Source organism: Larus michahellis, chromosome 2, assembly GCF_964199755.1.
Source record: "Larus michahellis chromosome 2, bLarMic1.1, whole genome shotgun sequence".
In the NCBI taxonomy this organism is placed as follows: Eukaryota; Metazoa; Chordata; class Aves; order Charadriiformes; family Laridae; genus Larus; species Larus michahellis.
This window is the reverse complement of record NC_133897.1, coordinates 110,043,625-110,187,803: the sequence shown is the minus strand read 5'-3', so window position 1 is coordinate 110,187,803 and position 144,179 is coordinate 110,043,625. Positions and strand designations below refer to the sequence as shown.

Below are 144,179 nucleotides of genomic sequence, written 5' to 3'. Positions count from 1 at the left end.
CATTATTAAAATGGAAATAATTTGGAGCACGGGCATGACTTCAGCACAGGGCATACACTGAACTGTTACTAAGATTACAGATACCAGCAGAGTCTTTAGATCTGTTTGGTAAGAGTGAAGCTTTTCCTTTGTACACGTAATGTTCTGCCATGTATTTACACAATAAAAGGAGATGAATCACTGCATTATTAAAACATCTTACTCATACGTTAACAATTCAGAAGCATCTGTTTACAGATCCTCATTTAGTAAATACTATGCACTCTTTGGTTACTTGTGGAGATATAGCACAAGTGAAATGGCACCACTGGTGTTCCCATATTTTACTGACTTGCATAAAAGGATATCATTTGTTGCTGCATAACACTGAAATTATTCTAATGAAACCCCAAGTAAATATGTTCCTTTCTGAGTTTCTTTAACATTATAGTTACTTTATACTTCATGCAAATAAGGTTAATGAGGTTCAGTTTAAGATGTTTAGTAAGATGTTTAGTAACATCTTTTTCTAATTTCAAAAGTAATTGCCATCAACTGCTTAGTATAAACTGGTCATTTGGTGTATATTTGATGAAAGCAAAATGTCTATGCTAATGAATATACAGGTGGTATTTTTCATTTGTATTCAGTTAGAGGAGGTACCTGAAATGTTTAATGTTTATTTGTATTGAACAAAAATAATAGCTGGAGATTAAATTAGCCACAGGAAAGGACTTTTATAAAAATAATCCCACAAATTGCACCACACACCTCCTGGCTAATCTTACTTGCTTTTGGTTCACTGCTGTTGGTCAAGTTAAACGCCACTGTTTTGTCATGGAACATTCTTAGTGGAAAGCCAGAGAATGAGTCTAATGTTTGAATTTTTTATTCAACACAAGTGGTACAAGGATTAATCATAGAATCATAGAATGGTTAGATTTGGAAGGGACTTTAAAGATCATCTAGTTCCAAACTCCCTGCCACGGGCAGGGTCACCTCCCACTAGACCAGGTTGCTCAAAGCCCCATCCAATCTGGTCTTGAACACTTCCAGGGATGGGGCATCCACAACTTCTCTGGGAAACCTGTTCCAGGGCCCCACCAACCTCAGAGTAAAGAATTTCTTCCTAATATCTAATCTAAATCTCCTCTCTTTCAGTTTAAAACCATTACCCTTTGTTCTATCACTACGCTCCCTCATAAAGAGTCCCTCCCGAGCTTTCCTGTAGGCCCACTATAGGCATTGGAAGTCTTCTATAAGGTCTCCCCAGAGGGTTCTCCTCTCCAGGCTGAACAACCCCAACTCTCTCAGCCTGTCTTCATAGGGGAGGTGCTCCAGCCCTCTCATCATCTTCATGGCCCTCCTCTGAACCCACTCCAACAGGTCCATGTCCTTCTTGTGCTGAGGACGCCAAAGATGGACTCAGTACTCCATCTATATGTTCAGAGAAAAACTAAAAGTGTGCTGTAAGTAGTGTAACCTGCACACAGAAAACCTGAATGGTTTTGTGGCAGGTAAAGATTCGCAATTAGAATGTGATTCAAGCTCTGTTAGTTTAAAGACTTTTGGACCTAACTATACTGCTTTTTTCTCCAAAGGGAGCTCTTAAATTCTTAACTTCTTTTCAACAGTGGAGACAAGCTTTGATCTTCTATTGAAAATTCTGTAGAATTACATGGACAATATTTTCTGCTAAAGATCTGAAAAGCTCAAGAAGTGCCATAGAAAGGATGTAATTTTTCAGTACATTTTTATCATAATTGTCTACCACATTTTTTCCCTCTTTATTAACTTTTCCTAGGCTTTTATAATGGAGGATAAAGTCCTTTCCCTCATGTGATTCTCTTAAGGAAAAAAAATCCCCAAATATAATTTAAATAATATATAACAATAGTAATAATATTGCTTTTATTGCTCTTCTGGGATGCTCCAAATGCTTCTCATCCCGTCAAATGAAGATCTAAACTTCCTCTATTTCTTTAGTAGAAATCTGTAACTAAATATGTATAAGGGAATATCTTAATACCCTATACTATTATAAATCTAGAATGATACTTGCCTTTCCACAGTTCTATTAATTACTAGTATTACATTTGGAATTATAAGACAAAAACACTTAAATGCATATAAATTAACTTGAGGGGTTAATATTGTTCATGGGTGAAGTCCTCAGGTTTATAAGTGCAAAAGAGAAAATTATTTTAGAAGGATTATGAAGATTAAGTCTTCGATAAAAAAAAAAAATTACAAAAATCACTTTGAAAGCATAAAATGTGATCTTCACTTGGAAATCTTAATTCCTTGGACATTTCACTGGTTTTCCACATTTGAAAAATACCTCTGTAATATCTTCAAAATTCGTGTTCCATTCCTAAACTCATTGCTGAATTTCCATCCTGGTGATATTCGTACTAACATCAGTCTTTTGAGTCACTCAAGAAAGCCTTTGCCTGTTCACAGTTGTCTTCACTAGACTCTACCAGCAGCATAAAGAAGCATGTGCCTTTGTGTGTCCTGAATGATGGAATGAACTTACTTCACAAACAAAAGAAAGGTGTATCACAAATGGATAAAATACCCTGGATTAGAAAGGTCAGTGATCTCCTGTGAATTCCTAATACCTAAAACCTGTTTGCTATCCATTTTCTCGTAACACGTATAGTATAAACACAGTCTTGAAAGAGTAAATCAAACTACCTGTGTCCAAGGAGTGTAGAGGAGGACAGGTTCAGCTGGTTTTGTAATTTTTTTTCAGTTAGATCCTTTTGAGCAGTGACTATTAAGGTTTTCTCTTTGTAAGATATGTCTTTAAGTAAGTAAATGGCTAAGTTAAACAAGTGTTGAGGACTCAGACTTTTCTCAGGTGTCCTCTCAGAGTGATCCTAAGCAGTATTTCCCTTTGCAAACTGAAAGAAAATCCTGAGGGGAAAAAATATCTATAATAATTTCATAATCAGATAGTATGCAAAACAACATAAGCAAGAAAAAAAGATTAAGCCTCTCTTGGAATTCCGTTTATTTTGCAAACCCTGCTGAGTTTCATGCTGGGTAGAAAGAGATGGGTAAAATAACCTAAAAGAGTCAGATGACACAATGTGGCTTAGTATTTAATGAAGATAAAAATAAAACAAATAAATATGAAAATAAAATTGGAAGATCAGTTTTCTGTGAGCAATAAATTGCAATGGTTTTCTGAAGTAGAGACTCAGAACAGAAAGAATAATAAATAACAATAGCATCTAGATTAATAAAAACAGTGATAAGCCGAGATGATTATAGTATTTTGAAATTGGTTTCCGGCACTTTCTTCCCTTTATATGTTAGAATAAGAACCTATAATTTTTTGCCAATAGAGTAGAAAACAACAATTTTCAGGCATTTGACACTAGACTGCTTGATAAAAAGAACAAAACCATTCTAAATGAGGATGAGAAGTTACATGGCTGCATTTTATCATTTTGGGGTCATTCAGTGAACATACGTATGTACCATATATAGTTGGGTGAAAAAAAACTCCTATGCAGACAGAGAATACAGTTAACGTCTTCTTGTTATTACTGCTATTATTATTGTCCAAAGGAACTGACAAAAAGGTAGTAAATTATACAAAATGCTTTGAATAAATCTGCTGAATGTTGACTTATGCTGGATCTTTTTTTTTAATACTAGGCAATCAGATATTCCAGATACCAATGGACCTTGTTAATGAGCATCTTTCTTCTGATCTTTGTGGTAATCAGGGGCTATGGCCCTCACTTCATGAAAACTGCGAGCTTGTAATTAAATTTGTTAAAGTGGAAACTCATGGTGAAATTAAGTAAATGAATGTGAGTTCTATTAAATCATAAAAGACTGCTGAACCTCTTGTGCTAGGCTTTATCTGCACTGCCAACTATGACTGTTTTGAAGTTACCAAATCTGACTTCAACAACATCATGACTCCATATCAGCTGAGGGGATAAGTACGTATCATTCCTACATCTCTTCGCTGTTAAGTCCATTCCCACACAAATAAAACATAGTTTGGACAAGTTGTGATGATCTATCAGCTTTCTGATGAGTAAATGAAGAATTTTGGCTTTCTTGAGGTATGTGCAAGGTATAGTTACAGCTGTAGAAATTCAAACAGGCGAATCACATGGAAAGAACAATCTGCCTGATCTTTCTGGGAGTAATGAACTGTTGCAAACATAATTTAATTTGAACTCGTTTGTTTCCTGTCTGGTGTTTCAGAAAGACACTAATGTGGACAATAATTCATCTTGTAGTTTTTTTATTACCCCTCTTCAGGTTGCTTTGCTCTGTGCTTTGTTACCCTACGATTATTACATATTGGCTACCTTAATCACATAGGTTAGAATTAATCTTCCTTAAATTTAGTTGCCCCAGCTTTTATTGTGATGAAGACCATAGTGAGTTGCTGAGTTGAATAAATACATTACTCTGTATTTGCATCATTCAGGATGAAAGAGACTTCTATAAAAAACTTCGAAGTTAGACCAGTTGAAGGCATAGGGTACTTTAAAAGAAATCAAACAAAATGCTAAGTTTAGAGTTTTTCCAGTGTTTGAAGTGTGAAATTTGATAAAAACAAACAGTTTATTTGCTCAATTGACATACTTTTTATGAACACCTAATGATCCTGACAAATTCACAGAGTGTTTGGTGAGAGGGACAGACTGCTGAGGTGACTCCTACGTTTCACACATAGGGTCCCAGGGTCTCAGATGTCTGCAGGATAGTGCAGAGGGTTCTTAAACACCTTGTACCATAGGAGAAAGACACCTGCAGCTACTGTATAAAAAGTCACTTTATAAGTTTAGAGAAAGTCTGGTTAACTTGTAAATTTTCATAGGGCGTACCCTTTACTTCATCCAGCCTTGGGGATATCACATATGACAGAGTTTCCTTTTGTCAGAGCTATGACGCTCTGGGGTATTTCCCAGGTGCTAGGGTGCAGAAAAATCCCTACATTTTTATGCAGTAATGAAAGGAGTGTCATATGAAGTGGTAGGCATATTCGTAGACTGATTTTTTTTCAGGTTCACCTGGAGAGCCAATAACTTCAAATTAGCAAACATTGTCTAAAATTTTTAGATGACAATGTCTTCTAGTTACTTCTAGGTATTGCTTCAGGACATGTGAATGGAATGGAAGATGTATCCAAGAGCCTTTGATTAGTCAAAAAATTACATGTTACTATCTTGAATTTTCGCTATCACAATGTAGATTTTAATGAAGGCGTGCAATGCACCTAAGAGGTTACTTTACAAACATCAGTATAGCATAAAAATGCAAGAACTTCAGCAAAAGCACTTTAAATAATTTTTCAGAGGTCATCTAACAAACCAGAAAGATCCAGAACCAAGAATCAAATCTGCTTACAAACCTGTGTTTCCTTCTCTAGGGGAAGGATTTTCTTCTGATGTCCTTCCCTAGGAAAGTAATATACTCCTCATTAATTTTAAATAAAAGATAAAAGATCTATGTCCCTTCACACTGTGGTACAAAAGAAAACATTAATAAAATACAATCTAGAAAGTGAACATAACATTGGAAATAATGCTTCAGCCACAGGGCCTTTCTTGAGCTGTAGCAAAATATTGAACAACATTAGATTCGTGTTCCTCCTAATCTTTTAATTTCCTTTTATATTTTTCCTGGACTTTTTTAAATTCCAAATTCGAAGGGGATGGGGACTTGGTCTCTTGAGTCCATCAAAGAGTTACAATTCCTTTAATAATACTATGCCTCTAGCCTTCTACTCAAAAACAGTTTTAGTTTACATTTAAGTGTTCCTACCAATAAATCGCATACATCTGATTTTCTCAGTTTTTATTTATTCACCTCCTAAAAAAAGAGCATAAGCATATGCTGAACTTTGAAATAACTTCAGTGTTTGTTTGCTTGTTTGGTTGTCTTTTTGCTTGCTTTTGTTTCCAGTGAAACTGATACAAAGGTGCTGTGTTGGAATACCGTCGTAGATGAACTGCTACAATCAACACAAGATTGCAGCTTCTATTAAAAAAATGTTAAAATTTAGTTGGTTTAGGCCTAACTCTATTTGGAAAAAAAAGTCAATGAAAATTAAAACAATGGAAAACCAGAAGAGATTGAATAACTAACCTATTCAGCTGTATTTACTTCCCCTATGGTGTTTTTCTTCTATAGATTTTTGAAATATTCCCATACGGATCAATATTTTGTTTCTGAAGGCCAAATCTCTGTTACCTGCAAGACTGTGTTTGAGGCCGAATTTACATTTACCCACAATGGCTGGACAGAAATAAGGCTTAAGAGGCAAATTTAGGGAAAACTTCCAGGCACAGTGTACAGAACACAGAATGATATTTTCATATAAAACCAAACACAACTTATTTTTCAGCCTGGCTAAATGAGTCATACCTCATTACCATTGTTCAGTCATTATGCACCCATTATGTCTTGTAACCTATGTTACATGGCCAGCTTCAGGCAGGAGGATCCTGTGAAATTCCAGTGTTTATGCCTCAAGACACTATAGATCATACATATGTGCAAGATATTACAGGTTATGTTTACAGGCAGCTACAGGCAGCTTGATGCAGACACACAAATTGCAAGTCCCAGTGCAAGTTTTGTCCTCACTTCTTCTCTAACTCTACTCAGGCTTGGAACCTACGTGCTAAAAGGCCTAGTTCCCAAATCTTATATAATTTTTGGAGACATGTGAACAGGATTTTTGTCTTAACTAACAACTGATGACAAATCACCTTTTTCCCTAAAATCTGTGTAGACAAGGTTTGATGCTTTGCCATTTTTTTATGACTTGAAGACTCTAAACAGCACAGCATTTTTATCACAACATAAAGAATGACAAGGCGGCAAAGTAGCATCTCTACAAAGAGATGGAGTCTCTAAAATATCAAACAAAATCATGGGAGTGTTGATGCGTGATCTGATTCACAGATTAGCCTCTATCAAAGAGGCTAGATCATTTTGCCTGGCTCAAACTTTTTTTTTTCCTTGGAGACTGGAAATTGGACTAAGAAAAAAATAGGTATTAATTGTACACCATTTATTTCTCTATTGGGTTGAAAGCCTAAGTTCTCATGTCTACTAGTCATGCTGAAGGTAAAATTTTCCAAAGATTTTTTGCAAACACGGCTCATTTTCATAGAGAAATATGCACATGCTCCTCTTGGTCTCTAACAGTGCACTACTATATAAAAAAGCCAGGAAGCAAGCCCGTACTGTGAAATCATTAGCTCTCTCCTTGCCCCTGTTTTGCACCATTTCAGTTGTCCTCAAAGTAAAATCTAGGCCTGAATCAAAGGACAAGACCACTCCTAGCAGGAAATTTCACACAAAAGATTCAAAAGATATATCCAACATTTTGTCTCCTTGTTTCCCTGAAGGCCTTGTGTGTACATAGTCGATGTTTTTGGTCTTTTTTAATGCTGTTCACATATGAAGTCATTAAAATAGACACTGTCGTTTGGATCACACTTTCTTTACTAGTAAGTGCATCAGGAACTCAGCCATGACTGGCCTTCTAGGTGCTACAATAATAATGAATTTAAAAGTATGTTTATAAAATGGAAATTTATGTCTGCAAATGTATCACACAAAAGCTGCTGCTGCCGAGAACACAATTGCACATGAATTGAGAGCAGAATGTTGTAAGTAATGCCAAATGCAGATTTAAACCCACAGCTCTGCAAATGCAACATATCCTTTTTTCTTGAAAATAAAAAAGTTACTATGTGATCAAGTTTAATATAATGGTGCCCATTGATTGAGTCTGGAAATAAGAAGGTAAACAGGTTTTTTTTTCTTCTTTTTAATGACAAATATCAGATCATCAGAATAAACACAATTTTAATAATAATAGAGAATAGAAAGGTAGAAATAGACTACCTGGGACAGGCATATAAAAAAAAAGAGAAGCTGCTTAAGCTGTGAATTATGGTAATATTTCTCATTCTATCATCTAGTCTTGCAAATAATATGTTTGAGGTAAATATGAACAACCAGAGAATCACAACATGAGGACTGAAAAAAAAGCGAAGTTGGAAATCGGGTTAGGGCAGCTAAAGCCCAGACAGAATTAAATCTCACCAGGGACATCAAGGGCAACAAAAAAAGCTTCTGTAGGTATGTCAGTGACAAAAGGAAGACTAGGGAAGACGTGGGCCCTGTCTGGAAGGAAACAGGAGACCTGGACACCTGGGTTATGGAAAAGGCTGAGATACTCAATGACTTTTTTGCCTCAGTCTTCACCAGCAAGTGCTCTAGCCACACCACCGAAGTTGCAGAGGCAAAGGCAGGGACTGAGAGAATGAAGAACCGCCCATTGTAGGAGAAGACCAGGTTTGAGACCATCAAAGGAACATAAAGGTGCACAAGCCCATGGGACCTGATGAGATACATACACAGGTCCTGAGGGAACAGAATGATGAAGTTGCCAAGCCACTTTCCATCATATTTGAGCAGTTGTTGCAGTCTGGTGGAGTTACCTCTGACTGGAAAAGGGTAAACATAAACCCCCATTATTAAAAAGGGGAAAAAGGAAGACTCGAGGAACTACAGACTGGTCAGTATCACTTCTGTGCTCAGCAAGATCATGGAGTGGATCCTCCTGGAAGTTATGCTAAGGCACAAAGAAAATAAGGAGGTGATGTGTGACAGCCAACAGGCTTCATTAAGTGCAAATCATGCCTGACAAATTTACTGGCCTTCTACGATGGTGTTACAGCATTGGTGGATAAGGGAAGAGTGACTGGGATCATCTACCTGGACTTACCCAAGGCATTTGATACTGTCCCGCAAACAATATCCTTGTCTCTAAATTGGAGAGACATACATTTGACAGGTGGACCATTTGGTGGATAAGGAACGGGCTGAATGGCCGTGCTCAAAGAGTTGTGATCAACGGCTTGATGTCCGAGTACTAATCAGTGTTCAAGTGGAAGTCCTCAGGGGTTGGTACTGGGACTGGTGATGTTTAGCATCTTTGTCAGTGACGTGGACAGTGGGATTGAGTGCACCCTCAGCAGGTTTGCTGACAACACCAAGCTGTGTGGTGCGGTTGACACGCTGGAGGGAAGGGATGCCGTCCAGAGGGACCTTGACAGGCTTGAGAGGTGGCCCTGTGCAAACCTTATGCAGTTCAACCAGGCCAAGTGCAAGGTCCTGCACATGGGTAAGGGGAATCCCAAGCACAAATACAGGTTGAGAGGAGAGTGGTTTGAGAGCAGCCCTGGAGAGAAGAACTTGAGAGTGTTCATGAATGAGAAGCTCAACATGAGCCGTCAATGTAAGCTCACAGCCCAGAAGACCAACCACATCCTGGGCTGCATCAAAACAAGCATGGCCAGCAAGTCAAGGGTGGTGATTCTGCCCCTCTACTCTGCTCTCATGAGACCTCACCTGGAATACTGAGTCCAGCTCTGAGGACCTCCACATAAGAAGGACACGGATCTGTTGGAACAAATCCAGAGGAGGGCCACAAAGATGATCAGAGGGCTGGAGCACCTCTGCTATGAGGACAGGCTGAGGGAGTGGGGGTTGTTCAGCCTGGAGAAGAGAAGGCTGCAGGGAGACCTTATAGCAGACTTCCAGTGCCTATAGTGGGCCTACAGGAAACCTGGGGAGGGACTCTTTATGAAGGAGCGTAGTGATAGGAAGAAATTCTTTACTGTGAGGTTGGTGAGACCCTGGAACAGGTTTCCCAGAGAAGTTGTGAATGCCCCATTCCTGAAAGTGTTCAAGGCCAGGCTGGATGGGGTTTTGAGCAACCTGGTCTAGTGGGAGGTGTCCCTGCCCATGGCAGGGGGTTTGTAACCAGATGATCTTTAAGATTCTTTCCAAATCTAACCATTCTATGATTCTATGAAGGAAGAAAATGTTCTTTCAATTACACTGTATTATAAAAACACGGCAAGTTGTGGAGTCCCCTTTTCTGAAGACTTTCAAGACCTGCCTGGATGCAGTCCTGAGTAATGTGCTCTAGGCAATCCTGCTTTAGCAGGGGAGTTGTACTAGATGATCTCTAGAAGTCCCTTCCAACTCTGAAAATTCCATGATTCTGTGAAAGAGCTAAATATGCTACTGAAAATGTACTAATGAGAGAAAACAAGTAGGCTTTTCACATTTTCTATAATTAGTTCTTGTATAGCTATAGTGATGGTATAGAGAGCAAATTTTGGGTGACAGAGCATCTGTTGATATTAGAAGCCATTTCAGACATTCATAAAGATCTGAGTGATAAGAACACTAAACACTGACAACAAAGTTGGCATTGTTGAGTTCCACATTTATCTGTGATTTCTGTATTAGATTTCATCAGTCTCCCAGTCAGATTTTTTTTTTATTGTTTTTGCCCCCTCTAACCACCAGATACATATATGCCACCAGGCATATGAAATTCAAGCTGTGTATTTTCTAACTTTTAAAAAAATTCCAAAGACCATGCAGTAAACACATAGCTGACAGTTTTGCCAACTATTATTCAAGCAGAATACAACCGTTTTTAATAGCTATGTTACTTTTTAGGTTGATGCATTAAAAAAAGCCTTTTTTGATGTAGAAAATAATGTATATACCTAAAAACTGCTTAAACTGACAAAAAATGGAGGGAAGGAGAGGAAATAATACAACAGTTTATTCCTCAAATAGTTATATTATTAGCATTACATGGTAATTTTAGAGGTGCCAATGAAGATATCTTTAGAGCAATAGCTACTACTGTTTACAAGTGTCAGATGTTATTTATTGAAAGCCAGGAGAGAAAAAAAAAAACACAAAAAACCACCCACAACCCACCCACGCCTCTAAAAAAACCTTTTTTTGCACTCATTATTTGTGATGGTGGATAGGCGAAAAAAGAAGCGCTCCAAAATAGATAATGTTAATAGAAGCCAGTATTTGATATGAAAAGTGAACACTGACAAGCCTTCCATCAAGTTAATTATAAATTGTAAATAAATTACTGGAAATTGCCCAGCTTCTCTCTATATTAGTGATGTCACTACTTGGTTCTCATGTTTAGAATTTGGTGCTAATGATTTATTGCCAACATGAATTTGGAAGCTAGTCTATGAAATCAATGCCTTTATAAATGACTTGAAAAGCATTTCAATGAATGCCAAGTTTTCTTGCCAATTATTTTCTTTCTTTGAAATCCCAGATAATTTTACAGAATTCTGTTTAAGCTTGGAATATGACACTTCTACAATCTAGCACCTACAGAAAAGTCTATTCTAAATGTACAAAATCTTTTGTATTATGCACTATTTTAAGATATTCTTGGATCAAATTAATTGTTGTAAGACTGGTAAAGCTGTTCCACTTGCCTAGATGTGACAGAAAAAAAGAAAAAAAAAAGGATTTTACAGAATACTTTAAATTCAAAAACTAATTAAAAGTAAACTTATTCTCTTCCATGTGAAGCAGTTCAATATTATTTAGCCTGTTTTACAGAGAGGAAAATCAATCAAGACACTCTCAAAGTCACTAATACTCCGCTAGTGGTTTGAAAGTTGACTTGCATGAGATGTTATTGTGACACTGTCATTTAAATACAGTAGAACATAGAGCATAAATAAAAAGTAAAAACCTGGAACAACTAATCCTGTAACTCATTTCCAGGCACATGAAACCAAGAAGGTGATGGGGAGTAATCAGCAAGGATTCACAAAGCGGAAGTCAGGCTTGACCAACCTGCAAGCCTTCTACAAAGAAATGACTGGCTGGGTAGATGAGGAGAGAGCAGTGGATATTGCATACCTTGTCTTCAGGAAGACTTTTGACTCTGTCTCCTGTAAGATCCTCATAGAGAATCTGATGAAGTATGGCTGGATGAGCAGACAGTGACATGGACTGAAAACTGGCTGAGCATCTGAGCCCAGAGTGTGGTGATCAGTGGCACAAAGTCTAGTTGGAGGCCAGTAACTAGTGGTGTATCCCAGGGGCCAATACTGGGTCCAGTCCTCTTCAACATCTTCGTTCATAATCCTTATGATGGGGCAGAGTTTACCCTCAGCAAGTTTGTGTCTGATACAAAGCTGGGAGGAGTGGCTGATATGGTAAAGGGTTGTGCTGCCATCCAGAGGGCCCTCAACATTCTGGAGAAAAGAGCTGACAGGAATCTCATGGAGTTCAACACAGGGAAGTACAAAGTTCTGCACCTGAGCAGGAGCAACCTCCCCAGTACATGCTGGGGAGTGGTGCTGGCAGCACCAGTATATTCTGAAGGTCGACCAGCTGGAATGCAACTTTGCAGAAAAGAACCTGGGGCTTCTGGTGGTCACCCAGTTGAAGATGAGGCAGCAATGTGCCCTGGTGGCAAAAAAAGCCTGGGCTGCGTTAGGCGAAGTACTGCCAGCAGGTGAAGGGAGGTGATTCTTCTCCTCTGCACAGCACCGGTGAGGCCACACCTGCTGTGCTGTGTGCAGTTCTGTTCTCCCCAGTACAAAAGAGACACGGACATACTGGAAAGAGTCCAACATAGCGATGCAAAGACGATGAAGGGACTAGGGCATTTCTTCTATTCTTCTATGAGGAAAGGCTGAGAGAGCTGTGACTAGTTAGTCTTGAAAAGAGAAGGCTCAGAGCGAGGATCTCTACCAATGTGTACAAATACCAAAGGGAGGGTGTAGAGAAGGCAGAGCCAGGCCTTTTTCAGGTGCCCAGTGACAGGACTAGAAGCAATGAGCACATGTGGAAACACAGGAGGTTCCCTTTGAACATCAGGAAACACTTTTTTTCCAGTGAGGTGACTGAACACTGGCACATATTGCCCAGAGAAATTGTGGAAATATTTAAAAGCCATCTGGACATGATCGTGGGCAACCAGCTCCAGTTGTCTCTGCTTGAGCAGGGAGATTGGACCAGATAACCTCCAGAGGTCCCTTCTGACTGTGACCATTCTGTAATTCTGTGACTATTTGACAATCAATTTCAAATGTCTGTTTTGTGAAACAGAATGAGAGTGTTTTCAGCATTTCATGCAGATCTTTAAAGATGGCTTGTGGAGAGCTGGGGGGGGAGGGGGAACCTAGAAGCTTTATCTCCTACCAACACTAGATAAGGCCGTGCAGGTCAATGGCTAAATAATAGGAATCTCATAAGGAATGCTATACATAGTAATAATTCTTCTGAAAAGAATTCATTCAAAGAAATAGTAGAAAAGTAAAAAATTCGAAGTGAAATGTAAAAACAAATGTTGCAAAATCTCAAAGTCAGAGAAACTATTACTGAACTGAAAAAAAAGTTTCAGAGGGAAAAGAATAAAGTATAAATATATGTTAGGACTTAACATGTAACCAGAAAAAAAATATGTTTTTTTCTTTTAAACTAGTATTTTCCTAGAGGATTTTTTAAATTCTAGTGATCTTTTTCCTGTTTTTATTATCAAAACGTTTTAATAAACCCAATGGAAACACAAAAAAATATTCAGTTGTGTAGTTTAAAATTTTGAAATATTTGAGCTTTCAATCATTTGTCCTTAAAAAAAACTTTTATTTTTAAAATCTAAGTATTTAATCTATTTTTAAAAAGAAAATGAAAATACTACTTTGACAGCTGCTTCCTATGGATGGATGTTAATACATAACAGAAAAAAAAGTATTAGCATCTTTTAAAAGCAGTATTGATTGAAATGATAAAACAGCAATCAAGGAGGGAGTTAATATTGAAGCCAACACTTGAAAGCTTAGAATGAGTGGAAGAGAAACACATCAAAACAGCCATTAACATAGGCTAAGACTCTTCTCTGGGCTCATGCTGTAATCCCATCATACCTGACAGACTCAAATGAATGTCATGTCATTGTCCCAAATTTTGATTAGGAAGACATATATAATTTTATACATATATATATATATATATATGGAGCTTATATAATAGGTGTAAAACATCTCACCCCAGAAACCTCTACTAAGAATGACATGAATATAAAGAAGAGTCTTTTCAATGAAACTAAATGAGCGAGTGCCATCAGATGTGATAGCTGGTGATAAAAATCCTGTCACATACTGAACGACCAGAATTTGTCATTCCTACTTGGTGCCAACTATCTGCCCTGGGATATCAGCCAAGCAACCTGATGGACTCAATGGACCCTTCATGTACAATTTTGCAAAACAGGTTAAGGGGAAAAGATGCCAAAACATGGGAGCCTCTATCAGAAATGTCTTTGTGGTATTTTGGAATATTTGGGATTTTTTTTTTATTCCCCTTACACAGAGAGTACAGGCAAAGCTTATCATGCTTTAGGGCAGTTCAGTCTGGAACAATGTTCTTTCTGGCTATCAATTTTAACTTTTCAAGAACTAGGTTTGAGGTTTTTTTAGATCAATCATCAGTACTAACTTACTGTCAGCCAGGAAAACCACCATGTAGGCAGTGAGATTTATTCAGAAAACCATATAGTCTTCAGACAGACTGAAGTCACTAGGCTAAATAATGTCTGATTTTGCTCTCTAGCCTTTCTTAGTAGGCAAAACACTGTATGCAAAAAGAACAAATCTCACCCTTTGTATTTGAGAAATGGTCCAAGTTCCTGCAGTGCTAGAAAACACAAGAAGGTTTTTCATATAGAACACATATGTAGAAACTTATCCCCGCCATGCAGAGTGGGTTTTGCCTCCCTTACCCTCCCCACAAACAAGTATCCCTAATTTATGAAGTCGATCACTTTGTAGGATGCGTCTGGTAACAAGTTGCTGCTGTGTGCCCCCTAGTGCTGTAGGAACGAGCATCTGTGCTCCCTACGGACGGCAAGGCGTTCTGTGTAAGCTCTGACCTCATTACCAACAAGGAGGATGAGATGGGTTCTTCTTGCCACTCCACAGCTCTGCCTCCTTTAAAAGGAAGCTGATTATTTCATTTACAGTTCCCTTTCTCTGTCCTCTGGCTCTCCTGCAGAAAGCACGGCAGCCCCTGAAGAGCAGAACACCCACTGTGGTGGGGAAACAAAGAAAGCTCAGTCTATAACCCCTTTTATTCTTTCCTCTTTATTTATTTATTTATTTATTTATATTATAAAAGTCCATCCTTTATTCTTTTTCTTAGAGATCTTTTTAAGTAATGCTCTCAAATGTTTGATTTCTCAATTTGTGCAGTATTTCAAAGCTCTTCATTTATAGCAATAACATTTCTCCATTGGCTGTAATCACTTATTCTTCATTCTTTTTATTTATAACAATAATAATGACAAAAGAAAACAAGCATCTGCTAGACTGCAGTAAATTATTTGGCTTTCCATGCCCTGTGCAGAGTAAAAATAGCTGAAGTTTATTTCATAAAGTGAATGTTTTCAGGCTATAGCCTGCCCGACATGAGTACTGCTCAAAGGCAGAATTTAACCTTTGTTCTTTCATGACTGGTTTGAAGTGCTCAACTACTCTCCCATAATTTTCAGCAATTTCCGGCCCTGAGTTTCTATAAGACTTATATGACCAATTAATTAGAAAACAGAGCACCACTTGAAGAAACAAGTGATTTATAATGGAAGGTCCACTTCTGCAATTTGCAGTGTTATTGGATGCTGTTAGAATAGTTAACTCACAAAATACTAATGCCTGTTACCCTGAGAAGCTGCTCTTTTGAATTTGACCTCTAATAGTACAATAATCCTGACAGAATAAGTCAAGGTTAGGCTACTATTAGAGTACCTCTCTGCAGAGAGGTGCAGGCAGGCAGATGTAAATATGTCAAGGCAGCCACAGGTAAGCCAGTTATGATTCTGGCACTACATACTGAAGGTGGGTGCAGTCCAAGCTATCATACTTTCTTCCTAATAAGGGTTTATTTCTGTGCTTAAATAGTAATATGGTTTCTATATCTACAGCTGGCTGGTATCTGAACGGGTCAAGGGACAGTATGAATATTCACACGATACTCTGCACCTATCTGTTTATTCGTACATACATACACATGAACAAGGGTGACAGGTGTGGAACATCTCTTGTGCAGACTCCTACCTGTACCACATTTCTGTTGCCACCTTCCTAGTAGTGTCTCCTACAGCAGAGCATACTACATGACTCTTTATGCTGCATTGTGAATCACTTTGCACAGCATTGTTGGTGAACTCATCATAGAATCATAGAATGTGTTGGGTTGTAAGGGACCTTTAAAGGTCATCTAGTCCAACCCCCCTGCAGTAAGCAGGGACATCTTCAACTAGATCATCAAGCCTTTCCGGTCCCTTACACAGAAGCCCTTATTGTCTATGTATGAGTAAAGTAAATAATTTTCAGTTGTTGAAGGGTGTGGATCAATATCCAGACTAACAATTTGTTTTTATAGTTAGATTTACTATGACTATATTTTTAGTAATTGGAGGTAAAGACCAGCTCATGAGACAAATAGATGTTGCACTTACCATGGGGTAGATGGGGAAAAAAAAGAGGATGCGAGTTTGAATAGCCTATAATCAAACTGAATTGATGGGCATTTCTGAGACAAAATAACACAGTTATGTGGAACAACCTTGGATTATATAGGCCTTAAGAGCTTTACAATGGACCAATACCTGTTTCAAGAAGAGTATCACTGTAAAGTATCAAATACTTTAGCCTATCACATACATAATAATAATAAAATTCAAAAATAAAATCACGATCTCATAACCAGAGAGCAGCCATGTTTCACAGACTCAGTGTCCCAGGCTGCTGTTGTATGATGGTTGGTCAGCTTGGGATTCAGAAGTCAACCCTTAGAACGGTATAGGTGGACATTTTCTGAGCATGATTGTTATTATTTCTCTAATTTCCTGAAGTCAAGAACAGGCTTTAAGCCAACCATTTTGCAAAACTGTGACAAGACTTTCAGTAACTTTTAAGTCCTTGTTATTTACCATTTTTCTCCTCTTCTCCCCCAGATGAATCCATATAGGTAAGCCACAAACAAGCCTGATTTGTTTAACAGTGTGTGCTGCATTAGCAGTTACATGGGATTCAACAGAAAAATCACTTGGAAAGAAAAATAACTGAAATATTAAAGTTTGAAAGCCTTGTGTGAGTCTATTTTGAAATGAATCCTTTAAGAAAGAATAAGAATTATTTGCAGAATTGGTTTATGAGAAGCTGTAGAAAAAGAAGAGGATGTGAAATAAAGACATTTCATATGAGAATAGTGTATTTCTAACCAAAGTGCTCAACTGATAACTGACATAAACTTATTAAAACCTAGAATTAAAAATCCCATCCTGCTGCCACTGAAAAGTTAATCACAGCATGAAGCTAATCCTGGATATCAGGATTTTCCCACCAATAAGCTCCGTGGTATATAAAGTAGACCCTACAGTAGCACATTTATGCTTTACATGCTAAGGCTTGAACCCATATGAAGCATCTTAAGTTAAAAAAAAAAAGAAAAAAGGAAAAAGAAAGAAAGAAAATGAAAAAGAACCACAAAAATCAGCATTTAAGTTAATATAGGAGCATGAAAGGATGTATATAATCATCTACTTAGTGGAAGCTGCTTGTGCAGTAATTCTTAGTAAGCACTGGCTCTTCAGGTTTCTTGTAAAGCAATAAAAATTCACTACTTAAATAGATGAAAAACTGTTTTCTGCAATCAGCAGAAAAATAAATACATAAATAAATAAATAAATAAATAAAGCCAGCAGTCCTAGCTATAGTTCATTAGGATTGTTTCAGCAACTTTGCAAAATAAGCCCAGTTAATGAGAGCTTTCAACACTGCAAATAGCATATTGTAACAATGAAAACATATTGGTGCAATGCTTCAAAACCCAAGAGCTTAGTCCTATCGCTTTACTCTGATGTTTTGCAATAAGGTGCAGAAACCTAATAAACAACTGATGAGGTTCTTGATAAAGTTTTTAGGCTAGTCCAGTAATGCAGAATAACACTAGTATTAAAGTGTTGGGCAAACATTTTCAGAATTGTTTCAATAGTATAACAGCCTATAAAACTGCTCAATGTTAAAGCAAAGGACATTGTCTACCTAGACTTTCGAAAAGCATTTGACACTGTCCCCCCATAGAATTCTCATGGAAAAACTGGCGGCTCATGGCCTGGATGAGCATACGATCTGCTGGATCAAGCACTGGCTGGATGGGCGGTCCCAAACAGTGGTGGTCAATGGAGTTAAATCCAGCTGGTGACCGGTCACAAGCGGTGTCCCTCAGGGCTCGGTGTTGGGACCATTTCTGTTCAACATCTTTATTGATGACCTTGATAAGGACATAGAGTGTATCATCAGCAAGTTTACAGAGTACATGAAGCTAAGCGGGAGTGTTGATCTACGTGAGGATGGGGAGGCTCTACAGAGAGATTTGGATAGATTGGACCAATGGGCCAATGCTAACGGTATGAGCTTCAACAAGGCCAAGTGCCAGGTCCTGCACTTGGGCCACAACAACCCCATGCATCGCTACAGGCTTGGGGAAGTGTGGCTGGAGAGCTGCCTGGCAGAAAAGGACCTGGGCATTCTGATTGACAAGTGGCTGACCATGAGCCAGCAGTGTGCCCAGGTGGCCAAGAGGACCAATGGCATCCTGGCTTGTATTAGAAATAGTGTGACCAGCAGAAGGAGGGAGGTGATTGTCCTCCTGTACTCAGCACTGGTGAGGCCACACCTTGAGTATTGTGTCCAGTTCTGGGCACCTCAATATGAGAGAGATATCGAGGTGCTGGAGCGAGTGCAGGGAGGGCAACGAAGCTGGTGAAGGGCCTGGAGAATAAATCTTATGAGGAGCGATTGGAGGAGCTGGAACTGTTTAGTTTGAGGAAGAGGAGGCTGAGGGGAGACCTCATCGCTCTCTACAACTACTTGAAAGGACACTATAGAGAGGTTGGTGCTGGTCTCTTCTCACAGGTAATTAGTGATAGAACAAGAAGGAATGGGTTCAAGCTGCAACAGGGTAGGTTTAGGCTGGACATTAGGAAAAAATTCTTCACAGAAAGAGTGGTTAGACACTGGAATAGGCTGCCCAGGGAGGTGGTGGAGTCACCATCCCTGGATGTGTTTAAGACTCGTTTAGATGTGGTGTTAAGGGATATGGTGTAAGGGAGAACTTTGTAGAGTGGAGAAGATGGTTGGACTCGATGATCCCAAGGGTCTTTTCCAACCTAAATGATTCTATGATTCTATGATTATAGAATCATAGAATCACAGAATCGTAGAATCACAGAATGTGTTGTGTTGGAAGGGACCTTTAAAGGTCATCTAGTCCAACCCCCCTGCAGTAAGCAGGGACATCTTCAACTAGACCAGGTTGCTCAGAGCCTCATCAAGTCTGGCCTTGAATGTCTCCAGGGATGGGGCCTCCACCACTTCTCTGGGCAACCTGTTCCAGTGTTTCACCACCCTCATTGTAAAGAACTTCTTCCTAATGTCTAATCTAAACCTACCCTGCTCTAGTTTAAAACCATTGCCCCTCGTCCTATCGCTACATGCCCTTGCAAACAGCCCCTCCCCGGCTTTCTTGTAGGCCCCCTTCAGGTACTGGAAGGCCGCTATAAGGTCTCCCTGGAGCCTCCTCTTCTCCAGGCTGAACAACCCCAACTCTCTCAGCCTGTCTTCATAGCAGAGGTGCTCCAGCCCTTTGATCATCTTCATGGCCCTCCTCTGGACCCACTCCAACAGGTCCATGTCTTTCTTGTGCTGAGGGCTCCAGAGCTGGACACAGCACTCCAGGCAGGGTCTCATGAGAGCGGAGTAGAGGGGGAGAATCACCTCTGTGTATCTCCTGGCCACGGTTCTTTTGGTGCAGCCCAGGATGCAATTGGCCTTCTGGGCTGCAAGCACACATTGTTGGCTCATGTCCAGCTTTTCATCCACGAGTAACCCCAAGTCCTTTTCCGCAGGACTACTCTCTATTGTGTCATCCCCCAGCCTGTAGTGATAACGAGGATGGTCCCGACCCAAGCGTAGGACTTTGCACTTGGCCTTGTTGAACTTCATAAAGTTTGCTTGGGCCTACTTCTCTAGCTTTTCCGGGTCCCTCTGGATGACATCCCATCCCTCTGGCACATCGACCACACCACTCAGTGTCATTGGCAAACTTGCTGAGGGTGCACTTGATCCCACTGTATAAATCATTGATGAAGATGTTGAACAGCACCGGTCCCAGTATGGATCCCTGAGGGACACCACTTATCACCCTTCTCCATCTGGACATCGAGCCATTGACCACCCTCTGGATGCGACCATCCAGCCAGTTCCTTATACACCGAACAGTCCACCCATCAAATCCGTGTCTCTCCAACTTGGAAGGATGTTATGGGGGACCGTGTCAAAGGCCTTGCAGAAGTCCAGGTAGATGATATCCATAGCTCTCCCCTTGTCCACTGATGCAGTCACTGTGCAGTCACTCCACAAAGAATATAGTCCTAATAAGCCCATGTGCTTCTATAGACACTCTGAATTTCCAGCAGTGCAACTGTTTAGTGATTTTTTCACCACCCATTAGTCTAAGCAAACCTGCATGAAACATTACCACCAGAAAATAGCTCCATACTTTAAAAATAATCACCATAAATATCCCCACAATGACATTATTTTAAGGACTTTTTTAATATGGTTTCTCACTGTATAGATGATTGATTGCTCCAAGCTGAGAATCCTGTCGCAGGAAAAAGAAAAATACCTTCTAAGAAAATCAGTAGGCACTTTTTTATTTTCTACTTGTTTTGCGTAGTATAGGGTTAAGTATGCACTGGGGCTTCAGCATATCAGTTTCAGGTGGTAGGGATTTAGAACATGTGTTGTAGATTGGATAATTAGCTTTTTTTATGAGGAAGCATGCACAATGAAAAAAAAAAAAGGCATCTGAGACCATAAGAAGAAGTTTTTGAAAGCTATAATGTCAGCTTGAGTTGGATCGTTGCCTGGAATGTACTCTAAGATTAACTTAAAACCTGAAGTGTATATAACATTGAAGAAAACAGTTGTTCTATCAGAAAATGATGTTTTCCTATATTTACACTTTGCTTTACACTACACTACACGTTGCCACATATGTACTTTTGAAAGCTCAGAGGATGGATCAGAGGTATAGTGTTTCTTTAAAACAATCACAGAGAAGAGAAATTTGATGTTTGTATCTCAGATTTGTCTCTAAAGCTTACCTTTCAATTGCTTTTCAAGTTCAGTAAAAGATCTTTATGTTTGTTTCTTTGTTTTTACTTTTTGTTATAAAAGATGACTTGTGACTTAATTTCTAATTTTGATTTTGAGTTGCATGACTTTTGTTTTCTTTCTTGTCCTCCCACGTTCTTCTCTAAGGTACAGGCTGTAGGGTTTCCCTTCAGCAGCTACTATGAGAGATGGTAGTAAGGAGGTAGGAATACAAAAAGTCCTCCAGTTATGCCGGGATTCAATCTCACTTTTTTTAGGGTATGCCAACTGAAAAATGGCAGGGAATATTAAATTCCCAGGAAGTCAGGCAATTCTCATATGTTTTATTGCTTGTAACTGTGATCAAACAAAGAAATAAGCAAGATTTTTTTGGTTTAGGGTGATGTTATTTATCTAAGAAAACAGAGTTTGTATGCTTTCTCTACATACATATGCATATTACACTGTCGTCAAAAAGTTGTTTGCACCTCTTAAATCATCAAAAAAACAAACAGAAAGCCTATACTTTGAGCTCATCTGTGTACTAACAGCTTTCTAGATAAGCAGATGGTTATGCCACTTATTGTGTACCTTTCCTTTCTCCCAGATAGAATAATTCTGAATGTAACTATTAAATTTGGCTAAAATTATCCCTAAATTTAAATTGGCTAACAAGTTGCTTTCCCTTTTGAGTTAGCTAAGCAAAAGAGATGACATTCAGTATCATATTAATATGTAAAACTCCATGCTCAAACAGCTGATACATCTTCTAGTTTACTAGTGGTATTTGGACACCTCTTGTTTTGGTTGTTGGAGGTGTTTTTCAGTTGAATCTTAACAAATTCATTCTATCATTCATACAAATAAGTGACCCTTGTCAGAGCAGGACGCCTATGAAGTCATAGAGTGATGTTTCCCTACCATTTCAGTGTATTGCTGCCTGTGCCTCTAGCTTCATCAGGTACCTTTTAAGGGCATCCCTACCCTTCAGTATATTGAGTGTTCCTCCTAGTTTGGTGTTGTCCATGAACTTGCTGAAGGTGCACTCCTTACCATTGCCCTGGGAATTGCTGAAGATGATAAGCAGTATTAAGCACGGTAATAACCCCTAAGGAACACCACTAGACTGGGCACTGGTGAAGTGTAGGCTACAAGCCATTGAGCCCAGTGGCCTAGACAGTTTCTCACTCATATTGTAGTCCACCCATCCAACCATATTGACCTTTTTTTACTTTAGTTCGAGTTCTTCCTAGCAGGCCTGTGGGATTAGTCCTGTAAGCAGCCCACCCGCTTCGTACATCAAACAGCTCTCACCTGTCATTCCAGAAACTCATGGATTGCTTGCACACTACTGTGTTGTTCTCCAAGCAGATGTTGGGGTTGTTGAGGTCTGATATGACAACCAATGGGACTTCTGTCTTCTTTTTTTCTTTCTGTGCAAATTGGCATGAAGATTTGATTATCTTTTCCTTAAACAATTCCTGTAGGCAACGAATATCTGTTCTTAAACATTTTTAAGCTGTCAGACTTCCACTGTCAAATTATTTAATATAAAAATAGCAATAATAATAAAAACCAGCAGGAATATGAGATCAGATCATCTGTATGTAACCATCCTGGTTATATCTACCTTAGAAACATCTTTGTTATTACCAACTCCCCAGTAAGGGTTACAAAATGCTTCTCAGCACACTATGTAGCTTAAGAGCTCCAGTAAAATATCTATAACATGCCACACTAAGAGAACAGGATGATGGAAAGCATCTCTGATGTCCCAAGTGCCATATATCTAACTACCTTTTCTGGCAGATATGCTCTTCATTCTTTTGCATATTTGTAACGATTTGCTGTCAGTAAAGTGTTTTAGACTAATATAAGCAGTCTCTCTGTATGTATGTTTTATTATTCTGTGCACTATAGTTAAATCTTACTGTTCCTTGGACCCTGTGTCATAAGGCTGATATAGACCCATACACAAAAAAAAAAAAATTTTGAATAAATTTGAGAGCATTCAAATTACCGTTGTAAAATGTGTCAACATTTTTTATAAACATTAATCCACTCTATTTTTCTGTATAAAATATAGGTTTAGCAATTTTCTGGTAGAGAAATCTTACAGACTTTACTAATAGCTACTGATTTTTTTCATATAACTCCTATTCTATTTGTTCGTATTCTGGATGAAGGATAAAATGTATTCTTTGCCAGAATGTAAAATCACATAATCTCCTTCAACTTTTACTCCTCAGAGAGCATATATTAGATCTGACTTTGAAGCGTAAAATGCACACTGTCTTTTCAAAAATGTTTTACTCTCATCTGACAGGGTTACTCCGAACAGTTAAGAATGAGCGTTAAAACAACCACATTTCCAATGCAAATTTTGAAAGCAAAGCTACGAGTGTAATGACAGTATCTGTGATAAAATGCAGTAGGAAAATTATGTGAATTAAAGACTAAGATTATCCTCAGTGGCAAGCAGAACTGCTTCTCAGTGTTATGATAATAAAACCCCTACATTGTGATATACAAAATTATATACCCTTTTCCAGTCACAACAATGGGTGTGAAGCTGCAATGTGTTATCAAGTGATTTTGTTCTTTTGTTTTTTAACTTCAAACATCTGAATGTTAAGCATTTATTAATATATGCATAGTCTTCATTTCCTTAGCTTTTAAGTAATAAAACCAATAACACAACACTCTGAATCCCTATGAGCAAGGACTGAAATGGGAAGCCAATCTTTTGTCAGGTACTTCACCAGTTCTTGACCTGTCTCATTATCATGTTACAGAAAAAGAAATATACAGGAACATCTCTTCAAAGCATTTATACAGAAAAGCAGTGTGTATTATCGTACTTCCTTTGACCAGTCAATAAGTCTTTCTTATATTCTCTCAGGGAGGTCATGAATAGCTGAATATGTATTTACCATCTGGTACCATACTTGCACTCTTCACTTCAGGCAATAGCATAGCTAATTCTAGCTACTAACAAATTTTAAAAGATAAAGGTAATGGAGGATTCTCTTGGGAAAATCATTCCACAGTTTAATAGATACCAGCATCAGGAACTCTGACTTATAACTTATTCTTTATTAATTTCATACTATTAATTATTGTGATACCTCTTATGTGTTTAATTTTGGCTTCCTCAGAATGTTTACTTCCTTCAAATAAGCAGACACTGCTACAAAATCTTTTTGAAGACATTTTTCAGCTAAACTAAATACAGTATAACAAAAGAAGTGTGAAGTGACTAGGTCAGTTCAGTGATTCTTTTCTCACATGTGGAAATAAATTGACAGGTTTGATTTAGATTGAATACCAGGAATCTAATAAGATGTGTCCCAGTAACAGTTGGGAATTACTTCTTACTTCAGAGCAAAACACTCCCTTTCTCTGCTGTGCAAACACAGTTTTATGCCTTTTCAGATAAAAATCATTTAAGACCCATTGTAGACCATTATTCTCTTTAATATAGAAGTTACTGACAATGGCATACATTGGTTACAAAAATTACGTGACGGTGGTGTGCACTGGTTAAAAAAAAAAAATATTTATTTTTAAAGTTCCTTACAGTGAAAAGAGGAAATTATAAGTGCAAATATGGTCTAGTGTTCAAGGCTGTTTCCCCACATAAATGTACAAAATCTCTGGATCGAGAAAGGATCAGACGTTGTTATCTTTTTTGTACTAAATACAACCTGAAAGCATGAGGAATTCTATTAATGCCACTGGGACCATCTGTGGAATAAGTATTTGTTTAGGGTATAACCCGAATTAATCTATAGACCTAATCCTAAAAATATACTCTTCACCACCTCCAACAACCAGTGCATGTACAGTTGTTCTCTCTTTCTCTATTACTCTCCATGGAGCAAATTAGTAATATGTACAATGTTATCTCAAATAAAAGTTATTTTGTCACATCTGTTGGAGAACCATTGAACACAAATGTTAGAGTCATTAATACAATGTTTTTTACTGGTGTATCTTTTTAAAGCTGTTTTGTAGCTGCTCATTCATACTTGTGTCTTAGCACAAGACTGGAGAGAAACAGTTTTTCCTTATGAAGCAGCCGCTGCTTCATCTGCACCTGGTCAGATGAACTCCCGCCCCTGGTATTTTTCCAGCTATGAATATTATGAATAACATTTCTGCCCTTACCGGACCTCACATTGGAAATCTCTCCTGATTTTCAGACTCCTCCACGTGTTTTATTTTTAACTGACAGGAATTTAAACTCTGCATTGGCACCTTTCCGCTAAGCCTACATACCTTGATTTTCTTCAGTGAACAACAATTGTAGCAAACATTGCAGAGCTTGTATGTTACATGCTTTTTTGTTTGTTTGTTGGGGGTTTATATGTTTGTTTTCTTCCTTGCATAAGCTTTGCCTGGCTCTCTATACTGCAGTTGCACTTACCCAAAATCTTATTTAAAAAAAAAAAAAAAAAAAGGAGGGGTGTGGGGGAGAAGAAACATGTTGCATAATTTTCTTTATCTTGATGACAGCTTTCAGCCGTGGAATTGCATCAGTCGATAACATGATGTAATTTCTGTAAAACAAGTACCTGACGGAAAAGAGGTGAATTAAAAGCAGGCAGGTAGCTTTTTCCAGATAGACCATTTTGAACATATTTGATGACCCTCAGATCCAAAATTGCTGCCAGGCAATGGTATAAGTAAGAGTGAAGAAATATTCTGAGACAGCTTTATATTCATTATGGAATGTTTGGAAAAAATAGGGTGGGGAATTAATTTTGAAGTCTGGCTTGAGTCTCGCAGAGTAGTTCAGGATCATTGTCAGAAGTGGATTAACATTAAAGCATTTTATTATCTTATTATCTAATGTTATTCATAAAGTTTTATAACCATCAACTTAGCATTTTAAAGATTTTTAATATCGATATAATAAAACTGACTACTGCAGATAATTTTATATTTCATAATAAAAAAATAAATCTGTACTGTTAAATCAGTCATCCTTTGAACTCTCAATAAAAGGAAAATTGCCTGTATTTAGATAGCATTTTGTTCTAAGTACAGTAATATATAATGTTGCCAATTGCAGTATTTATGTTGAATATTGATTCTAACTTGAACTGATTTCCTTTTTTCTATCTTATTTGCTAAAATAGGTATTCATTTATACATTTTCCAATAGCTCCATTAAAAACTAAAATGGGAGCAAATACTTGCTGATGTTCTAATAGGTCTTTGTTTTTACGCTGGTAGGAAAAGACATTTGTTTTAGTTTTATCATTCTAAGAACAATAAATAGATGATTCTGTGAGCACTTCTGACAACTATATTAGAATATCTAGGGTCTGTTTTTTCACACAAGTATATTTATATAAGGAAGCATTACACAAATATGCTTGTTTAACTTTGGTTAATGAATATATTCAACTGCAACAGCAAAAATCTGTCTTAACTTTGGAAACAGTTTAAAGCTTATGGATGACAGAATATGTACAATATCCTTTTATGGCTTCTACTCCTCCTTTTGTACTTGTAGGACCCAGGTGTTCATTATCCAGAAGGGGGCCTAGAGACCAAAAGCAGCAGTTTGCATTTGGGTACCTAAATAGCCACGAGATTTTCGAACAGGAGTCTCTATCCCCTCACCTCATGACACGCCTGGTGTGATTTTTCAAAAGACCTCTATATCCAAGACTTTCCAGACAAAAAGTCTCAGGCTTATATTTTTTGTGCATAAATGTGGGATGATCTCCTTTCTCAAAATCCACAGCTGTTTTTGGTTGCTGAGATTTAGGAAAACAAAACAACAAACCAAAGAGTAACTAATCCCCCGCACTTCTATGTGAAGCGTACATGCCTGCAAGCTGTTTAAAGTGAGGTCCCCAGTCTGTAAGGTACTCATAACTCTGATCCGCGTCTGACATGTTTGAACCTAAGGAGCTGAGGGATCCTGCCAAAGAGCCAGTCCCCTCAAACGCATAGGTCTGAAGTGAATCATATGGAGGAACAGTAGGATCTGTATTTGCTTCTTCAAGCTTTTCTGAAATGAATTGCCTGAAGATTGCACTGTCAGGGCCAACCTGCAGAGACTGTCTGTAGAGGCTGTGGATTTCTGTGGTGACCTTCTTTCGAGGTTTGTGCGTTCTCATGACAGTGCGGGTCCTCAGTGCTGAAATATCAAAGGCTTCTGTGTCTTCCTCACCCCCTCCTTCATCGTCATACCTGACAATGTTCTCTCTGAATTCTTCCATTTTCTCTGAAAAGAGAGACTTCTTCCTCTGCTGCCTTATTGCTACAATTGCCAAAAAGAACACTGACACACAAAAAAACAACAACAACAAAAAAAATCATCCAAGGGAAAATATAAACAGAATCAGAGACTTTGAATGTCTTTGGAAAGACTTGAAAAATGGTAACATTTCTTAATATCAATGCTATTGCAAAGTGAAGCTATCTTAACATATTTATAGAGCTGTAATTTTTATGGATTTTATGGTTTTGAGATGAGCATAGTAAGTGGTGGGAAAATGGCTACAATGGGGCTTATAAAATAGGTGAATGAAATGGAGCGGTTCTTTTGGTAGATGGGAGTTTGAAAATGACAGAAAGACAGGTTATGCTTTTTGAACTTGCCTTGATTTATCACATAATATATCAATTTCACATTCAGAATTTGAATTCTTAATCTCTCACGCTCTCTCAAATCAAAGCCCCAGGAAGATCAAATGAAAAATGAAGCAATGAGCAAGATATCTTCCTCAGTTGGTTGAATCATTCAGTTCCACAGTCTATGCAGTGTGTGGTTCAGTTATTTCTGTTATGTTGGTTTGGAAATTTTAAAATTATCACTAAATTTTATGTCATGTTGTAGCAGTACTTACTACCAAGGCCTATGAATCAGAGCAGCTTGTTTCTCTCATATATGAGAGATTTTTTAAATTTTATTTTAAAGCATTATTTCTTAATGCTACTTCATTTCATTTTTAGCTGAATGATCCCTTTGAAATAGTCTATTACTTTCACAGATATTAATGATTTCGGTTTTTAATGAAATCTTACTGCCGTTCTATTTAATAAATAAGTAGTTTGTGGTCTGTAATTTTTTACTCAGGACATAACATGATGCAACTACCAACAATGGCAGGATTTTACTTCACTTAGGGATATGAGGGACTTGAAGTAGTTCTTTATTTCTACATAGTTACCGTATACTGTTTCATTTGATTGGGAGATACAGACACCAAACTTGAAAGCATTGGAAACAAGAATTTCTACAATGTTATTATAGGTTTACAGAACACAGATGGTTTCAACTCTCCAAAACCTTTGCATGGTGAACTCTTCTAATGGCACAAAACTTCAGATTTCAGATAAGTGGCAAACCTATTATGTATAGAAACTTTTGTTATTTCACTTTGAATAATAACAAAAATACATTTGAAGATTTAATGGATTTAAAATATATGTGTCTGTAAACAGTGTGGTAGATGACTTTCTTTTTCTTTCTGATTAATATATTTATCTATATCCCTGCTTTGACTTTTGTGCTGTGGATAGGCCCAGTAGACACCAAGGGTTTATTCTGTCTGGAGAGAGGACCTTGATGAATAATTCCACTGACAGCCTGGGTAACACAGTTATATAGTTTGCCTGATCCTCAGTCCCTTAAGTGCATAACACAAAGTGATCAGATTCAAATATCCTGCAACAATCAAAGAAAAATTGAAATGCATGCTGGCCTTCCTATAAGCTCACATTGGCTGCCAGTTCTAAGGCTGCTTTCCAGTGCCACTGCTGAAGATTGCCTGGGACAAGGAAAGTTCAGATTTAAATAAAGTGACTCTGGGAGTGCAGGCAAGTCTAGAAACCACAAATCCAATCGTGTGTTCCTGTTTTCTCTGTTGGAAAGCAGGAGATGGAAGTAGGGGAACTAGTGCATCCCTGGACTTCGTTATGGAGTCAAGAAATGGCTAGTGTCTGACCAAGGGTACTCCCATCTAGACATAACAATTGTGACATTTCCTTCCTTTGTTTTCTTCGTTGCCCTGTCTAGTCAATGTATTCACATGGATAAATAAAAACACATGTGTTTTTTTGTAGACTATTCTGTTTCTGCTGATTTCTTCATGTCACCTAATTTTAAGAGCCCAAAACCACAAGAAGATGCAGACTCATAATTAACAGGAATGCAAGCTGCTTCTGGACAACTCATTTAACTGTGGGACTAAATTACAGGGTTCTGTTTGAGGAGAAATTTCAATGAGTTCTCACCAAGAGATTCAGTCAGGAGGTCAAAGGTACAACACGAAATAATTAGAGACAGTTTCTATTCTTTATGCTAAGGAAAATAAGCCATAACCTTGTGGACAGAATGCAGAATATGGGTGATTTTTAACTTGTTAAACTTCTTTTTTCACTCGTGTAAAGTCAAAATAATTCCATTAGTTTTATTGGACTTGTATTTCTTGTCTTCTGTTGCTACTATGGCAGATCAAAATAGAGCATCAGAATAGAGCTGCAAGCTTTCATTTTCAAGCCTCAGCTTTCTTGTAGTTAATGATGATATGCTTAGTGTTGTATGCTGTTATTTATAAATGGATAGAGGTCATATTGTATAATGAGGGTAGAAAAAAGAATGTTCTTTACCTAGTTATCATTCATATGGGAAAAAAGTTTCCTTAAAATTTTGTATTTCTTTCAGTGATATAGAAGTTTAACAATATTGCTATTTTATTTGCTCTCATTAACAAATACATTGAGAGAATAATTTCCAGTGAACGTTTTTGTTTCTTAAGGCAATGTAATTTCTGATATTATTACTTCTTTCTTTCTGGACATTATATTTGTGTAGCTAGATATTATGCTGTGGTTTTCTTCTTTTGGTTCTGATTGATTATATTTTTCCTTTTTTTTATGGTACGTTTGCACAATTTATAATGATGATTTGATATTACACTGCTGAGTGAAATCCTGATTCTGTCTTCATTTTCGAGTTGTTTGTTAGTAGTTTTATTAGTGGAAAAATAGTTTTACTAACATAATCCATCAGTTGTTTTGTAGTATTTTTAGATATGAGGTTTTATGAAACTGCTATATATACTGCTATATGGCATAACATGGATATGCCATGTTATTACATGGGCAACAGGGATTTGGAAGTCTTCCCCTATTACTTTGTTGTCATCAGCTTGAATTTGGTCTTGAGGCCCATGACCACCATCAGTGACCAAGTTCTAGGGTCAATCATTTTGCCTGGAAAAGAAACCTACGCAGCTCTATCACTTCTCTCTGTTTCCTGGCCTCAGAAGCTGTCATACCTTAACCTCACTGACTCAGACAGGTACAGACTTTCAGGATGGATATTTAGTCTTTGGGGAATGATTAGTGTGGTGTGCCTGCTGTTATAACGTGCCAGTGTCATCAAATCACTCATCGAACACTGCAGGAATATCCTTTTGCTGAAAAAAAAGGAAGGGCACTTTAGCAGTGATAGCTGCATGCTTCAGCAGGGGAAGAAGTTCTTTCCCTGAGTGCTGTCACTCCAATATATCTTGGAGCAGCCATAGCCCCATGCAGTGCAGGAACAGCCAGCCTTGGGTGGTTGGTCTGGTTTTGAGTGCCATGCATGACCCTTTGCAGAGCTACAAGCACAACTCCTGTGCATTTAAAACAATCTCAAACCCACTTTTCACATCCACAAGCTCCCGAATGTAATGGAGGGTAATTTGGTGTCCTGTGAGAGGAAAAAAGGAGATGCCCAACATTTGGAGAAAAGGCTGTCTGCAGTTGCAATCTTGTTTTTTGACAAAGAAAGATCCTGTTTGTTTGGAGTTGCTTTCTGAGAGTATTGAATTCTCTTTTTCTTTTATTGCTTTGTATTGATCTTAGCTCTACATCTGTCATAACTAAGTCAGATTAAGTGGGGTACTACTCCTTCTAATATATACTAGACAGTTTCCTTGTGTAATGCTGTCTTCAGCTTTACCTGGGCTCAATTCAGACTTTGGACCAATACAGACAAATAGGACCATGGCTCAACTACAGCAAACTTTTAGGACATTGTGTTAGAATTCAAATTTTACTGAAAACTAGGGGGAAGGAATTATAGCGAAGAAAACAGAAAAGAAATGAAACCTTTGCCTTATTGCATTTTTTCTTGCTAGCACAGGACTTCCAAGCTTCCAGTCAAAGGAACATCTTTGTCACTTAATCAAGATTACTGTAAAAGGAAACAAAGTAATTAATCTTGCTTATACTTACCTAGGAGTATTAGTATGCAAGCCAAAACAGCAACTAAAGCTTCTGTGCTGAGACCCATGGCATACATGAAAGCTCCGTATCGACAGTAGAAGGTGTTAACTTCGGTGTCACAGTTGCAGACAGTGATAGTGAGAGTATTTGTACTCGTCAGCGGTGGGTTTCCATTATCCAGAATTAAGATTGGCAAGTAAAAATAAAACTGGTCTTGCCTCCTGAAGCCACTTTTTGCTGTGAAAATTCCGGCTGTGTTATCTAGAAGATAAATTTTTATGCATGATAAGCATTTATCACTTTTTAACAACAATAATACAATTCCAGTGGCATCTGACCTATTTAAAAACAATGGTACTATGCAAAGCTACATATTAAGAAAGTTAAAAGGTAAAAGTAGGCACTGATGTGTGCTGGGGTTTTTGTGCCATTCGTGAAAAATTGCATTTTTTTTGACATATGTGTTCCAGGGGCAATAATAAAATTTGTCCTAGGAGCACTGTTTTTTAATGTTCAGAGATAAAAAAAAAAAAAATTCCACCATGTTCAGTACCTGACACCTGCTCAGACTAATTAATTGGTTCTTAAGATGGTTCCATATAACCAGCTGCTACCAATCCACCAGTCCACAGATGAAATATAGACAGTTTACCAATCAAAAGGCTTCAAAAGTGTGTCTGGCAGCACACAGAGAAAGCAGGTGGCACGGGAAAGAAGAGAAAGCAAGAAAAAACTCCAATAAAATAGTCTTTTATTTCTTTCCCTGACTCAAAAACTAGAGCTAGTTGAATTTCTACTATCTAAATTAAAAAAAAGTTGCTAGAGGCTCTCACCTTGCTTTGTATTTAACTATTAGTGTTTAGAAATCAGTTCTGTGCAAAACACAGTAAGCAGCTTAAGTTCAGCTCCTGCTGCATATCAGCTAATTCAAATCTGAAACTTAGCATGTTGCAAAACAAATTATCCCTGTCTAAACCTGTGTATAAAGGAAAAGATGAAAAATCTATAAATATTTACATGTCAGAATTTTTTATCATGGCAGGGTGAATTACTGCATGTGTACATACATGTATGTAGGATAAAAAAGTATTTCTAATCTTACCTGTATAATGGACCTACCCAAACAGTCTGCTGAAGTTAACGCCCTCACATTTAAGTTCTTTTAGGTTTCTGTCATAGTGCAGAAAGCAACTCCGGAGAGAGTTACAACTCCAGATATAAAATGTTCCAGATATGTAGAGTCACTTTTGCCTTTGCCTGGGACTATACCAATTCACACAGCCATTCCTATGAAAGGCGGCAGAAAAGGAGGGACTGAGGGCAGATTTTACAATATATTAGAAGACTGTTCTTTTTCCCATCTATAGCCACCAAGAGGAAATGAGTGTATTGCTTTGGGTGTGGCTCTGCTAGGGCTTTGTGCAGAATGAGCAAAGGTGGGAATTGTGTACAGCTTGTACATAATTTGACTTTACTGTAACAACTTACCTCTTCCTGGCACTGAGTGAGCGGATAATGAGGTTGGGAATTGAAATACATATTAATACATTGACTTTGGAGATATTGAGAGAAGTAGTTTGCCGTTGAACATAGTCTGAACTTCCAAAAATTTATTTCCATTGATTCATTCATCTAGCCAGAACATTCAAATAATAAGCAAATTCAATAAGAATAATGTGTACTTTTAGCTGAGTATGAAGAAACACTTCTCTGTAGTCTCAGCAGACTGACTCTAAGTGGCCATCTTCCCTAAGTTGCATCAGATGTTGCACTTATGTTTTCACCGCAGACTGATTTTGCTTGATCTCTATATCACTCTTTTAATGAAAGTCTCAATCATTATTAGTTCTGAATAACATTAAAATACATATAGAAGACATTCGTATGATGCCATCCGTGATCAGCATATGCAGTTTAAAATGTATCAGGAAATAAGATTATATTCCTATTTATATATGTTTATAATTGTGGTCTTGCTGAAGTGATAAAGTAACAGACATATTAACAGCAATCTTCTCTTTCTGGTGATCTTGTTTCTTAGACAAGTAGATAATTTTAACAAGAAAGTTGGTATTTCCCACTATATCCTACATTAAGAAAATAAACATTAAGGAATACCAGTGCATTTTTATCCCAGCATTTTCTTTTTCCTTGAAATAGAACTGCTTTTTATGTTTATGTTGAAAAAGGAAAATAAACTGTTTGGTATTACTGAATTGTTGTTTTGAAATGTACCTCATGAAATGTTCATATCTTATAATGACAATTTCTATTTAAGTGTAAATTTTTATAAAATTAGTGATGTGAAGATCACAAGAAGCATGCGCCTTTCATTACAATGGTCTTAAAGAGCTACATAGATGACACTACCTTGATTATCTTTGACAGTAAAATGTGAGTTGTTTGTGGCCTCCTGAGCCAATGAGAAGTAAAAATGGTGACCTTCTGCTGAGTCATCTTGATCCACTGCACTGATGCTTTGAATTAGCTGAAAACACAGGTAAACAGAATTGTTTTTAGAATAAAATTATTTACTTGTTCTTTAAAACAATAAAAGGACACATCAGGTATGTTAAACTGTTGATGCTAGAGATGGGTTCTGTGAATAGATATTGAGTGCATTTTGTGCAGTCACAAATATACACCTTCTATACCCAAACAGGCTTATTGAGACTCATATTCTGCAAATACTCTGCTTTGATTTTTCATCTGTTTGAGAGAGGCAAGCATTAAAACCTTGAGAAAAAGTAAAAGATTTTCTGCATCAAAAGACCAGGGGTAAGTGAAGTTTCCATAAATGAAAAAAGTAATCATATATATAGTGTTTTGTCCTTTTTTTTTTTCAAGGTGAAAAATACATCATTCTACATTTGAACAAATCCCCCTATACAAAATCCATTTCCTTCCAGCCCACAAACACATTGACATCATTCATCTGATATATTGTAGCTCCAGTAAGTGAAATATGGTGACAAGTTCATGTGCTGAATTGTTGATTCTGGATATTATAACAGTTTGATTATGGAACTTCTTGGCTGATTTTTCTCAAGAAAGCAAAATAGCCTTCATTTACAAATATGTCAAAACAGATAGTCATTGCAAGATAAAATAAAAAATAACAGTTATCATTCAAAAGAATGTCTTTCATCTCTGTAAATAAACAACCACATCACAGTTAACAAAATCAGCAATATTTCTGCTTAAAAAGAGCTTATGTTTGTTACTTTATCAGTAAATATTTAATGACATGAGCATCAGCATATGTGTGTAAGTGAGTATCCTCACCTATCAGGAGGAAAGTGAACTGATGCAATCCCACCAACTTTCAGAAAAGATAGTGTCCAATTTAAATTTGGCTCTATTTTATCAGTCGTCTCGTGCCTTGTAGATATTTGTACCCAAGAGACTTGAAGGCTCAACTTTCCCCAGACCTTTCAGAAAGCACCTGAATGCTCTAAGCGGTGCTTTAAAAGCGAAGCAGTAAGTCAGTGGAAGTGACTACAGCCTTCCATCTGTGCCTTTGAAAACTCTTTCCCGATTAAGACATTTTTCAGTCAAAGATCTAAGACTTCAGCACGCATTCTTTTTCTTTGCAAGCAAGCTAAGTTTGATCAAATCATCACAGCAGAGTTCAAAATGTAGCTCACACCCTAGAAGCTTTGTACTCCTAGCACTCTGCCCTTTTTATATGTGAAACTTATTTCAAATCTATATTTTCACTGTATGGAAAAATGAGGAACCTTGAGTTTTTTTATTGCCACTAATGAGAGGAGTGATTGTTCAGTGATGTACCTGGTAACAGTGTACAAAGGATGAAGCTTCTTGAGGGTATTTTTCCCTTTCCTCAGAGCAAACAAGATAGCTAAGGTGATGCAAATACAGGTATAGGCATGCAGCTCAAGAAACTAGTGAAGAGCAATAACTGATCACTAATATTACCTTCATAATAAAACACAGGTTTCATTTTTATAAGGGAATACAGTTTCCAGAATATGCTCAATATGAACAGCAATAGAGAACAAAACTATATATCCAGTCTAAAACACAAGCAAAGGCACATTTTCATGATAATATTCTGCCATATACCTCAAAAACTTAAAAGTATGGAGTAGTTGACTGCCTGGTAGTATTGATGAAAATTTATTGAAAACTTATTTCTTCAAGCCCAAGTGGTCTCACTGAATTGGAATTATGGAAATGTCCAGAAGGAAGAAGAAAGCTTCTCTGTTGCAGTCCTTTCTGCCTCTAAGGGCTTTCTCTCTACCAAGTTCAAATTAAGGCATAGACTGTCCATCTGAACAAACATCAGTACCATTAATTTTGATGCTATAGTGCTCTGAGTGTATAATTCGGAGTCCTTTGAGTGTGCTTCTATTACCATTAGACAGATGGAAGGAAGTAGGAACAGATTTGCCGGGTCTGTCTTTCTACTTCAGTTTCTTTTGTTTTCCACCCAATGTCCTTCAATAGGAGCTCTGCGGTGGTTTCTAGGATGTAAGAGATCTGATCACCCACCTGTTTTGGGAGTACAGAATTCGTTTTGTTCAAATTGGCAGAGATCTTAGAAGTAGTAAGTTTTTTTTCCCGTTGCTTAATAATGTTTAATGTCCATCAGAGTTTAGTGCAGGTAAAAGATCAAAATGTTCATTACTGTAATCCACACCTGAATTTTCCAGGTAGACCTTCTACCTCAAGAGCAAGATTCTCCTTTTGACTACTTCTCTTTCTCTTTTGAAAAGCAAAATGGCACAATAATTATCTGATTTCTCTGGGTCTACTGTAATATGTTTCTGCTCAGCTATAAACAAAATGGTGTACATCTCAGCAAAGGAATAACAATTACAAAGCTCATGCCATGACACTTAGCTGCCTTTTTGCGTTCATCTGTATATGCTGATAAACTCTTCCTACCTGTTCCATTCTGCTACGAGATAATGTTGTTGAATCATGGTCCATATAAAAAAGAAAAAGGAATTTTCCATGGGCCACTGTGCCTTCTGTTTCAAAATGTCACAAGTTACACTCACTGCATTTGCAGATGTAGCTTAGAGTAAGGGCCTGCTAGAATATATGGTGCTTTCACAGCTTCACCATGTTTTTGTACTCTAAAGGATGCTGTCATTTCTCTTTTTAACTTTTTATTTTCTTATCATTACTGCTCAGATGCTTTTTGTAAATGGTGAAGAGAACATAACAAGGTGAAATAATAAACATTGGCTAACTAACCTATTGCTTTCACTTCTCTGCTATCAAAAATCTTTTTCCATAAGGATTTGTTAGAAAGGATCTGTTTTAACAAACTGCTCATTTTTAACACGAATGATTTACACCTAGAATTTGGTTAAAGATTTCCTCTCTGTTCTTCTGTCAACATTTAATTATGTAGAGAGGTAATATCAAATGAGTACTCTTCACTTTCACTGTAACTGATGATTATTTTATTACATGCTAAGTACCTAGTAAATAAATTTGGGGTTTTTTCTTATCTCTAACTCAAAGTGCTCTGCAATACATAGTCACTTCTTTGGATATAATAAAAATTACTGAGCAAGCTGCGACATCAAAGTCACTTCATACATGATCCCCAAATTACAGAAACTCAGAGTTGCCAAAATAAATATTCATTAGAGAAGACAGCATTAATTCAGAATGTAGGTGTGTTCAGTGTAGCTTGTCTTCAGCTGAAATCTGTTTCCTGCATGATATGAAGACCAATATCCACAAAACAGCTGAAATTACCTTGCATACAAATAGGTACATTCTGGATGGTCAGCTTGCTTATACATAATGTAAGACATTTGATATTAACTTATGTCAAACTTTCAAGCTCTAGTTTCAAGCTGAGTTAATTTATTAATGCCTTAGAAATTAACCTTTCTGGATCAAATCCATTCTTTCTGAGATGTCTGTAGTGTTATCTTTGGGACAGATTTGGTCCACTTTGTGTTCTGATTAATTTTATAGAAAATTTCCTCTAGAATTCAATAGTTTGTTGTTACCGTACATACCCATAAAGGGTAACTAAAAAAAACTAATATCCCATTGTGGTCATCATTTACCATGTCTACCTACAATTATAAAGTCAAAAGGTCCGATCAACAGGGAAACATGGGTTTGGATGCCTTATTAATATTGTTCTGTTTAATTTGATACTAATTATAGCTGTAGTAGGATAGAAGTCTATTTTATATAGCAGCTTTCATGTTGAAGACCTTTTGAAAATAATGTATTTAATATTGGTAATGCAGTGAAAGTGTTTTTTTGATGTGCAAAAGAAAACTTTAGTTGTGGTTAGTATGTGGATGACTTCTGCATTATAGGACAGTACAGAAATATAACATGAAATGGATAGTGAAAAATCCATTCAAAATGTCAAATAAATGTGATGAATGGATTTAGAATGATGCCAAAAAACACCTATCTATCTTCTTTACATGTATTTTTATTGTCAAATTTCAGATTATAGTCCCATAGACCGAAATGTAATCCTTTTGTTTGAATGTCTTTCAGAGGCTAATTTAAACATGTCTGTAACTCATAAAACCACCATACAGGGACATGAAGATCAACATTCTTTCAATAAAAGTAGACAAAGAATTTTTGATAATCTTTCAGAAAATCCAAAACTTCAATACAAGCTTTCCCTGGAAGTGTTCAAGACCAGGATGGATGCTACTTTAAGTAACCTGGTCTAGTGGGACATGACCCAGCCCATGGCAGGGGGGTTGGAACAAGATGATCTTTAAGGTCACTTCCAACCCAAACCATTTTATGATTCTATGATTCTCTAGACTGAAGCTACCGTTAACTGCCTCTGAGTTTGGGTAATTAGGACAACAATTAGTTTTTCTCACAATTTGTTTCACATTCTTTATCATAACCTAGTATACTCTAAGGCTATGTAAAAACAACTTATTTCCCAAATAATTCTACTTTGCTTTTATGGTAAACCGGGCAGACACCAAGAAAAAGTCACTCAAATAAAAAAAAATATATTTTGATAGTGTCATTCCCTCTGCAGTATCTTGCCTTCCTTTCCCCCAAACACTGTAAACTGGAGGTTGCAAATATATTTTGATGTATCCCATGAAAGAAGACACAACCCAACTGAGATCAGGGAAGGAAGTGAATTCCAGAAGTGCAGAGCATCTCTGAGAATATCTCTTAGCATATAATTTCCAGCTAAATAGATAGAGATAGCTACTTTAGAAATTGAAATATGATAGAGTATCTGTATAAGCTTTGATCTCAACTCATAACATGTAAGCAGATTCCTGAGCTGTTTGGAATTGATTGCAGAAATATGGCTTAGATAAAAAGGTATGCAATGTTCTGATTAAGCCCTTTAGCTGCTTAAATGGATTCTTCTGAAATGTAAATTTTGTTATTTGGTGGACAACCAGGCCACCTATAAAATCACTTTTGAACCTTTTGGCTTCTTGCTGATGAAAATAAAGAACCTTTTTTCTGTGAGCAAAAACTGAAAAATGAAGGAGGTACATCAGCTATCAATTCTGGTTTAAATCATAAACATTGAATAAAATATTATAAACTCTATGATAATTATGAGCTTCAGTAACAATTTCCTGTTGTTCTTTCTAAGATCATTTGTTAATGAGAAAATTATTTAACATTACTGTCATGGTCTCCAAAGGCCAAACTAAAGATGCCTATGACTCTCAAAAAACTATAGCAATGAAAAAAGAAAAAAAAGAAAAAAGAAAATCTAGAGTAACATTTTGCCTGTCTGCAAAATGGTAAAAGTATCATGCTCATCAGCATCATATTACAATCAACATATTACAATGTTAAACAGGAATAATTCTGTATCCTATGCTCAAAGAGTTTATTATTATTGTCACTATTACTATTCTTCACAGTGCCATTTTCTCCAGTGATTTTCAAAATACTTTTTATATATATATATAATTGTTATTGAAAAGTAGCCATTAATTTTTTAGGATGCAGATGTAAGCAAGGAATAATAAAAACCTTGGGAAATAAATCACATGGGGTTTTATATTGCAGACAAGTCTAAAACATAGATTACAAATATCCATTTTATAAGCTTCCATATTTAATTCATGGTGTCTTGAAGACAAGGAACATGAAGTGGCATTTGCTTTAATGCCTGTACTTTGATCTGTCAATGAGTTGCCGGAAGACCAAAAGAAATAGCTTGCTCCAAGTTACCTCTGAACCATAAATAGCCTTTGCAGAGGAAAATTACCAAATGCAGAACAAAGAAACCAACTGCTGATAGAGAAACACATAAATGGATGTAAAAAGCTATCAAGAAATTACTTTAGCAACAGGGAAAGCTTTATTTAACTGCAGACTTATCAAGGTTGAAATAAAGCAAGCTGGTGTAAAAAGATAGGGTCTGTGATTCAGAAATCAGAACATAGCAAAATGTTTGAATGGAACCATCACAGATATCCCAAAGGTCTTCTTTCTATGTCCGAATAATACATTAGAGTGGTGAAAAAAGGTATAGATTTTTCTGTCTATAGATTTTTGTTGTTGCTTTTTTTGTTGCTCATTTTGTACCTTTTTTCTTTTTTTGTTTTAAACCTTGAACATCCTGTTTTTCTTTTTGCAAGAGGAAAATGGAGAGTCAGCAGTGTACCTGGGAGGTTAGGTCAGATGACTGATGTTAGCCCATTCACCTGGGGAATGAGTAGGAAATGGGAAAAAACCTCCAGGGACGGATACTTAATACAAGAATCCCTTAAGCTGCCAGCCAAGGAAGGTGCTGCAAGGGCTGTGACTTAAACACCCTCAGACTTCCCCTGAACTAGACAAAGTTTGAATTCAGTTCACAATAAATGGTTTCTAACCACAGAACACAATGAATCTGGTTTGAATCTAGTCTAAATCAGGTTCTTCCAGATTATGTTATGCTGCTTCTGAAAATACCAAGTCTATGTTTTACATCTGTGACATTAACATGAAGGAAATTTATACCTTATGTTTTTTTTCAGAAGTTTCTGTCTGTACTTCTCCGTTTCCTGCTTTTGCAGACAAACAAGATGTACTGATTTTGTTTTAAAGGGGAAAAAATACATGTCAGTCTTCTCGAATTTAAATTTCAAACTATACATATAACAACAGAACTAATTTTGGAAATAGACAAAATGCAGCCTGTACTCACAGTACTGAAATAATCAATACTAAAGGGAATAGTAACATCTCAGACCAAATCCTCATTGTAATGAGAAAACTGGTGGCTAACTCCTTCGTGCTTACCTGGCCAGAAACTGCATTTTCACAAACAAATGTTTCATAATATTTAGAGAATTCTGGTGCATGATCATTAACATCGAGAACTTGGATATACACATTTGCTTCTGAAATTTTTTCAGGATTTCCTAATGGTTAAAAAAAACGACAGAAATCAAAAATTATAAATAATCTACTGCATATTTTAAAGTAATGTAGACATCAGAAAATTTTACGTGTACACTGCAGAGAAGAAAATAGTCACTGAGACCTACAGGCACATTTTATATTAAATCTTTTTAGTGCGTTTAAATATATACTATACATATAAAAAAGGGCATTCTCTTTCTTTTCTGGGGTTCTGTTTACAAAAGGTGGTGGGGGTTTTTTTGTTTGTTTTTTCACCAATCCATCATGTTAAATTATTATAGTATATCTTGAAACATATAAGGATATTTCATGCAAAATTTTGTATTTGTTCACTGTTTCATTTACCAAGCCAGAAATGTATTTAAATGTAAAAAAAAAAATCTGATCTGGAGAAATTAAATGAGGTTTTGTTCATGCAGAACAATCTACTGTACTAGTCATGTGTAAGGTTGTGTGGTAGGAGAGTGTCTGGTCCTCTAAGGGTATCTGGTTAAGGACCTTATTCAATGCAACAAGAGTTAATAAGAAAAGGAGGAAGCTGTAAACAAGAACATACAGGGACACAAACCTCAGGGACAAATGATAAGAGAGGGTGTCATGAGAACCAAACACTAAATAATGGGGACACGTGAGTTTGTGAGAATGTTTATTCCTGTAAGGTTATCAGACTGGGGGCCTTGTCCATTGGGAAACTGAGGAAGAAAAGGGGGAAATCAGAAACAAGGTATTCCAAGACACAGACCTGAAAAAGCAAACTTGGATACAATGAGAAGCAACACACCTCATGATAATTGATGGGCTATCCAGAACACAGGGCAAAAATTCCAGGCAGATCAACCTGGACTTTGCAGCAGATAAGACAGTAAACCAGAGGGAGTCTGGGCCCAGAGAGGTATGGGAATCAGTGGTGCTGTACTGACCCATGGGCGATGCGCAGGGAGGAACAAAGAGGCGGTAGACAAAAAGGAGTATAAAAGGGGCCAGTCACGTCTGAAACGGGGCCAGTCAGTATGCTTGTCTGGCTGAGCCCTGTGCCAGATCACCAGTCAGTCCTATCATCTTATATCTTCTTATTATATCTTTTTTTAGCTGTCTCTCTGCATAATCTCACTATCTATCATTGCACCTGTATGGGTGCTGCAGGGACCAAGTGCTAGCTACTGGTGAGACCTACATATGTGCGAGTGAAAATTGGTGCCATCTACTGGAGGAGGAGGAGAAGCAGGAGGAGGAGGAGGGGAATTGGCTGGCTGTACTTGTGGTTTATGTGAGTCCTGTATGTAGGTGCTGCTGAAGGCAGTGCCTTGTCTGTCCTGCCCAGGCAGGAGGGTCCTGGGCTGCAGTGGTTGGAGGAGGCGGCTGTACTTTCTTACTTAACATCACTTAATATCATGGATACCACAATGATTGGTCACAGTACTTTAAGAAATTCTGTTACTCTTCCTCTTCTTTAGTCTTTTGAAATTTTGAAGCTTTGGGAGAAAATTTCACCAAAATTCGCATGCTTAAAAATAATTCTGCCACTGCTAGACATGGAGTAATTGCAATGGACACTGATGCCCAACCCTAGTCAAGGCAGAAAGCTGAGACTTTGAATCTAAAACAACAGAGCTATTCTATCCACTGGTCTCCAAACACATACTTACAAAGAAGTCTGGTTTTGCCCTCCCATGTCCAAGGCATTACTGCTGACAGACTTCATAAACTGATCTTATAATTTTGTTCCAAGTGTTATTTGCACAACAGGCTTAATTCTTAGGCGTTTTGTACTCACAGAAGCTGTACTGCTTCTGTCATACAAGTGTACTTTATTACTGTGGCTTTAGAAATAAAAGCCATGTCAGCGGCTTACTCCCATGTGAAAAGGAAAATAAACTCTGCTAAGATAAGGCACTTTTCCCTGCATTTACTACATTTACACTAAGTTAGATTTCTGCAACTACTTCAGACAAGAAAAAGCCAGTATATGTCTTGTCTACACAAAACTTACACACTTATGTAATAACAATGTTTATAAATCTGTCACCTGAAACCAAGGGAAGGAAGATCTGCAGGTACAGCATTCTCCTGGAGAAACTGGCTGCTCATGATTTGGACACGGCATACTGGGTGGGTAAAAAACTGGCTGGATGACCAAGCCCAAAGAGTGGTGGTGAATGGAGCTAAATCCAGTTGACGGTCAGTCACGAGTGGTGTTCCCCAGGGCTCAGTACTGGGGCCAGTTCTGTTTAATATCTTTATCAATGGTCTAGATGAGAGGATTGAATGCACCCTCAGTAAATTTGCAGATGAAGTTGGGAGGGAGTGTTGATCTGCTTTAGGATAGGAAGGCTCTACAGTGGGATCTGGACAGGCTGGATTGATGGACAAGGCTAATTGTATGAGGTTCAACAAGGCAAGTGCCGGGTCCTGCACTTGGGTCACAACAACCCCATGTAATGCTACAGGATTGGGGAAGAGTGGCTGGAAAGCTGCCTGGCAGAACAGGACCTGGGAATGTTGGTCAACGCCAGCTGAGTAGGAGGTGGCAGTGTGCCCAGGTGGACAAGAAGGCCAACAGCATCCTGGCTTGTAACAGGAACAGTGTGGCCAGCAGGACCAGGGAAGTGATTGTCCCCCTGTACTTGGCACTGGTGAGTCTGTGAATACTGAATGCTTGAATACTATGTTCAGTTTTGGGCTCCTCATGACGAGAAAGACATTGCGGTGCTGGAGTGTGTCCAGAGAGATGGCGATGAAGCTGGTGAAGAGTCTAGAGCACAAGTCTTATGAGGAGCAGCTGAAGGAACTGGAATTGTTTAGTCTCGAGAAAAGGAGGCTGAGGGAAGACCTTATTGCTCTCTACAACTACCTGAAAGGACTTTGTAGTGAGGTGGGTGTCAGTCTCACAAGTATTAAGTGATAGGACAAGAGGAAATGGCTTCAAGTTGCATCAGGGAAGGTTTAGACTGGATATTAGGAAAAATTTCTTCACCAAAAGGATTATCAAACATTGGAATGTGCTGCTCAGGGAAGTGGTTGAGTCACCATACCCAGAGGGATTTCAAAGACATGTAGAAGTGGTCCTTATAGACATGGTTTAGTGATGGGCTTGGCAGTGTTAGGTTTACGGTTGGACTCAATGATCTTAGAGGTCTTTTCCAACCTACATGATTCTATAATTCTATACTGAATGCCTCTTGGAAGTCCTTCACTATCAGCACATCAAATCCTCACTTACGTGGCACAACTCTGAGAAGTGTCTGCTTCCCCACAATGTAATTTGTTACTCTAGTAGGCAAGAAGTTTCACTGCAACAGTAATGTTCACATTAACTTGGATGTGTTGTTGGGTATGGACCATAATGAAGACATTTTTCCCATGAATAAAATAATCTTAGGACATTCCGGGAATACTAAATATCTATCAATTTACATATTTATCAGTATCTCAATCTGCTCCTTCTAAACCAGAAGTATGTCAACCACAAGAATAATAATTATAGTTAAAATATGCATCATGATGGGTGCTAGTGTCACCACTTCTGACCTGTCAGAAGTCCTTAAGACATTTTCTTAAATTAGTCAAATGGGCCTTTAAGAGAAAAACAAAACATACTCCTTTCTGCCTCACTTCAAACTGTATGGGTTTGGTTCATTCTTACATTGTTTTTTTAATGTGTAATTCACTAGTTGCTTAGAGCAAACATTTGTTTTCTTGTATCTTATGGAGTCTGTGCTGATAGCTTTGAGACTTTTGCCAAAGGAAATGGTAGCATAAGCCACTACCACAGACATAAAGGGCTAGATACTCAGCAGTTTCACATTGCTATTCCTCCTGTGAAATCATTAGAGCCATGCTAATTTACCAAAGCTTATGATCTGTCAGAGTCATCTCAAAAATACTTCTTTGTGGGATGACATTTCTCTTGTTGAATTCCAACACCCATAATAATATAATAGTCAAACAGTGCTCAGCTTATTTTTTAAATAAACATAGAAAGTAGCACACATCCCTTAACACATCCCTTAAGAGTTAACCTCTTATACTTACATAAGAATTGTATGTGCAGGGCAGAGATTTGACTGGATTGGCATTAAGAGGGAAACTGTAACACTTATTAGGAGGCAGGGAATACCTTTGGTGGCTTCAGTTGCACACAAAGTGTCATGGGAAGGACCCATCTACCTTAGCCTATTCCTAACTTGCTTGTTCATAAGATTCATGGGTGCTATATTGGCTTTAAAACCTACCCTTTGCTTGCACAAACATTTGGATAGCACCTTTCAGCCTAGAGCTGCCATTCATATCTGTTTTCTTTCACAAAATAATCCTCTCTTTTTTTTCATTGATTTTGGTAATTGTCTTGTTTCCACTTCCTTTGCTATATTTGGATTGCTGTGTTGTGGTTGTTTTTTTTTCCTCAGCTTATGGGTAAATGACATTTACCCATAAATGGCATTTCTCACGTTGCTGTGAGAAGATGATAGTATGGAAGTTTTTAATTTTTCTGAAATCACAGGTGTTTGTTTTGGGAAGGAGCAACACATTACAAAACCACTCTTGGAATCAGTCTTTGGTAAATATTTAACGAAGATTTTGGGTGAAGCAAAGTGACTCCTTTGCCTGTAATTGGGGAAGATGGTAGGCAACACATATTTTTCTCTTTTACCCCTTACACAGGAAAATAGTTGTCAGAATTTGAATACAGCTATTGTACTCATATCCTACATTAGGCTAAAGATCTTTCAATGAGCAGAACATTTATTTGTCGTAATGTCTATGAGAGAGATCAGAACTTCAAAAAGAAGGTCTGAGAGAACAGGATTAAAAGTGTAATAGGCTGGATCAGTGTGAAAATGAAGTCGATGTTTTAATTACTAGGGACCAAAGTTAGTAACTTCCTCATTTTGGAGCTGTGTGAAAAGAAAACCAGTGACCATCTCTAGAGACAAAGTAGAACTCAATGCTTGCAGCGGATTAAAGAAAGCTTATCGTGGCATTGTCATTAGCCAGTAAAAGGAAACTTGTAGTAACAATAATAACTAACAATAATAATCATAATAGTTGTTATAATTTAGGCTAAAGCAAATTTCTTTACTTCCTGAAGAAAATGGACACATTGATTTATTTTTTTTAAAGGACTAATCTAAAAAGTCTGTCAACAAAAATATGTATGATGAAAGTGAGGTGACAATTAAATATTGAATAAATTATATGATCCATGACTGAAACCTTCAAAGACCTGTAAGTTCTGTAGTCATGTAGTAGATCTGGAACCCACTATGGAAGGACGTCTTCAAGACCCAGTGGCAAAATGACTATTGTCTCTTGCAGGTAAGTTTGCAGGTAATGCACTTTCCCAACGGGGCATGTAGAAAAACTGGGAAGTAAGCTCAAGACAGTTGCTCTCATTGGGAATTTTTGTTGGTCATCTATAGTTCAATAGTGGGAAAGCTGAAACAGATATTTCTCTTCTAAATTAATTAATTGTCAGTCAATCATCATCTGACACAGTAAATCAGGGTTAAGGAAAGCTGGTGATTTAAGGATTTCTTGCTCTCATGTATGGCTAGAATGTTATTGTTTATGCTTCACCATTGTACTAGGTGGAAGCTGATTACAACCAAGTAAAAACTGATCAAAGGAAACATGATTTCTTTTGAGATAGAGCCATATTAGGCATAAAGTGGAATGAAACTCAACAGATTACAGGTTCTGACTGCTTGTGTTTTGAGGTCCAATGAATTAGATCTACTTCTGGGTACCTTTAAAATATGCTATCTGCATGGCATGAGGATAGGATGATCCACACCATGACTCTGCAATAAGAGAGGCAAGATCCTCTTACTAATCTCTGATCCCTGTCATTACAATAGAGGCAAAAGGCACATGTCCTGTATGAATGCCAGGACATCAGTAGGCCCATAGAGAGGTTGCTGTTGTAATGCAATTTCAATACCTGTCTCAGCTGCAATGAATATCTCATCTGGGTGAAATCTAACGGCATTTTGATTTGGCTTCAGTGGAGCCCTAATGTCATCCACCAAATGTCTCATACAGTGTATGTTATGACTATATTTCAAGGAATAAAATGCTAATAGTTCATGATATAAAGCATTTCAGGTATGGCCAGACCAAGGTGACCTAACTTCAATGCTTTTGAGTATAATGTTATAGACAGTGACCTTATCATCATTAAAGAAATAAAGAACAAGAATATGAAGATAATGAGGGCTCGGTTTCTCTACAATAACTTTCCTTGCTTTCTTTTGCTGCAGGAGACACTTATTCATTTGTAACTTTTGGTTCTTTCCTATTTTATTGTTTAACTAAACAGAAAAGTCCAGACCAAAGTCATCCTGCTGTGTTTCCATAGAGCTATTCAAGGCATGACAAAAATATGCCAGAGATCAATTTTACCAACACCTGCCAGCTGCCCAACAAGATCAGAAGTAAAATACACTCATGCCTAAAAACTCACAGAGAAGTTGAAAAGGATGATAATACTATCAATTCCCAAACACAAAATAAAGACTTCATTGAAAATGGCTACTGACTATCCTATATTAAATTTCTAGCAGTAATATTCTACATATATACAGGGAATTCTCCCTTTTGGGAACAGTACAATTTATGAATATATGTTTAAAGTAGTCTTAGTAATAAATAACATTTAACTGAGATTCAGGACTAAAAAAACATGCTAAAAGTATTCGGCAAAATCTGTCTGATTTATTGATTGGACTCCAGTTTCATATGTTTTTTCTCCTTCCTGAGGATGGATGTGATTAGTTTTTAAATAATATCCCAATAATCTTGTTAAACTGTCTTATACATCAGCAGCTGATAATTTTCTAGAGTGTTGTCCCAGAATTAGGGCAACCAGATCACCAAAAGCACAAACAGAGGCAATTTGCATTTGACTTTCAAACATAACTGACAGGTGAAATCTATATAAAGGATGCTTCACAGATTTAAATGTCACTGAAGAGAAGTCTAGCTGATTTAGGCCTTACATTCACAATTAATTTGAGCCACAAGTTTCTGACTGGTGTTAAATTAGACCCTGGCTAATTTCACACTAGTCAAAAATCTGGTGTGAAATTAACCAGGGTCTAATTTAACATAAGATCTTGCACTGCAGGAGCAATTCATATGCTTCAGTGTAACTTGAAAGCGTTACAGTCTAGATCCTATTACCATTTCCTTTCTTTTTTTCTAAGGTCATCTTTTATGAAAGAGCACAGGACCTTGGAGCTCAAATACATTCCACTTCTATTTAACTAATCATTTTAATAATGCTCCTTAATGTAGCAGGCAACAGTAATATAATGAGAGAGAGGCATGTATTCTCCACTTAAAAGAAGGCATATTCGGAAGATAATTACAGTTCACAGTATATAAAACACAGTGTTCCTTAAATTTCTTACTCACTTGTTTCTGTGGCCGTAACAGTTATGTTGTGCCAAGAAGCTATCTCTCGGTCCAGAGGTCTAGTTGTAATTATTGTTCCATTGTGTTCATTGATGCTGAACAATCCCTTTAAATGCATGCCGTGGACAATAGAGTACCTGCACCAAAAAAAAAGTAAAGAGATTCCCCAATGCTGAAATGTTCCATCAGAGGCAAGGACATGGAAAGCTATTGTCAGTTGAGAAAACAGAGCTGTGCATATATACATATAAATGTGTGCTGCAACAACTCTGAAACCATGAAAGATGTACACTTATAAACATTTAAAATTCACTGCTGCCAAGATCAAAGCTCTTCTTTTTATAAAACTAAATATGTCTCAGATCTCTATTAATATGAACTGAATCTGAAATACATTATTCATTCTCACTTCTAAGTCAGGCTCACAGCAGGTGAATGACTTCGTTGAAAAGAAACAGCAAAATTGCCACTTGTGAAATGGACAACACTAACAGCTAAGTGGAGGTAAAATGGCAAATCTGTTCTATCATTGCTGACATGCTCTGATGCCAAGGGAATGGGCGTTATAAAGACAGACAACTATCTGTAATAAGGTGACACCTAGGCGGAATAGAAAATCCTAATGCAGGAGATGATTTCAAATGAGTCCAGTGTTCCTGAGTCTTCACTGAAAAGGCTCAGGATGCCATGTCTGTATGTGGACATGCACATGCGCACATATATACATACATACCATTCACACTGTTAAAGTCTAAACACTGGTCACAGGCCAGAGATGGACTGAAAAAGACACCAAAGGTATTGGTTCAAATAGAAAGGATATTTAATAATATTTTTCATTATGTATATATAAAAAAAGACCTTATATTTCAGTTCCTAGTAGAGTCTATTTCGTGGAAATAGAACCTTTTTGAAGGTCTGAAAGGTTCTTACCACTCCAGTTTGGAATTCCCACATGCAACTATTCCCACTTTTATTGTACCTTTAATACTCCTTAATGAAGTCTATCTCCTGTTGGCATTTAGGAGTCCAGCTCAGATTATGTGCCAGTGGTTGGATGACTTTCTAACTTGTTACTTATAGTTATATTTTGTCTGTTTTGAAAATGACTAAGAGGACAAATCAAGGAACCAGCACAACAACACAGTGAAAGTTCTTATAATTGGAGCCGAAGATTTGACATTTACAAACCCCTATTTTAGGGATTTACAATTCAATTTCTTCTTCCTTTTTTTTATATGTTGGTATTCCTCATCCTCCACATACAAAGCTTGTTTAGGGTTTTCTGACATAGATGTTTTGTTTTGGTTTGGGTTTTTTTTGCTTTTTTTTTGGTGGTCTGATTCTTGATAGATAATTTTCAGAAAATCTCTGTTGCAAATTTTTAGTTATTTTTTATTATTGATGTAGTGAGGTTTTGATGCATGTCATTTTTTTTTACTTTGTTTGAAAACTGGGGTTTGCAAGGTAACACAGCAAGCTTTCTGTATTATAAGCAACTGCTGTCATTTATGATAGCAATGGTTTCAAAATTAGATTCGTATGCATGGAACTTAGTCCAATAAATATATCTTTATATTAGAAGTGGCATGATTTATTTTGAAGAAACTCAGTGATGCAATATATGCATCACTGGTCTGGGACTATGCAGACATATTCACTTTGTAGCAAGTTCGATCAAAATATTTCAAATTAAGAAGTCATAGATACGCATTATGTTTAAATGTTTCACAGGAGATTGTTCAGTCATCAAAATAAACCACAAGTCCTCTCCTTTTTTTTTTTTTTTGGAGGGGGGGAGTACATGTATATTTTTATTTATTCTTATTGAATTTAACCTATGACTAGTTTACTAAATAACAGTAAATGAATGCAAAATCATAACAAATGGCCTTGCATTGACTAAACCTCTGAAGTCGTAATTATAGGTAGCAATACACATACATATATATACATTTCTACTATTAGAAATCTACACATCATAAATTATTTTGTCTCATCCATTTGTCCCTGTATCCTAGCTTGTCTAAATTGCACAGTACACAATGACATCAAGTAACTCAAGATGCTATTTTAACTATAAACCCCATGTTGAAGATTAATTACCTGTTTTCTCCCTTAAGGGACAGCAAAACTATTTTGCAAAATTAAAAGCCTGGGGGACTCCTTGTATATAATATTTCTGTGGGGCAATTGTAGTAATGTATAGGGAATTGGTAAATTTTTGGTCATGCTGAGCTGAGCAGATGCCAGTAGAGCTTTTCTGTGTCTCCCTCCCAGCAATGAGTCCTTCTCTCCAGATCTCCAGAAGTTATTGGCAACAGAGTAGCACACCTCCAGGCACTTACAGGTTTGGCTGTGCTACCCTAGCTCCACTGCTATTCAGACCCTCTTCCAGGCCACTTTTTAAAATATCAGCCAATCTCAAAGTGATTACAAAGATGCACGAACAAAGCTAATTAATTTATATTTTGGGCTAGGGGTCAGGTGTTAACCTACTGTACTGGTTTTGTCTGGGATAGAGTTAATTTTCTTCACAGTATCTTAGATGAAGCTGTAGTTTGTATTTGTGATGAAAACAGTGTTGATAGCACAGAAATGTTTTAGTTATTGCTGAGCAGTGCTTTCTCTTCTCACACTGCCCTGCCAGTGGGTGCACAAGAAATTAGGAGGGGACACAGATGGGAAAGCTGACCTCAACTGACCGAAGAGTTTTCCCATAACATAGGATGTCATGCGCCACAATAAAACTGGGAGGGGCTGCCATTGCTCAGGGACTGGCTGAGTATTGGCCAGCTGGTGGTGAGCAAACGTTTTAAGGGTTTTTTGCATCACTTGTGTTTCTTGGGGTTTTATTGTGGTGTTTTTACCTTTGCTGTTTTCTTTGTTTCTTCTTTTTTTTTTCTTTCTTTATTTTTTTTTTTTTTTAGTTAGAAAACTCTCTTTATCCCAACCCATGAGTTTTCACACTTTTACCTTTCTGATTCTCTCTGACATCCCAATGGGCGGGGGAGTGAGGGAGTGTCTGTGTGGTCCTTAGCAGCCTAGCAGGGTTAAACCGTGACACCTAGAAAAACCTAGGCTATCCCAGTGAAAGCATGATTAACTGTAAGATAAGCAACAGAAACAGTCTTTGGAAATCCCAACTGCATTTATATTTAAGGCCTGTTAAATTTTTAAGTTAGGTACCTGACTGGAGAGTCATCATCGTCTGGATCTCTAGCAGTTACAACGCCTACCAGTGAGCCACTCATAGCCCCTTCAGCAATCTCCATCACATAGTTCTCCAAGGTGAAAACTGGAGGTTCATCAGCATCTTCCACACTGATTTTGACAACAGTTTTGTCTTCAAATGGTCCTTCTTTCAGAAAACGGTAATCGATGTACCTGTTTACAACTTTTGCTCGAATACTGTATCTCCTCTTGCTCTCATAATCCACTCTCTATTAAGAAAGAAAGAAAGTGAGCTGTGGAATATTTCTTCACATTTGAATAAATACAATTCAATAAGTAGTGTGGGATTAAAGACAAAATAGTGCTACTCTTCTTTTGGGAATGTTTCAAAAGTAGTTACTTCTAAGATTTCTTTTTTAGGTTAAAACCACTTTAAAATTAAACTTTGCTTTCACATATAGTCTGGCTTTAATGTTACAGTTAAACAACAACACCGTAAAAGTCTCCCCATAGGATGTCAGCCCTAAGAAAAACAGCTTCTTCTGTTAGTACTTGTATTTCCAACATAGGTATAACCTTAGTGAACACTATTCTTTACTCTTACATAAACAGTGTGAATCAGTAAATCTGTGGGGGTTAGTTGAGTATGTCAACATTTAGTCTCTAAAGGAAATAAATTCCAGAAGGCAACAAAGAGTGTTTAATAAAAACACAGTTACATTACTATTTTAGATAGTCATGATCTTCTGTAATTAAAAAAAGAAACACTGAGTTGTAGTAAATCCAAACAAACCCACAAGCGAAAAACCCTCCAAATTTATAGCATTCAGTTCTTCAGGCTCCTGGATTTCACTGTATTATCAAACTCTATCATCATTTCAGATGATGAACAGATGACCCAGAAATCTTCCTACATGATTCCAAAATAAATCATACAGTATCAAAGCCTCTTAAATATCTTTAAATATCTTAATTAATAAACTGTCATCTTTGTGAGTATATTTAGTGTCTTTTCAAAGCTATGTCATAATAAAACTCCACTATCTATCTACTACTGTAATACATTCTGGCTTCAGTTAAGTTTAACAGGAGGTGTTGGAGGTGAGGAAATATTGTGTACAATTTATTGATAAAGATTTTACAGTGATGCACAAAAGAGATAGAACATTTTCTCACAATGGGATGCACAGCTAGACATAACATTAAGATATGTTGACTGCCACTCTTGTATTCAGCAGTGGTAGGAATGAGTCAAAAAAAGTAAGTAAACAGAAAGAAAAGCATCTTTCTTTTTATCCCCCTAATATCCCAATCAAATCACAAAGCCTGAAGAAAAAAAAAGAATAGAATAATAAAATAGTAGAATCCAAAGCAATAGGCCTTTTTAAACATCCAGCTTGCTTAAGGAGGTTCTTTCCAGTATTTAGAGATTTTTTAGGAGGTTTCTGAGATCTCACCTTTTTTAATAAGATAATTCCTTCTTGAGTCTCATTGTTAGTAATGATGTCAAAAACACCTGAGCTATCTTCTTCAATGGAATAGTTCATGGCTGCATTCTCCCCTATGTCACTGTCTTCTGCGAAGACTTTGCCTATAGTAGTGCCCACAGGAGCCTCTTCAGAGACGTTCATATGGTAGAGTCCTAAAGAAACAAATGCTGGCACAGTTTAGTGATCTGCCATGGTCGATAGCTGCTGTAGCTATGATGGCCTGAGGGTCTCAGAAAGTTGGGGAAAGCCCCCAGCTTTTATTAGAGCAATGGATTTAATCCAGCAATAGATAGATCTCAGGGGCAGGGGATGACAACCTTTCCACTCATGAGTCTTCCTCTTTCAGCCCCACTTTAACAGTAAATAAAGAGCTAAGGAGAACCAACAGGGTGACAAAAACCAGTGGAAGGCAGCACTTCCCAACTGCATTTCACTAGTTCTTGCTGACAGCGCAGCTGGCAGATCCCACATCTGTTACAAACTCCCTGGACAGAGAAAGTCACACCATTTGCCAGAACCTTTACAGTATCTGTCAGCAAACAATGAAGAGAGGAAAAAAAGAAATAAGGTGAGTGAAAATGGAACTAAATATTCCATTGCCCAGATTTTAGGCTTAGGTGGAGCAAACTATATGGAAAGCAGTTTAGTAAGTCGTTTGTCTCCAAAGCCTAGCAATAAAACCAGTAGGCCTGAGGCCTTTTGTAATGATAGGTTTTCTTTTCCTCTTGGTTTTTGAGCTTTTGTGTGGGATTTGTTATTATTTTACTTTTATTTAAATCTGTACACTGGAGTCAAAGCGCAGACCTGTTCTGAAAAGACCTACCAGTGAACATAACAGAGCTACAGTGGATCTAAATTTCCTCAAGACTTCAACTACTGTAAGTAGCCTATACTTACGCTGTTGAAATTTAGGTGGATTGTCATTGATGTCGGAGAGGTTGATGGTGACAGTAGCTGTTGCTGAAAATGCCCCTGCCTGCCCAACCATATCTTTGGCTTGGATGATGACCAAATACTGATCTTTTGTTTCTCTGTCCATTTGGGAAGCCATTCTGATGACCCCTAAAAATGAAAATCATAATATAATGACATATGATAGTCACATTTTTTCCCAATGTCTAACCATATGAGTATAAAATGCATCATTGGACACAGTTATAAGTTTACATTCTAGACCGTGCACAGCACAACTGTCCTAATACTGTGAATTAGTACTCATGGCAACATCTATGCTGTAAGACAGATCCATTCTTCGTACTTAGAGTTCTGGGGAGCAGAACACACCATATATGTCCTCTACCATATATAACCATCTTTCTTCCTCAGAAATCAGGATTTTGGAGGGATGACACATATTGGTGGTTTCTCCACCATAGAGATAGGAACGTCACATAATGACTCATAGAGCTGTTCCTAGGTCTGACTATGGGGTAGTCAGAATTCAACTCTTTTCTTTAGCAAGATAATTTGCTAAATAAATTGTTGATTCTCTAGAGATAAAGAATTTCAGCTTCCTATGGGAAAGAAAAAGTTTATTTCTTTTAGATCTACAGACTATACAAAGATGTACAAGTGTAGGGTGGTGTCAGTTAATTTTTGTGTTGAAATGAAGAATGACATTTTTGCTTGCATCCATTTTATGTTAGTTTATGAATGTTTTCAAGTTACAAGATCATTTGTAGTACCTGTCTTTGGCTCCACAGAGAAATAAGGCTGTCCCTGAATGAGACTGTAAAGCAGACGGGCACTATTCCCATAAGAAGGATCATCACCATCTGTAGCTGTTACCTGTGTAACCGAAGTACCTCAAGGAAAAAATAAAATAGATTATGTTTATTTTCTTCTTGTATAAATTATCTCATAATTACAAAACATGAACTTTTTAAAAAAAACTTTTAACATAGCAGTTATATTAGCAAAGAGCCTGGAAAATTTACAGAGAAAATGGCACCTTCTAAAATTTATCATTAAAAAGTGAAAATATTTCCTGGGCAACTATTCTTGTTGCATTCATATTTTCAATTAAAATAAAAAAAAATAGCATATGACTTTTCAGCACTATATTTATGTTGCTTAAAATACTACATATCACATGCCTTTTTCCCTAATTTCTGGTATGTGAATGGAGTACAGCAGATTGTTTCTCCTCCCCTTTTATGTTGTTCAAAGTATTTTATGGAAGTTTCCCATGGGAATAAGAAAACACAGCCGCTTTATCACCAGCAGGCCCACTGGTGATACAGAAATTAATTGTTAGCAAGCAAAGCAGACAAGAAGTATAACAAGGCTCTGATGACATATTTTATCCTTGAGTCTTTAATGAGCCTGTCCCAGTACAAGAGTGACAGCAGATTCCCCGGTGCAAAACCACATCAGAATCAGTCTGGCTGAAAGTTAGTTATATCCTAGATACAAGATTGACAGCAATCTCGTGGCACCATGAGTGCTGATTTTCCTTTAAAAGAAAATATTCACAGTAGCATCATTTTGCAAGGTAATAATTATTTTTGTCTTTATTCCTCACCTAGATTCTGCTTAAGAATACAAATATCACTTCTCATAAGGAACAGCGGGAAATCAAGCTACTTTCTAAAACTTTCTGGAATATGTTCACATGGTTGCACCTGCTTACCAATATAGCTGTATAGTTATGCTGGAGGAGAAAAGAAGAAGAAATGATGGAGTGCAAAGAGTTAGACCAGGAACACCTTTTTTATGACAAACTCAAAGTTGATATTTATCCCCAATTAAACAAATACATTAATTTTAGCAGTTCAATAGTTTTATTTTCAAAAAGAAATGAAGAAGGCTTTCTCATATAAGGATATGCTGAATAAAATATTTTGATAATTTAAATTTATTTTTTTTTGCATTTTCTTTTTATTTGTTCATCAGCACTTCCAGTGATTCCATAATGCATGTTAACTTCTCTCAGAGTGGAAGCACACTAAAGTGTTATTAATTGCCTCCAACTTTTGGAGTTGTATGCCCTCCAAAACATACCTGCAATACCAAACTTCTGACATTTAGGTGTATATTAGGTGTGTGCATAGATGTATACATATATATACTGCTCCTTATTGCTCCGGAGAAATGTTAAAGATAAAATGACAGATTAATACTTAATCAGTCAACATATATGCTTCAGGAAGAACAATATTTTTAATAAGACTGAAGGGAAATATTCAGCTACACAACTGTTAATGTCATATCAGCTCCGGTCTGTGGAAACTATTCTAACTAATCCAGGAAATTCATCCTCTAAGACAATTCAGCACAACTAGAATCCAGTTGCTTTGAAACAAACAAACAAAAAAATAGAGAGTGCTAGTTAGGAAGGGATCAAAAACTATGAATAATGCAATAGGTACAGTCTATTATAAATGCCATTTTCTACTAAATAAACCCAAGTGTCCACAACTACGTTTAGAGATGGACTTGTTTACAGCACTGTATTTAATAAATCAGGGATAAAATACGACATATATAGGACTGCAAAGTTATCACTACAGCATTTGTGCATCTCATTCATTTAAAGGTATTTATTTTATGTGCAGTTTCTAACCATTAGAAAGAAATATTGAATTTAAACCAGCATTTGCTGCTTCTCTTAGCCCCAGCCTACTTTTCTGCTTGCCTGTTGACTCTTCCAGAGTATAGCAGAAGGTAGAAGCATGGAATTTGCCCAGCTGGGCTCAGGGAGATGCAGCCAGTGGATATAATGGAAAGGTGAGCAGGCAAGGGGCATGTGGTAAAGAGGGAGCTGACCTGGAGGGAAGAAATAACAGATTTCCTGCACTCTCAGGAGGAAGACTATTTCTAAATTGGGGTGGCAGGATACCATGTAAAAGAGGACTATGCTTTCTCACATTTTCTTTAGGACAAAGATTTCATAATCGCTATATGAACCTCTACATTAAATATAGACTATGTAGTAAGCGGAAGAAAAATGTTATCCTGGGTTTAGAATGTTTTTTCAGTTTTTAATTTTTCACTGTCATGAAGCCTGTATTTCTTTATACATTTTACCCGAGGCAAAAAAAAAGCAAGCCATTTACCGAATGGAATCATGTTTACCTCGACATTTATATTTGAGTGACAGAAATTACAATGTTAATATTATGTACTCAAAAAAACTCGAAAAAGCCATTTTGTTTTAACTCCGTGGTTGGGAGAAGAATAATTGATCAGATACAAATAGTATCTTTTTTAAAAATCGATGAAGACAGAACAACCCCCCCAAACAAGCAAAAAAAACCCCAAAACAAATCCCACTTCATGACATTGCATCCATGACATGATATCATTGACAAACAAACTATGATAGAGTTTCACAACACTTATGTGAAAATGGGTATCATGGCAGAGAAAAATTAACTGAATATGTCTGTGGGCTTTCAAACATGCATTTTTGAATATGGGAGTCTGTGTGATGTTGATATAAAATTTAGCCCCGAATATGTGTTTTATCTACATAGTAATGTCTTAAGCTGGATAATAAACATGCTTACACATTTTTTGCTTTTTATTACTTTATTTAAGGCAAACTGTATTTTGCTAATTGCTGTATAAGATTTTTCTTTGTATTGCTGCAGCCTTGGTTTTACCCTTCTTGGGCAAAAAATAGTAGTGCCATTTATATGTTGCAGCCTACTAGGTAAACTATAGGGCCCTCACATGGCAAATAGTTATTCATTTTTCTAACTAGAGCTTGAAATCTATAAAAACGCTAAACACTGATATATTATTACATCTGACCCTTAACCATTCCATCAGATACACTGCATTTGTACAAGTTTAACAGCTATATGGAAGATGCTTAATGTAAAATCGTACCAAATGCCTGAGGGAAAACCAGAGTCCTGTGTTCTCAGAAGAGAGTCCATTTGCTGACATGCTTTTCATTTACTGTGACACTTGCATAATAAAATTTAGAACTTAAGATAAAAGAGAACTAAGAAAGAAGTAAAATTTGTTCTAATTTCTTGGCACATTAGTATATACATATACTGATATTTGTACCTAACTTTAGGCAAAATTACATGTCCCTATTTTGTTTTTCTGTGGTTCTCTGAGGCAAGTGGTCAGATGTGAATTATCCTCTCCTCGTTTTCTTAGTTCCAGACAAAATGTGCAATAACAGTGAACCGCTTTCTCAAGTATAGACTACGCTTCCTGAGCATGTTTTCTGTGAGGAAATTACTAGGAGATCCCAGGTCTAGCATCAGTGAGCTGAACTGCTGCTAGAGAGCTCTGAAACAGAGCAAAGGCCAAGTCTCTCTATTGCACTGTATCATTTAAACTAATTCTGGTCTACATCCCTTATTATCCAAGGGGATGTTCTATTTTACTGGGAGAAAAACACTGCTATAATGAACCATTACAGTATCAATGCTGCAAATTTTAGTTGGCTACTGTTTCTATCTACTGAGAGGTTAGAAATTTCCTTGTAAGGATTAACGCTTTAGGATGCACACTGAAACAGGTTTCACCTCAGAATTGCAGTCCCTACCCTTTGACAAGCAGGGTAAGTGAGCCTAGAGAAGTCCTCATGGTGGACTTCAATCACCAAGGCTCACCTGTTTCACATGTTCGGGCTGACTACTAATTAATGTATATACTATTATACATCACTCCATTTACCATTTATAAACCAGGCATACACATTAGTATGCCAGTAGTGTAGTAGTGTCTACATGGAAGAAGTAGGTGAAAGAATTATCTCTGAAATAGCTACAGTATTAGTGCTAGAGAAGTCAAACACAGACCTCTTCTCCCTGGTGACAAGTGATAGGACGAGGGGAAACGGGCTCAAGTTACGTCAGGGGAGGTTTAGATTAGATATTAGGAGACATTTTTTCACTGAAAGGGTTATTAAACATTGGAATAGGCTGCCCAGGGAGGTGGTGGATTCACCATCCCTGGAGGTGTTTAAAAAAAAGGTAGATGGGGCACTTAGGGACATGGTTTAGAAGTGGCTCTTGTCAGGGTAGGCTAAAGGTTGGACTCGATGATCTTAAAGGTCCCTTCCAACCTCAACAACTCTATGATTCTATGATTCTATGATTCTAAGAAGCACTGTAGAAAATATTTCAATATTCAGATTAATGTATTTCTACTCTTTACCAGATACTTTTTTTAAATAATCTTACAGGAATATCACAAAATAAATTAAGTTTTTTACAGTTTAATTAATCTTATGGTGGAGTGATATGGTATTTTAGGAATTTAAATATATAATAGATGGCACAGGAGATTGGATAAAGACTGCTGAGCTTTTCATTTTTACGGTGTCAGTTTATAGCCAACTCAAGCCAATATAGATTGAAACTTTTAATCTGTCAATTGTTTGTTGATGGTTTCAGGTGAGAAACAGAGGTATACAGGAAAAGATTACTACTGTTGGTTTTGTCGGTAAGTACCACCCTAACTTTTTTCTTTTTTTTTTTCTTTCCCCATATCATCTCCATTAAGACAGGAGCTTATCAGTGAGATAAAACAGAAAGAATTCATAAGTTAATTCTTGATATACTTCTGTGAATGGTTACAGGTCTCTATGAGTATAAATCAAGACAGATTAAATTATCAGCTATTTTAAAGCCACTTTTTTAAGATAGCAAGTGCCTTATAAACAATGCTTTACCATGCGGGGTGGGGTGGGGGGGGGGGAGGGAGAAAATGGCATTGTCAAAGTCCTAAATTTGTGTAACCACAGATAATTCTAGACAATGAACTATGCCCCTTACCATTATTACTGTGAGCACACACAAAAAAAAACCCAAATGCAGACATTGTTGACAAGACACCTGTCTTCTTATCTCCAAACCTGAGTGAATTAGCAAGATGCAAAGGCTAGAGATACCCTCTGAACAAGCAACAAGTTGTGTTAGAAAAAGTTGTTTGACCAAGAGCTCAGATGCAGAAGTCTTGAGACAAATAAGCCTGTCTGTATGGAAGAAAGTGGCAGTGAAGGAACAATCATACACCCAAAAGTGATTTCTGTAGTAGAAGGTGGTATAAGCAGGGTGACTGGGAAATTAGTTGATTAAACATAAGTCGTTTGTAGCTATTGCTCGTAATGATGGTGCACTATTGCTTCCTGGCAGAAATTAGGATACTAACCCCACTTTTGATTAGACCCCAGGCATGAATATCCTTTTCCTGCAACTGCTATGCAGGCTTGCAGAAGATGATAAAGTTTACAGCTCCCTGTGAAAGATTCACTGAATCTGCTCTAAAAATCGAATGGGTAATGCTGAATGAAACACAGTTTTTATTACCTTTTATGATCACTGATACTATTAAGTTAATGACCTCATTAATTCATACAGTTTTAAGTAGCACAATATTTGAATTTCGTTTCAATATTATTTGCAATAGAAAAAACAAGAAAGATACAGTTAGGAATTTAAAAGATTACTGGGATCCTTTCTGTAAAACTTAGAGAATGTAATATTCTCTTTATTTTGAAGATATTTGTTTGGATATAGCAGTATTCATAACATGCTTGTTTATGTCATCTGCATTCATACTTTGGGTTTTCTTAAGGATTTAAATTTATACGTAGACATACTACGTATGCATATGTGTATGTACACATACACCTATATTTGCCAGATGTTAACTTTGTTTCATATTTGTTGTATTAAGTTTCCAGATACATGACAGATCCTATTGCATATCTGTTTGACCGTGTAGACATGGGAAAGAAGAGGTACAGGGGTTAAGTTCTTCCTCTTGACAGGAAAATTACCATTCATGTGCTTAGGAAATCGGACGTCAATCCTTCACTGCACAACATCTAATCCAAAAAAAGAGAAGCTGACTGATAGGAAAGAGGTTTCTCAGTGTAGGCATCATACATGATGTGAGGATATTCACTACATCAGCCCCAGATCAGCTTCTTACCATTCCTGTTCTGGACTCACTACTAATAGGAAGGAAACTATCCTTATGGGGAAAATCATAAGTGCCTGTGATGTGAATGTGATTCTTTTCCAGTTACAGTACAACATGAATTATACCACATAGAGAATAATAAAGACATATTATTTAATTATTAAACAGAATCAGAGTAGACTGAAGGATGCCTTTGAGTACTTTTCAGTTTAACCAAGCTTATATTTATGTTCTTAAAAGAGTTAACTGAGGTCAGAGGACTTTGACGTTTACGTGCATGCTACTTTTCTTTCAGGTTGGTAGAAGCCTGAAGAGCTGACAGGTTGTAACAGCAATCATACATGGGGAAATTTTCTAGAGACTAGGGTGCTGTAGTGATCGAAAAAGTAGTAAAATCTGTCAGCCCTAAATCTTGTTTGCAGTGTCAACTGGCTATAGTACTCTGCCTATTTCAAATGGTAATGTTACATTTTTAAACAACTACCAATTTCAAGTCTGAATCACTGATGGGAAAGACAGCTCTACAGTCCATCCAAGCATGTATTCAGATTCTGTAAAATGTACGTGTAGGTACCCAAATATTTAAAGGCAAGGATGTTAAGTAGAGGTACGCACAACCTTCAGTTTAAGCACATAGCTTTGCAAATTTCCAGACTTGTAAAATAGTTTGCTTCCTTCTCACTGAAAGGCAGTCTATAAAATATGCTATTAAGATTTTATATCAACATAGATATCTACAAAATAATCAGGAAATAACGAGTTTGGTTCACAGCATGTCGTACCTTCAGGTGACATCTCTGGAACAGTGGCCACATAAGGTCCATCCAAGAATTGTGGTTCATGATCATTGATATCTCGAACCTTGATAATAAATTCTGATTCAGGTTCAACAGGAAGCTGAGTGCTCCTGCTTATTGCTTGTGCTCTTAGAGTGTAGAAGGATTTCTTTTCTCGATCCAGCTTTTGTGTCACGTAAATTTTGCCATTATTTTCATCAATGATAAAAGTGCTTCCAGCTCCCTCCCCAGTCAAAATGTATTTTAGGTTGCCATCCTGTTTGTCTAAATCTGATTTCAGCTGCAAGTATAAAACAGAAAATAAGCCACATTTTGGGAGGAATAAAGTTTTGGAATATTCATTTTAGGCTTTGTTTTCATTTTACAGTGAACCCTGTCACTAGTGAGCCTTCTTGGATACTAATATTTAAAAGAGGGTACTGTCATATTTTCAGGTAGTCATAGCTCAATTTTAAAATATTGATATAACAGACATATACATGCATGGTAAACCTCAGAAAAAAGTTGCTTCAGCCACTTTGAAGTACAGAGAATGAATATAAGTACCTACTTTAGATCATTGCTTTATCAGCACCCATAAACTTCTGCTGAAAACAATGTAAAGGTCATTAAACATAATCTAAATTTATTATTATGAATGAAAAGTGTACTTTGCAAGTTTTTTTGGTTTTTTTTTTTTTTTTACTCAGCAATACTAAAAGTCAGTACCAGAGACAGTGGTGTTCTACTTCCGTTGAAATATTAAAGAGATTGAAAGCCATTCTGTGTTATAAGCCTATATTATTTGTTCTAAAATAAATTGAAAGACATTTTCCATTTCCTTCCAGGATGATCTGCATGCTTTGTTGTCTTGCTAAGATGAACTTTATGGTGATGATTCCTCTCATGAATCCGAGGTCTGGAGACCATTGCAGTCCAACTGCATTTATTCATGCCAATGGAATATTTATGTTAATGTTAACAATATGTAACAGTACTTTTTTTAATAGCAATAAATTAAGTCCTTAACATGTCAAGCACCCACAGGTGGATTTTATGGGAACAGCAATTTCTATTGTATCATTAAGTCTCTAATTTTTTTCTTTGTTTATTTTGGGTTCATAACAAAAGATGTCAAATTCTCAAAGAGCTTGGATAATCATTGAAAAATCCAGTATAAAAAAATAATAGTTTTATTTAACCTGCTTCTCCTATAAAGCAGCAGGCTTTAAATGCAAATAATTTGTCTCCCCATTGACTTCAATAATCTCACTGTTTTGCTTCATGCATATTGATCCTACATCTCGGTGTAGGATATGAGTCCACAGAGTGGGAAAGAACTAACTATGTGGTGTAAATGGCACACTGCCCTATACTCAACATATTTTGTAATAACTTCTGAAGTTGCAAAAATCATTTTAGCTTTTCTTTGGAACAATGCCCATGCCTTTGTAAGATTTTCATAATGCATATTTGTCTGCATGCATCAAATGGATAGTTTATTCAGAGTGTGACTGGGACACTGCTCTGACATGAGAAACAGTTTTGAGTTCCTGTTCTGAGTTCTATCAGAATACTTAAACCCTAAAATATACAGAGTTAACTCCCCTTGCCAGTAGAAGAGAGAGAATTTTCAAGGCTAGGGAGTTCAGAGCCATTTAAAATACGAACAACTGAAAGTCAAATGTTTTCAACATGAGTGGTTGTGTGCAAAACATGGGGCAAGTTCACCCCTTTATGAGTGGTCTGGTCGATCTCACCTTAACACCATCCAAATTTGGCATCTGGCTAAGGGGCACCACAGATTCTTTTTGATCCATAAATTATAGTTTCCTTGTCATGAACCCAAGGCCTTGTGAAAGGTGATGAATATCTAGATCTTTAACCTCAGATGAGGTTCAGATGTGATCACAGAGTGCATCAAATCCTTAGATACCAGAAGCATGCCTTGAACTGGCTGTTTAGACATAACTGGTGTCAAAACACTTCACTCAGAATCATTTATCCCTAAAATATTTTCATGAACTTGACCGTGTTAAATGAGAGGTCTCTTATAGAGGGCATTTACTGAGAAAGCATACCAAAGGTTCTCAGCTTACCTGTTTTATTAAGCTAGACACAAAAGAATAACCTGTTCTAAATGAGAACTGGGACAAAGAATTTATGTACTTGCCTTCATATATCAGCCATTGCAGTGCTGATAGACACATCTCTTTTTCTTACACATGATAATGGAAAAGGATTCATGAGTCTATGTTAAATAAAATTTGAAGATTGAGCTCTGAATCTGACTGAGAAAAGAAGTTGATATAGAATAGTGACTTAAAAACAAAGACTTTCTACCTCTGTATTTTCATTGATGCAGCTTTCTTCAGGGCCTTGTTTACTAAAAATTTGTGTGTTGATCATAGACTGTCACTTCATTTACTGAAATCAGAGCATATTCTACTCAATAAAAAGACACAAGTAGATATGTCTGATTGACAATGTTTAAACTGCAATAAATTAACCATAACCTTCAATAAAAATTCCCCATAATTTACGAGTGAGAAATAGAAAGGCAAGATTATGAAATTTTTCTGAAGCTTTATGAAAATACATGACATTTATGAAATTTCTTTTACAGGAAACTGTTTTCCAGCTATGGGAAAAGTAATAATAACTAAAAAATGAGTATGTCTACATTTGTTCTTTCAGAAGTGAGACATCACACTTCTATAGTAGTTACTTCGAAGGGGCTGTGAAAAAGTAATTAATGAATTTTGAGCACTTCACCCTTTGGGCCCAATTAAATTTTAGTGCCACTTAATTAGCAGTTGAACTTATTTTGGTTCATTCATCTAGAAAGTGCCTTAAAGAAAAGAAAACTAGATCTCAAGATTACAATTACTTCTAGCATACAAAAATAAATAATAATAATAAATAATAATAATAATAAACCATAATACTAATAATAAGCAGAGAGAGAAGAAATGGGCAGATAAAGTCTCATTAAGACAATTATCTTAAAGCACATTTTTAAAGGACGGCAAAAAATAATTGCTCGTTGTGCTAAACCTGCGTTAATCTAATGAACCATGCAGATTCCTGTAGTTTCTCAGTGGTAAAAGGATTTAGTATTAATCTGCTTCATTAAAAATTAATGAGGGGTAAATCAGCTGCTACTTAGTGTAATAGAAAATCATGCTAAATACTGTTTGTAAACTACACTGCACTCAGTATGGCTGCTTTGATGCAGTGCCAAAAATAGCACAAGCAAATTGCCAGATGTTGATAAATGAGTCCCTAACTTTCATTCAGAAGACAGGAAGAAACTTTTCAGCTTGATACCTTATTTTGCTGTGTATGGAACTAGTTTTAGTAACAGAAAGAATGTGGAGTTTCCTTGACAGCCAGCTTCGGTGAAGGAAGGTCCTTGGTGCTGCCATGACCTCCAGCTCTTGGAGTTCTCTGACCCTAAGTCAGGTCACAGGAAAGGACAGATGTTGTGCTGCCTTATTGCAGCTCCCCGAGCTCCTCTTTCTACATTTCATGATATTTCCAGCTCACTGGTGATGCTTGGTCTTCCCAGTCAAGGTAGTAAGCTTCTAATCAGCACATTAAATCAAACCTTGTATGGTCCTTTAGTCATTACTTATCATACCTGTCCAACATACACAGGCACCATTGAAGTCTGCTCCTCAGTTGCAAAAAGTGGCTCCCATACCCAGCTGCGTTTCACTCTTCGGACTGCTGTGAAAGACTGATCTGTGCTTTGAGCGCTGTGGTTCTGTGTGCTCAGAGAGCAAGGCCAAAGTTGAACCAGCATCAGCACGAGAGATAGCAATGTGGAGAAATTCATGCTGAACCCTTCTTTCAATCAGTTTTCATCTGTGGAAGAGAAGAAAAAAAACCACCAAACAACTGTGACAAAGCATCACTTTTGTCTTTCCACTTTTACATATGGATTTTGTGCTAATATAAGAGCTGATTTGCAGTGTTAAAACCCCCTCCCCTCCCTAAAAGTAAAGACCTGAAACAAAGTCTGTTTCTGATTAAAATAGAGATTCTCTTAGAGACTCTGGCATGAAAGTCAAGTGTTCAACTTTTCTTTACGAATATCCTACACAGGGACTTTCTATGCAAAAAAGGCAAATCATCCTTCAATTAATTCGTCTTCCAAATTAAGCTGGGTAATTGTATTGTGTAGCCTAGGAATAATTTGATTGGAATAATTGTATGTTTCTGCTTAGACAGAGCTCATTTTGAGATGCAGTCACAGAACTGCCTGAAGGGTGAACATCTAGCCTTGGTGCCCCTGAGGATTGATAGCTGAAATAGAATAGTGCAGATATTTTTTTAACTTCTTCTTTCCCTCTTCCCCAATTCTTTTAACCTCTTCTTTCCCTCTTTCCCAACTCAGCAAAATGCCTGCAAAAATGCCGAAGGTAGTAGGGTACCATGAAAAAGCAGAAAAAATGTGCATCTTTCTCCTTCCTGCACAATAGAAATTGTCTTAACTGATTTTACCACTTCTAACATTCTTGTCTTCAATGAAATAGACAAAGAGCAAATGCATCTTGAAAGCTGTAGGTTTCTTCAGCTAGTTTTATTGGCACAAAGTATTCATTCAGAAAATGCAAAAAAAGTTTGCAAAAACTATATGCTATTATTGCCATTCAGTGATTTTTAGTACAATAAATGAAACTGAATTTTAAATAAAGTGCAATGCTCAGTTAAGAATGGCCATCTTCTACAATGCAAAAGGGAAAATTTTGAAAATCCTTACCACACACATTTCAAGTTTTAAAACCTTACTTGGCGATAGCATTAGCCATTCTTTTTCAAGGCGTTAGCCTTGAAGAATAACATTTCCTTTGCAGGAGCAGTCTGGTTTATGAATTTACCACATGCCAGTCAGTTTGCACAGTACACTGGAAAAAATATTTGGCTGCATTTACTGTAGTCCTGAAAAATACATGAGCCTTTTACTTGCCCAGGATAAAATATTAATCTATGTATTTTAAGATCACAATTTAAATAATAATGTTATAAATAGCCATCCTTATGCAAAGGGAAATGCCTTAATTGCTTAAAATAACAGACAGGTCATATACACAACTATTTCTTTCCTTACAGCAATTTTACATGATGCTGAACATTATTCTGTTAAAATGTAATCTGCATATGTATATTTACTGAGTAAAAGGTAAAGGAGTTTTAATAGTAAGGCATATAGAATTATAGGTGTTAAAGTGCAGTTTACAGTTTCTTAACATTTTATGTTTTTCAACTGTAAAGCTGTAACAGTCCAAGATGAGACTGAAATGGAAGGAGTGTGACTTGGGCGCTCTCTCATTTAAGTTTTCTGTGGAAAACTGCTTATTTTCCTAAAGCTGCAAGAAGATAAGGCCAATAAAGCTCAACTTTGGTCTCAAATAAAGCATGAGTGAGGCTTAGAAGGCATAAAGGCCTTGGAGAGTCTCTCTGTCCAACGTGTGTATTTAACGCTAAGCAGTAATTTGCACAGAAACTAAACTTGAAAATGAACATTTGTTTTATTTCAGTACATAGCAAAGAACAGACACTCAAACAATGAAAGCTGAATAGCCAGAGACCTTTCTGAGGAATCATAAAGAAAATTATTTCAATCACTATTTAAATGAGGAGACAGGTGTTCAGTCTGGGCCATAGCAAATGCTTCTGGCTACCCATTAGCTGGTGCTTTGGCTGCTTGGTCTGACAATGCCCACCTTGTTCAACAGAGTATTTCAGGCTGGTGGGGCAGTATTTCATGCAGAGTGAATGCCAAACAAACACTCATTATCAAACTCATCTGACAGACACCGTGTATACACGTTAACATAGTGAGGGTACAAAATATGGCTACGCTGGTCTACTGTTGGCCAGCTTTTAGCAATGCACACAGCAGTTAGCCATCACAATGAACAGATTAAAGAGCATAATTAATATTTTGGTCCGTTTCAGTGTCTCCTCTTTACTAATTTATGTTAATAACCTATGATACATGGATTCAAGCACCACATCTTGGAAAAATTGGTGGGGGAAAAGCATTTCTAGATTTTGACATGTTTCACACTGTTACATGTATAAAAAGACTTTAATTTGAAAATACAGAAGGTAGGCAAATTATTTTAAAAAACCTATAAAGCTATGTAATGGAATTGAGAGTTATATGTATTTCTGATTTTCTTGTCTCTGCTATATCAGACATACTCAATTTGCCTTGACTTTCAGGACCTTTCAAAGCATATTTGCTTCCAATGTCTTCCTACTCATTTGGCATTGAGACACTGCCTCCAGCCTCTGGCCAGCACATGTTGCCATTCTTTATAAATCCAATAGTTCCCTTGTGAAGCAATCTCCTTCTTTCTGTTCCACAGACTGTAATTCACTCTCAGAAGCAGCTCTTGTAAAATATCCAGAAATATCGTATTCCCTCCTTTATTTCTAGTCTTTCCTTAAAAAATCTAAATTTCAGTGTTACCTACTTGAAGGGAAAAAGTGTTCACAGTGTTTAAGGTGATTCTTTGCTGAGACTGATGCCTATCACAGTAACTAGTATTGTCTCATTATTCCCTTGTACTCCTCTGTCTTTCCCTATCCATCAGTTGTCTCTTGTTTTACAGTTAATTTGTAAGGTCTTTGTAAATGGAATGACCTTGTACTCTGTGCTATAATTATAATTATAATATGTTGCAGAAAGGAGGATTAGTAAAAGCACAGAGCTTTTAGGTGCTATAGTAATATGCACAAATAGATAATTTTTTAATAGAATAATCTCTTATTGAAAAAAAAAAAGGCAAATATATTTTCAGAGATGAGCAAATGAGCTATCACTAATAATTTCCCAAGGGAACGAGAGAAATGGGTACCATAGTTCTGCTCCTGTCCTATTCTTCAGAAAGTACATCTCCACTCTCACGTGCATTGGATTGCAATAATAAAGACTGATACTTAGAACAGAGTAAAGAGAATATCAATTGCAGTTGTAATAAACAGCCTACAGCTTTTAAAGCCATATCTTCCTTTTATACACAATGAAAATCACAAATTTCCTATAGATTAGCAACAGATTTACCTTCTTGGCACAAAGTTGCAGAGTCCTTTGTTAGGTTTGTTGTAGAACCATCACCAAGTGACATCCTGTCACCATTTGAAACTGGATATTAGTACTAGGTGTGCTGGCAGCCTGCCTTCGTTCTGAATTCCCTTTGTTTTAATACTAATTTATTTTAAGTTATGGTCATGTCTTTACATTACAAAATAATACCTGCTACTTCCTAGCATTGCATGAATAACCACAGTAAGAAAAAGAGTTCTAAAAAATACAGCCACTAGGATATAGTGAAATTAAATATTTGTTGGTGGAAAAAATAAAAGACTAAGGGCAGACAAAACATCAGTCTTCTAAAGTATTAAAAACCTCCAAAACAACTGATTACAGTGAAGGTAAGGATAAATTTTGTTCCAGTTCTGTTAGCTGAAGAATAAGGAAAAAACAGCTTAATTTTGTAACAAAATCCCCATAACTTGATGTAAGTAAAGCCTTTTAATTAGGAGGTTACAAAACACTGAAACATGGTAACAAGGGGTATGGTAGATACTCCTCAACTAGAAACCATTAGAACCATCTCATAGATGACCTCGGTGTTACTTTACAGCAGGATTTTTGGAACAGTGACTCCTGAGATAAACAAATCTTTCTGTCCTTGAAAGGTTCTCCTTGAGGAGAAGCAAAAATGACAGACTGAAAGACTGGCATTCCAATTTAGTGGATTATGATGGTGTCTTTGCTTGTTTTAATAACATCAAGCAAATAACAACAACAACAAAGTGGAAAACTTCATGTAAGCCAATCTAATTAATTAATATGCAGCTTCTGAGATACATTTCTTATCGCAGGCAGAGGACTAACATGATGTTGTTTCAGTTGCAAGTTCTCTTTTGTGCATCAGTGTTATTATGATTATAGTGAAATTAGTCTCCCTTGTATGTTGCTATCTTTAATTTTCACTTAATAGGATAAAGTAGAAAGGGTATTTGTAACTAACACCTATGGATTAGCATGTTAGAAAAAGCTTGAATGGATAGAAACCTACTTAGTTTCAACTATACATTTGTTCATTTGTACTATGTCTACTGGCTTTTTGTCCTAGTTGCATTTTATATGGCTGATTACTGATAATCCTAGTGTACTATAGTGCAGCTGCTCTATTTTCCTTCTATAAAAGGCTGTATATGGACTCATTTTCATTGACCAGTTTAGATTTCACACAATATGGTAGACACCTAGGCTATATTACTGCTAGAATTCCCAAAGAATTAATCATATATATACCAACTAGTTTAATTAATGCAGATGTTTCGTGGCCTTTTTTTTTTCCAATCTGTGTAGAACAATGATAAAATCTTCCAGACTGTGGAAAGTAGTGGACTTAATCCTATTCTTGCCGCTTCTTACCGTTGATAAATTTCACATAGAGGCAGATAACACTTTCTACAGGTTTGATGTGTTAGAAACTCTTCATTACCATCTTCATTGATTTTTAGCTGTGATTTGATCTTTTGTAATCAGTACAAAGATTTTTTTATATAAATTTTCCATTCTTCATGTAATGTAAGGATTTTATTTGGAGATGCTAGAAAAAGACATATTAAACCACTAAGGAATAAATATGGCTTATTTATCTCCAATGATACTGGATTCAGTCTCCAGTTCCGTTGATAACTACCACCACAGATTGACACAGAAGTCATTATTGTGACAGTAATGTTTAACTGAGTTGATAAAAAGCAACACTGGGAAGAAAGGACTAAAATTAGCAAGAATTTATTTTGCTATTTGAACTTCATTTTTTAATGAATTTCACAGTTTTCGTATGCCACATATAGATATTATGTGGTTGATTGGTTGATTGGCTGATTTTTGTAAATGGGTAAATTTGATAACAGTCCTGCTAAATCTCAGGTCACCTTTTCTATAATGCCTCTCAGCTTATGTTTATCTGCCTACTTTCTTTTCTTTATGATTAGCTTAACATTTAATTTTGATTTTTTTTCTTTTTATTTTTTTTAGTTTTAGCTATTATTTGTATTGAATCTAAATATTTAATGTAGCCTTTTTTGACTTTCTGGTCTTTCACACACTTTTTTTGTTGTTTTGGGTTTTTTTTAATAAATTTGCACTTCTATGTCTAACAAGTATACTGAATTTAATTTTACTCCGGTTATCAGAAGTAACATCTAAAATGCAACGTCTTCAGTTAACATAGTACAGCTATATGTGTCTCCACTAGTCACCCACCACTTCACTTACATGGAGAGCAATTACTAAGATGTTATGAATGTGACATAAATTTAACTTTATTTTAATTGGTACATTATTTTCTTCATTTTGTAAATATGCTATTGTACTATTAGGGAAGGTCTTCAAAGTATTATATAGAACTGCCAGAGTAATTATCTGTCAGTTATACATGGGCAAAATAGCTTTAGAGAAATAAATTTGTTAGTTGATTAGCACCCTTAGGTTTGTGGATTTTAATCAGTGCACAGCTGACAGACAAGAAATTCTGTCATTCCTATTGTTTTATAATGGTTTACTGATTGTCCTTCCAGGTAGTATATTAATACATATTATCTGACCCCAGTATTTCACTGGAATATCTGTGACACTCTAGAAAAAGTCCAGATGCCATTTCAGGTGACAAAACCCTGAGTCTTCAAAGTATGAAAAGCAGCAGCCAGAATTCTGTCCATACTCTAGTATGGATTCAAAATGTCTTTTACTGTATCATATTGTGATATTTATTTCTTCAAATGCTATGTCTCCCATTATAAACCTATAGGAACTGTAGGGAAAAGTAGGACATTTGTCTTAAATAAGGGGAAAGGGGTCAAAGTGAAGGATGAGATTTCTAGCAGTGACTGAAGAAAACAAGTGGTAGAGCTGTTCCCTGTTCAGCCCACAAGCCAAAGAAGATGATAGTATAGAGGATGGGGTGACATATTCTATGGTTTACAACCTCACACCACTGTATCTTTGGTCATTCTCATTCCCTTTGTGGAGTTATATTAATCACAAAAAGACATGAGTAAACCAACACGGCTTTTCTGAATTAAACCCAGTGACTACTGGTGCTAGGCTCTTTAGTTTGAACTTTGTCCTATAGAAATGTCTGCATGATACCTATTTCCTAATGAATGTGAGCATACAAGATGACATAGGCAATCTCTTGCCTTTTTCAACCCTGTTCCAACCGTATTTTTAGAACTGAGCAATTGGTTGCTGATCTGCAATTTGCTGGAGATATATGTAGCTGGGACCAGCCCAGTATTTCTGAGCCTGGATCAGCATTCCTATGTTTGACTTCCCTTAGGTGACGGCTGCCACTGCTGTGACTCTGTGGGCAAAGACTGTCATGACTTTGGAAACTTGAAATCATTATTTCACTCACTGTTACCAATCGTATTACACAGAGCTGGAAGTGCATCCTCAAACACTTCAGTCATGCCTAAGGCAGAAGGAGACCCATGTCTTCTTCTTGCAATTCCTTTGAGCTCCTTTAGAAACAGCCTGGTAAAGATGACCCAGCCCACAAAGAAAGAGTGACCCACACCATTTCCATCAACAGAATAGAGTGTGTGGGGAAGGGTACATTTCTGGTGGGCAGGAGTCTGCCAGACTGCTTTTGTTCTGCACCAGTGACCTTTGGGAGTGCTGGTTAAGGTAAACACTGCATATGGGTGGAGCCAAAAGCAATCCAATATCCCTTTAAACTTTCCCTGTGAGAGCTTGTGGTACTGTGTTTCAGCTGAAACCGAGATAATATTAAAATTAAATCTGAAACATCAGAAAGTGATCAAGATAAATTAAAGGTTTCTTTTGGAGTCTACTGAAATCACCCAAAAAGACCAGAAGGTGTCACCAAGAATGTCATGCTGACACACACACAGAGCTACAGCAGATTCCTCAGAGGTAATTAAACCTTTAGGATTTCTCCCAGGTTGGTGTGGCATCTTCTCTTCCTTTGGAAGCATAGCTTTTCCACATATTATTAACTGAAGAATAGAAGTTACTTCATGAGTAGTTTCATAGACAAGAGATGCAGATATTCCTACTTCACTTTCTTGTAAGGAAGAAAAAGAAAGGAATGTCCGTCTTTTGTCTGAACACTGGTAAATTAATGATTATACTTAGTTCTTTTTCACAGACTATTCTGCCACACAACTACATTCTACTTCAGTCCAGATGCTTCTTAGCTAAAGAAAAACTGAAATGCTTACATTAGGACTTAACTTCATGAAAAATTATGTTCATTTTCTGCAGTCATTCAATAGCTTCAGCAATTTTATTTTGATGAAAAAATCAATTTAGTAAACAGATGCCGAGATGCTAAAAGATTCAGTTATGCCAGTAGTTGTGGTACACTGCACTATCTACACTAAAAATACGAAAATGTTTAGTTTTAATTGTAGCTTTCCTTAACTATGACTATTATTTATTTTTAAGATAGTTTGCACTATAGAAAATTATGACTAAATCCATGTCTTTTTGCATAAATATTTTGCTGATTAAAAAGACTAACACATGTACACAGTAAAACCAGAAATTCTTGCCTTCTGGCATTTGCTTTTTATTGTAGAGAAGTAGCAAATCCAATTACAAGATGTTTGATTCACTGGGCAAATCCTACTGGAACATTTTCGGCTCTGCAGGATACCACTCAGTACTGAAGAACCACTTGTCAGCATAACGATGTAAAGGACCACATTCTGTGATTCACACTTGAATCTGTTTGCCAAATGATTTTCGGGAAGGCACTCATGAAATGCTCCAAAACTCTCTTTAGGATTCAAGTTCCTTTTTTTTGCATTCATTCATAATTATCCTTTGCATACATTAAAACTAATAGCGCAATGAATTCACCTTTCCCATGGTTTTTGAGGAGATTTAATTCCTCCAAATATGAAATGCCCAAGGAAAAAAAGAAACTTCAACATTTCAGTTAAGTAGATGTTTTTTGCTATGATTTGACTTATGTTAAACCAGTGGTTTTGGCTTTAGAGTCAATTTTCCACATAAAATGAGGTAAATCAGAAACACCCTTAAATGAAGTCATCCAGTCTATGTCAACGGGAAACTGGACTGAAATCAAATTCAAATGTTTATACTTGTGTAAGCTTACCAGGACTCATTTGTAAAGTAAATAAGTAATCATAAAAACAGTCCCTTACAAGCAGTTAAAGAAACCATACCTTCACATAAAAAAAAAGGTAAGGAAAGAAAAAAAAGATTTTTTTAATTTTCTTTAACTCACTTTGTTCTCTGTTTACTAGTAAAACACATTAAGGTAAATACAACATGGAACAATTACTTTTAACGGTATTAAGAGTTTTCATTATAAGCTAGACAATTTGCTCTGACATATAATATAGTTGAAAGATACAATTTAAATTCTTGAACAGAAAATGTCTCTTTCACACATACATACATACATGCACTCGGTGCACCACCACAGTAGAAGTCAGTTGGAAAAAGGCTGAAAGAATGTGCCTCCCTTAGAAAAGGCTGAGATAACATCAGACAGGAAAGGGTAGAATTTGCCTGCTTTTTGATAGAGACAACAAACTGAAGAGTATTTCTAGCTTTCAGAATAGTGAGAAGTGGAGACGGAAAAGACTTAATTGACAAAATTGCTAAAAATATAATATTTTTTTTTGCCTTTTTATTCCCTTAGTCTAGTTGTCAGCTCATGAATCTTCCATTATCCCTTGAATGGAGTAACTTCAGATTCAGTTCTGCTGAGGTTTGTCTCTCCCTTATTCCTTTTTTAATACCTCACTGTTCTGCTCTGCTACCAGGAATATGCGAATATGCCTTATCCTCTTTCTTCAATCATTTTATCAATTACATATAAGGCTAATATCCTTTTTTGCATCTCATACACCAAAGATATATTAATCCAATGTAGTTCTTATTTGATTCCATTAAGCACTTTCCAGGCACTGAGCTATTCAGAACAGGATAGGAACAGAGCATTAGGTCATCCAGGCCAAATAAAGGGTGTCGTATAATCAATTTCATGACAAAGATTTTAAAAAAAAGGATTTGCTTTCTTTTCTGTTCTGTTTATGCAGGTGTAGAATGAAATATTCTAGGTATAGTCCAACAAACCTCATTGGATTTGCAAATTGTGTGCATTTTTAATTTATTTTTTTTTAATGGAATCACATTTTATGAGAGTCTTAAAAAATATCCTAAAAATAGAATGCCTTTTCTAGCTATTGGTATTGCATCCTCTAGAAATTCATGACTTTAAAGCTATTTTTAAAGGCTATGAGTTCCTTTAGACCTCTCTGATATTCCTATATTCTAACATAACATGAGAGAATAGTTTCAGGTTAAAAAAAAATAAAAATATCTAGGTTGCATAGTATTCAGTACCTAGGTCTTGACACTCTTTTTTTTTTCCTATGATATCTCAGAGTATAAATTTTGTCCATTATTTTCATGCTTATCCTTAAAATAAAATTCCATTTTCTTCTGTCATCTTTCTACTTGGTACATACAACATATCTCTTCCTACAAAATGAGGGGAGAAAATACTGTTTGTTATCTTTCAAATTCCATTATACTTCCATTATCTTTCAATATAGTCCTTACCTCAAATCAAATTAAGATATCTTGGGACATTCTTATTAATTATAAATTCCCTTTCGACTAAAACTCCATTAATCAGAAAGTCAGGAACACCACTAGAATTTGTGTTGAAACTTGCCTTTCTAAAAGTCATGGTTCAGCTCGTACTATGTTGTTGGGAGGTTTTTGTAATATAATATATCTATGTACGAAATAGCCTTTGAAAATTTCCTAGTTATTATTTGGTGCCTTGAACACTCACACATACTTCTGGTAAAATACTGCCTTTTTAACACACTTTTGTCTCGGGTCCTTAAAATTTGGTCAGTCTTCAAGTGTATTATATTATTTTTGAGGGGAAAAGAAACAAACAAAAAAAAAAAAGAAGCAGTAAGAGCTTTGGAAAATTGGATTAAGAATTCAATATGGCTGAAGAATTCAAAGTAACCCCCAAAATTCAGCTGATGTTATTTCAGCTAATTGTTGATGTTAGTTGATAAGATTACTTATCTTCTGGACTAGTACTTTTGATAGAAGAAAGCCAGACACCCAGTTCTCTTAACAAAGGATAGCAAAATATTTTGTTATTTCTCCATACTTTCTGTTCTGTTTTTTATAACTTTTCATTCATTTCTCTCCTTTTGCAACCAATTTTTACTTTACTACAGTATGATTCTTACCCTACATTGAATTCTCCTTTCTCACTGAGAAGCTGAGGCACTGAGGATCCCTCCCCACTTTTTTCCCCATTACGGAATCACGGAATCACGGAATCTTCAGAGTTGGAAGGGACCTCTAGAGATCATCTAGTCCAACTCCCCTGCCAGAGCAGGATTACCTAAAGCACATCCCTCAGAGCTGCATCCAGGCGGGTCTTGAAAATCTCCAGAGAAGGGGACTCCACAACCTCCCTGGGCAGCCTGTTCCAGTGCTCTGTCACCCTCACTGTAAAGAAGTTTTTCCGTGTATTTGAACGGAACTTCCTATGTTCTAGCTTGTGCCCATTGCCCCTTGTCCTGTCACTGGGAACCATTGAAAAGAGCCTGGCTCCGTCCTCCTTAAACCCACCCTTTAGATACTTATAAACATTAATCAGGTCCCCCCCTCAACCTTCTCTTCTCCAGGCTAAAGAGTCCCAGCTCTTTCAGCCTTTCCTCATAAGGGAGGTGCTCCAGTCCCATAATCATCTTGGTTGCCCTTCGCTGGACTCGCTTCCAGTAGTTCCCTGTCCCTCTTGAACTGGGGAGCCCAAAACTGGACACTACTCCAGTTGTGGCCTCACCAGTGCAGAGTAGAGGGGGAGAATGACCTCCCTCGACCTACTGGCCACAGTCTTTCCTATGCAGCCCAGGATGCCATTGGCCTTCTTGGCGACAAAGGCACATTGTTGGCTCATGGATAATTTGCTGTCTACTAGGACCCCCAGGTCCTTCTCCTCAGAACTGCTTCCCAGCATGTCCGCCCCTAACATATACTGGTGCTTGGCATTCTTCCTTCCCAGGTGCAGGACCCTACACTTGCTTTTGTTGAACCTCATTAGGTTCTTCTCTGCCCAGCTCTCCAGCCTGTCCAGGTCACACTGGATGGCAGCACAGCCCTCTGGAGTGTCGGCCGCCCCTCCCAGCTTGGTATCATCAGCAAACTTGCTGAGGATACACTCTGTCCCCTCGTCTAGCTCATTAATGAATATATTGAACAAAATTGGACCAAGTATTGACCCCTGAGGGACACCACTGGTTACAGGCCTCCAACTGGACTCTGTGCCGCTGATCACAACCCTCTGAGTTCTGTCACTCAGCCAGCTCTTGATCCACCTCACTGTCACCTCATCTAGCCCATACTTCCTCAGCTTCCTAATGAGGATGTTATGGGAGACAGTGTCAAAAGCCTTGCTAAGGTCAAGGTAGATGACATCTACGGCTCTCCCCTTATCCAGCCAACCCGTTATAACATCATAGAAAGCTATCAGATTGGTCAGGCATGATTTGCCCTTGGTAAATCCATGCTGACCACTTCCAATAACTTCCTGTTCCTCTATGTGTTTGGAGACGACATCCAGAATGAGTCGCTCCATTACCTTCCCAGGGACAGAGGTGAGACTAACCGGCCTGTAGTTCCTTGGGTCCTCCTTCTTGCCTTTTTTGAAGATTGGAGTGATGTCAGCCTTCCTCCAGTTCTCAGGCACCTCTCCTGTTCCCCATGACCTTGCAAAGACAATGGAGAGCGGTCTAGCGATAACATCTGCCAGCTCTCTCAGCACTCGCGGGTGCATCCCGTCAGGGCCCATGGATTTATGAATGTCCAGCTTGGCCAAGTGGTCTCTGACCCGGTCCTCCTCAACTGAGGGAAAATCGTCCTCTCTCCCGACCTTCCCCCTTGCCTCCAGGGTATGGGATGTGTGAGGGACGGCTTTATCAGTGAAGACCGAAGAAAAGAAGGCATTCAGTAACTCTGCCTTCTCTGTGTCTTCCACCACTAGGGCACCCGTCTCATTCATCAGTGGACCTATATTTTCCCTAGTTTTCCTTTTTCTGTTGATATACTGGAAAAATCTCTTCTTGTTGTCTTTAACTGCAGTGGCCAAACTGAGTTCTGATTGAGCTTTGGCCCTTCTAATCTTCCCCCTGCATAGCTTTGTTATATCTTGATAATCCTCATAAGTTGCTAAGCCCCTTTTCCAGAGAATGTAAGCCTTCCTTTTTTTCCTGAGGTCCAGCCGAAGCTCTCTATTTAGCCAGGCTGGCCTTCTTCCCCGTCGGCTCATTTTTCGGGACATGGGGATGGCCTTCTCCTGTGCTTCTAAGAGCACCTGCTTGAAGTATCACCAGCCTTCCTGGGCACCTTTGCTCTTCAAAACTTCCTCCCAAGGGACACTCTCAACCATGCTCCTAAACAGGTTAAGGTCTGCCCTTCGGAAATCCAAGGTGGCAGTTCTGCTGGCTCCCCGCCTCGCTTCACCAAGAATTGAAAACTCTGTCATTTCATGGTCACTCTGCCCAAGACGACCTCCAACCTTTACATCCCCCACAAGACCTTCTCTGTTAACAAACAGTAGGTCCAGTAGGGCACTTCCCCTAGTTGGTTCCTTCACCAGCTGTGTTAGGAAGTTGTCTTCCACACACTCCAGGAACCTCCGGGACTGTTCCCTCTCTGCTGTGTAGTATTCCCAGCAGACATCTGGGAAGTTGAAATCCCCCACAAGAACAAGGGCAGATGATCGCGAGACCTCTGCCAGACGCTTATAGAATACTTCATCAGTTTCTACATCCTGATTAGGGGGTCTATAACAAACTTCATTTAAAACTTCATTCTTCATTTAAAAACTATTTCTCTGTTTGCACCTAAGATTGATGAACCACCTACTCACCCGTCGGTTCTGTTCCCACCACTGTAACTCATCTGCAATAACAGTTAGTTTATTGCATCCTTATCTAAGTTTTTTCTTTAATCTTTGTGTGTCATTATCCCCTCAATACCTGTGTGAGCCTCTGTTGCTTCTCTGTTCAATGCTATCCCTCAAACAGACCTCTCTGTACAGATTTCTTTTGATATTTTACTTCATAGAAACCTATTGTAAAAAATAAATTGTACTGTATTATATTGTTGAGCCAGAGTCCCTGTGAGTCATTCAGAGGGTAATTTTGCCTATTTCAAGAGCATTTATGTACTTTGTAGCCTTAGCTTTTGTATCTCAAACTGTGCAGGCATCCTCAGTACTTTATGTATTACTAGAGCATTAAAATGCACGATCAAACTCAACATTTTTAAATTTCATCACCCTCTTTTCTTTCACTCGAAGAAGCTTCTTAAGCTAAGAAAAAAGTGGAGGAAAGAGGCAGAAACAGGAGTAGTTCACACTAAAACTAAATCCTGGCTAGGGTGACTATACCAGGGTAGGAATCATGCCGAGTGGTAAGTGACAAGACGTGAGACTAGAAGAGCCTGGTGTTTAAAATCCAAAACTTGATTTTCACACAGTGTTTAGGAAAGAAGCTAGACATGGAGTCAGACCTGCATCGGAAACGAGCACCAAGTATGCTGGGCCAGGGGCCTTTCAGTCCAGGGAAGACATTCACATGACTTGCCTCCTATGCTGTGCACACTGCAGTAGAGCAGGGCTGTGGAGAGCAGCAGGCAGGTCCTTTGCATGTTTCAATTTTCTCCTCAGCTTTAAAAGTCAGTCTTAGCTAAAATTTACAGATATGTCCAGATTAGTTCAAATGGAGTTATTCAGAAATATTACTTCTGTTATGGTTTTGTGTCCTCTCAACTGAAATCTGTAGGAGTTGCAGAAATTCAGTGCAACTCCTTTCTACCATGTCTTGTAGAAAGCAGTAGAGCATTCTGTTAAGTATTCTCCCAGCTGTTTCAAAAGAATATTAAAAACACCAAAGGCTGGTGTTGGTGCTGTGGTATTAATGTGGTGCATTGCATAGTCAAAGTAGTTTCTCCAGAACAAAGGAGGTAAGAGAATGGATTAAGAAAATTATAGAAGTTATTGTTATCAGACCTTAATGATGAAGTGGCATAACATGCACTACCAAAAGAAGTTTTGTCATCAAGAAACAAAGAGAGGTTATGGAAGATAGAAGTAGTCTGAGAAGATTTCAGAGATCCGTGAAGAACTGTGTTGAAAAGCAGGAGACAGAAGTCTTGGAAGTTGAACTAGTGAAGAAACATGAGACCTTTGCAAATAGCAAATTTATCCAAAGATGATACATGTTTGACCTTGTGTGCTGTTTTGGCTGGGACAGAGTTAATTTTCTTCATAGTGGCTAGTACGGGGCTATGTTTTGGATCTGTGCTGGAAACAGTGCTGCTAATACAGGGATATTTTAGTTATTACTGAGCAGTTACTATGTGAGAGGCATGAGGGGAGTTTCCTCTAGGAGATAATATTTTAAGAAAAACCCAGGATAGGAGACGAGACCACTTCATGGAGATAGGCATATTTTTTGTGAAATTGATGCCTAAGACTTTGGGTACTTCTCTCAAACTTCATACCTTCACAGTGGCTAATGAAAATTTGTAGTGAAGAATTAGCACTTCAAAGTCCATTGAAATGAGTGGATACTTTTCAAGCCACTTCTTGGCCTTGGACCTGGGCATCAATAGGCCTCCTTTGTAGGCATTTCCTTTCCCTCATCAGGCGCGAGAGCATTCTCAGGTTCCTATGCGGCCGAGTGGATAACTTCAATGCATATAAACATGTGAATATGCATGAGCTCCCAAAGATACCATAATTCACTAAATCAAATTGTTTAAATTTGTCCCCAAAATAAGTTCTTACAAAAGAAGTTGCTGAAATAGGTTTCTATGGATATCTCACTTCTTTAAAGCTGGTTTCATCCACATAATTCCCCTTCTTTCAGGAGTCTGTCAGAGTTTCTGACTGTTTAATTCATTGCAAGCCAGCTGAAACTGGGAAGTCCATAAAGTTGCCATAGTAACTGAATGGACAAAGACTTAATTCACTAGTTTATATAAGCCAGAACTCATATCCTGCAGATAGTAATGGTCTTAAATTATTTAGGTCTATAAAGTTCACTGTTAATGTATTATATATATATTTCATAAATAAGTGTCAGTTCCTTAGTTAGTGAAAAATAGGCTTTGATTGCCCCGTGATATCTCAAAAGTAGTTGTATGTTGGATAGTAAGACAATCAAAAAGTCAAGGGGAATGAAAAGGAACTAGAAACCAGGGCATGGTAACAGCAGTGCTTTCCGTATTAAGAGAGGCTATGAATTATGTTATCCATTTATTTAGAGTTTATTTTGAAAAAATTTCCCAAACTGGTCTGTTAAACTCTGTAAAACCCATGTGAATTTAACAGTAACAGAGGACAACACACTTTGAATTTTGCAGTCTAGTGAAAACAAAGGGACCACAGTCAATTCTTATTGTTCCCAGTCCACAGATATAATTTGCAGTGATGCTGCTCATGACACAAGATGTGGAAGAGCAAGACTGAAGGAGACGTCTCTTGAAAAATGTGTTATGAATCACATCATTTTGTCATGGGCAGCGTGATCTATTTAGGGGCACTGCATTCTGTTGGCTTAAAATAAGAGTGTGGCATAGTCAACTGTTATGCTGATGGTGTCAAGATGGATGTGACAAAATTAAGTAAAAAAAAAAATTACATATTTACTTAGTTCAGAGACTTTCCTGCTTCTCAGCTTTTTGATCATGAACTGAAAGTCTTTTGCTTTGAATTGATTTGAGATCAACCACTAACTCTGAGAACAATAACAATTTTCTTTTTCTGTCTGCTTAATTTTGACCTTCTTTCCTACACCTTCTGCTTTATGCAACATTTAGCAATTGGGCAGATTAAAATCGTAAACCAGGCCTGCTGCACTGCACCTTTCCTAAACAGCATTGGTAAATATTATAAATGTCATAAACATTCTTTGGGAACTTTGCACCAGTAAATGGATAGGGATATTTTAATCATTGAGTATACCTATAATTTGGGACGTTTTAATCATCGAATCTACCTATAACTTCAATGTCTTAGAGAACCAATTCTACATAATTTAATTCCCTAGATTAATGAATTCTGTGGCTCTTTTTCATGACATTTCTGAGTACATCAGTTATTCATTTTAATCCTGCAAGTTTGAAAAAACAGCCGAGATGGGAATTGTCACTGCAGCTTTATTGTATTTTATGTTGCTTTATTTCATTCTTTTCTTGCATTTTAATTTTAGTGCCAGCTTTCAGCAGGATGTTGAACCTGAAAGATTCACCTGCACATTAAATTCTGAGAGCAGACTGACACCTATATTTCTCCCTGGGTGGAATTCCATTGCTCACCATGGTATCAGAGTTTATCACTAGATTTACATTTTGTGTCATGCCGGCTATCTCCTGTCATTCCAGGAGGTTTGGATCCTTTCATAGTTCTTGCCAGGACTTGTAAATAGTGGATAAATGGCATGAGAGGTAACAGGATGTGGAAAAATATTCAGAGAAATGAAAAGATTGTTAACAAAAGTGAAAGAAAACAGGGAACAGTTAGATACACCACTACTGTGAATTTCTTTCATTGTCCCATACAATAATAGAAGAGTTGGGGTGCTTTTTTTTTTAGGTAAGTTTGGCTTTGTCCAGGAAGCTCTCATGAGCTGTGAGATAACATAGGCAGTTACCTTAATGATAGGTTTCCTCTCATCTCCCTTCTCCAACGTCCACTGCTGTTCAGCACATTTTAGCTTTTTAGAAGTCTCCTATTAAAAATGTTTTTATTAGAAAATGCCCTATAATTCAGGAGTTCTGATATAAAACTAGATTTTGTGGGGGGTTTTTTTGGTTAGGTTCCCCCCCCCCCGCAAAGGCTGTTACAGGGCATATGAATTTTGTACTGTGCGTGCTACAGCCTATGTAGCTTTCAACACTAAGCATTAATTTTAAGGAAAACTTATGTTCTCTGGACATGCAGAATTAAAATATGACTCTGAAAATCAGTGCCTAAATTCCAGAAATATATTTAACTGCTTTCACAAAAGACATCATATGCCAGTATAGTGAATGGCAGGGTATTTTCCTGTGCAGTGTATTTGCAAAATACAGAGATGTTCTCAGTTACCTTGGGTTGAAACTTCATTCAGTAATGCATCATCATTTCACTAGTGCTTTGTTTAAAAATACCTAAGATTAAAGTATTTAGGCAACTGTCTGAAAATCCGTGTAGAGATAAACTGGGATTACACCCTCTTCTCACAGTTTTGCTGTAGAGAATGATGAACAAGAGAGCACTAAAAATATTTTAGTCTTGAGTTCTTGCTGTTATTACCAACAACTATCAGCTACAAAAGTAAATTCTCTACATTTCCCCTCTCATTTTCATTCAAATTACTTTTGTGACCTGCTTGCCCTAAACTGTAATATGACTCAAAATGTACGTCGCTAATGCTGATTATGTTATTGTACTATTTCACCCTCGCAGCTGTGCGGTAACAAAGGTGTAGAAACAGGGGCAGGGTATTGGCATGGTGCTCTGGAATCTTAAGCATTGTGCGGAAATCCCCCTCTCTGGGGGGCCAGGGCTGTTATCCATGCTAAGAACGCTAGCATAGCAATGCGGAAACAAAACAAAAAATCCCCACTGGATAGAAAGTATAATTTTTTTAACCAATAAATATAAATTTCAAGCTTCCTCAGTGGAACGTGAAAATAAGCTCTACTCAGTAGAGTAACCAATAAATCTAATGTATTAACTCATTGCTGAAATAGTGTCAAGAAGGATTAAGTAAAACTTAAAGAAACAAATGTCTGAAACATTCACACAAAACCTCCAAAAGAAAAAAGGTAACATGCCAGCTAGAACAGGGAATAATTAAGGGATTTTAGATGTTCTGAATTTGCCTTTTGGGATATCGTGCCATTTTCTTTACTTCATATCAGATGAGTTTTACAGAAAACACAGAGCAATATTTAAAATAAATGAATAGAACAGTACTACTGCTTAAAATTGTAATTTGCTTGAAAAAAATATTTTACCTTGAGGAAATGGTTGAACTCTGAGCTATTTCAAAGTGGAAAAATTCCAAGCTGATCAAATTCTCTGAAATGATTCAAAGGAATATTTTTCTCTGTTAAAGAGAATCAGAAAAAAATAAATTATTGTCTCATACAAATCTAGTTGGTTCATATAAACAGGAAAAGAGGACATATTTATCCGTGGATCACACAACTTGATTTTTTTTTTTTCTGCAAATTTTGATATCAAACTGGATGCTGAACTATTTTCAGCTAAGATCAAATAGACACCAAACAGGGTTTGTGAAAAGGCAATGTTAGAGCAAATTACGATCTGCTATCAGGATTCTTACAATTAAGTCTATTTGGATTTACAACACCATCTTTGTGGAAATAGTGACTGATTCAGTATACAGGCCACATAATACATCTGCAATGAAAGCACTTCACCTTGAAGAGCACTTCCTCCACGAGCTCTCAGTATAACATTCTTCTGTATCAAAAATTCAGTTCTTTTTGTGCTAAATGGTAAATGAATTGTAAGAAGTCTCCTTTTTACACTCTCAGAGGACTACCTTGCTCTTCTGCAATCCCCTTAAAGAATATTTTATAGTTTATAGCTTATAGTTTAACAAAAGTTTCTTCAGTAGCATCATGACTTCAGTGTACCTTTTCCCTCTCTTCTAACACCAGCCACTTTTGTTGTCCCTGGTCAGACCCTCTTGTTGTTTGTTGTTTGAACAAAGAAATCACCTGCTATGAATTTAAAAAAATATAAACAAAAGAAAACAAACAAATAAAACCAAAACCAAAACAACCCAACCAAAAAAAAAAAAACAAACAAAAGAAAAATCTCCACAAGAATCAGTTTTTTCCTGTGTAGGAAGTAGAGGGATGAAAAGAATGGAAAGCAGATTAATACTTTAAGATAATAGCTTTTGATAAGATTTTAGCACAATTTTCTAACCGATAAGTAATCAACACATAAAGATTGGCTCAATACAAGAACAAATGCAAAACAGAAAGCACTTGGAGCATAATCCCTTTACTCATCTGATAATCAAGATTCTTCCTGGCTTTCTCATTCTTTATAGAAAGAGGTCTTTGACTGGTTGAGTTTAATGGAGTAAATTCAACTCTATAGGTTTTGCTTAAGGTTATCGGCAAATGGCAAATTAATCTTAAAATGTGGTAAAAGATTCCCCTGCTATAATTGTGGCCTGAATGAAGGCTACAAGAGAAAGACATTATAAGTCATTGTGACTTCAGTGAAAGATAAGTGAATGATTTTTTTTTTAAACAAAAAAATGTTTCCATGGTATTTTATGACCATTGTTTATAAATACATCGGTGTTTAAAAATGGGTTTTATATGTGAAATCCACACAGTTTAACAATTTAGTTTTTCAAAACTTGAAGAGGGTTGTTTTCTTTGAATTTATTTCCTCTCTTAAGAGAGGGAGGTGAGAATATATAACTTTAAATTTGATTTTTTGAACTGATTTTTAACTGATTGTGAACTAATTTTGAACTGTTAACTTCATGAAGCAATATAAAGCAAGATGGAGAAGGCTGTGACTAATAAACCTCTTGCGATTTGTCAGTAGTAGCCTGAATGCTTGAGCTTGGTGGTGTGACTGGCAGCAGGATTGGTCTGGCTCAGCATCCCCTGGTTATCTCCTTCCTCCAGCTGCGGGAGACAGCAAGCCATCAGCAGCTGCTGAGGTTGTCACCTATGGTTCTCCCTTGCATCAAGCAATCGATGTGTCTGATGGGCAAATACCTTACATTGTCTTTTACACAGATGAACTTGCCACCACTTGACAGAGTTCCAACCTTTTACACCTATTAAGGAAGGAAACAGTAATGCTGTTCTCTTCTCTCTAGGGTTTTCTATATGCTACCTCTGACTGTGTCCTAAATGAATCAAGAAATCAATTTGCAGCCTCTCTGCCTCAGTTAAATCAAACTTATTCACAGTTTCTGCTGAGTAAAAAACATCCAGTGCTTCTCCACAGGTACCCACTGTCACTTTGACAAGATATATCAGAGCCTTGGCCAAGTTACACTGTCCAAAAAGTTTAATTTTCCTTTTATTTTTTAGCTTTACTTGTTACATTTTTACTATTTTATTATCTTACCTTTATTAGTACTATTTGTGTGAATTAATTGTACTCCTAGAATCATTGCCTGCTAAATACAACTGCTAAATGAGGTAGAAAAATTAATTTTATTACCAGAAGAACAGAACATAAGATGGAATAAAGTTCCTTTTTATTGAAAAATTGTGACTACAAGATGAAATATTCTGGTGGTTTTTGTGGACTCATATGTATTATAGGCCTGCTAATAATCTAAGGGTTTATCTAATTTTTTTCCATGCCTGTGAATGGTTATTCTTTATAGCATAGATAGCATTTTTGGTTTTAATAGGCTCCCATGTTTTTTTTAGATTGTGTTTATTAATTTAAGCACCTGAAATTTAAAGACCTAGTGCAATGTACCTATAGAGGCTCCCTCAATATTCAATGGAAAAAGAAAGGCGTCTTTATTTTCCTGCATTGTAAGAAAGGTAACTAAGATATGAAGTCTAAATAACTCTTTTTCTGTCTAGGGAGGATCTTGACAATTAACCTAAGCTAATAAATTACCTAAAAGACATCTACAAACAGGTCAGTGGAACTGCATTCTTAATCTAATTGCCATCCCTAAAGAAATATTCTATTTTTGAGCAAGTTCTTTCACTTCTGAGTTCATGTTAATATTAGTGAAGATCAAGGTACATCTTGTTAAATAAGTTAGTACTAATTTACATTTAGGAGTATAGCTCACAGTTCCTCTGATAGGAATGTTTTGCAATTTTAGGTAGAGACAAATGATTCCGGTAAAGGAAATTAGACCAGAACAAATATTTTTTGTTGATTAACTATCTTAAAACCATGTTTGAATTTCTTATAAAACAGGCTATTTATCTTCTTGGTACAAGTTACCTTAATTAAAATGTAAGCACTTTTTAGACACCTTTTGTCTCTAGATTGAACAAGAAGAAGAATGTTATATTCTCACACATTTTGAATCCCTACTTAACACAGATTGTTACCAAAATGCTTTTCTTCCATATGATTACTATGATTTATGATCAATATGATTACTATCATAATATCATACTACTACAGTATCATACTTTCATATGTAAATCATAAATACTATGTCGTACTGTAGAAAGAAAATAAACATGTTTCTTTTGGATGTGAAAAAAACATCAAAGAAAAACTAAGTTTCCTTTATTTCCTCACTTCATAGTTTTCTGTGATTTTGTCACATATACATTACAACTTTCACATTTTTCATGCATTACAGGTGAATATGATTTCAATCCTTTACTGACATCAATTTCTTCTCCAATAGGTTCTGCTACGTGACTGTGTAGGCTCATCTCAATTCCTCGGTTTAGGTAATAGTGAGCATTGCTCCAACATACCCAGACTAAAAAAAGAAAGTCTATACACGACAATTGCAAACTGAAATCTAAAGTTGCTGTCTGTAAAAGGCTACTGAATTTGTTACAACAGGGTTTATCTTCAGATATCCTACTGAAATAGTATACTTTTTACTCTCCCTGACATTTATGATTAGTAATACTGAGGAATACAGTCTATCATTTTTATGATACAACACTCTGCTGTGCTGCCTTGTTTTCATTTGAAACAAAATGGACTCAATCAGATTGTAGTAGCTCAGACTTAAACAGTATTTCTCCACTTGGAAATCAGCTATTATTCTGGAGAGGCTATCTATCAGAAAAAGAGATTTAAAAAAAAAAAAAAAGAAAAAAGAAAAAAGGCAAACCATGCAACAAAAAAAACATGGACAGAAAAGCAAAAATCCATGATTTACAACAACTTACCAGTTATTCACATCTTTGAATTATTTATGTTTCCAGTTTATATAATATATCTGGAAATTATGATTATAAATTTATATTTCAGAGTTTCTTTGAATGCAAAATGCAACAAACCCATGTTTGCAGACCCATATTTGGGGGTAAATTCTTGCTTTAAATTTATTTTTCCTCTGAGAGAATAGTTTAATTTGTGGGAAATAAACAATATTATTTACAGAAAAAAATGTTCTTCTAATGTAACTTAATTCTTAGGTTTGGTTTTAAGGACTCAGTGTAACAGGAAATTTTTGTTTTGTTTTGTTAATGCTGGGTCGCTAAGAGCATGCAGTTACTTGTCTGGGTCATTCAGATGGCAGTGGTGGAACTAACTAGCTCTGCCCATCAAGAGAGGATGCTTCAGGATCTGGCTTTGGGTTAGCATCTGGGGGAGGCTCAGGCTCCCATTGCACGCAGTTTGCAGTGCTGCTCTGTTTTAGCTGCTCCTACTGATCTATCTCGTGAAATTTGCTACTTGTCTGTATATGTGTATGGCTGGGCCTGGAAGCACTAGGATGTGAAGTCCACTGCGCAGGGCAGCAGACCTGTCACCAGAACAGTGAAGCACCTTGGGTGCAGTCAGCCTCCCCATGGTTGTGGGATCAGCCAGCAGAGGACAAAAGCCCAGAAGGGCCCAGCAACGGCTATGTCCATGGGCTGGTGCAGGGTGCTGAGTGAACTTGAACAGGGAATCCCGGTCATATATTGCCTGTGGAACCAGCAACTGATGGGGGTTAGTGTTGTTCAGGGAGACACCCCGGAGGTACATGAGGGAGGGAACCCTGGAGTATGTGAGTGCAGAAACTATTTGGGTACACGTAGGAGGACTCTAAGAGGGAACCAGAGAGACCCCAGGGACACCAACAGCCCCATCTCAGACTGCCCCACATGGTGGGGACTGCTGTGCTGACCTGCCTGATCTTCCTCTTGGAGGGCATCGTCTCCTCCTGCAGGTCAGGAGAGTCATGTCACTTGTAAAAAAACTCATATAGCTGTGGTTAAAATGTTAGGGTAACCGCGCCCATTTAGTCTCCACACTGTCAAATTGGTCTTAAACTGTGACAGTCTTTGAGTCTAGGCTCTGTTTTCCCATAATCTTTAAGTGGGAAAAAATCTTTTCATAAGATGATCACTTAAAAAAATAGCTGAGATAGATAGATAAAGAATTGAGTAGAATAATGTTACATGTAAGGCACCAGAAAATGGGTCTAATTTTATAACATTTGCACACTCCTGAAAGCGCCCATATGAAAAGATGAGCAATCAGCACAGTTTATCTCTATGTGACATTTCCAAATGCTATTTATACATTTCATGGGTCAGTCTTCTATGAAAATAGCTGTGTACGCCAGCTATCTAATGATCTGGCATTTGAAACCGATTCAATTTATATGTTAAATTTGATGTTAGGGGAAAACCAATACACTTACCACATTTTCTTTCTGTAAGTCTGGTTGTCATCTTAATTTGTCTGGAAATGTCTTTTTATTTTCCGGGGGTACCTCATGGGATATAAAGTAGCATAAATCATTCTAGCTCATCTACCATTGGGAATCACCGTTAAGGGTAAATTTTGGCTGAGCCAATATATATCACAGTGATACATAAAAAGAGCACCAGCAATGCCCTTAATCTTCTTCAACAGCTGTCTGCATCTCATGAGGAAAGACAGAGTGAGACATCAGCTGTTTGAAGATGAACAGGGCAGTAATTGAAACCAGCACTGTTTTCCAATTTGTTAACAAAGATGGGGGTTTTATAGTTTGCACGGTATTGGCAAACATCCTTGTCTCCCTTCATGTTTTCCCTCAAGTTTTCTGTGGCTCCATGGGAAGCTGAGGCGCCTGGGAAGGGCATCATAAGCGTGACCCATTGTTGTGGCTCATGGACCCTTGGACAATGGTCTCTTTTTGTGTTCTTCATCTGAGGGATGGAAGAGAGAAGGAATTTGCAGCATTTAGAAAAAAAAAAATCCTGTTTCATATCACCTCAAATGTCATGGATAAGTCAAAAGTTAAGACGACTACTAGTCTGTGTCCATCTTCTCAAAAATCCATGCAATTGCATCAGGGCACTAGAGAGCTTCTGTAGCAGTTTGCACATTCATACTTCTCATGCCAACACGTAACATTAAGCATGGTTTTGTGTACGAGGATGTGTGCTTCTATGACTGTTTTCAGTAAATTTCAAAAAATATGCAGAGAACATTTAGAGTTTTTTGGATTATATAAATTCTTACATGATGCTGTGTTATGACTTTCTCAGCTTTATTTATGAAGTTTGTTGGCAGTTTTCTTGAAATTTTCAGAGTGCTTGCAATCATCCAGAAATCACAGGTTAATGATTTAATAAAGTTTCACGTCTTTTCAGTTTTTGCTTCCTCTATTTAGTCACCATGGGTAAAACTCCTAAGAAGTAAGCTCTGTTTACTTTTGACCACATCCAGCGAGTGACAAGCTGTTTACAAAGCAATATAAAACATAGCTCCTTTTTCCATCTCCTGATAAATTTTTGTTTAGGTATCTAGATCTCATTTAACAACTTCAAATTATTAAAAAGACTCTAAATAAACACAGTTTTCTTTGCGAAGTCTTTTGATCCTGTTTTTTTCCAACCAGTTTTGACAGATGGCATTACCCCACTTCAATTTATGAACCGTGAGAGGGAAAAATTGACCATGTTGCCATGTAAATTGTTCCCCATGTATTCTACATATCCTTTTCAACATTCTGAAAAGGTTCTCTACAGGCAAAAGTGTGTTTAACTTTAGTGTCTTTATCGTTTGCCAAGCATTGTCTCTGTAAATACTTTTTAATTTTTGCAATCTTTTTATTTAAGGGAACTCATCAGTTTAGTTATACCATCTGAATGCTAACAATGAAGAGCTGCAAACCTTCTTTATGCTGCATGAGAATGAGGGCAGAGTATTTAAAATATTTTTAATATAATAACAGTATATAATATTGCTTAATATAGTTATAAAAACAGCTTTAAAAAGAAAATTGTCCAGCAAAATAAAACTTCAAGAACTTTAAATTGCTATTTTATTTAGCCATATTATTCACCACTGACGGTCTTAAAGATCTGTAAATTACTGAAAAAGAGTTTATTTTGCAGAAAGATTCTATCCTGGCCAGATTCAAAACAAAATGAATACATAAAGACAGTGTTCAGTCACATCGATTTCAGTTATTCTTTTGTTATTTATATTTTATAATTTGCTCTACTAGGATGTGTTTTGGCTTCCAGTGTGTAATAATTCCATGTAAAAAGTAAAACAGGAAAATATTAGGTGACAGCTTACGCTTCCTCTAGTGTTTAGTTAGCAATTTTAAGGTTGCAACAACTGTCACTCATAAATTGGAAAAAAAAAAAAATAGTGCCAAAGCAAAAAAGAGTTTGTCCTCTATAAATTCAACATTGCAGCAAATAATATAAACCTTAGAGTTCTCCCTTAAGATAGTTTTATTAATCTTATTTCAGATATTATCATATTTTTAGTTCCAGTACTATACTGTCCAGTTCTAATCCATATTTAGTTCCAGTAATGTACTGTCTGTCCAGTACAAAGTCTTTTACTAAGGTTTTATGTCTTTTTTTCTTTTTTTTTTTTTCCCAATTGAATATCCCTTATGCTATTGTTTATTTGAATGTTTCTAATTTTGTTGTCTCAAAAGAGTTTGATTTAACAGTTAGGTCAGTGGCCTGAGAATGAGGGATTCAAATTTAATATCACCTTCCATTTAAAAGGTCTTCATTATGTTTGTGTCCCTGATAGAAAGCCTGCGAGTAATGTTCTTTTGAAAACTGCTGCCAGTTGCAGCTTGTTAACAGCAGCGATTGCAATTCCTTTTATGCTACAGGCAACGCGGCTGCGGAGGGAAGACCTGGATCTGTGTATCCAATATCCCATGCGATCTTGTTGACATTGCTCCATTCTCAACAACTCTGTAATGGGTATGTACCTTGTCTATTTAGCAAGGTCTGGAATGAAACCTCCCACAACACTCAGGATAGCCAGGACAGCTGAGGCTACCATACACATTCTCTGGCCTCTCAAGTCATTCATCTTCAGAAAAAAGTATTTTGCTGGGTTAAGAAGATTGAAAGGATGGATAAGGAAGACATTCTGTTACATCTTTCTTCTTTTAGCATCATGTAGATTCAAAAGGTCTTGGTAACATAGTTGAAATACAGAAAAAAATAAGGGACCATGATGGAACACATTTCTACTGCCTGTGGCAGAAATCAAAACTTTCTGTGACTTGCAAAGCAAAATGTGAATAATGGTTTCCACCTACAAAAGAACTAATACTTTAATTCAGTATTACCTATTGTATTGTTAGATCTGTTGGAAAATTACCTGTTTTAAATTAAATTGATCTAAGAAATAGACAAATCTTTCTGATTAAGCAAAACAAGACTTTTCCAACTATATAAATAGTGAATGTAGTGCAAAGACTACAATGCAAATTTCACCCCAAAGAGTATCAAAGCAAATAAAACAAAGGAAAATGACGAAAAGCAACAAGTAGCTTAAACTATGGGCATCCTTAAAATCTGCCTGTATAGCATATCACATATTACTTTCTTATTTCAATATCAAAATGTGATGATATTATCTGATCTTTACTTCAGGTTAGTAATCGTAAAACATTCTGAAACAGAGAGGCAGCAAACTGAGTTCTTTTTTAAAATATTCTACATTTTAGCAGTTCTGAATGTAAAATGTGCATTACAATTTCAATTACCTAACACTAGGTTAAAATAGTTATATTTTGGTTCTAAAAATGCATGACTTTCCATAGTAGATTTGTAATTTTATTCTTCAATTTTAAGCTACTTTTCATATTTTGTGGGCAAGTCTCTCTTTCTTCCCCACTCCTTTACCTAAAAATAATTCCAAGAAGGGATTTTCATTGTCTGGTAGCTCTTACACCAATGCATTTTTTAGTCTGTAAAAACGCAGAAAGTCTCAACTTCAGGCACAGACCTGTATTCATTTTATGTGAGTGCTTGGTTTAACAGTTCTAACAGAAAAATGCTGAACATTTAAATGTAACATTATAACTCCTAAAATTGAGTCCAAAGATCAATTTTTGCACCTTAGAGCAAATTTATCCTGCTATAAATTAAAAGTAGTTTATCTGGAGTGTTTTTGCAACCACAACTGATTCTAAATTACAACCTATTAAAAATAATGATATAATCCAAAAGCCATGCAATTCCCACCATTTTCATACCAAAATTATTTGTAGAAATGAACGAGCTGACAGACAGCATTTTAATAACCAATCAACAGCTATTAAATATCTCTGGGCTATATTCTACTGTCTGTTTCTTGACTAGAGTCTAATCAGAAAGTAGGAACACGAAAACTAAATTGTAGCTAAACTTCCTAATAGAAGGTTTATGAAAGAAACATGCAATACAAATATTTTGCTAGTATGAATACTGCACTGCTCTTTGAATATCTTATTTGTTAATGAATTGCCATTTTACACTGGAGATCCAACAAAAGTAGGGACATCCCTTTTTTGTGATTTGAAAGACTTTGCAGTTGCTAGGTGTGGAAGTATAAAGAGAGATGTGAACAGAAATGTGAATGTAAAGATAAGACAAAAAAAAAAAAGATATTATTATTGCTACAGTCGAACGGAGAGTAGCAAACCAGGGAGATTTCTAAGTGTTCCTGTAAAACAAGAGACTTTTCACTCTTCTTGATGTCACCCTCAGAAATTGTAAGCACATTTTAGTGACAATCACTTGCATAAGCGTAGATGAAGCAATCGCAAGCAGTCTGTAGAGGTGGGGGTCTTGCAAAAACAGATTGATAATCAGCATGAAAATTTTAATGTGCAAGTTGAACATAAAACAGGCTTAGTAAGTATTTCCTCTGGTAAATCCAACTTAGACAGTTGGATTTCCACAGCTATAGAAGTTATTTGGTGGACTCCGAGGAAACAAAAGCAGATTACTCTTTCTAGAGGTTTTGAGCAGCTTCTGGTTTTGTCTTTGCCTGTTGTGATTTTTGCACTTGAGACACATAGCTGAAGGTTTTTAATTTGATTTTTGAAGATAATAAAGTAAAAAAATAGAGATCTTACCTGTGTAACCTCAGGGCCTCCTAGGTTTAAAAAAAGAAGTATTGTGAAAGTTGAATTAAACATCTGATGCAGAGAAGTAAGCAGTTCTCTTTTACTTCACAGTCCTCGGAAAGCTTTAGGAGTTACAGCTTCCTGCCAGTATAAGTCACTTCTGCTTTTAGTTTTGAAAACTCTCAGTATGACACTGCTTACTGCATGCTATTTTGGGTGCCCTGAGTAAAACTATGAACACAGGCACTTTTGTGCAAAACATCATAAGGCCTCTCTGATGTTCATTCAGAGTTCAGAATTAAAATGCAGAAGGCTCTAGCAAGCAAAATACAAGCTGATTTTCTTTTTCCTAGTGGAAAAATAAAGTACTCCCTGGCAAGTAACCAAGGTGGTGGGAAGGTAATTCATTTTGTGTGAGAGTATTTTGCAAGTGAAAGGGATATGCCCTCTGTTTAGGGATTAGTCAGGGAAACAAGTGATCAATTTAGAGTAGTCACAAAAGTTAGCCAAAGAAGAGAGTTTCTACAGTCTGGGTTTTGCCCTTCAGCCTTTTTTTGCCCCAAATTAATTGGTTTCAAGAATCATAAAATCTTCACTCTGAGAAGAAAACACATGCCCAACGTATTAGTTTATGTCCTTACATATTTTGAGAGACATATGATATAAATCCTTTTACTTTTCTTGCAACTGTCTAAAAAAGTTATTTTTTGTCTACTAGCTAGTGTTGGGCTTTTATAGTCAGCTGAAAAAATACAATAAAAAGCAATATAAATTAAAAAGTCATTAGAAAGAAAGATAAAGACCCTCAAAATCTTGTGGAATAATTATACAACAAGTTATAATTTTTTCATAGAAATTAAGATTTATATGACACAAAAGAAGTCAATTCAGGAAATTTTGAACAATAATTCAAATATTCATTGTGCATTCCTTGTGCTCTAAAGAAGAAATAAGTATATTTGGGGGATAAACAAGAACTGTGGATTACAGTAACACTTCTGTAACGATTATAGAAGGAATATTTATGGTGAGATAATTTAGTTTAGTACTACATCAGTATTAGCTTCAGGCCAAGAAGATTTCTGAGAAGTCCTAAATGGTAAAACAACAAGCATGACATTTTGTCAGATTTATTGTATCCTGTTAATGATAAAACTAAAAAAAAACCCCAAAAAACAACCAACCAACCAACCAAAAAAAAAAAAACCCAAGCAGAAAAAAAAAAACCCCAAGCAGAAAAAAAAAAAAATAAAAACACCCCAAAAACTTTTAAAGCAATGTAAACAATTTTAGATTTTCCAGCATGAAATTAGTAGCTTAAGGAATACATATGCCTTCAGTGGACATAGTATTTTTTTTCTCCTGAAATTTCCTCCTTTAAACAGAAAATTTTGACACCTCAAGAAACATTGCGTCTCCCTCTTCTTCCTTATACAGTCTAAGAAAATTTAGCAACTATTCCTATGTGGATATTGAAAAACTCTCATCTGTACTTTTGTCACTTATTTTTAACATATTTTTTTCTGGAAAGGAAGGAAAGTAAATCCTGACCAGCCTTGCAGATCTTACTCAGACATTCAGGTATCTCATGGCCACAACACAAAAGATGGTGAATGAGGAAATATGATTCTTCAGCATACATAATACTATGTTGCCAGGTCAGAGAACAACAGCAGAGCAGAACATGGTCTGCATAGGGAAAAGTTCTCGTTGATACATGCGTGAGCTCTGGTACTTTGGCTAACACTGAATCACTGTTTACTGTATTTATGTCTAGATGTTAGGAGCAAATAAGTTGTTTCCAAAGAAATACAAACCCCCTTAGTATCACAGAGCTTAAAACTTGAAATGAATGGTCCTGAAGTAACATAGGAAAACTGTCCATCCAGTATGTCCATCTTGACACAGTCAGAAAGCTGTATACTCTGCAGAAAAGAATTGTGTACACTATCTGAGCAGCTGAATTACTTCTCAGTCTTTTGAGGATGATCTCCTGATACCTTCTTGAGGATTATCTCCTCCTAACTACTTCAGTATAAGTCATATAGCTTCTGTATCAGAGTGGAAATGAACACACAATTTATTAAATTATATACGGTTTCAGCTTTAAGTAGATAGATTGGCTAATATTTATTTTTTTTTCTCAAATCAGAGAAAACATGGTAATACTATACAGCTTAATGTTCTTTGATAAAACTGTGTTCTTATTAATGGTTATTTAATTATTTATGAAATCAGTTATCTAAACAAACTGACAAAGATTTCTTTCTGGTGCTCTTACCTCAAGCATTTTTGTTAGGCAAAACTTGATTTCTTTGTCTAAAACTTGATGTTAGATGTGAGTGAGGGAGTCAACATAAACTAAGATCACATTTTCATAATTTCTGCACTTTCTTTCATGCTTGTTTGTTGGTTTGTTTGTTTAAGAAACAGGAATGTTTGGGGAGAGCTGCTATATAGTAAGAATGGTTGCATTGTGCTTTTGGTTTGTGGTGTGACATCAGCTTTGCACAGGGTGAGGTATAGCGGATGCAAAATAGAAAAATGGGAAAAGGAGAAGGATGCTTTCCTAAGATCTGTGGAAACTGAGGAAGTGTAATTGGAATTCAGTGATATGTTACTATTTGTCACCTGGAAAAAAACAGGTTTTTTAGTGACACTGCTTCTCACTGACTTTCTAGCAGTACAGAAAAGGTGATGTTTCATTTGTTAAGTCAGAATTAACTAGACATAGGTTGGCAAACAATATATGCTCATTTACTGAGAACGCTGAATGTTGTCACAGGATGTAATATAAGTAAGATGTGCCATTTGAAGAGAATAGAAATGAGCAGAAGGAAGCAAACAAAAATGGAAGTTTCTGGGAAATGTTAGTTGAATAACTGGTGGGGCGAACTGTCCAGAATAGGAGGGACTTTTGACAAGGTACAGATAGTATGCAACAATAAGGAAAAGAAGAAATTATTTGGGTAGACTGCACCTTAAACAAAGAAATCAAATAAGAAGGCTAATTCACAAAAGAAGGGGGGCAAGAACTTGATGATAAAATTGGAATTAAAATACCTATACAATTTAAAACTTGCTTACTGATCAGTCAATTGTAATATGATATCTATTAATTTCTTTTAAAATTAAATTTCTCCTCAAATATAATGACCAATCATACCTATATATATCTATGTATGTGGTATAATGATTTGAAGAAAGACAGTCCTAAGAATTCAGTAAAGTTAATTATAAATTTTAAGGAAAATCTATTCCATTTTTCCAGAAATTAAAGAAAAAATAAAGATGGGAAATCCTAAGACTACTGTTTATTTTTAAACAGAATAACAAACACTGAAAAAAAAAAAAGAAGAAAAGATTAAAAAGGGGTCAGTTCTCATTCAGAGAGATGAATGAGATTGCATCCTCATCTTTGACACTTGCCTAATTGGACTGATCTCAGAAGATTTTAGTCTCTTGGGTTCACTCAGTAGGTCTAGAGGTAGACAGTTCTTCTCTTAATCACTTTCCAGTATGAGGAGAATTCCAAATACAGACAGATCCTCTGGCAAGGGCAAAAAGTTTTCCTGAAAAATCTTGGAAAATCAAGGGGAGAAAAAGAAAACAAACAAACAAACAAAAAAAGAAACAAAAAAAAGAAAAGAGAAAAAAATGAACATATTTCTTTTTGTCTTATTTCATTTTTTTATTGTTTAATTATTCTACCGTGTTTATGTGCTGTATTTACCCAAGGCAGGAGTTTAAAGGAAATTCAATGGTGGCATTTCATTTCTATCCACCTGAGGGAGAATTTCTCTCATAAAACACAGGGAAGGAAAAATAGACTTTATACTCAAAGAAAAACTAATTTTTTTCTTTGAAGATCTTTGTCCCTAGAAGGTGAAAAACAGATGAATAAATTGCAGGTATATTAGTTTGCAGAGAATAAGAAGCCATGGGTTTATTTCCAAATAAAGGTGAGTTTAAGAGATTCATATTTTGCAAAAAAGTTAAATGAAGTTAGTCAAACATTTGCTGAGTTTTATGGTAAGCTGCCATATATATAACAGACACATATGTAAAGACTTATCTAGTAAGTCCTGTCCTTGGTTTTGCACAGGAATACATTGCTCCTGTGAACTAAAATTGGAGGGAAGGGGAGGTATTAATCTCCGTATTTGGTCTCAGAATATCATGCAGGTTATGATATTCTTACACCTTTATAGATCATTGGCATGAAATATGGGAAGAGTGAAGTTGTTTTCTTCAATTATTTTTATTTTATATATGGTATTTCCAACTTCAAGTAACAGCTTACAACCTTTGCAAATATATCATGGAGAAAATAAGGTAGGTTATTCAAATATTGATCTGATATCAGAGTAAGTTGAATTTACTCACTGAAGAACAGGGAAGGAGAGGGACAAAACTCAAGGTTTCAAGGGAGATGAAAGTCATCCCAAGTCACCTATACCCAAATCATGGGTCTTGTGTTTGGAATAGGCATTTGGAATTTACATCAAGCAAAGCAGAATAATTCCAGGCTAGGTAAGCAGCCAGCACAACACTGCTAAGAGGTGGAGAAGATGCTGTGAAAACAGCAGCAGTGAGGTATGAACAAGACCAACGAGAGCATTCATAATATCTTCATCTCTGGGGACTCAATACTGAATTTTTGGGGATTTGTGTTGGGCGGGTTTTTTTATATGTATAGTTGGGATCTTTGCCATTTCTAGACAGACTTTTTGTGGGGATCCAGCTGTGCAGCTTTTCCCAAAGCAAGTCTTACCTATTACCACTTATGGGAGGCACAGCTCTGAGAGCAACCAAGTGGAACCAAGAGAGGAAGCAGAAGTGGGGCTTGGAGGCCTGCATAGGCTGAAATGCAATAATTTTTTTGCATTCCTTAGTAATACCTTGTCACTATGCAGAATAAATATGCTACACTAAATGAAACCATTTTGTCGAATAAATGTGGTGGGTTTTTTGTCTTCCACTTCTTCTTTAATAACTCCACTTCAACTAAAATTCAGCTTCCACTAAAATATGTTATGAATCACAGCTTCTGGAACAGTAGTTAGAAGCTACACATGAGGCAGTGTAAACGCAAAAATGCGTAGATTAATCTACAATACCAGTGAGACTCTTTTTCATGGAATTATTTTAAATCAGTTTCAAAATCTCTTTGTGTCTTATTTATTTCAATATTTAATGATCAACTTGTGTACTTTTGCAATTTTTCCCACATGATTCTCTGCTCTCTGTGTTATGGAATCCTCTTTTCTTTCTTTTTTTTTTTCCTGTCTTTTTTTTCCCCTCCCCCGGAGGGGAAAGAAGTTTAATGAATTGCAACAAAGTATAATTACTTAAGTGTATACTTAGTACTATGTATGAAAAGTCAGTGGAAATGGTGCATAAACTTCTCAATTAAAAGAATCTGAATATCACACTGTAATCAGACCTTTCCAAAGATGACTCCTTTCTCCTTTACCTTGCTTTTTTTTATCAGTGAATATTATTATGATAGAATACATTACGTTTGGAAATTAATATGCAGAAAACTTATTATCTTTTGCTGTTTATATTCCCATCACAAGATACAATCAATACAAGCAAATTCAGAGGAGGAAAATCTTCAAGATGATCCCCTGAAGGAATGGAACTCCCTTATTCTCTTACTGTTACACACTGTTTAGATATAGATTGAGTGAAACTGGGAATGTGGTCTCACCTCTGTCTTTAGCCAAAGGTCTCATGCTGATGATCACATTATAAGAAGGGCCTGAATTCAGCTGATTTCTGTAAGTAACTAGTTCATATTCTCCAACCTGGGTCCTGCAGAGAAGACAGCAGCTGCCACCAGATACCGGTCGTATACAGCGTAAATCAGAATTCAGTCATGAATTGTTATAAAATATGTTGAAGAATAACAAATTTTTTTTTTTTTTTTTTCATTTGGTTAGCTATGTAACCCTCATACAATTTTTCACATACATGAACAGTCTGGTAGAAATGTTAGAAGGCTATTCTACCTCTATTGTAGGTAGCGAAGTGAGTATTAGGATACCCATTTACCTGTAGAAAACAATGAAGCGTGAAGGCAGAAGAAATATTAGAAATACTAAATGCAATTTCATGAAGAGCAAATCTATACCTGTGACTGGTCTGCTGCATTATAATCTCTCAGTATAAAAACTAGTGTAGAGATTAGTATGAGAACTGGTACAACGATTACATGGTCAGGTCAGCCTAATTTGGAAAAGACCTTTATGCACAAATTTCAGTGGCAGAAAAATAACCCTGTTGGATTTGTTCAACAAAACTAAATGAAATATTCCAATTTCAGAAATGTCAACATGCTTTGATTTTTTTTCTTTTAATTAATCCCCATGACATTTCCATTCCAAAAATGAATGAAATTAAAAAGAACGATAAAACAAAATGAACGATTCCTGTCTGAAGAATTTCATAATGTCAACATTTCATTCCATGTCCCACCAGCAAAGCCTAAGTGATAGCTTGAAAGACAATTGTGAAAAGTGAAAAACCTTTGACATGAGGTGCTGGGTAAGGAAAAGATTCATATCTCATCCCTCTTATCAAGAGGAAGAGGAAAGCAGAAGGCCAAACTTTTTTGGTTTTGTTAATGGGTGCTAAGAAGATGACATGGGTGCTAAGAAGATGGGTACCATGGCACACCCTTAATCTCTACATTTTTTTGTTTTCCAGGCACGGGATAGGGGAAAGCAGTAAGGCATTTTTTTGTTTGTTTTCTGGCGTTATAGAATGAAAAGATTGGCCTTTTCAGTTGCACCCTGAGAAAAAGACTTTCAGTCAGCAAAAAGGAAAACAGAAGAACCTTGCTTTGTACGACACCAATTCCCCACCCCTCTATTTTTTTAAGGAATTTCCCCCTCTTTTTATTTGTTGTTCGAATTCGCACAGAAAAAAAGTTGGGGGGGAAAAAGTTTTCTTTTTTTTTTTTGTTTTACAAATTGTGCTTTGCATTGAGGTTCAGAGGTAGACTTTTGATGCAAGAGAATTTAATATGAAGTTTACAGTTGCATTCTAGGCAAAACAATTTAACCTCAACTGTCATAATAATGACACTAATCCTAACTTGTTTCCTTTTTTTTTTTAACCTAGAGGATATGTGATGGATTGCACCATAATTATACCTATCACAGACTGAAAGAATTGCTGGTTTAGTTAAAAAAAATAATTATTTTTAAAAAGAAAGAAAAAAAATCTGAGCTCAAAGCATTTTACCCTATCAGAAATAGGGCAAAATTAATAACTGCAGCTCAAATAAATCACTCTACCTTCTGTAAAATATCCGAAATCAAGTTTATAGTGGGATTTATTTTTCTGTATTTCTCACTGTAATATCCACAGTGAGATTCTCCTATTTCATATCTACGTACAACTCTAAGTATTAATAGCATTTTCTGTAATAAAACAGTTTGAAGTTATACTAAAATCAATGGAAACCCTAAAGCAACCAGCAGGTCAGTTTATGTGGGCTAAACATCAGAATCCTGACTTGTTCATAAACAATATCAGATTTTACATTTGTTTGTTTAGGGTTTTTTTGCTTGGTTGGTTTCATTTTTTTAAAAAAAATTTTACCATAGTTGTTATTCAAGAGTTAACACAGCATTGCCTAACACAGATTTATAGCTGGTATAACGTTAAATCCGTTCTATTTTTAAATGTCAAAGACAGGTCAGATAGTACTGAGTAACTGCTGCTTGTAAAATGTTCCTATTTGATCTGTGAGCAGGATGGGCAGATGTAAACTTATCTAGCTTCATTGACTGCTGTGTAGTCTACGCCAATTAGACCAGCTGAAGACCCTGACATGAATGCTACATGAGTAACAGCATGGAAATGCATTGACCTCTAGGAGTCAGAGGCACAGTCCACCAACAAACAAGACCTTGTGTGATAAAATCTGAGGAGAAAAATCAGCCTAGTTACACTGAGGTATTTCGTAGTAAACTAAAAGTATTCACAGAGGCTCTCCCTTTTAAAGCTATCATCTGTTTATGCATTTTAACATTTGGTACCAAGGATATAAGATGTTTATATGGAATTAATTTTTATGAATGTGTGCTGTTAAAGGGTTTACCCACCAGAAAGTGAGGAAGGGATATATGTGTGTAGTTGATAGTGGTGTATCAAAAGGACAAAGAAAATACAGTAAAAATATAAACTAAACATGTTAAGCTGTTCTATTTTTTGAGGGGGGAATTGTTTTTAAAATTGTTTTTAAAAAACAGCAGAGAATAAACAGGAAAGTTGTGTAAAAATGGACAAGTGGTCTTGTGAGTGACAATTTCACAGTTTTTAGGAAACTTTCTGCCAGGTTCTGGAGAATAGAAAAGAAGCAAAGGACAAAAAAAAAAAAAAGAAAAAAAAAGAGAGAGAGAGAGAGTTTGAGAGAGAGGGAAACAGCCAGATCTTTTCTCCACAATTATGCAGAAATATAGCCAAAATTAAATATCTTGTAGATGCAGTAAGTAGGCTGGGGAGAGAGGATAGGGAGAGACTGACTATTCTAAATTAAGAACATCCAGTTCATCTTTCCAAGAATAAACCAGATGGAGAAACTGTGACTGGATTGGCTTGGACGCTAGCCAGATGGAGGACCATTTTTTCTGGCAGTCAGGAGAAAGGGGAGAGCAACCTGTGAGAAGCACAGCAAGGTCCCAGACAGATGAAGATGTGGGTAGCCCAGGAGCAAGGTCAGCCCTGCCTTGGGTGATGGCCAGCTCACCCGCAGCCAGATGGACAACAGCTCGTGCAGCAGTCAGGGCCCTGCCTTCAGGAGCCATCCCACCTCCCGTGCAAACAGCAAGGCTGTGGGGTTTCACAGAGGCAAGGAGGCTGATAGGAGAAGGAACTATCATTGCCACTGGGTGACTCCATGCTTTGGAAAGGGTTTAGGGATTTAAAAAGTTAAATCTACCAAGGATGCAATAGAGGCATTTGAATTCTGCTGTTTGGTACAAAACACTGAAGCTTTCTGTTTTTGACCTTGGTCAAATACCTTGCCTCCTGAAATGCAAAAGTACAATATTATATACTCAAATTACTGGTAACATTTATTATAGGCCCAGTCTCTTCCACTCCTTACAGAACTTAAAAGTAGCATTTATATTATTATTTCTATTAAACTAACTGAAAGGTTTGATTTTTATTTCACTGGGAAAAAAATGAAACGTTTTTCAGTGTTCACTTAAGATAAAAAGTCTGGCACACTATCATTAGTATGCTACTGCAATTTATTGGTGTTACTGTTGTTTTAATTCCAATATAACAAATTGAAATAATGTTTAAATTGCAGCCCCAAAATAGTATATCTGACCATTAGGCCTAACCTTTTTCGTGCCTTGTTTTTTTGTATGTGAATATTTCATAAGCTGTAAAGGTTAAATCTTCCTTCCTCTTCAACAGAAATGGCATGCCTGTATCCAAATGCAGATTTGAAATCTGAATGTTTACATCATAAAACTGTGTATGAGACAGTGGAAACTTGGGTTAATAAGTCTAGAAACTAAGATCCAGAGGTGATACATATGTAGCTTCTTTCACAGCCACCAATATACCAAAGGTACCAAAAGGCAGGGTTTATCTGCCTGGTTACACTTCCAAACTTATGTGATTGTATGTACCCTTATAGAATTGATCTACTTTGCAATAAAATGACAGAATTTGGAGTAGTAATAAGTATAGCTCTTTATCTTATCCCTCATCTTAATCCCAGTGACAAGTGCTGTATGTGCTACAAAGCTAAACGTGTCCTGGTATGCAAGGCCCCTGTATACTGTGGAGGATTTTCTAGTGATGGAGCTTATGGTTGGAGTATGGAAGATCCATGAAAATCTTATGAAGAGGAATATCAGAGCTAAACTTAATAAAAAGTGTACTCATAGCTGTATAGTTCTACACTACAATATATGGGCTTGACAGCTTGGTTTCTTCCAGCATTGCTTCATTTTACCACCTCTATAGAATCAGTTTCCCAGTGAAGTAAATTCTTAAATCCAAATATTGCTTCAGATCTCTGCTACAATTAGTCTAGACTGCATTTGTTATGAAGAAAGAAGCAAATTCAAGATTTACAGATCATTAGTTTAAACTGTTACAGAAGAAAAAAAAAATCAAATGGCATATGCCATTGTGAATTCTGTCTTACAAATATGCTCCAGGCCTGACCTGAAGAGAATAATTTCTGCTTAGTCCCCCACATGGCTCTATATTCATTGAAAAAATGTCTACTATGCTGGAGTCTACCATGACAATCAGTTAATGAGAGTTCTGTTGTCAATACCCTATTGTCTGACTTTGGAAAAATTAGTCAGTCAGTCTGTGATCCTATAAATTGACTTGAAACTTCTTCTTACAACCATCTTATTCAAGAAAGCAAGCACAAACTTCTAACTCAGTAGAATGACCACCTGAGGAACCTGAATGTATACAAGTCTGGGACCTGATGAGATGCAGCCCAGAGTCCTGAGGGAACTGGCTGATGTAGTTGCCAAGCCACTCTCCATGATATTTGAAAAGTTGTGGCAGTCAAGTGAAGTCCCTGGTGACTGGAAAAAGAGAAACATCACACCCATTTTTAAAAAGGGTAGAAAGGAGGACCCAGGGAACTACCACCCGGTCAGCCTCACGTCTGTACCTGGGAAGATCATGGAACAGATCCTCCTTGAAGCTATGCTAAAGCACGTGGAGGACAGGGAGGCAATTACAGACAGACAGCATGGCTTCACCAGGGGCAAGTCTTGCCTGACCAACCTTGTGGCTTTCTACAATGGAGTGACTGCATCAGTGGATAAGAGGAGAGCTACAGATATCATCTACCTGGACTTCTGTAAGGTCTTTGACATGGTCCCCCACAACATCCTTCTCTCTAAGTTAGAGAGATACGGATTTGATGGGTGGACTGTTCAGTGGATAAGGAACTGGCTGGATGGTCGCATCCAGAGGGTAGTGATCAATGGCTCGATATCCAGATGGAGAAGGGTGATAAGTGGTGTCCCTCAGGGATCCATACTGGGACCGGTGCTGTTCAACATCTTCATCAATGATTTATACAGTGGGATTAAGTGCACCCTCAGCAAGTTTGCCGATGACACTAAGCTGAGTGTTGTGGCTGACAGGACAGAGGGATGAGGTGTCATCCAGAGGGACCTGGACGAGCTAGAGAAGTAGGCCCGAGCAAACTTTATGAAGTTCAAAAAGGCCAAATGCAAAGTCCTACACTTGGGTCGGGACAATCCTCGTTATCACTACAGGCTGGGGGGTGACGTGATAGAGAGTAGTCCTGCAGAAAAGGACTTGGGGTTACTCGTGGATGAAAAGCTGGACATGAGCCAACAATGTGTGCTTGCAGCCCAGAAGGCCAATTGCATCCTGAGCTGCACCAAAAGAACCGTAGCCAGGAGATACACAGAGGTGATTCTCCCCCTCTACTCTGCTCTCATGAGACCCTGCCTGGAGTGCTGTGTCCAGCTCTGGAGCCCTCAGCACAAGAAAGACATGGACCTGTTGGAGTGGGTCCAGAGGAGGGCCATGAAGATGATCAAAGGGCTGGAGCACCTCTGCTATGAAGACAGGCTGAGAGAGTTGGGGTTGTTCAGCCTGGAGAAGAGGAGGCTCCAGGGAGACCTTATAGCAGCCTTCCAGTACCTGAAGGGGGCCTACAAGAAAGCCGGGGAGGGGCTGTTTGCAAGGGCATGTAGCGATAGGACGAGGGGCAATGGTTTTAAACTAGAGCAGGGTAGGTTTAGATTAGACATTAGGAAGAAGTTCTTTACAATGAGGGTGGTGAAACACTGGAACAGGTTGCCCAGAGAAGTGGTGGAAGCCCCATCCCTGGAGACATTCAAGACCAGGCTTGATGAGGCACTGAAGCCTCACAAACTACTAACCTCAGCACCCAGCAGGACGCTGGAGGGGGTGAACACTTCACCAAAGGAAAGGTGAGCATAGTAGGAAAGTTCAGCGTATTAATTTTAATTGTGTATATTTTGAGCTACAACTTATTGAGTTGGTAATTAGACTAATAATAATTATTATTTCATTAGACTCTTGAGACTTTAACTACAGTAACAAATTCTTGATTTTGAAGACAATGTGCATTTGTTGTCCTTTGTTCATAAGAACATTTGGGAGCAATTAATTCAGAGGAATCCAAGCAACCTACTTTACAACTTGGATGCACCAAACTGGTAACACAAATATGCATGTACCACAGTGGTTCAGAATTTGAGATTCTTTGTTCATCAGATGAGTTAATGTTTGCCCTATAGCATGGAGCTTTTGAGATTTTCAAGCAAAAAAGTAAATGCTTACGAGTAGTTATTTATATGGCTTTGTTCAACATTCTGAACAAAGCAAAAAATTATTTAGTATACACACAGACACATAATATAGATAATAAATGAAAAAGACAATGTTGCCTTCTCATTTCAGTTAAAAGATTCAAGAGGAAAATGTAAGAAGCTTCAGTTTTGCAGTTTCTTCCTAGGTCAAAGCATATAATCTGCATGTTCAATTATTAGAAGAAAAAAAGTAAGCTTCATTAATTTAGTAAGCTTAAATTTTATTATAAGCAATAAACTAAGTTCTCTAAAAAATGGGATGCAAACAACGTATCATGTCAATTGATTGAAGTAAAAATTATTGTTTTCTACTATTTCATAAAACTTTCTGGAACCTATGTGGTAGGAACATTAAAATTCAAATATCTCTTCTTTAATACAGTAAAAAAATTCAGCTCATTCTCTAGTTATGATATTTCCAATGAAAGTTAGACAATTTTGTTCCTATGCCCAAAGAATCTCTGATGCAAACATCACAGATTAATTTTTCTCAATTAATTTATCTGACTAACCACCTACAGTGGGTATATAAATTATTGTATGCCAGTAGGACTATTTCAAAAAGCTCATCTTCAGCAAAAGCAGAAAAAAAGTGTTCAGAATAATATCCTAAGATTCATCAAACAAGGCAGTAAGGCTTCCTCATCTTTGGTTTGTAATGTCACATATCACAAAATTTACATATTGTAGCTTAGTACTTTTTCAACCTAAAATTTTACAATCATTCTTAAAATAAGCAATATAGAAAGGGAATGTAGTACTGTTCAAAACATGATTTGTAAGTAATAAAATTAACATTTCCTATTACAAGGAATATTGTTCATTCTCTAGAGGTCAATGATATGACATTTCATTTTTAGTTGTATTTGACTTTCTGCCCTTTTTACTTCTAAGGCCAATACATTGTCAACTCACTCTTTCATATTACATCTTTACTGCTTGATTTTATTTCATAAATCCTTCAAACTACTAGAAATGTAATTCTGTAAAAATTAAGAGCATAGCTCAAGAAAGAAATTTATTTTTAAGTGCTACTGCACTAGCTTAATAATACTGTTAGTTTTTCCTATTATGTGCAGTAAAATCCAGGAGATTCTAAGAAATAGCATTTTCATTGTGTTAGGTGCTGTACATGCAGAGAAAAGAGTAAGTTCCTTGATCCAAAAAATTATGTAATCTAAATATTTCAATGAAAAATGAGAGGTTCTGCTGCTCTTTTTAAAGGTTAAGTCTGATGTTCATAAATTAAAAAAAATAATAATTCATCATCTGTATATGATCTGTTCATTTTAAGCATAATCAGGAAAATATCAGAAAATGGATTTTGCTATTGACAGTAAAAATAAAGTTTGCAAAAGTTTATATGTTCAGACCAGAGCACTCCCAGTGCAATGAACTTGTCATCTTTGAATTTTCCAACATCTGTAAGTCTGAAAAGTTGGAGATTTTCCAAGAGCATATGTTTGTATAAGAATATTTTTGAATAGTTTTGAATATTCTAGCAGATCAGAAACAGGAAAAAAATGGTGGTAATACTGCACATTGGCCTGAATAACTGCAGCCTTTCCACAGAATAAGTAAGTTGAAAGTATGTGTCATGGTACCCATTGCAGGGGGAGGGAGGGTGCTTGGACACAAGGACTAGTTAGGCTGCACTTCTTGAAGAAACGGAGACTAAGTTAAGATCTAAAGAAACAACTACAGCAAAGTTCTAATATGTAAAAAAATAATAACTCAAAATTTACTATCTGGGTCATAACATTCAGGATTTGCATTCAGAATTGTTCTATTTCTTGCTTTCGGAGCAGGTGCATTAGCAGTCGGGGGGCTGTAGGGTTTTCCAAACACGATATAAAGAAAGTATCATAAAGGTGCCTTGCCTTATACTACAAATATCTTTACAGTAAAGTCTAAAACACATAGTTTTCCAAAGTACATCTACGCCCCCCAACACACCCCCCCCCCAAAAAAAAAAAAAAATAAAGGAATACTCAGCTCTATGTGGAAGAGTAGTTACTAAGAAAGAGCAACACCATTAGGTATCTCCAAATTCCAGTACATCCAAATTCCTGCTCAGGATAACATGGTAAAATGTCATGATTTTTTCTTTTTTGCCAGGCTTGAAAAAAAGTTGTCAGTGGAAGCAGATAATAGAGTACTATTCACTCCATCATATTTATCCAAGGTGAAAGAAATAGTAACCTGTTATAAGGTGAGAATCAACTATACAATAAAAGAAATAAAATCAGCTATCTAGTAAAATACAATGATATGAAATATAATGATATTAAATTGGAAGACTGAAAGAGGGTAATTATTTTTAAATATGGCACCAAATTAAGGAACAGTTGGTATTTGCAAAGAACAGATGTTAAAGATCATTATTATAACCACTGGCAATATTCTATCTTATAATGAGCAATATATTAGCGCAAAACAGTGTGAGAGCAAAAGGAAAACTATGCTGAAAATACTCACAGATTAAAGGGCAAAAAACCATCTTGATTAATGTTAATTGAGATCTTAAAAATATAGTACATACCTTAAATAATCTAACAAAGTCATGCTTTGCTCATAAAAAGAGAAAATAGAAATAAAGTTCACCAAACTCTCTGAATAAAGAAAGTGTAAGGAACTGTGAGAGTGACACCTTATGTAGCGCTAAGTGGGAAAGAGCTTCTCTCAGCTGCAATGGAGCAGATGGCAAACATTATTATTGTGAACATCAATATCAGCATCTAAGTTATACGCACATTTTAACAGTGCAAAGGTACTACTCCCAATGGGAGATGTCACTACCTGCTGCTAGCCAACCAAGGAAAAGAACAATGTTTCCTGTACCCTGTTATAAATATACCTTTTTGGAATCAATGGGCCATTCAATGGAGATGTTAAAGAAAAGATAACGAAAATTTAAACCAGTGAAGTATCTAACCCACAACAAAGGTAGCTAATATATAAACCAGGAGAAATTACTTGCTAGAAAACAAATACACAAACAAAACCTCCAGCAAAGTTTCCAGGAAAAAAAAAAAAATCGCACTCTTTAAAGACAGAATGTGTCCTAGCCTCAGTAACTCTGCGGTAGATCCAAGGGTGGGAGAGTTGTTGTTGTTTAGGTTTGGTCCTTTGTTTTTTCACTTTTTTTCCTGGAGTTAAGAACTGCCAGAAGCTGGAAGACAAGATGAGCTTTGAGAAAGAAGTTCTGACAATGGTCTGCCTTGATCCTCCCTCCTCCTTCTACTTTTTTTTTTTTTCCCTCCTACCACTGGTGTACAAGGAAGACATTATCTTAAGAAGGTATGCACCTTCTTTTCGTTGAAGTTCTGACTAATGTCTGACTAATCTGATAGCCTTCTATGATGGCATGAGTGGATGGATAGATGAGGGGAGGGCAGTGGATGTTGTCTACCTTGACTTCAGCAAGGTGTTCGACACGGTCTCCTACAGCATCCTCATAGGGAAGCTTAGGAAGAGTGGGACAGATGAATGGACAGTGGGGTGGATTGAAAACTGGCTGAAAGACAGAGCTCAGAGGGTCATGATTAGGGGCCAGAGTCTAGTTGGAAGTCAGTGACAAGTGGTGTTCCCCAGGGGTCAGTACTGGGTCCAGTCCTCTTCAATATATTCATCAATGACCTGGATGAGGGGATAGAGTGTACCCTCAGCAAGTTTGCTGATGACACAAAACTGGGAGGGGTAGCTGACACAGCAGAAGGCTGTGCCGCCATACAAGGAGACCTGGACAGGGTGGAGAGTTGGGTGGAGAGAAACCTTATGAAATTCAACGAGGGCAAGTGTAGGGTGCTGCACCTGGGGAGGAATAACCCCATGCACCACTACAGGTTGGGGGATGACATGCTGGAGAGCAGCTCGGTGGAAAGAGACCTGGGAGTCCCGGTGGACAACAGGATGACCATGAGCCAGCAATGTGCCCTTGTGGCCAAGAAGGCCAATGGCATCCTGGGCTGCATCAAGAAGAGCAAGCAGGTCGAGGGAGGTTATCTGCCCCCTCTACTCTGCCTCGGTGAGGCCGCACCTGGAGTACTGTGTCCAGTTCTGGGCTCCTCAGTTCAAGAGAACAGGGAACTGCTGGAGAGGGTGCAGCAAAGGGCTACCAAGATGATTAGGGGACTAGAATATCTCTCTTATGAAGAAAGGCTGGGGGGCTTGGATCTCTTTAGTCTGCAAAAAAGACGACTGAGTAGGGATCTTATCAATGCTTAAAAATACTTAAAGGGTGGGTGTCAGGAGGATGAGGCCAAGCTCTTTTCAGTGGTGCCCAGTGACAAGACAAGAGGTAATGGGCACAAACTTGAGCATAGGAAGTTCCACCTAAACATGAGGAGGAACTTCTTTCCTTTGAGGGTGGCAGAGCACTGGAACAGGCTGTCCAGAGAGGTGGTGGAGTCTCCAACTCTGGAGACATTCAAAACCCACCTGGACGCGTTCCTGTGCAACCTGCTCTAGGTGACCCTGCTCTGGCAGGGGGATTGGACTGGATGATCTCCAGAGGTACCTTCCCACCCTGTCATTCTGTGATTCTGTGATGCTAGTAGCAGTCACTTATGTACACAGATTAGGAAGGCAGATAAATAAAAGCTCTGGGATCACAATTTTCAGAACTATAGGATACTGTTTGAAAAAAAACCCCACATATCCATGTAAATTAGAATAAAGGCATTGGAGTTTTCCCAGTTTACATGGAAGAACCTCACTTATTGCAGCTTTGTGCAAGGTTTTGGATCTTTTTCTTCAGGCACTTAAAATATCTTCTGCAGCTTGAACTTGACTTGGTAGTCCCGTTTGTGTTTTAATATTGCTGTTTATTATACTTATATTTTATTTGTTCCTTTCGTACTTTCTAATAAAGAAATTGAATCTGCAAGGATGAAATAGAAGGGGAAAGACTTACATAATGTAATTCATACAAAAGTGCTGTAGAGTGGCTCATTTAGATATTGTTTTGACATATGGGCTAAATTAAGACTTTAAATAGTGTAATACATCTTTTAATGCAAAAGAAAGAGTATAAATGGGACTCAATTAATGAGCGGAAAATGTAAAAGACATTCTGGAAAAGCTATAAATTGCTTACTAAAATAAACCAGCAAAATTAATAGATAATGACTCTTGCAGCTCACTGTCATGTCCTCTTAATCACAACATCCATCAGGAAAAAAAAAACGCTTGCACCCAGTTATTTTACTTATTGAAACTGCATGGTTGAACACTCTGATGAGGATAATTGAAAGTCTCTTAAATTGCCAACATGTAAAGCAGGACTTTGGATTAAAAAAAGTTAATCCTTCCAGCCCTATGCGTTCACATGTGGCTTTCTGCTTCTGAAGTAACAGAGAGGCATCTATCAGCAAGCTATTGAATCGTCAAGGTGAGGGGATGGCTTCTGGTCCCTCCTCCTGCTCCAGGGAGGGTCCGCCTGCCTCCCAGGTTGCTCCTCCTGCAAGAGGAGATGGCCTGCAGACGGATGACGGAGCACTGCCACAGCAGGCAGCCCCGCGGTAAGGGGAAAAGCGCAGAGAGAGGTGGGGAAGGGGCAGGTCTCTGCCACAATTCATTGGCACTGGTGTGACAGTTTTTCTTCCCCAGAGCTAGGGAGGAGGGGCACAAGGCAGCAGGACACATCGCTGTGTGTTTAGCCACAAAGTGATTAAGACAACAGGTTTTATTTTGTTTCCTGTAACTGTTGATGCTACCACTATTACCATCTTCTGAGATAAATAACTCACTTCAGGCTTCAGCAATTTTATTTCATGCTTACAGAAGAAAAACTGATGAAGTCTTGTGATTATTTATATTACTGCTGTGAGTGGTGTCTTTAGCATTAACATCCCAAAGCAATGTATAGTTCTCCTTTACATGATACAAAAGCTACCTGTGATAGTTACTATCTAATCTTTTATTAGTGAACTGCCATTTAGCTCCTCAAAGGACAGCAGATTTCTTCTTTTTCATTTTTCTTTTTTTCTTTTTTCTTTTTTTTCTTTCTTTTTTTTTAAACCTATTTTCCTTCTTGATCTTTTTCATTTTTCTTTTTTTCTTTTTTCTTTTTTTTTTCTTTCTTTTTTTTTAAACCTATTTTCCTTCTTGATGCTTATCACACACATGGTACTCTGATTATTCTTTTATATGTCATTTACTATAACACTGTTTCCAAGGTTGCTAGAATGCTCTCATTTATTGTCTACAGAGTAGCTTCTCTGTGTCTTCAAACATTTTTGACTTCTTTTCCCCATTAATTATTTTTCTAGTTCTGTTTTACAAACTGTTGGAAATGGTGATGCACTTATATTTGAAAGAGGGACAGGAGAAGATAGAAATTACATCAATAGAAGTAAAACAGGCACAATATACCCTACCTTCAGATTGCAAATTGTGATCCCCACCACCATACCTATTTGTCCAGAGGAAAGACTGAGAAACCTGGACACTTAAGTATATTTGCTTTCTTATAACTGCACACATTCACAGGCCTGAACCTTTCTACTGTAGTTTATCATAACCTGTTTAATTGTGTTACTTTGCTTTGGTTACCATTTAATAATTTTACATACAAAGCAAAGATGCATTTCTCTGTTTGTTCTGTGAGCTTCACGCAACTAAATAATAGAAGTATTAGGTTCAGTCATTCACACAATCCCAGGGATAAACAGCGAAATGATTTAGATATAAGTTGACAGTGTAGCAAAATGTAATTGAAAGCAAATATTGGAATCAGACTCTTGAATGTTGAGGAAAAGCAAGCTGTTTTAAAGGAAATTAAAACATCACAATGAGGATAACATTTCAAGCAAATGGATAGAAATAGATAAAGAACATTACGTCTGAACATTGTTGAGCCATCCAGGCAATAAGATCATGTCATAGATAGAACAATTGTTCCACAGGACTGAGGAAAAGCTCATCACACAGAGTATTTTGAAAGACCAACCCAGTTATTGCGGTGTTTAATAAAGAACAGCTTAATCGTGTTTAATAAAGGACAGCCTAATCGTGATAGGGCAGTATATTACAGTATATGACTTTTTTTGATATGCTGAATTTTTCTAAGAACATAGGAGAAAGGAAAAGAAAAATGTGGAGGAATAGGATAAAGTATTCACCGTGGTCATCACAGGTAAGAAAAAAAAAAGAAAAAAATTATCCTAAGCAAGAGAGCATGAGGATAGATATCAGGAGGAAAAATCTAACAGTGAGAATAAGTGTTATTTCTTAGTTATAATATAATAGGTATTGAGATAGGAGTGATATATACAGAAGTCTACAATGTAATGTAGCAAGAAAAAGTTTGAGGGTGATGGAGGTCTAGATGTAGGAGTGAATTTGTGTAATAATATTTGGCTTTTAGATCAGACTATTCAAACATCTGTCAGCAATGTTTTACGTTCGGCTGATTCTGCCTTTCGGTAAAGGAGTGATCTAATGATGCTTTAAGGTCCATCCTAGTTTTATTTCCTATGATTCCAGGGTTCTGGGATATGAGGTCATCTTATCATTAACGTCTTTTAATATCAGAAGGTTGCCAGAACAATTTGTTCCAAAAGTCAGTTTTCAACAATGTAGTAATTGTCCTTAGACAATCCTTCTACCTATTATCCATCACTTAGAGATTGATTTATACTGCATGGATGAAGACATTTTCAGTCTTCAGTAGCTTTTACACCCATTGAATGAAATGTGGAAGCAAATACCGTTTTTTTTTTAAACTTTATTTCTGTATAGTCCTCTGAAATCTTTTAAATCTTATACCATTGGCCTCAGAATGTGTTTTTTTTCCATTCCTATTCTAGTACCTTTGTAAGCTCTCATCAACGTCAGATAGCCTGGCATCAAAACTAGTAGTGACAGTGATTTTTATTTGCACTAGTGACTAGAGCAGCTGTATCTCAATTGAAACTCTGTCCCCATTCTGAGTTGATTATAAGATCTGTAAAAACATAATGCTTTCTGTCCTTTCTAGATCATGAAGACAGTCTAGCAAGGGCTGACCTCAACTTTTATGTTTACATCCAATCTTTGCTTTGAAAATCAGTGAAATAGAACAATCAATAGTTTTTCTTTCTTCAGAGAAGTTATTTCACTTCTGGATTAGTATTAATTTAAAAACATTTCTGAGGCTTCAGACCCTGGTCAGATAGAAATTACAGTTTTAGGAGCCTGTCAATGAATGTGCCATTCACTCCTACACAGAATTAAATAACTATGTCAAGTCAGCCAAACAAAAGAACAAGTTGGGAAGTTTGTTTCACATATTCACATAAATACATGTATTTTTACATTAAATATTCGACAGTGAAATACTGATGCCAGAGCGTAAGGCGTATTTTTAATATGCAGGTTTATCCATTTTAAATAAAAGACCTTGCACAACTCCCAAATGTTTTTTTTTTGCTTGAAGATAAATAGCCTAGTGACACTCATGGAATATCCTAAAGTGCTTTACATCAACAAAAGTTACTATCATAGGTATTTGAGTGAATTTTTACTTCACATTGGATTATTATTTATGTCATCCCTGCAGATATATGACTCCTCTACAACATATTTTCATTAAGATTTAATAGGTTATTCCTAATGAGTTGGCTTCTTTCTTTCTTTGCAATTTTTTCACATAGTAGCACTTCTTACTAGATAAAATCATATTTTTAAAATAGTGTGCTTCAGTGATGTTTTGTAGCGGAGAGTGTGTTTCTGAACTGTTAGAAGAGCAATACTTAGAAGGTATTATCTTATAAAGGTTGGAGTACTCCCTATTTTTCATGTGGTAGTATAATAAGAAAAAAATGACAGGCTGGGAGGAAGAACCTTGAAGTGGTAGCTGCCTGCATAGAAATGAAAAATGGAGGGAAAGAAGTTGAGTGACCTTGCTCTGTCATATGTGTGTCATACTCCCAGATCAATGATCAATTCTAGCAGGCCACAGGCACTTGCCTTAGTGAACTCAAATTGTTGTTGCTAGTGGGTGTTAGTTACTGCTGTAAAGAATAAAAAGAAGAGGTAGACTGATGATAAAGAGAAGAGAATGGAGGGGAGAAAAAAGGAAGACAGCTGGATAGAAATCTCTAGATAGTATGAATCCTTGGAGAAGGACTGTTGGCCTGCAAGTGCCATATTTGCTGATATGTGCAATTTCATGAAGCTTTGTTCTTATGCTGAAAACTACATTTCACATTTATGTACAACCTACTACGCTTTATGAAATGTAAAAGTAAGAATGATTCTGATGAAAGAATAATTGAATTCATCACTTACATGTCTCTAATACAGAAGTCAAACAAAGAAATAGCTTAGCAACGCACAGAAATGCTCTGCAAAGAAAAGGAAACTTGCTTTGCTAATTGACTGAAGATCACATCAGAAGAAAGGTTTTGTTCTAGGTTTCATTAGACTGGGTTTTTTTGAACACCAGTATTGTCAGGGAGATAAGCTAATAACTAGCTTTGTTCCAAGTTCCTTCATTGTCTAATGTACCAGTTGCGGTTTTGATCCAAAGCAGAAACCCCATAATTGACATATTTTTATCTGAATTCAATTTAAAAAACAGAACAGTGACCAAAGAACAACTAAAGATGTGAATATTTAATTGCTTCTTCTGTGTAAATTGAAAGCAACCCAAAAATGAGTGATCTAGCTTAATGAAGTATACAGTGATGATAAAATGTGGTAAAAAGATGCAATGATACAGACACAAAGATTAAACATATGAAGATCAATATAAAGATAGATATAAAGATATAAGGATACAAAGACAAAGGTATAAAATAAACTCCACATTTCTTCTATAGTAGAGAATTTTCACCTCTGATGTTTACCTAAAGGAGATCTCATAGGGCAGATCAGAAGAACTGAACAGTCACAGCTGAACCATATTTTAATGTCCAAGACAGGTTCTAATGTTAAGATTCTTGCTTTTCTGTCTCTTGAACATGATGCACAAAAAGAATACTTTATTTCAGCATAAAGAAAAGCTTTCCACTTGAACGCTTTATATCGAACAAAATGCCTACCCATGTAATTCTGCTTGCTGAATATACTCATAAAGCACTGTACAAGCTTGTTGGGTTTCTCTAGTTGAGCAAATACGAATTAGCATGAGCAAGGGCTATAGACTGGTTCTAAAATGTTCTTATGGGTGATTTGCCCATTATATCTTTGACTGTCCCTTGCTCTTCTCTCTAATGGTTATTCGTTCTATTTCTGCACTCACTGGATACAGGCAGCCTCATGTAGCACTGGGAGATTATGCTCTCTGCCAAGCAGCATGTCTCTGCCCTGGAGGATGCTGAATAGTACATCTGAACCAGTTAGGAGGACAGATCAAAATCTACGCTCTCGCTGGGTTGCCAAGGGTTCTTACACCCTCACCAAGTAGAAAAAGGTTTTGAATCTTTTCTCCTATTTTCTTTTAATGACCCTTTCTCTGCTTGTGAAAGCTACAACTATATCCTGTTCTGTATTCAGTTTTGTGGCAGACCCACGTTTAGGCTTATATAAATAAGAGTTATGGAAAAAAAAGTAAGTGCCAAGACCTTGGAAATATATAGACACATGTATATACACATGTGTATAGACATACCAATACACACCCATGTACATACACATGCACACTTATTTGCATCCAAAATCAATACTGCCAAGCTCTGTTACTTCTTCCTGCAAACCAGAAAACAGAATTTCACACAGATTATCTTGAACATTGCAAAGATCACTTAACCAAAAACATGGTTTAAAGGCTAAGACACATGAATTGTGTAGAAGCTGACTGCCTTTATCATGAAAGTGGATTGTTATCAATGCAAGCAGGCAGCTGGCTGTATTCACTTTGATTTACTATGCAGAGCTTTTTGACAGATGTAAAACCACTTTACCAAGACAAATGGAGTGGTATATATAATAAACTAAATGCTTATTGTATGTGAAAAGAAATGGTGTCAGGATCTTGCTGAAGAAGTAAAAGCGCCATGAGATATAGCTTTCATCTCTCCTAAAAGATAGACTCCAACCACCAAAGAAAAAATAAAAGCCTTTCCAGATAAAAAGAAACAGTGACAAAGGTGCAGGGATTGGGGGAGAGGGCCAGCCCTGCTGGGGTGAAGGTTCATTTTCCCCCCCACAAGAAGCAGCTCAGCAAACGGTGGCAGATGTCACCCTGACAGGGAAAGTGGCAAGCGGCCATCTCAGCTCTGCTTGTAACTTCTTTCACAAGAGTCAAGCTGCTTTTTCCACTCCATTCAGTGTGTTTGTGAGTGCTGGGTTTGTTCAGGAAACAAAAAAGGGCAAGAGCTCTAGAATTCAATAGAAGGTCAGATTGGCAATCTTTTTTGCCGGGTCGGGCTTCCTTTTATGCTGTGACATCTGGTGCCATTACCAGAACAAATTAGTGCAATTCAAACCACCAGCAGGGGAAAGTGGGTTTTCTGTTTTTCGTACAGCAGAGCTACAAATTTGAGAACAGGAACTGGGGCTCCCAACGAGTCAGCGTAGCAATAGATTTGCTACACTTGTTTTACAGATTCATACGGCAACAAATGTAATCAGTGATTAAGTTAAAGATGTCCATCCTTCAGCACAGCCTCCACAAAAGGGAGAGAAGAAATAATTACACTGATGAGTTTGCACTTCATTTTCAGCCTGTTAACAGCATGAAGCACTAACAGTTCCAAGGAGGCACGCTGCAGAATACATAGCACACCTCCCGGTCCCCCGTCTGGCATTTTAGTATCTGTGGCTAATGTAATTGCCTTTTATTCTGTATTCCAGTAAATAATAATGCATATTTTACTTATAGATAATTTGGAACATTAAGTCAGTTACTGATATTAAACATTTTTGAATACTTGGCCATTCTTAAGCTTTAGTGTTCAGAGTTTTCTGAATTTCTCCTATACTTAGAAAGAACCAAATTATTTCTACTGCCTGCAAACAGGAGAGCTGCACAGTTAATACATCTTCTAGGTACATTAGCTGCAGGCAATACCAGGTCTTACACATGTAATCTATACGTGTTAGTGGGACTCTGCTTAATGTTAAAACAATTTATTGTGCCAAATTGGACTGAATCTCACTTTCAGGGGACTTTTACAGCTTTTATTGTTAAACTCTTTCCTCTGTAAGAGTTCAATTTTCATTCTGATTGTATAAACTTTCTTTATAGAATATACCTTGCTGTGATCTTTCATTCAAGCAGAAAAAGCATGTCTTGATGAGACGGAGCAGAATTGTATGTGCAATACCAAGGTTCCTGTTCCATTAATAGGAAATATCATCTTTTTAATATCAGAGACATTATGCTGCCCTCTGTTAACTCAACATTTGTAAAAACATCCCTTTCAGGCATAAATCTCACCTTCAGCTTGCAACCCTATTCTGACATGTCTCTGATACCTTGCTATTGGGCTGAAGGCCGGAAGATGATGCCTTTCACTTGTAGTGCTGAGTTACGGGGACTTCATATCCATTGTTTGACTGACTGCTGTACACTTATAGAGGGCTCCTGAATAGATTCAAAGTATAAAAAATAAGCTCTTGAAAATAGACCTTTAAGAATACCACATGAGATATACCATAAGAATACCACAAATGGCATGAGCCATTTGTTCATGCTTAGATATGGAAAAACAGGACTCTGCATATCGAGTAGGACTGAAAGACTTAAAAGTTGAGTTCCGATGACAATGTAATATTAATCCATCACTTATCACAGAGCAACTGTCCTAACTCTACCAATAATAGCAACTTTTTTTTTCTTTCTTTTATATCCTCAATTGCAATTTTTAACTTTCCAGAATTGTGATCTCATAAAAATAACACGTTATGGACTCAGTTCATAGGGCCATGGTGCAAAGTTTTCACCCCGCTGTGTGTTAGCTCTTGTCTGACAGTGTTTTTTCATTACATCATCTGCAAGCATGTAATTCTCAACACAACCCTTGATACTGAAGGACATCAGTCATCAAACAGATCAACAGCATTTTAAAAAGCTGTTGGGAGACTGGTGTATGATTCCCCATCATCTAGATTGTTAGAAAAAAAACATATTTCATTCTGGTTATCCAGAAGACTTCAAACACCCCTTGAAATTGAAGACCTCATTATGGAGAGATAATTGCTTGTTGAATTCAACCTGCAAGTTGAATGACTCTAATGAGGTTGGGGTTTTTTTGTTTATTTTTTTGTGGAGCTGGGCACAATCTCTAGAAAAATGAACGCAAGCCTGTTCTGGCGGATTTCTTACAGTAAATCCACCCACTTTCTACCACTATTTTAGGTGCTAAGAAAAATTGCCAGAAAACTGCCAGAGATGATATATGAGACCTAGCTAACAGATATTACATCACTTCTTTTCTCACAAAAATAATAACAGTAAAGATAAACCAAGACTTCCACCATTAAGTATAATCTAATATTATTTGCTTGCCAGAATAAGGCAGGCTGAGCATACACTTGCAAATACAGAGAACAAAACTGAATTTATCCAGACATGATTTGTTTATCCATTCATCTGATGCAAAGGGTTGTGCTACCAAGAGTAATTTAGCAGCTGATATATGGCTGCATTTGGACCTTGCCAACACGTGGGTTTAGTATAATGAACCACCTGAATTATCAAAAAATGTCTATGAATATTGTTTATTCAGAATTTGGCAAGCACTGATGGATTAATGGATATTAAAAGGGCACTATGACTTCAGCTAGGTAAAACAGTTACCAAGTTGAGGAGTTTACATTTTATTTAGTGTAAGCTGTACCATAACTTCTTTATAATAACCAAAAGTCTTAATTTCAAATGACATCTAAAAGTAAATTCTATGTCCTCAAATGTTCAGCTCAATCTAAGAAAAAACATCTTAACATAGTGGATATGCTGTATTCATTTATTAACATGTATCTTACCTCTTTGGAAGTAGTCATGTAACCTCAGTTTAGGATCAATGTCAGCACAAGCATATATAGAGCTTGAAGAGATTTGCATTTCACAGAGCACATTTTTACCTGGAGGCATTTACTTAATGGAACTATTTATTTCAGAGTCAATATTCCTCGTCTCTATTGTTTCATTGGAATATACAGATTCCTGAAAATAATTAATACCGGTGAGCCCTGAGGAGAGGAGTAAAACTATCTGGGGTATCCTTTATGATAAACCATTTCATGACTTTTGACAGCAACAACTTCCTTAGAGAAATTATGTTTTAGGATACTTGTTTTGCGTATTTATTTCATATTCAAAATGACATTCATTTTACTTTTGCTGCAAAGAAAGCTACCACTTTCTGAACATGCTGACAGAATGTGAATCATATTCAAGGTTGATAACACACTTTACTGTTCAAAATGCATGTCAACCAAGCACTTTATTAAGTTCTTTCATCTAGCCTTCCTCCCAGCTATTCCCCTTTAAACAGATGCCTCTTAAATGTTCTGTAATAATTGTTAAACTGGTTTGGTTAGAGTAGAGGAAAAGATCCTGACATGATCAATATCACAACACTCTTTTCTCCAAAGCTGAATTAAATGATCTGTGAAAAGAACTTTCTGCTATTTTTATAGCCTTGCACCTTCAGATCTGAAGACAGTGAGCAGCAAGTGTAACCTGGACCTAAAACAAAATGACCTGTCCATCAATATTCAAAACTAAGATTACCAACCTGAATAGTTATTACAACCAGTAAAGCAGAAATACAGTTCAACAGATGAATTGCACGCAAGTGCTAATGCTAAAATGCAGGAATTGAATGGAATACATTTAATGTATTAAAATAAATTCATTTTGAATTGTTTTACATTAATCTCTTACTCTTTCTTACTAGAACACTGTACTGCAGAGCTTACCGAGACATAGGATCATAAGACGTCTTCAGATGTATAATTTCTCTCATTGTTTATTCCTAGATATATTTCTAAAAATGTTTTCCTTTTTTCCCCCCCCTTGTATACTCAGAGTGCATTGGTTTTCTCAGGTAAAACCAAAGCTATGTGTCTTCACATGCAGAAACATTTTTCTTATTCGCTAGCTAGGATTATTGTGCAGGTAAAGGTAAAGGTAAAGGTGGGTGGAGAGCCAATGCAGAAAATCTCAGCTCAGATGTCCAGGGGCAGGTCACCTTTCTAAGGGTAGGAATAAGTGTCCTCTCACCCTCAGGACACAGACAGTCAAGGTTTCCTTTTTCTAGCGCATGAGAAACGCATCTGCCTGAACACAAGGTTTTTCTACTCATTCGTTGTAGAAAATTACAATCATGGTTATTAAGCTGACTTTCAAAGAGAAGGAAAAAAAATATCTGTAATTCTTTGTTCTGTACGTGCAGAGTAGCAGTCATACACTGTCCTCATAACAGTAGTCTGGCACAAAAACAGCCTAGTTTTGCTGTGGGCTTACAGCCAAACATTTTGTGCAGGCTAACAATAGAAAATGATTTCATAGGCACAGGGTCTGCCCTGAGCTCACCCAGAGGCTTGAAGTCATTCACGCAAGCTCCCTGTTCCACTCCGTCCTTTCCCCCTTGTGCCCTTCATTGACATCCAGAACACAAACCTTCTTGACTAAAGTCGATATTTACACGAAGTTCTCTCTTGCCTGCAACTGGCAGTTTTCCAGTGTCTTTAAGTACTTAGCTAAAACCTTAGTAAGAAAAATTGGAATTCTGAGACCTGACATAACAAACATACCGTGCATTTACCAAATGGCATGTTAGCGTCTTCAAAACATACATTTCAGGTGAATGTATCAAAGGTCTTGGATGCCATGAAGAACCGCCCTAAAATTCTAGTTCTCACCTGACAACACACAAACATGGATGCAGTGGTGGGTCACACAGGTCGAGTTTCTCAGACCTGACTGAGGGGTGTTACTGAAAGAGAACTACTTTCCTCACTCCAAGAAAAGTAACATGGAAAGTGGGATTTCCCAGCTGTTACAGTACTAACCAAGGACTCGGGCACTTGATAGTAAAATGTGATACCTGATAGATACTTCTTCTTTCCTGTGTCATGTAGCCCGTCTTTCACCGCTCCCTAACTCTCCAGGAGCTCTGCATTGCCCAGCTGGACTCATGGCTCTGAGGGAAACTTCTCATGGATATCTTTGGGATCCAGCCAGCCACTTGCTATGTGTAGCGGTTTCAGACCTCTAAAGGAAAAGGCAAATCCTGTTCCATCATGGTTCTTTGCAAATTCACTTACCTGTTTGAATTTTAAAAATCAGGAGTGGAGAAATAGCGCATGATGTATGTTTTACACAGCAAATGGTAAAGTGAAAATTTCAAATGCTTAAAAAAAGGGCAAAGCAAACTATTTCAAGATTGGCTATCAGATCCAAGGGGAACCTAAAAAAGCTTTTCTTCAAAGCTTTGTGTTGTTGGGGGTTTGTTTGCTTGATTTGGGTCATTTTAGTTTGGTTTTGTTTTAAATCTCCCTGTTGCAACGAACCTGGAAAATCCTGAAGTATGACAGCTTCCCCTTTAAGGAACAACTTCAGCCTCCCAAAATAGTTCTGTTTCTAGCAGATAAGGGTATCATTTTTATAATAATATTTCATAGATATTATTTTCTTCCCAATGCAATTTCTTTGGCTAAATCTATAAAAGCAAGGAACTGTTAGCAATGAACAGCATGTCAAAGCTAAATTGTTTCCTACCTGGTTTGGTGACAAAGACAGACTGAAACCATGACTAGATATCTTAAATATATTCCTAACACAGATTTTAATTTAGTCTTAAGAAGTGGGTACGTTTTATCTCCCTAGATTTTTATAAGTAACCTGTATGGCTTAGTTGAAGAGTTTTGTGTGCTCTCCCTTCCCTTTTTCCTTATCTTTCAGTTAAAGGAAGGAAAAAGTAAACATCCATAGCACATTAGCTTTTCCTTTGTGTGTTTCCCTTTTAGCGTGCTGCTTGTTTTTCTCTCATCACTATTTCTACTATTTATATAGCTTCATCTCAATGAGAAGATCTTAACTTCAAAGGGCAGAAATGGATGGGTGAACTAGTGATTGTTCTGCATCCCACAAGTTTTCCTCTGTTTTGAACTATCCAGTATGTTTTTTGCATATTCATATCGCCTTTTACACAGCACTGGTACAGTAATTCAAACACATTTGTAACACACTCCACAGCATTTTCAGTAACCACTGCTATTTATAGCAACAGTTCATGCTGAGCCTTTGGAATTAGTGTGAAACAAAAAGGTTGTGTTTTTTCAAATGTTACTTGGAACGATGGTTATTTTCCACTGAAACTGGAACATCTAAATGTGTTTTCAGATATGATGTCCCAGTTTCCTCATTCACATTGAACACTTATCAGGAGGAATCAGTGATGAACATATAGAGTGGAAGGCCAAAACTGTGCTAATTTGCTCTATGGACTGAGAAACGCTTCTTAAAATTGTAGAAACGTGCCTGTGGTGTATCTCAGAGGGAAAAAAGATTCCAAGGAAAATGAAAAAGGAGAGATACATGTAAGTGTTCCTTTTTACACCTGTATGATACATACGGTGAAAAAATAAAGAATGCGTATGTTTTAATTATATTTACGAACAGAACATAAATTCGATTTGAATGCATTTTATCTGAAAGTTTTGTTCAAATTAGGCTAAATTCTCAGCTGTGAATGTGATAAACTTGGCACAGGAAGGAAAACAAAATATGTCATAAATTTAATTGAGCACCCTTGCTTGAACACTGCAGGACTGCTGTGAGAGCTTTTATAGACTTTGGACCCCGTAAGTCATGAGTTCTCTGGTGCTGTATATGCCTGAGGTACGTAAGATATGAACTTCCCCCTGTGACTCTGATAATCCTTTGGCACCAAGGTGCTCAGACCCACTAGGTCTTGGAAATAAGGTTTGCCTTCCCCAGGCATCTCCAGCAGCAGCGGCTGAAGATGAAATTCTTTTAGCTTTACATTTAATGAATTTCAGAATTTGCAGCAGGTATGAGTATTACATATATGGGCACTTTGCTCAGACTTGAAAGCAAATTGCTGTCAGACTACATGCCAGACTACGTGAGAGGTGTCGGACAAAACCAATAAGCAACAAAAACACCCTTCCCTGCCCTAGTGGTCTCATTGCTCTGAAGTGTTCTGGAATACTTCTGGGAGCATAGTCTTATGTGTCCTCTGCATTTCAAGGGTTCTGTAAAATATAATATCTTCTGTACGTGTACGTTTTCTCTCATCATGTCTGGTCTCATAATTAAGCCAGAATAGCATTCTAACTCCTCTCTACCTCAAGATCATAATTTCCCAAATGCATCAAATAATATTTCTTTCTTTTACAAAGCTTTCTATCAGCATTTGTAGATTTTACCCATTTTGTCTTATTTCCCAAATATTTTTGCCTCTCTGTGTCTCACAAATTTTCACTGCTCAAGTTCTAACCCTACAAAAGTTATATTTCCACTGAGACAGACATTGTAGAAATCCCTTTGAGAGCATATTGACTCCCAAGGGCATCACCATTGCCTGATGAGAACACAGGCATGATGATCTCTTTGTTCCTGGCCCAACAAAGATTTGTTTCAGCTTCTCTTTGCCAACAGGAGCTTCCACATTTGCCGAAACATTCAGTGACACAACAGGTAAAAAGAAAATGAAAGGAACTTCAGAGCCTGTATCTGACCTCATAAACAGTGCTGGCATATTGGTTTTGTTTGAGTTGCTGGGGTAGTGGGGGGTGAACTGAAGTTTTGATCAGTTGGTGCTTCATCCTCTTAGATGTTTGTGTTGCATGGAATTCAATGTTTCAAAGTATGCTCTCCTGGCACATCTCATTCCTGGCCATTCATGAACAAAGTATGCAACTAGATTTGCTTTGTTTAAGGGAGTTTCAATATTTTCCTGCTTATCACAAAATCCACTATCCATAAGAAGAAACTTTATGCTAGAAATCAGTCTCTTTTTTCACACTGACAATAATTAAGCACTGAAATCCTATAATCAATGTGCTCTTCAACTCTGTCTCTGCAAATCTTTAAATAAAGACTAAGAACATTTCTAAAAGAAATATTATAACTTCACTATATGTTATCCATGCTCACATACTACAACACTAAGTAAGAATGTAAAGCCTTAGGATAGACATAATTACGGGAGAAAATCTGTCCCCTTTGCAATTCAAAGGTTAGACTAAGTGACCAAAAAGTCTAATCTAGTGGCTCAAAATTGGTTACAGAATAAAGATGCCTTGTCACCTCTTTTTAACCTGGTCACACTTACCTTTAAAGAGAGCTGTAAAAGGGACTGCACACCATAAAAATAAGCCTTTATTTGGAGAGGATTTGAGCTGCTACTGAGATTGATCTTAAAGTTGCTTTTCAGCAAGAGTGAATAACTGCAATGCTGAGATATCATTACTGAACATATAAGTAAGAAGGAACATTTTAAATTCATCCAACTTTCTTCTTCTCACTATTGATTTTAGCTAGTCACTTTTTTTAGTTGTATAAACTTATTTTAGTCCTGCCTAACTTACATAAGTATCGATTTTTAAGTTCCTGAATAGTTATTTCATCTTTCAAGAAAGCATCAGTCTTCTTTGTGTGTGAGTATGTGTGTGTTTGTGCCTATCAGAGGTCTCGTGCACAATATCTATGAAATTCCTTTCCAAATTCAAAACTGTATGCAAGAAAAAATACATTTGCAATGGAAGAAAAGATCGAAATTGTACTCAGCTCTCCTGTCACTGCTTTTGCTGTTCATTTTGGCAATGGGGGAACCTTGGCTTTTCTCTACATGAAGGATATAGTACCCCAGAAGGATTCCAAGCAATCATTTAACTGCAGCAGACCTCTTAGGAACCCAGGCATCTCAAAACTTGAGGAAAGTAATTGTTAAGGTGAATGCTGCCCTTCAGGAGAGTCAAAGAGAAATGATTGGATGTACACGATCCGTATGTTACGAATGGTTAGCCTTTAGGAACAACATGGTACCTGGCAAATCTGTATCACAATGTTTGAGAAATGCTGTTTAGAGAGTGGAACATAGTTGGTTTGAAATCCAATTCCTGATTCTGAAATTGTTGCCTATCATTCATCTGCTGCTGCTTCAATACAAAATCCAAACACTGCAGCTCAAATAATGACACAAAGTATATTAGGACAATACTGTACACTCATGTACTTTAAAAAATGCAAGATGTCCCTGTGCTGAGTTAGTACTATTATCAAGATTGAACAAATAAAAGGGAAAAATGAGAGAGCAGCAGATGCAGTTGCAACACTGTCAAAGGAGAATGCAAATCTGCTTCTTGTGTTACTAATTTATTTTGTACTCAGGATTTAGAATTTACTGATGAATCTTTTTGTCACATCATCCATCACAGCCTGGCACTAGAGAGAAGGAAGATAGAAAAATTAAAAACCTGCTTGTTACTGTAAACTAAAGAGCATGAACAACATCCATCAAAGACAGACAGATGGAAGAGAAAAAACTGTTAGCTAGAGCCAAGTGATCTATGCTGATTTTCTTTTAAACATTTATTAAAATACTCTAAATGCAGATTCAGCTTCTTTTGCTAAATATTTATTGTTATTTCTTTTGCTGTGGACTGGAAACTGCAAACAGTGATAAAGTAATTATAAAGGTCTGTAATTTTACTCTTGCTTTTATAAATACATCTACATCTCCTGCTGAAGTGCTATTTTTTGACTCTGAATTAGCAGAGGTGCATCCTATATCAGCTGTTAAGAAAGATGCTCTTTCCTTCTCTTTGCTGAGAGAGTCACAGGACAAGGCGTCTGTCATTAGTGGAGGACAGATGCTGCACAAGGGAGCTGAAACAAAGCTAGCTGCTGCCAGTGGAAGTCTTTTCATTGATTCAGTAGGCTTTAGATCAAGCTAGAGAACACCTCCTGTGTACTCTCAAACCATAAATATCTGAGCTTTTACTTACAAAGAAATACAGCTATTTACTTCTTAAGAGGTAGTCTGAATGCCAGTCTATTTCCAAATTGGAGCTAATGCAACCATACCCTCAGATTATGCAGGATCAAAATACATAGCAGAATGACTTTGTAGATAAAATTGCAAGATGTAACATTTATGATAGAAGTGCTACTGGGCCTTAGATGGCAAGTGCAAGGAAGGGGTACGAGTGTAAAGACTGTGCTGTGACACATAATGTGCAGTGGGAAACCTATAATAAAGGAAACCCAAGTGCGCACAAAACAAAATTCAAAGAGCCTTGCTGGGAGGCAACTCAATTAGCTCTACCCAGCAATTGCACCAACAAAGCTGAAGGGAATGGAGAGGACCTCTTTTGGCTACAGGGGTGTGTGAGCTGATGCAGGCAGAACGCAGGAGCAACCACACACCATGGATGAAAGGCGAAGAACAAATTTAATCTCGATACCTCGCAGACCAGGGAATCTCTGAAGCAACACCCGGGCAGAGGCATGCAAGCAGGGACCATGGGCACCGCGGCACGAGAGAGAGTTCTTGTTAGCAAGAGTCCTTGGCAGCAAGAGAGTCCTTGTTAGCAAGAGAGGGCATGGACTCCCTGTTCTCTCTGGTATTTAAAAGGGTTCAAACAGGCATAGTTTTCCCACCGTGCTTTGATCTTCTTCAACAACAGGCCAGGATTCTCAAGCTGCTAGACAACGTGCCTCTGAATCCATCACAGACTTATGTTATCTAAGTGCAAGTGTTTTTCTTGCCAGCACCCAAGACTGAATAACAGTGTCATATATGTGTTTTCCAGTACTCCAGGTGTGAGTCACTTGAGCGTATTTACAATCCTCCTCGCTGATCTTCCGTTGCTTCCCCACAAGGGGAAAGAAGAAAGAAGTGTTTTTGAGGAACTTCACAATTAAAACAGAGAAGAAAAAAAGTTAGGAGGTTTGAGGAGAGTGAATTCAAGTCAAAGAAAGTGTCACAAGCTTGACACGTGTGCATGTAAATGAAAGTCAGGGGACTACATAAAAAAAAATAATGAAGAAACATGCCAGGAAATTACATTCATTGTAGTCTAGAGCAAAGTGATACACTTAGCAAGGAGGAAAACAAATCCATATAAAGTAATAGATTTAGAGTTATTTTTAACCTATCAGGAAAAAGATCTATGTATCAACTCAGGCAGCACGTTGAACTTGGCGTCTCAATGCAAGGAAGTGGTCAGAAAAGCTAATAATTTTTCTATTCCATTACAATAGGGTAGAGAATAATATCAGAAAGTGTGTTACTATAAGTTGACCCTAATTTTCAGTACAGGACAGATTTGTACTACTTTATTCCAGTTTTGTGTCAGGAAAGCTCCATTAAAATCCTGTACTATTACAGAGTACAGATAGGCAGCTGGCTGCATTACAATTTGTTTGCAAGAAAAGAGTTCATCTCTCACCAAAAGCAAATTGGTTCCTGGCATAGCATTTTGTGTAAGAGACTTCTACCTCTGCAGTTGTCTGTTCTGCAAGGTCAGAAATAATCCCTTCAGCTTCTTCATAGACTACAAAACATAGGTCCTATGAGAAACTTCAAGATCCTTGTTTCTACAGCAGTTCCTCAGGGCTGTGCTAAAATGAATATTCATGTATTAACCCCATTTAACTTTGGTTATTGGATTTAGAAGTTGGTAAGCTCTTAGGTTCTTTACTGAGTGCTGAATCATTCTCTGAGAAATCTGTTTACCTATTTAGAGGCAAAGTTTAATTTTCAGAAACTTAGATGAATAAAGTTAGACCTTAAGTTAGGTCTGTATGTGGTACTGCTACATCAAATTTCCCCATTATCCTTTCCAGATTTACATATCCTAGTGCTTCAGTTACACAAGAAACTGAGATGACTTAATAGCTTGCTGTCTCCAAAAGGGAGATAGCAATATCCTACTGCCCTACCTCTGCTGCTTCCACACTTCTCTCTGTACAACCCTTCCCAACCTTGAGCCAATAAACTAAATCTGTCAGAAGAAAAGAAAATATAAAAGAGAAGCAAGTAATCTTCTGTTGTTATGGCAAGCCAAATGGGTTTATTGACCCTTTTCTTTCACAGGCTCTGACGTGCGTTTGCCTTCTAGAGCTGATGTGTCAGAGCACACACAAAAGAAGTGGGATTGCAGCACAGAGACAGAGCAGGTATGGAGTGGGAAGAGACAAGTTGGAGAGGAGAGAGGGAAGATTAGGGGAGGAAGAAGAGGGAGATATGTCAACCCCTTGCAGAAGCAAAGAGCAGTTATATTGTATCTGTTGTCTAATTGAGCTGCATCCAGAGAAGGGATTAACTCTTTTCTTTTTGTCATGGCCAATGACTATTTTATCCCACTTACAGTTTATAATATGGGGCAATTTTGGTTAAATGACCACAAAGGTAACGCATCCTATTTAGTATGTAAGTTCCCATTTCTCAATTTTTAAAACACTTCTCTACCAATAGAAAGAAGTCTGAATTGTGCTTATGTTTAGTCACTAATTCCAAACAACACAACTTTAGTATCTCCACTGCCTCCCAAAATGAATAGCATTTGCTATTTTTCTTGAGAACTGAGATTTATTTTAGTTGTGCTGCTGGGGTCAGAGGAACCGTACTGCAGTAACAGATACTGAACCCAAGACTGACACAGATAGAAGCCTGTAGCAAACATATTCATATACCAATAAAGTAGAAGAAATATGCTGCTTTTCTCTGCCTAAATATGCTTCCTTTCTCTGCATGAGATTTGTTTTGTTCATTTTCCCTTGTGAATCTAAAAGATAAACAGAAAAAAAATCTGAATGCGTCTTTTTCTACTGCAGTATGAACTTAGGCTTTAACTTTCATTTTGATCTTAACTTCATGCATATTCACACCTGAGACTTCTCACTAGAGTTAACAAGCACCTTCAGTTTGAGCTAGCTGGCCCATGTGATGTTCTGGGTTCGAAACCTAGAAGCTTAGTTGTTGTGTGCCACTATTGAGATCACTCTGTCCAGTGACTTTGCAAAGGAGTTCACTTAAGTGTTGGAAACTTTAGTTAACACCACTTGAAAACGAACCAAGAGCTTGGATAAAGGACTAATCTTGAGACTGCCCTAAACCATACCAGCTGCTGTGGGCCTCAGCAGAGCATTGCAACAGCCAAATATCAGTAGAGATCTTCACCGAAACACTTTAATTCAGACCTAAGTCTAACCCCAGAAGAAAATTGTCTTTCTGAAAGTATTTAATTCTCAGTCTCTTTGATGAAGTTCCCAAACAATGCTAGTTCTGGTGATGGATTTCCTGATGGAAACCTGCCTCCCACGAAATGGGCTGTTACAGTCACTGCACTCATTTTACACATGCTATGGAGGAGACACTGGACTTTGAATAGTGTAAGTGTCTCTTGATCTGAGTTAGACAGGGATCAATGAACTACAGATTAAAATCTTTCTGCATACTGGAGCCAAGTGGAGTTTTCAGTCAAAGAAAATTAAGGGTTGGCTTTTTTTGGTTTTGTTTTTGGTTTTGTTTGTGTGGGGTTTTTTTGGGGTCTTTTTGTTTTGTTTTTTTTTTTTTTTTTTAAATTGCTAGCATATTTAGAGCATGGTTTATTCTACAAATGCATTTCAAAAGACCAGATAATGAGTTCCTATATTGCATACAACTAGTAGACTCTTATATTGGATTGAGAAATTGAAGGATAAAAATCTATGTACAATGGGAACTGGATATCAGGCAGTTCAGTTTATGGTTTTAACTGACTTGATGATGCAGTTAGAAAAGTAGATCTGTGTGAATACAGTTGAGAAAACACATTCCTGCTTTAAAATATTGTTATGAATATTTGATGAAAACATAAAATATACCTGCATGACTACAGACCATTCTTCAAATTTCAAGAGATGAATCAAAATCGAGCTTTCCAGTTTATGAAAGGAACTGATACATGTTGGTGACCGATATAGAATCTGAAGAACATTTTATAGCATTAAGGATCTAGGAGTAAATAGAAAATTGGAGCATGGCTCATATAAAAGATAATAAAACCATAGAACAAGGTTCAAGGAAATGAGAATAAAGGAAAGAGTATAAATGAGTTCAAGAGATTCCTAGGTTACAATTGTTTCTCAACAAGGAAGAGATTGATGGATACGATGAAAAGGTGAGAAGTTGAATTGTGGGAATAAGATAAACCTAGGAGGGGGAAAAAAAAGTACACATGCTGAGCTGCTTGGGCACTTTGTATTTCAAAAGTGTCTCATGTTCACTAACCTCTGATAGAATTCTTTATCAGTTTGATTTGATCGTACTGCAGGGTGCACTGTGGCAGACTTCTACCAGAGATGCCCATTGCTTCAATGAGAGCTGTTAGCTACAAAGTGCGATGATGTCTTTAATTATTTCCCTTGAAATATGGAGCCCTATTGTGTGTGTTGCGTATTATTTTTAAATAAGATTCAAGCCTTCGAGAAAGCCACAGGTGGCCAAGTTGTGCTGAGGCACTTCTAGGGGTTTGGATGCTATTTTAGGGCACGTTTTCTCTGTTCTTTTTACAGGAAGCCTAATGTGGTTTGATTTTCATTTCAGCAGTCAAGATGCCCAGGATATAGCAACCGTTACATGTTTGTTCAAGTCATATCATCACCCTGGCACAACAGTGTTGCACAGCCCCTTTTCACCATCTGTGTATAGTTGTGACAGCTACTGTGTGAAGACAAGCTTGCAAGTTTGACATTAGCCCAATGAGTGGGCAACCTGGCATAAAAATGATAAATAAGAAAAGAAAAATGAGTGCAAAACATTTCTTGCTGACCATCAAGAATAGGTGAGTCATGAAAGTGTACACATGATTTGTTCTTTCTCTTCTCTCTTCCTTCACTTTTTGGAGGACAAGTATGGTTCCCTGTCTTTCTTCATCAGGCTCCAGTGCTCTAACGAGGTCCTCTTTACACTGGTGGGAGCCAAAGAAAGTTCAAAACTTGCATGTCAAATGACAGTGTTAGTAGTCTTAAAATATAATGCTGAAAAGCACAGCCTTGCTTTTGCTTTTTGAAATACTCTTGTTTTTCCCTAACCTCACTTTGCTATTGTTTTCAACCGGAACATCACCAGGCCCATAAGAACGACACTTATGTCTAATTATATAGACTGTCTTGTCTGGTTTCAGTTGACACAGATTCTGTGAGGGCATTCCTACACTTGGAAACTTAGAGACTTCTTGCTCTTTCTATTGCAAAGTAACACAGGTCACAGCTAAAATCAGGGGACAAATTTGGCAAAGGAAAATAGGGAACACTCTTTGCCTGTGTCTCTTTCACTTGGTTTCTTCTGCTTTATCTATATCCCTGTCCATTGTTATTGATAAATGAATTGTCATTGTTAAATGAATAAATGAATGGCTGAACCTGGTAAAGTCAAAGAGCATTGTCTGTTTGGTTTTTATTTAGTTTGTCTGGACATATACAAATGTATACGTCATCCCACCCTTCTGAACTATCCAGTCCAGCTATCACATGAACTCTCTTTCCTGAAGGGAACTTCGTATGTATTTTGTGAGCTCTCTCTGGAAACATAGAGAGGAAAATGCTCCTCTCGGGTTAGATTTGCATTGACCCAGTGCTGAGCACTGTGGCTGTGATCCAGCAAAGCATTTAAGGTTAGTTTATCTTTAAACATAATCCCATTGAAGTTAGTGGCATGCTCCTTGTACTTAAATTTAAACTCACAGTTGAGTGCTTTCCTGGATCACAGCCAGAGTACTCAGTACCTTCCAGGATTGAACTCCTCTCTTCTTTGACACTGGCCTAAGGCAAGATATAGAGATGTGTGAATATACATTCTTTATACTATAGAGGTTAAATACAATATTATTCTTAGGATTACTTCATATTCCATTCAATAAAAGACATTCTTAAAATTCTTGCCAGTTGTTCTGAAAGCGAGGACATTACAATTCCAAGAGTCTAACCTAGCCTGTCACTCTCCTTTCTTTTTTGATCATGCTGAATTTTATAACTCAGGAGATTCAGGTCAAGTTGGTATTCTGAATGAAGGTAATTTGTGAACACATGTTTAAATCCCTGCAATGTTCTGCTGACAAAGGCTAACTTAATAGGCAACAGATTCAACACATCTCCAGCACTGGTATACATTTTAAATTAAAGTGGATTTTACAGTTTGTACTAACTTGAGCCATTTGGGTCTGATTGAATGTCAAATGCTTCAGGCAGCCAAAGTTAAATATTTCTGTACCTGTACTAGTCTAAAGCTGGTTTGGATAGTGACCCCTACTGTTCCTCTTGAAATATAGACGTCTTGAACACCTCTACATCAGAAAATACAGATTCCACTATAGAAACAGCAGTCAACATCTGCTGAGGTGTACTATCAATTTGTTGAGGTATTTAGTATGTGGAATATTCATAGCTGTCAGAGTTATGAAATTAGTTCAATTAGAAAACTGCCCAGAGTTTGTGCAAAATCTGGAGGGCGTGATTTTTTGTTGTTGTGTTTTGGTTTGGGATTTTTGTGTTTGTGTTTGTTGTGTTTTGGTTTTGTTTTTTTTTAATTTCAAATATATGTCAAAGGTACCCAGTGCACTATCTCCATCAGATCAAATCAACTATAATGTCTGTAAATGAAACAAATGTATTACTGAAAATATTTTTTTTATTGACTGTATCATAGAATATTTAAAGGTGATCTCAAATCAGTCTAATATAAGTTTGACTATAAATGTGGAATCACTTGAGAGGTGTTTTTCTCCTCCTTCTCCTTTGTTTTCTTTTTTTCTCTCCTTTTTTTCCCTCCTTTTTGTCCCCCTCTTAAGTATCCTTTTCAAATTAAAAGTCCATATTCCTTATCTAAATATCAACCAATCAGACTTTTTACCCCAACAGACTAATCATACATTCCAAGTATTATTTACTTGATTATAAAGCCTGCTTTGATGGGATACAATCACTTTTCTGTTCTCAATGACCCACTGAATTATGACATTACTCAGAATTCCATTTAGATGATGCAAATGACCTAATCGGCTTGTCTTCTGCCATGGTAATAACTGAACTTAAATGTCAAAGCAAACTTAGTAAACAAAATCTCCCTTTCATGTAACAGAAATTATGCTATGGGAAGCTTAGGAATATTAGCTATGGAAACTTTTGTTTCTTTCACTTACACAACATAGGTATACACATACACACTCATTTTATATACTGGCATTTCAGGATTTTGTATTCTTAGCAAAGAAGGAGGAAAAACTACACAACAAATAAGTAAAATGACACTAAATTAAAGCCACAGCACAGTTATTTTGTTTTGATTTCTATAATAATTTATGACTTTATCCAAAGTTTGGTCACAGTTTTCAATGAAGCAAATTATTTCTCTTCTCCTTATTCAAGTGGTGATTATAGTTGCGCTGTTTCTTCTATTTCTTTTTTTTTACCTTTATAAAAAGCCTGAATCAAGCAAGCTATGAATTAGCATCAGTATAGCATTAGTAAAAATATGAGCCACACAGCTAGATCAAAATTAACATTAAACTGGATGGCTTGGTAGCAATTTAGTTTTGACAGCACTGAGATTCCTGAGAAACAGCTACCTACTTCTGTTTATGAGGCTTATGCAGCTATCACAGCTTGCTGTTTTAGGTACTTTACCCAATGTTCAAGATATCTAGTGAAAAATAGACAAAGAATAATTACATATCCCACTCTCATATCTTGGTTACTATACAGGCTTCCACAAAATTATCACCTAAAAAGATGGGCATAGTCTTCTAGATTTTCTCAGAAACACAGAGGTGCTTTTCCAAAGCAAATGTTTGAAACTCCAACCCAGTCCTTGCTTGCACACCTATTTGGTGGCATCATGGCAAAAAAAAAGTCTTGATAAGTAGTGGTGAAATGCTGCCAACTAGACTTTCCAACTATTTTAATTTTTTATCAGTATCATTCTTAGTTAACTGATCACTGGAACAGGGTGCCCAGGGAGGTCGAGGTTGTGGAGTCCCCTTCTCTGGAGACTTTCAAGACTCGCCTGGATGCAGTCCTGAGTAATGTGCTCTAAGCAATCCGGCTTTAGCAGGGGAGTTGGACTAGATTTTCTCTAGGGGTCCCTTCCAACTCTGAAAAATTCCATGATTCCATGATTCTGTAAATGAAATTTGATTGTTTTGAGGAAGTCCTTACGCTGAGGCAATGCTAACTACTGTATTTCTGCAAGAGTGAGAAGTTAAATTAGCTATCAGTGTTAGTAATGATTCATCCCAAGTGACCCAACCTTCCAGGTGGTCTGTACTTTTGATTTTAGGCAGATTCACATCTGCCAGAAGACATAATGCACTTTTTACAATATGATTATGTTTCTGACATAGCGCATATCTTCTTTTTAACCTGAAAATCAAGACTGAAGTTTGGTGACCTGTAATAGAAATCATACTTGAGATTCCCTGAGGGAAATCAAGAGTACTTTCTCCATTACATGTAGGCAATGCCTACCAACAGGGAGATTCTTATAGACATCATATTATCTACTATACCCAAGCATATTAATCTAACGTGGACATAGAAGTTTCAAATTTGAATTCATATTCTTTCTTCATTTAGTTCAATGAACTGGTTAGGGACAGGTGTGAGAGTCTGATTTCCAAATTCAACAAAGTTTGGGATTTTCTTCGAAAATGAAGATAACAGCAATTAAAGAGGAATAAATAGTGAAAATAGGGAACCCAAATAAAGTTTGGAGAAGAACTATGTTGTCTTTGGCTTTGTTTACATCACAGCAATGATGTCAAAACTCTATTTTTCATATAGTTATAAAAATCAAATATTAAATATTAAAGGGTTAATATTTTATTTTGCTATAAAAGCTATCCCCCAAAAGTATATGAAAAATATTTCCTATACTGTTGAATTATTGCATAATTTTCAAAGTTGTATACTAACTTAAGCACTGTATCTATACCTGGGATCTGACCATATCTTCCAGTTACAGTTGTCAGTCCAGTTTATAAATTTCTACTTACAGTCAACAGCCCAAGTTCATAAAGCATATTTAGTTGTTGTGTATATATGTATTTATGTACACACATATATATGAAATAATATTATCTTTAGAATAAAAAGACACCCAGAAACATTCTGAAACATTCAAATCTACTAAATACCATTCACTAAAAATGCATTGTACAACTTAAAGATGAGTATCAGTCTCATAATTGTTTATTGCATCTGTGGTCTTCTAACATATTTTTATTATTTCCTGCCCCTTTTTTTCTCACAAGTTTATCTGAAATAGGAGTAATTCATTTTAAGATCCCAGTGAGTCTACGACAACAGTCTTCGGAATCAGGTAATAAATGTCCTACAACAGCCAAGCCATATCATTAACATTATTTTACTGCAGCTTGATGCTCTTTTTACCATTAATATCACTGTGTTTCACACACACAAAACCACACTGACAATCAGTCCAACATCTTCCAATTTTTTTACCCTGCTTTTTCCTCCTTCTGTAATACTGCTTGCCTTCAAACAGATATTCTATAGTTCCTTGGTGTTAAGTTTTTAAAGGAGTAGTAAAATTTTCAAAGCCTTAATCACAGAAAGAAGAAATCAGTTAGCTTTTGTCTATTCACAGGAAATTGTTGTTGTATTTTCAACAGCTTTAATAATAACATGAAGAATGTTTGGATTCCATCTGTCACCACTTTTGGTTATTCATTTCATATTTGAGACTTAAAAGGAGAGGACACTGGGAGTATAAAGAACCTCTTTTCATTACTGAAATAGTTACATATAAGTATCCTCAGGACTATTCTGTTCCCTGGTTTTGGTAAGTAAGTGGCATGTGACAAATTAAATCATAACACAATTTGTCCACCCAATGTAGCAGAGACCACACAACTGAAGAGCAGCTTTGAAACACAGAACCTAAGAAGGATTCCAGTCGTTAGTCTGGTAAATCTGAATAAACTCAAACGGAATAGTTATCACTGCAAATTGCTTTATTCATTATCATCTTGTCTATACCTGTGCTGTATATTCAAAGGCTCAACATCTCACTTTTTATTTTAACTTAGTGATTTTGCTTTCGTGTTTTCTGACACAAAGTTCATTAATGATTTATGAATTATGAAATTCATACAAGAATTATGAATTCATGTGGAATTCATATGTGAAATTCAAAATTATGAAAAAACAAATCCCATGTTGATTATACTACTTTTGCTTGTATGCTAATAAGACCGGTGCTTAGACAAAATTGGTGACTCAAAAATGAAAACTTGAAAGAATCAAACAAGTTAGGAGAGGTGCCACAGTCCTTTTCTTTCCCTTGCAACATCATGAATCCAAACAGTACTGCTCTATGAGTTAAATACTGCTCAAATTAGGTGACATATGCATGCATACTCACATGTATTTACACTTACTATTTAGAAAAATTAAACAAAACCAATATTGTCTCAATATTACTTCATGTAACACAATGAAAGTACTGTTCATTAACTAAGTAATAAGTATTACAAGCAAATAAAGGAGATCTTTTAAACAATTTGATACTTTGCTAGGGCTGCTTGTTTCCTCGGAAAAGGTACTTAGTTCTGTTACATCAAAATCTTTTGGGTCTTCTGTGATTTTTGATGGCTCTGTCACATTATTTCTACAGTTTATGTGGATTAAGAATGAACCAGCAAGGTCTGAATAAGACACATATCAGGACGGGGAATATGCAAACTTTCTCCCTGCAAAGCAAGGCACATACAGAAATGTGATTTCACGGTAAGCTTAAATTGACTACTAGAAAAGTTAACAGAGTCAAAAATAGGAAACTGTATCAGTTAAAACTTGCTGTTATTGTATAAAAGGTCAATGATCTTGTGTTATTATGTTTAAATGTGGAAAAATATTATCACACAAGGCCTATAGACTGTGTTTGTATAAACTGTTTTGTCATTTCTCTTTTGCAACACGCAAGCAGGGTTATAGCTGTGGAAGAATAGAAGAAGGACAATATTGCATTGGAAATAGCAAAGGCCTGATTATTTTTTCTTTCTGTTTGAATAATTTTTTATATAATTCTACTTCTGAGGTAGTTATCATTAATATTTCAATCAAAATCCCCCAACAAGAATCTGTGTTCCTTGTTATCTACCACTGATATGGACATATTCATAAACTTCTGTAAATGTAACAAATTACACTAAGAAAATACCAAACTTCACTTTACTGACTTTTCCTATTAGGAATTGACCTTCAGGGTTCCAGATCTGTTATTGCATAGCAGAATGACAGCCACAGGTGGATTTAAGGAAAGACAGTCTTATCTTACCAGGGAGTTTTCCTCTTGTTTAATCTCATTTGGTTATCCTCAGCTATACTCAGATAAAATATGTTGTGCCAGTATAAGATCTGACTGCAGTAAATCACTGAAATAAATTTAATAGAAAATTGGTAAAATATATTTAATATTTAAAATATTGTATACATTTGACATACATCAATAACTCTGTTACAGCTGCACTGGTATATTAATTCTGTGTTTGCATTTATGAACATTTTGAAAAAAATGATTTATTACCAGAAAAAAAGCAAAACAAACCAAAACAAGAAACCCAATCCATGCACAGATTTCCATAATGGGCTCCATTTTTCAAGTACACTGAAGACAAAAGAAACAGATCTCCGATCTATTCTAATTCTTGGCATGAATGCTCCTTTATTTGTAGATCGTTGGCCTGACAGACTGGAAAAGCGACAACTTCTATTTCTTTTGGTGGCTCACATCAATCTATTGCTAGGAAAATAGATGAAAGGTTCAGATTTGTATACACAGGCATCAGATTGAACTCTGCTGACGGCTATATTTTGCTTCTGTGGGATTATATCATATTCACTGTGTGCACTGTTGCTGAATGTCTTGCTCATAAATGTCCTTGTAGGATCAGTTGTACAATTTTTGTGTACTGTAATATACTGAAGCTTCTAGACAGATGAGCTTATAGAGGTGCAACAGAGCCATCCTGTACTTTAACAAATTGTTAAAGGGATGTGTCTGTCTTTCTTTACATCCCTGAAGGGAAGCAAAGAAAGAATAGTTGTGGATAGTATATATTTCATGAGCAAGTAAATCGAGTAATCCAACTGAATCCAACTGAAGACTAAGCACAGCTAGGCAGGTAGTGTGAAGAAAACCACTTTTGCAACTCAATTTGCTTCCATAAGAGGAATAACACTGGATTCAGGATGTGCAAAACCAACTACTAGACTGTGAATCACAACTTTTTGTTGCTTACTCTGTGACCTTTACAATTTCATAACATAGTCCATAGGAAAACATGCAAACAGTCCTCCCCACCCAACATCTGTCTGCACAGAAATACTTCATGATTCACAGAGGTCATAAAGCTTTCATCCGTTGTTGTTGCTTAATTCTCTTGAGGAAATCATGAATAATTTTTGTGGTGAGCTGGACGTTGTACCACCATTGGGGAAAGAAAGAGTTAAATGCTTCCCAGACTTACAAAATTCTGCAAATTTCTAAGCTCTGTGTGATGCAAGGATAAAAATGTGATTCCACAGCAAGGAAGACAGAGAACAGACATGGATACTAATTACTCTTCCCAGTCTTGCCTTCATGATCCTTTTCTGGGGAAAAGAACTAAGAGGATTTTTCACTCCTGTCTTTTACATTTCAAAACATCACCCTTCTTGCAGCAGGCCAGGATAGGAGAGGTAATTGGACGAGGCTGTTTGCCATGCTGAAACTACTGAAGGGAAAGGAGTGAATGGGTAAATACTTAAGCCTCTTCTTCCATTCAACAAGTGTTAGAAGAGCAAAAAGTGTCAATTATGACAAAACTAGTGCGACATTTTTCACAGAGGCCTATAATTATAGGTAGAAGTTGAACAGAAGAATCATACTTCTATTTCTGGCTTCTTGGGACAGAGAGAAAATACATGAATCATTGAGTACCATAGTCTGCTGTTATATCATGACTTTCATTGATCAAATGGATCAATGAAAAATTGGGTTAATTGACTTTGTGGCTCAAAGCAGGACTATCTTGGCCATAGAATAATTCTAAGCTCTAGAAGTAATTCTGAAGCAATGAATCGGGGTAAAAGAATATACTGTTTTCAAATGATTAGTATTGTTCCAGTGTCCAGCCAAATTTCTTTCTGACCAGTTTGTACCTATCTAATTTTCTTTTAAATCAAACATAGTGACAATGATCGTGGGAGGCTTGAGATGAGCTGTAACATTTTCTGGTTTTATATTATAAAGTCCAACTGAAAAACAAAGGAAGTCTATGAAAATAAAGAGGAAATATCTTGTTTAATTTATTCACTTTTATATTCTGTATATATTTATATAAAAGCTGTGAATTTTTTATATATATACACATATATATATATAGTTCCCCTGGTCCAGAAGAATCCTGAATTCTATGAAATAAAAATTAAACATAAAAAGAATTCATGAGTAGGTAATCTCTAACATTTTTTATCTGGTCAATTAATAATTAACTTTAAAATGTGTATTTTTTTTCTTTTTTTTCCTAAATGAAATAAATTCCCAAGTGGAAGGTCATTTCAATCAAATAAATAAAACTTCAACAAGTAACTAAAACTTGAAAATGTTAAAGCATCACATTTTAATAATACTTGTCTTTCTTTTCCTTCCTGTTTAAGACAGACATTTGTCAATACTTACTTTTCTCCATCTATTCATATTGCTTTCAATAAAACTTTTTTCAAAAAAAAAACCAAACCCATTAGAAAAATCCCAGCTAGTTGGAAGCATTTGCATAAATATAAATATTTTTGAAGAAAAACACTTTCACACTGACAGTAAGAATGTTAAAACAAGCAATTTTTGAAGGTTTTGGAATCTGTATATTCTCATGGCTGCTGAAGGCTACTACTTCTGATAAAGTGGATCAACTACATACTGTATTGAAGAGAGTTTAAAATGTCCTCAGTGACTTCTGGATCAATGTCAGTGAGTGACACTTTAATACTTACTCAACACTGTTTGGTTCAGAACCTGAGAACAGGATTGATAACAGTCTATGATTTCCTTTAGTAACTCTCCTATTTTTGCAGGGGCTAGTTCAGAGCCTGATACAAGATATTGCAAACTTTTTGATTCCTGCTTTCACACTCTGGTGCTTCTGAGATTATTATGCCTATTCTAATTAAATGCTTGCTATACTGTAGTCAGTGTAGACTATAATATTTATGTGTCCCCATAATTAAGATCTGACATAATTCAGAGCCAAAATTCAAAGTTTTCTTCATCTTCCAGATATTATACAAGATACTGAGCTTCTCAGCCAGGGTTTGAAGGTAGTTTCAAAACGAGGTATTGTAGAAAGAGGGAGCCAAGCTTCATAATTGAAAGATGACTGAGGCATTCATCTGTGAAGTTTATGCATGTTTTCAATTAGTTGCAAATGTTCTTTACAAAGTTCAATATATAAGACAGGTTATTTTGGAAAACCCGCACACCCTTTCAATCAACAGAGATGCTCTTTGGGACAAGTGTAGACAATTTGAAACTGGGGAAAATACATGAACAGGTAAAAGTGAAAGGAAGAAAATTAGGAATATGCCAACTATTATGATGGAGTAACAATAAGGCATAATGAACCACAGATCCCCTTCTGATTATCCAACCTCTGAATGTGCACAGCACTTTCTCAAAAGTGCAAGATACCTTTACTTGCTTTTGATCACCATCTATACCTCTATAACCCCATCCTAGACACAAGGAAATTAGGGATTTGCTGCTGTCGTGACCAAGACTCTGTCTTGAAACAGAACAACCTGAGGGAGTCAAAAACAAGTCCCAAAGTTTAGATAGTAGGAAGACAGATGAGCAAGACAAAAATAAACACCATACCTGCTTTCTTCATAAAATCAGTTGTCTCTTGCTGTCAAGGAATTCCTCTTAGATTCCCTTTTCTATGTGTGGCTGAGTCTCAGCATTCAGTGATATTGTACGTCATTTATCACTACCAGCACTGGGAGCTACACCAGCGTCTGTGGGATATGTAGTATGTTTTGGATGAAAGCTCTCCCTGTCACCTTCAACAATGCCAATTGTTCTACATCCCCAGTGTTCTGCACTTGTCTTTGGTGGTTAGAAACCGCTGTCGCAGCTGCAGTGGGAAAGGGTTTTGAATAAATATTAGGCAGACAGCAAACATACTATATATAAGCTTTACATGAAATTCTGTTCTAAACTATAAGTAATGTGGTAAGTTTTAACATTCTTTATGAATGTCTAAATTAGAAGCCTACTTTATTAATTGTCAGAAGGTGTCTAAGGAAAGACTATTATTGTCCTAAACTTTCCAGTCAATAAAAAGAGTCAGGCATTTCTGATTCAAGATACGGCTGCATTAAGTGGTCAAGTTTGAATTCAGGCTTGAGATCTCAGACCCAGGAATCTCTGGCACTGTAGATACATTGCTGACAGCAATTCCATCCATGCTGCACTTCGGTAAAAGTAATTTTTTCCTTCAAAAGCTATCTACATAGTTTTGTATTGCAATATGATAACTCCTCTGGTACAAACTACCCTATCTGCACCATTCAGTCTTCATAAGCGTTGAGCATGAGGAAACTTCCTCATGAATAGAGAGGTCTGACTCATCTCACACCATGCTGTCCAAACAAACTTTCTGCAGCTGCTGTGACAGCAAGAAAAACAGATGAATCTGGAAGAAGGAGGCTGCCTCAGCATCTCTGTGTTCTCTGTTTGGGAGCCACATGTACCCAAAGCTAAGAAGGTAAAGTAATTCCTCAATTTCTGTTCTGCCCTTGACATTGGGAGTTTCTGAAGGTATCCTACATGGGAAACTACAAATACATGTTTTGGCAGACAAGATCACAGAGGCATTGTGTTCCCCTTTACCTTTTCAGTGACAGTTGCAGAGGACAGAGAGCAGCACTTGGTGATGGGATCCCATGACTCTTCAAATATGCATGCTTACTTGAACGATTTTGATAAGAAAACTAAAGTCAGAACGAAAATCAAGCCAGGAAGATATCAGAAAAAATGTGTTGAAGCACCTAATTTAAGGGCATATGCTCTGACTCGTTCTTTTGAGCAACTTGCCTTTTCTCATTGACGCTGTGGAGCTTATTATCTTCATGAATGAGATGACTAGGACCTGACATAGTGCTTGGGTGTACAGTTGCTCAAAGGCATTTCCACTGCAGAAGAATCTGTCAAAAAATGGGGATTGAATCTTTCTGTTAAAGTCTGAAGGTTGATGACAAGACACTTAATACCAACTGTTGCATGTCCTTTTTCCTGTGTTTGTTTCCAGACTCATTATGTCAAAAAAATGCTTGCTAAGAACTTTGTTCTTATGAAATGATTTTGCTGCCTTGGATTTCAATAGCTATTCTGCAATCACCAAAAGAGAGGTTGCCACAGAGAACTGATCTTCCGCTTAATTGCAGGTTGTTTCTCATCCTTGTATTGTATCTGTGCACATTTGCTGAGATGTAGGTCCCTGACACATCTATCATGTGCCAGTTTGATGCTATATCTGAATTGATCCCCTTTATTTTGTTGGCAGGGCATGTAGATGAAAGGCTATGGCAGTATACACTTTAGTCTTACTGTGAGGTACTGCCAGGGCACAACTGAGAAGTGATACCAAGTTCTGCAATCCAGTGCAGTTTCCATGTCCCCCACATTTGAGCTACATGCTTTGTTTAAATTCTTGGCAAGTTAGTTAAGGTTTCAGGTCTGTTTATCATCTGATTTATTTCAGACACTGTCAAGCAGGTTTATTAATGCTAAGTGCAGTGGGAAGCCTTGTGATTATCATTTATATGATAAAATGAGACAGATAATAAGATAGACAAATAGATAGGGATTTATGCAGGGATAGGAGGAACTATTCCTGAAACAGAATGCTTACAATCACACTGTTATTGTAGGCATTAGGAAGCGATTCCTATCTAGAACATTTCAAACCCACTGCACAGAAGTGGATTTTGGTGACCAGCAGTACAATTAAGATGTAGAATTTAAATCTAATTTTGAAAATGGCTATACCCTTTCCCCTTTGTGTATTATTAATATGTTTTTCTTGCATTTATCTATTTCATTTAATGCTGTGTGGCCTTAATACTGCTTCATATGACACTGACTTTTGCATAGTAAAATAACTTCTCTGACTTGATGGGTATTGATAGTAACGGAGAGAATAGATGAGCTTCAAGTTCCCAGTGTATTGTCAGATATTACTATAATTCATGAT

At 36.9% G+C, this 144,179-nt stretch overlaps 1 protein-coding gene across 5 annotated transcripts; it reads right to left on the bottom strand.

Annotated features, from left to right (window-relative positions):
* Positions 1-24,515: 24,515 nt before the first annotated feature.
* On the bottom strand, positions 24,516-141,922 carry CDH19 (cadherin 19). Of its 5 annotated transcripts, XM_074576559.1 has the most exons (14): positions 93,604-93,816; positions 83,579-83,670; positions 82,228-82,305; positions 65,069-65,295; positions 61,432-61,726; positions 54,436-54,555; positions 53,648-53,812; positions 52,718-52,902; positions 51,276-51,529; positions 48,087-48,223; positions 40,548-40,669; positions 33,669-33,786; positions 31,308-31,559; positions 24,516-27,360 (listed from the first exon to the last, which is right to left on the bottom strand). In XM_074576559.1, exons 4-14 carry the CDS (start codon positions 65,264-65,266, stop codon positions 26,870-26,872), a joined length of 2,337 nt encoding a protein of 778 aa, XP_074432660.1. In that variant the 5' UTR covers positions 65,267-65,295; positions 82,228-82,305; positions 83,579-83,670; positions 93,604-93,816; the 3' UTR covers positions 24,516-26,869. The 5 variants fall into 5 exon arrangements, with proteins under 5 accessions (XP_074432660.1, XP_074432659.1, XP_074432658.1 ...); XM_074576558.1 differs by lacking the exons at positions 82,228-82,305; positions 93,604-93,816 and adding an exon at positions 141,800-141,922; XM_074576557.1 differs by lacking the exon at positions 82,228-82,305.
* Between the last annotated feature and the right edge of the window lie 2,257 nt (positions 141,923-144,179).

Bases quoted from the DNA above. Each gene is read 5' to 3' on its own strand.
- CDH19 (XM_074576558.1), bottom strand. From the start codon at position 65,266: ATGAATTTCTCCACATTGCTATCTCTCGTGCTGATGCTGGTTCAACTT. The intron at 61,727-65,068 runs GTATGATAAGTA...TTATACTTGCAG, and splicing joins TGCCTGTGTATGTTGGACAG to CTGAAATCAGATTTAGACAA. The intron at 52,903-53,647 runs GTAAGTATAGGC...TTGTTTCTTTAG, and splicing joins TCCACCTAAATTTCAACAGC to GACTCTACCATATGAACGTC.